General features: G+C 34.1%; 5 protein-coding genes across 9 annotated transcripts; 2 read left to right on the plus strand and 3 right to left on the minus strand.

Annotated features, from left to right (window-relative positions):
• The first annotated feature begins 569 nt into the window (after positions 1 to 569).
• Positions 570 to 4,040, plus strand: LOC111058125 (tubulin delta chain). Its single transcript, XM_022345626.2, has one exon. The coding sequence runs from the start codon at positions 913 to 915 to the stop codon at positions 2,206 to 2,208; it is 1,296 nt and encodes a 431-aa protein (XP_022201318.2). The 5' UTR covers positions 570 to 912; the 3' UTR covers positions 2,209 to 4,040.
• On the minus strand, positions 2,998 to 38,980 carry LOC111058116 (hamartin). Its single transcript, XM_022345617.2, has 19 exons — positions 38,847 to 38,980; positions 38,007 to 38,231; positions 37,448 to 37,565; positions 36,185 to 36,320; positions 32,207 to 32,319; positions 30,685 to 30,871; positions 30,194 to 30,267; positions 26,915 to 27,078; positions 25,861 to 26,018; positions 24,556 to 24,648; positions 22,322 to 22,588; positions 20,874 to 21,014; positions 19,594 to 19,698; positions 18,087 to 18,479; positions 17,124 to 17,429; positions 10,388 to 10,625; positions 7,198 to 7,355; positions 5,838 to 6,185; positions 2,998 to 4,502 (listed from the first exon to the last, which is right to left on the minus strand). The coding sequence occupies exons 2-19, from the start codon at positions 38,098 to 38,100 to the stop codon at positions 4,500 to 4,502; spliced, it is 3,096 nt and encodes a 1,031-aa protein (XP_022201309.2). The 5' UTR covers positions 38,101 to 38,231; positions 38,847 to 38,980; the 3' UTR covers positions 2,998 to 4,499.
• Positions 38,981 to 45,623: 6,643 nt separating this feature from the next.
• LOC111055817 (breast cancer type 2 susceptibility protein homolog) lies at positions 45,624 to 82,662 on the minus strand. Its single transcript, XM_039430964.1, has 9 exons — positions 82,379 to 82,662; positions 81,302 to 81,635; positions 80,033 to 80,156; positions 68,334 to 76,427; positions 66,653 to 66,796; positions 65,851 to 66,005; positions 58,178 to 58,424; positions 52,696 to 52,887; positions 45,624 to 46,248 (listed from the first exon to the last, which is right to left on the minus strand). The coding sequence occupies exons 2-9, from the start codon at positions 81,502 to 81,504 to the stop codon at positions 45,928 to 45,930; spliced, it is 9,480 nt and encodes a 3,159-aa protein (XP_039286898.1). The 5' UTR covers positions 81,505 to 81,635; positions 82,379 to 82,662; the 3' UTR covers positions 45,624 to 45,927.
• A 1,981-nt stretch (positions 82,663 to 84,643) lies between these two features.
• Positions 84,644 to 97,681, minus strand: LOC111055827 (transcriptional adapter 2-alpha-like). 2 transcript variants are annotated; one of them, XM_022343124.2, is made up of 4 exons: positions 97,444 to 97,681; positions 89,966 to 91,187; positions 88,515 to 88,837; positions 84,644 to 84,933 (listed from the first exon to the last, which is right to left on the minus strand). In XM_022343124.2, exons 2-4 carry the CDS (start codon positions 91,178 to 91,180, stop codon positions 84,699 to 84,701), a joined length of 1,773 nt encoding a protein of 590 aa, XP_022198816.2. In that variant the 5' UTR covers positions 91,181 to 91,187; positions 97,444 to 97,681; the 3' UTR covers positions 84,644 to 84,698. The 2 variants fall into 2 exon arrangements, with proteins under 2 accessions (XP_022198816.2, XP_039286899.1); XM_039430965.1 differs by lacking the exon at positions 97,444 to 97,681 and adding an exon at positions 94,118 to 94,670.
• A 6,254-nt stretch (positions 97,682 to 103,935) lies between these two features.
• Positions 103,936 to 121,036, plus strand: LOC111055820 (zinc finger protein OZF-like). Of its 4 annotated transcripts, XM_039430969.1 has the most exons (4): positions 103,936 to 103,995; positions 108,991 to 109,156; positions 119,112 to 119,426; positions 119,534 to 121,036. In XM_039430969.1, exons 1-4 carry the CDS (start codon positions 103,984 to 103,986, stop codon positions 119,536 to 119,538), a joined length of 498 nt encoding a protein of 165 aa, XP_039286903.1. In that variant the 5' UTR covers positions 103,936 to 103,983; the 3' UTR covers positions 119,539 to 121,036. The 4 variants fall into 4 exon arrangements, with proteins under 4 accessions (XP_039286903.1, XP_039286900.1, XP_039286902.1 ...); XM_039430966.1 differs by having other exon boundaries at positions 119,112 to 121,036; XM_039430968.1 differs by lacking the exon at positions 108,991 to 109,156 and having other exon boundaries at positions 103,943 to 103,995; positions 119,114 to 121,036.
• The last annotated feature ends 13,062 nt before the right edge of the window (positions 121,037 to 134,098 follow it).

A 134,098-nucleotide genomic window follows, 5' to 3' on the forward strand; every position in this document is an offset into this window, starting at 1 on the left:
CTCGCTTTGCTCTGTTGCCAGATCGGCTTTTAGAAATGTAGAATAAATAATTAATTAACAAATATTCCATCTTGAATATGAAAATTAATCATGATAGTCTATTATTTACACATATAATTTTTTGCTTAAAATATAATTGATAATTTAAAACGAAAATGAACAATTACAATAAAATTAATGAATCTGTATGATTTACCGTCAAAAATGGATTGACAAGACAGTGAGGATCGGCAACGTTGTTCTCTCATCTTTCTCTAGTGTCTTTTTAACGTATACCTCACTATAGGCGGACCATTATAACGACACTAATGATTCGTCTACTCTCAATTCAAACAATTTAAATTTTTTGTTCTTGCTGCTGAGATGTGGTCTCTCAAGCTCTTCACTTGTTTCCATAATATTAAAAACCCTACTTCAAGGTAATAACTTATTCCCAATTGTTTTTTATTAAAATGAAATATTTTATAAGAAAATTATTTATTTATCCTACAAGAATTTATTTATGTTTTATTGAGTCTTGTAGCCTACCATCCTGCAAAAAACTGGCAGCTGTTTTCCTGATTATCAGACAATTCCAATGTAAATAAAAACATAACCTTTATCTAAAGTATAATTCTCACTTATGAACGTGATCAAATTTTTAATTATCATGTGATTATTTCTGTAATCTGCAACAAGTAAACAAATAATTGATTTTTCCATGTAACCGATCAAACAGTATTTTCCTCTCAATTTCATTAACTTATAAATAAGTGAGCATAAAGAAGATCATGCTAATTAAGGATAATTATGGCATTGCGGAATGCCTTAACAAATGTATCTTTTTTGTCTGAAATTATGTGTGAAAATTACGAAAAGTTAGAAAGTGATGTAACCCTTGGCTAAGGTGATGCATTTTAACCAGAACTTGAGATGTCTTACGTTTCTTTGCAATTTGGTCAGTGTGGAAACCAACTAGGTTATGAACTCTATTCAACAATAGGTGAAGATTTAGGTACTGGTTTGAATAGAAAACATACCTTGAATGATGGTTATATTGAAACCAGTCGAGACTACTGGTTTCGCGAGAGTAAAGATGGCAAGTTTACAGCTCGAGCAATCATGATTGACACTGAAAAAAAGGTAATCGATGGTATTTTGACTAATTTGAAGAGGAATTCGCAGTGGAAATACAATGATTATAATGCTGTCACCAACCGCGTATCTGGAGGCTCAGGAAATAATTGGGCATTAGGATTCTCAGTTAGGGGCAAGGAAATCAGTGAAGTTGTCATAAACTGTACTAGAAAAGAGTTGGAAGCATGCGACCGAGTGGACAGTATATTGTGTTTAAGCAGTGCTGCTGGTGGCACTGGCTCAGGTGTTGGTTGCTTCATCACCACTCAACTTGCTGATGAATTTCCTGGTACTTTCATTGTAAATACTCTTGTACTGCCGTTTGAGACTGGCGAAGTCATAACACAAAATTACAACACACTTTTAGCATTAGCAAAACTTTATGACGCCTCTCACGGTATATACCTTGTTGAGAATGATGTACTACATAGGGTTCTAACTTCAGAGTTGAAAATATCCAATACTGATTACAATGCCATGAACAAGGTTCTAGCTGAGCAATTGGGATCTATTTATCAGCCAATACAAAATGAAGTAAGTCCAACACTGCGTATTTTGGACTTATTTTCTCACTCTTCCTATAAATTAGCGTCTATCTGGTCTTCACCTCACGTGTCAACACCAATCACAGCCTTTGAACCGGTTCCAAAGTGGGACGCATTGGAAAGGAACGTCGAAAGAAATTTGAAAATTCCTTTTGACTTCAACGCGAATAATGCCAAAGAGTACATTAGTCAGTATTACAGATCTGTAGCTAATCTAATAGTCTGTAGAGGCCCGTATCATGACGATAAGATTAGAGATTCTTTTTTGAAATCTAAAGACATTTACCCAAATTGGATGGTGCCAGCACGTCAATGTCAAACAGTGAGAAATGAAAGACCGTTTTTGCAAAAGGACAAATTTATTACACTTGTTTCCAACAGTTCGCGGGTGAAATCTGTGCTTGACCGTGTATTGGATCAGTCGTGGCAGATGTTCGTTCACAAAGCATATCTACATCAGTATGCCAAGTATGGACTTGAGAATGAAGAAATGCTTCAAGCAATACTAAAATGTGAAACTATTCTTAAAGACTATAAACGTTTATGACATATCACTAAAGCTTTTAACATTCATGGGAAAACATTAAATTCATTTTTCATAATCAAATATTTAAATAATGACTATGTATTAAATCTGGTGATTTTTTTAAAGCACGTGTTATTGATTTTCCCTTGGAATGCCTACATTCATCCCACAATACTGAGTAACTACTGCAACCGTTCGAGCCACTATTGGATTTTATTGATGTATACAAATGATGGTATTGTATGTTGTGGTGCAACTGTTGTTTCCCCAGGCAATCTAAATGATCAAATAAGAATTAAATATAGTATATCTATGGAACTGACAAATCTAATAATGAGTAGTATAATAATTCGACTCATTGCTGCAATAGCACAAGATATCAATATTCCCCCGACTGCTCACAAACTAATCAAGATTACGAAACGCAGACGCGTCACTCATAACAAATTATAAACCGATATTAGTAACAAAATATACTTTTCTTTATTCTGTTATTCCAATTAATATTTTAGGTCCAATTCACACTGATGTAGCGTGACGCTAATGAGGCAGGCACGGCGGTGACGTGGTACCCACTTTTATAACTTTCATACAAACATATTATTCAATGGCAAAACGCCACTCCAGTTTGCATTGAATCAAATGTTTGAATGAGAGTGGCAAAAAGGCAGTGCCGCGCCACTTCACTACAGTGTGCATTGGGCCTAAGAGCTTTGCAAGTCCTTTTATATAATCACTCTGTTCTTGCACTCCAATCAAAAATGCAAAGAGAAAATCATGAAGATAATAAAAACTCAGAAAGTTGTATGCTCAAGTGCATATAATTTATTCTGCACGTAATCCTGTGAATGTCAAAAATTATATTTCAAAAAATCAATTTGCTTGAACCAGCTAGTGAACTTGTAAAAAGCTAACGGCTACAGTAATTTTTTTCTTTGTATCATAAAATATAAATAATGAAATAATAATTCAAGTACAAGAGTCACTATAAATAACAGGTAAAGCTACTAACTAATGTTTTGAAATGTTAATCAACGATTGCTGCAAAGAATGCAATCAATATATTGACATCACTTTCAATGGCCATTTAAAAACAACTGTTCATTGATAACAACAGACATTTCTCCACTTCACAGTCGATCGATTTGATAACATAAATAGAATTTCTCAGGTACAAAAAGTAGAAAAGATCATGAGAGATCTAGAAAAAATTAGAAGAAGCTTTTCAGATCCAGAGAGGATTTTTAAAACATTCTAACAATAGTTTAGAAAATTTTGGATACAGCACATTCCAAAGATATTAGAAATTTAACACTAAATCGATAACAGATCACAAGGTTTTTGATTTGATAGAACAAAGATTTTTTACAATATAAAATCCGCTCATTCAGTCTGGTAATGGATGTGAATTTCTAACATAATATCAAAGATAATATTGGGAATAGTATATTCAAAACAATAACGTATAACATTAAATTGTGATAATACAATTGAAATATCAGGGTATTTTCTCAAGCACAATGGTTTGATAAATTTTAACATGAATCACAACCAACTTCAAGACAATGCTCTCATACAGAAGTAATACGGATAGATTTTACTGTCGATATTTCTAGAAATTAGAGTAATAAAGCACTGAATTAAAGAAGTGTCTTTTTAAGGAACCTTTAATTACAAAACCGTTCGAGCGTTACACAATTCATCAGTCTTGAATTCTCTATCAAATCATTCAAATTCACTTCAATACAAAAATAATGCCCAAATGATTTTATCTTGGCTCTGATATTAAAACAATCACATATCGAATAATTCAAGCTTTGATACTTATTCAAAATTACATAATTTTATTGTAAGAAATAACGAAAAGCTAGTTCTAACTCAAGTTCTGGTTATGGACTTCAATGATTAAGCAGAATGAACTTTACTCATATCATAAGTATGTACTCATGACTTAAGTTCTCGAACATGGAAATCATAAGTAAAAGCTTTCAGAATTCTGAATTGTCAATTGAAAGATATTTTAATAAATCCTAGAAACATGTTATGCTCTACTCACATTTAGGCTTGCTGACAACATATTATCTCACTTAATTCCCAGCCAACCATTAAATTATTGAATTGTAATTGAGATTCTACTCATAAAAGCAATTGATATACATTGGTGAATTAAACTTATATTCTTTTTCGGGAGCATGAGTTTTATTTGTGCTTAGAAGATTAAAGCATATCCCATGCAGATTTACCAACGTCAATGTTATATTTTGGCCCAAGTCACTCACAAATCGGTAACGGTTTTTTCAGTTCAGGGTTGTTTACTGTAACAGAAAAATGACAAAGAAAATGTTTAGCATGAATTTTTTTTGTTGCATTAGAATTTCATAAATGTTTTATAATCTTTTACAGAATATTGACTAAATTCTATATTCAATACATTTTATTGAAGTTGTCATAATAAGTACTTATTTCCATTTCCAAACAAATAATAAATAAATTAGTGGTTGTGAAAATTTAAAGAAGCTCTATTCAATATAGAATTACTTTATCGCAGCATCACCTTTACTACAACACAAAATATTAACTACAGTAATACAAATCCAAATACCCCTTTGGGAGTCATTCATATGTGCAATATCTCAAATTTACGAGTATTCCAACTTTTCGTACAGAATCATAAAAAAATATTACGAAAGAAGAAATTATTATAAAATTCATAACATTAATACAGAAATGTTCTATCTAATAACTATAAATTGAGATTAATTCCCAGAGGAATGCAAAAATTTCCCTCACAAAGGCCCAGTTGCATAAGAGCCGGTTAAATTTTAATCCTGATTAACTTCACGTGAACCAAATCAGAGAAGACCATTTCAAAAATATGGATCTACTGGAATTAATCAGGATTGAAAATAACCCGGCTTTTTTGCAACCAGCACTAAGTACCTGATAAAATTATTACAAAAGTTCAACAGCTGAGTCATAATTTTGACACAGTTCCACACACATGAGCTCGCTCACTCACTTCCATCACCAACAGACGACGAAATAATTATTATCAGTTGTTTTTCCAAGGATGAATAATAATATTAAGAAATTGATGAAGTTTTGGGCAATAGCCTGTTTTTCTTTCCCAACTATTGTATTGTTTGCTCTATCCAGTAAATAAATATTGCCATTTAAAAGTCAAAACCTAACCTCCGTAGCCTTTCCTTTCACCTTTAAAACCTAATTGAGCAGGACCTTTTAGGTTATGTTCATACACTAGATAATTAGAAATCTCGCATATCTGAGACACTCCCATCCCTTTCATGAGTGGTCAGTAAACGAAAAAAGGGAACATACGAGAATAATACTAGTAAAGGCGAATTCTCACATATCAGTATGTCAGTGACTGTACAGTGAAAATATAATTCCCATGAGCTAGAATAGAATATTATTGTTCTAATGGAACTGTCCCCACTCAAGCCGGTCGAGCAAGTATGAATAGTCCCATTTGAACTTATGGGAATAATATTCTCACTTTACCGGACACGTTCACTGACACTGATATGTGGAAATTCGTCTCAAATGAATCTATAAAGTTTAGACTGTATAGATTCTATACCGTATAGACTGTAATTGAGACAGGACATTCAACTTAGTGAATGTTGTACCTTTGTACTGTCAGGTGGGTTCTGGCCGCTTTCGGGTTGCAGGTCTATGGCAGCCATTTGTTGTGCGGAGCGCATGGGCAGATTGGAGGTGGGATTGTCGAGCAGAGACGAGGCTCTGGTGAGCAGTGAGTACTGGCCGCCACTTACAGCCGCCACTAGTCGATCACTGACGCCGGCCACTCTTGCTGCTGAGGCTGTTGGCGATTTGACGACTGTGCTGCTGCTGGTTGTTGCTGCTGCTGCTGCTGTTCGATTGGTTAACTCTTCCACCTGACTGATGTAGTCGACTTCGCGTTCTTGTAGTCGCACCTGCTCACTGCTCAACTCGCTACACTGGCCCTCCAATTTCTGAAACAATTGTTTGTTTTTCAGATTGATTCCTACGGATTTTGCAAAATTCATTTTCATTTACAATGTGCAATTTCAGAGAGGCACACGTTTTAACCAAAACTGTTTCCTGTTCCAATTTATACATCATGCCAGCCCAAATGAGTCACATACATAATTTCACACATTTATAATTAAAATATTTACTAAAATTCGTTTTTAAAAGCTGGAGCTTAAGCTTAAGCTGGAGTCAGTAGCAGAGTCCGTGTCCAATTCAGTGGAAATATTGTTCCCATAACCCATCCGACCGAATTATAATCGATAGTCTCATTAGAACTTATGGGAAGAGTATTTACATTGAAGCGGACACAGCACACATTCTATTGATAAATGTGCGAATCCAGCTTACTCCTCGGTCAAATGTCTAAACAAATTTAGATCGGTTCTCTATTTCACCATATATAGTTTTCTGTGTATACTGTTAATAAGAACGAACCTTGAAAGAAGTTAATGACCAGAAAATAAGAGAAAACTCAAGTTCTAACTGTTTTATTAGATTTTTAAAGTAATTCAAGCTTCTATTCAAATTACCCTTCAAAATCCTTGTTTTGAATCCTAGTCTTCTTAAGACTATTCATGTCTTCCATGAATAAAATAATAGTATATCAGTCATTCTATAATTAGACATGCGTCTATAGTCCTGATCGATTTTGAGGCTTCAATAAGGTTTCATGTATAGAGTTGATGTAGTCGTTTGACTGCTTTGTTTGCGAACTTGAGTCGATATAGTACGAAAAAACACACACATTCCAATAGGATGACTTTGTAGAATGTAAATGCCCACTTTACTTATAATTCAAATATTATAATAACTCAATTTTTAGAGATATTTCTATCAAAATTTGGGATAGGAACAGCTTTTGGCTGATGAACTTTACTAATCATTAAATTTACTAGTCATTCAAATGATTTGTGTATGATTAAAAATACATAAATGAAAGAAATATTAGTTGAGATCAATCAACTAATTTACCTTGTATAGTTCACTGTGTTTCAGGTTTGCTTCTTTTATAGTTATTTTCTGTTTTTCTATTAATTTGTCTTTTTCAACTAACAAGCCTTCCAATTCCAACACACGTGCCGCTAATGCGTCATTCGCATATTTTTGTGCTTCAACTTGCTCTGATAAACCTGTAATAAAAAACAACAATTATTTACCAATAGAAGATGAGTTAAACCCCAGGGGCTTATATACAGTGATGAAACTAACTCTAAATTCTCCGTATCTTATGCCTTCAAACAACCTCATCACACTGAAATTCACTAAAAGTATTCAAATACCAGAATTTTCCTAAAATGCCAAGAAACCTTAATTTTCTGTTATTTCTCATGAATTATAATGTGCATCTACATCAGATGTGTTATGTTTCCACAACACATAATAGAATTCAACATGTTTTGTCTAAAATGTTATTGGAACATGCACTGGTTCATTAATTCTATAGAACAATCTGTCAATAAACAAAGTTGTTGGAGATATGTCAATAGAACAGAAACATATTGTGTTTCTATTTCATACAGAACAATTCTAGAATATCTCTTACATGGTGTTTATTAAAAACAATAAAGTGGCCGAGGATAAAGTAAAGCTAACCGCTATGGTAGCCGTCTAGAAGCGAACAGGCTCATGAAGAAGAAATGAAAAACACATTAATTGCTACCACTTTAGAAATTAGTCCAGACAATGAATACTCAAGAAACGGTATAGAAGGAAATGTTTGAAAGACAATTTTGACCCCACACTTCTGTTAATGGTAGTAAGAAGGTAAACATATCATAAGTCCCCACCCCTACCTACCGTGCTAAGGGGGTGGGGGTGGTTTAAAGGTACCAATTTTTGGTTTCTCGCATAAAACTAAAAAACGATGTACCTTAAGGATTTGATTGTCGTATAACAAATTAAAGCTTACATAATTTCCTACAATATTCATTCTACAACTGTTTTTATATCTCCTCTAGTTTTCGAGATATCCGCTCTTGAAGGTGTGACATTTTTGAAAAAAAAAACACGTTTGTCACAAATTCTTTTCTATTTTTGCTCTTATAACTTTTTTAAAATCGACTTGAAAAATTCATGCTGATTATGAGCTTATGGAGTATTAAATTCTCTACAATTTGATGTATAATTTCACACTTTCACGAATTCCCCTACTCCTTTTGCAGCAGCTTTAGTGTTTAGAGTGAAATCTCCATTTTTGCAACAATTTCCATTTTCAAGACAAACCTACGATAAGCATCAGTTTTTATTATGCATTGTTGGAGAGTTATAAGCCCTGAAAGAGCAAAACATTGGATAAAAAACTGTTATTTTAACAATTACACACCTTCAAGAGGGAAAATCTCTGGAACTGTTGAGAATATCACAAAACTTAACTAAACAAAAAGTGTAGAGAATTTATCAAACTTTATTTTTGAATAGTTAGTTATGTCGGTTGAACGCTTTGTTCTCAAGATATGAGCGTAGAAGCAAAACGCTGAAAAATGCAAATTTTAAATCACCCTCATCCCCTTAGCACATGAGTTAGAAATGGGGACTTTTAATATGTTCTCCACCCAACTAGTCTCAACAAAGCTGCAAAGTCAAAAATTTTGTTTAAAGCATTCCCTCCAAATTCCTTTGTCAATTGGTAAATTGTTGCAAAATTGGAGATTTCATACTAAACACTAAAGCTGCTGCAAAAGGAGTAGGGGAATTCGTGAAAGTGTGAACTTATACATCAAATTGAAGATAATTCAATGCTCCATAAGCTTATGATCAGCATGGATTCTTCAACTCGATTTTAAAAAGTTATAAGAGCAAAAATAGAAAAAACATTGGTGGCAAACGTGTTTTTTTTGTCACACCTTCAAGAGCGAATATCTCGAGAACTAGAGGAGATATAAAAAAGTTTTTGAATAAATATTGTAGAAAATTATGTAAGCTTCAATTCGACAGTCAAGTCATTAGGATGCATAGTTTTTTAGTTTTATGCGAGAAACCAAAAAATGGTACCTTCAAACTACCCCCCCCCTTAGCACGGTAGGTAGGGGTGGGGACTTTTGATATGTTTACCTCCTTATTACCCTTAACATAACTGCGGGGTCAAAATCGTCTTCCCAACTTTTCTCTCTATAACCCTTTCCTTGACTGGACTAAATGTTCCTCAATCTTCAGAATTTTTAAGTTCATCTTGCTAATTTTATTAGGAGATATTCATCTAGGCGTTGTTAGTTCCCTTCCAATCGCACTTTTCTTATTAGTTCTTTTTTAAATGGTATTGATAATTGCAATCCATTCAAAGCAGTAGAAGAGTGGAAATAGCATGAATTAAAATAATCAATACAAGATTATTAAGAACTAATAAGAAAAGTGGAATTGGAAGGTAACAACATCTATAGTGAAGTCCACGTTGTAATGGCGGTAATTTAATCAACATTGTTGTTGCTAACTTGTTCATCATTCGACAAAGCAGATAACGCTACCCTTTTACCTATGCAATGTTGTCAGATCGTTTTTCAACAATGTAGAAATATAATTAAAAACCAAATATTTTATATAAATTATTATGAATATTCATTATCAGATTATTCAAAAATATATTATCTTGACGAGTAAAATATATTTCATCTTTTTAACACTAATGTTAATAGTCTTAACGAAAGTTAATATTCATCAAATTTACCGGTATCAGTTATCTTCTATAATAGGCCGTGGCAAGGCAGAGAATCGGCTTCGCTGTACTCCACTGCCATTAACTTATAACGTGGACCTCACTATAGATGAATATAACCTATCCTAACCTAATAAGATCAGAATAAATATATTCTTGATTGCTAACAATGAATAAGTTCAATACACGGTATAATTTCTTTCCAATCGTACCACCAATGTCATTATCTTCTTTTCTGCATTATTAAGGTAATGTGGTAGATATCGTTTTTATTCAATATTATTGTACTTTGATTGTATGGCTCAGCTGAAGGTGTGGCTGGTGTTGTCATGAAACAACATCAACGTCTTATTATTTCAATATTATTGGGCAGAATTGATTGAGAAGCATCCGTTCAATAGGAGGTTTACCTTTGAGTTAATAGTTTAAATATAGTGGTATTGACATAAAAGTCCTATTCTTTCAATATTATTTGACAAAATTGATTGGGAAGGGAAGCATCCGGATGTGTACCTTTGATTTGATGGTTGAAAGTGTCGCTGAGCATGGTGAGCTGCGCGGCGCGGTTGGTGGATCGCGCGACATTCGCGAGCGTGTCGCGCACCTTGAGCTGCGTCTCGCCCTGCATCACCAGTTGGCGCTGCACAGCTGCCAGCTCGCTGCTCGCCTCGCGGCTCGAGTTCACCATGCTCAGTGCCAGCTGCAGCTCGTGCGCCGTGTTGTACAGTGTCGCTTTCGTTTCGTCCAAACACTGTCAACACAACCAAGCAATCAATTCATGAAATCGAACCCTGTTGCCCTATCTTTGTTTTTCACTTGAGGGGCGCTTACATTAGTCAAGATTCCTTGAATTCCAACCAACCAAGAAAAAATAAACATCAAGTCATAATCCTGTTGCCCTGTCTTTGTTTTTCACTTGAGGGACGACAAGAATCAACAAATTATATAAGATAAGATAAGATACGATAATCTTTTTATTCAACACAGTACACTTTATAATATACAGTTGAATAACGTCTGGTCTTAATAAGTAACAATAGTAAATACACAATAAAAAGCACACATGGAAGACTAGAGTAGGCCTACCTACAAACTATGCTACCTTCTATCACTAAAATCCTTCACACTGTAGTAGGCTTGTGAAACCAGGAATTTATACACTTTACTCTTAAAAATTTTTATATCAGACAAGGACTGCAGCTCGATAGGTAAGTCGTTGAACAATTTAGCTCCAATATAAGAGGGCATTTTCTCGTACAGATGCAGTCGGTGTTGTCTCAAAGACAGTTTATTCCTCCCTCTGGTGTTATAAGTGTGGATATCAGCAATTGTATTCAGATTAGATAAGTGCTTGTGAGTGAAAATTAACAGTTTGAATATATAAATTGATGGTAGCGTACACAAAAGCCTGTTTACAAGAATCATTGGACTTCAGCCCCGCCAAGTAGCGGATTGCTCTTTTTTGTAGTCTAAATATTTTTAAAAAGTGTAACTCTGCAGTGCTTCCCCACAACTCTATGCCATAAGCCACATGTGAATAGAACAGTGAAAAATATACCATTCTTGAAACTGACATTGGAACAAGTCTCACAATGTTTCTGATAACAAATAAGCCTTTACTGACCTTGTCGATAATAAAATTTACATGCTCATCCCATGCAAGTTTCGAATCAAACTTTAAACCAAGTAATTTTACATACTCTGTATTGCTAATAACATCGTCCCCTATGTACAACTGAGGTTCAAAAGCGTTATGTCTTCGGCTGAAGTCAATGAGACTACTCTTCTTTGAGTTAACTGTGAGGGAAAGTGAGTTGAAAAATTGAACGACTCTATTGCCTATCAAGTTACAATTAATCTCCATCTCATTCAAGTTTTTGTGTGAAAAAATTAAAGATGTGTCCGCATATAAGGTAAGTTTATTAAGAGGAACAAGTGAAAAGATGTCATCTATGTACAGTATAAAGAGAAGTGGTCCCAGAATAGATCCCTGTGGTACCCCTGATGATATTCTGATTAGGTTTGAAGCTGTTTGTCCGTCACTACCATGAATTGAAACATACTGATACCGATCAGAAAGGTAAGATCTTATTAAATCATGCACTTTTCCTCTTAAACCAAGCCTAGTTAATTTTTCCAAAAGCAACTGTTGATCTACACACTCGAAAGCTTTAGAGAGGTCGAGCATTACTCCAGAAGTGTAGTTGCCACCTTCGATATCTTTTATTATACCTTCAAAAACCTCGATGAGGGCTGTACTAGTTGACCTGTTCTTTACAAATCCATGCTGGTTTGGTGAAATTAGATTATGTTCAGAGAGATAAGTCACCAGTCTAGTAAGAATCACCGTTTCAAAAATCTTTGAAAAAGCTGTCAATAACGAAATAGGTCTATAATTGTTAATGTCATGTTTGCTGCCCTCTTTTGAAAAGTGGAAGTACCTTGGCAATCTTCAAAATTTTGGGAAATACCCCGCTCTCGAACATGGAGTTGATAATGCAAACAAGCGGCTGGGCAATCGCCTCACAACAGATCTTTAATACCTTCAACGGGATGTCATCATGTCCTGTGCTACTTTTTGGCTTGAAGTTATTGATTATGCGTGAGATTTCCTCTTCATTTGTAGGTGTTAGAATAAAGTGATCAGGCGGCAAAATATGGGAGCTAGGAACGCTATCAGGAGTACTAATAGATAAGTGTTGTTTTTTTCATTTTCTCATTTATTCTTAGAGCAGTAGTCGCAAAGAAGTTATTGAATTCAGCTGCAATTTCCTCTTGGTTAGTCATAAGTACGTTCTCAATATCAAGCGCTAAAGATTCAATTTTCTTTCCAGTACATTTACCTCTAAATTGATTAATTAAATTCCAACTTGTTCTAGATTTCTTTGATGAATTTTTTATCATATCTCCATAGTAACGTTTTTTAGCTTCAGTTACTAACTGATCGTAATACATTTTTATGTTTTTAATGAGGGATAAATTGAAATTGGGAATAGAATGCGCATTTCCTGTTGCAAATTTAAGCAATAGTCTAATTTGCTTAATTTCTTGTGTTATCCAGAGCACTACGCGACTTCCTAACTGAGGATAGAGCTTTGGTCATGACAGGGCAATGAATATTGTAGTAGTGGAGGAAGGTGCAATGGAATAACCAGTATTTTCTGTTTGTGTCCTTTTCCTCGGTAATGAGATTCCAATTTATTCCAGACAAAACCGCTCTCAAATTGGCCAGATTATGAACACTACAATTACGGAAGGTGGTGCGTGTAACATTCTTTGGTTGGCCCATACGAATACCTTTTGTTAGATGCAATTCAATGGACTGGGCTGTATGATCAGAAAGCCAAGAATCTATGACGTTAATATTCTTATGCATTAATGTAGAGCTGGTGATTATATTATCTATAGCCGTTTTACTGGTTACTGTTATCCTAGTGGGAACTCTGACGTTATATTCCAAATTGAATTGATCCAAAATATTCAAAAAAGTTCTACGTTGTAAAGAGTCAACCAAAAAATCAACATTAAAATCTCCTGAACATATTAATTTAGTTCCAATATTGATCGACAGATATTCTAAAACATTTATAAAATTGTTAAAAAACAGATTTATGTTACCATTAGGAGGCCGGTAAACACATAGGAGCACGTATGGTTCCTTATTTATATTGAATTTACAACATGCTAGTTCGATGCAACCCTCCTCACAGAGATCACTCACATTTAGTTGAGCAATATTTCGGAGCTGTTTATTGCAGATTATTTTGTGAAAAATTGCAACACCACCCATGCTCTTATTAACTCTACAATAATAATCAATGAGATGCATATTCTCTATATTGATACAACCCAGTTCATTATTTTTTAGGCCATGCTCAGTCAGTATGAGAAAGTCTGGTTTTTCCAAGTCAATGAATATTTCCAATCTATTTTATTGCTCAACGAACGTATGTTTTGGTGGACAACCTTGACCATCAGAGAAGCTGACTTTGATTTAGACCGAAATTGATTGTTGCAAGTACTACCAATTGGAAAATCAGAGAGGTCATACGTAGGCCTATTAGTAATTGTCAAGCTGACCGAATTATTATATTTTTCAGTCTGACAAGATATGGCATAATCATCCCTATAATTCATGTTAACTGTTTTATTTATATTATTCTCTATTAATTGAGCTCTTTGGTCCTGCCTAACTAATCGTTTAATTTCTTGCTTTCCACAAGCAGGACCGTAATCTAGTTTCCCATAAAGCTATGAAATCCTAAACTTATGGCTGCATCATTATCATGTGTTCCGTTAATAACATTTTTTATTTTTTCTGCGACTGCAATCTTCCCTTTTCTATTTAAATGCAGCCCATGCCTTGTGAACCTGTCTCTCTCAAGGTCAGTGATATCAATAATTCGTACATGATTAATTTTGTCACAAAATCTTTTTATTTTACCATTGATTTTTCGTATCTCGCGGTTCACACAGGACCAGTGAGGAAGATCATATCGGATTGGTATGGTGGTAACAAGGACATTTGTGAAATTCATCACAAGAAGAAGAGGCAGTAAACCTTTTAGAAAGACTGAAGACTGATTGCAATATACATCATTGGCCCCTCCCATAATAATTACATGATCGCTTTTGGAGAGATCCTTACTATCACTCATGATGTTAGTTGCAATCGAATTTAATTTCGCCCCTGGTTTAACTAATCCACTGACTGAATGCTTGAAATCAGATTCAAAGCAATTAACAATGTCACGGCCATGGCTACTCCCAAAAATTTTCACTACTCCCTTGGTACGTTTTCTCCTATCCGCCCTCAGATTCCTCTGATCAATTTCATAATTATTTGCGTGATTTGAGGTAATCTCAGAAGTGGAACAATTAGCCACATCAATCGTCGATCTGTGTGATGATATATGCGACTTAACGTAAGTATCTGACTTGGGTTTTAGAAACTTACATACGTTACTAAGCAATCTCCATCTATACCCAAAAGCATCAAAATGAGAATTTCCCAATAGGCTCTCCTTAAAACATTTTGTCCTATTTATTCTACGAAATTTAAATACCTCTTCTATGAAATACAAAGCGAATATCCCACAGTCAAAATTGTTAGTTTGTTGAATACAGGGCAGTTTAATCAGTTCATTAGTATTGAATATAGAGCTCACTTTTCCAATCAATGCTGTGGAAAACCTATCATTATAACTACCCATTGAGTCTAGACTATAAAAACGTTTTTGGGCATTGTCATACAGTAATATGCTCCAATGTGAGCCTGACCATCCGTTATTAGATCCTGCTTGAAGACTATCATTTACGATAAAAACAATAACATTATTCTGCTCAACTATTCTATTCAGAAACGATAAATCCGCTCCTTCATCGTTAATAATCATTGTTGTAACTGCCGGTAAGACTATGTAATTGCCTGGGAAAGATTCAGTAAGGTAATTACAAAAACAATCTATATCAGCATCAGCAAGGAGCTCTGATATGAGAAAGGCGCTCAATCGGTCGATGAGGGCGCTGCCATGCGACGTTGGAGAAACATTTTCCTCGTTCTTCTGCACTTGCGACTCGGACGATGACATTTCCATGAGACGGATGTCCAGCTCCATTGAACGATTTATAGCAGCGCTCCACTGCTCCTCAAGTACTTCCATCCGCGCTCTCAATCGCTCGTTCTCCCGTTCAAGATCTGCCTGCTTGGAATGATCGTGTGTGTCTGGTGCTGAAGTCAGTAACACATTATCTTCGTTGTCCTCCACCGAGTCATGCGAGTGCGACCCCGAAACATCCCGCACAATAGACAAATCGTTGTTTGTTATGAGTGAGACAGAACACCCTTTTGCTAAACATCACCCTTACTAGTTGATGGTGCCTTTCTGAACTTGAATCCCTTATACAGAATCGCTGGGTTGCCCTTGGATGTTTTACATGATTTTATTTCTGAGTTCATATGATTTATTAATCGTTCATTATCCATATGTCTATAAATCTGTATTTGAAAGTTTGCAGTCTATAGTTACGAAATGGGTGGAATCAACAAGTGTCAATAACACAGCTGACACTCGAACGACAGATAACAAAAACAGGAGCTTAGATTATAGGATTCCGTAAACGCTTCAGCTTACTATATACAGTGTACCGTTCCCATAACTATCATTGATAAGCTCTTATCCTTTATCGCCGTTGTGAAAAATGTTCGTAGCAATCCAAACCGTTACACAGTCAGTCAATGAATCGATAACAAAACTGTACTTATCACAATACACAGGTGGGACCAAAAAGGCGCCAACTTTTTCCCGGCAGCAATAAGTCACTCAAGAAACCCAACCTAACCTCACCATCGTAACAAACTTTTCACACTACAAAGAGATAAGATGAAAAGTATTTGTAATTATTTTGCATCTACAACACAACACAACTTGTAGTTTCACTCATAGCAAAAACACCATCTAATTTAACTTTAAACTATTTGAAATTGAAAATTAACTCAGAGCCGACGTTAACCACAGTTTCACCTAGCACATCAGGCGTGCCAACCCCCCTATGATATCAGATATTAGTAATAACGGGATGAATTGAATCACAGCTTCAAATCTACTATAGAAGGCAGCGGAAAAAGAAAATTGCAAGTATGCCATCCTATCATTTCCACTGACTGTATTACAAATCTTAATATTCGCTATAAGCATGTAGGTGGAGGGGATGCAATATAATAATCTGATATGAGATCAAATTTATATCAACAGTCAAATGGATTAAATAATTTCAATTTAATGTTATAAGGGTGTGTATTAAAATGTCATTCAATTTTTTTCTACTAAAGTTGATTATACTGGACAAAAAAATATCCACAATAAATTCATACTCAATTATAAATAGGCTATACATCACTCCTATAATTCACGTGTTAAATTGTGGCCTAATTGACGAATAAAATTCATATGATTATCCGAAAGATGCTCATGAGTAGATGTTCATAGCCAATAAGCTTATACTATAGTCAACCGCAAGAAAATAGTCCGATGAAAATTGGAACGGCTGAGTACCTCCTCAACCCCCCCCCCCCAACACCCATATATATTGCCAATTCGTCAGATGTAACTTATTAAAAAATTGTTGATTCTTATAATCAGGACAAAGTTGATCAATTCTTATTTGACAATGTTGCATTCATCGGTTACAATTTTTTATCGGACAATTTTCGTGTGGTTGACTATAATATTGGGACGATGGGACTGACCTTGGTAACAGAGACAGTCTTCTCCCTCTCGTGGCTGAGCTGCTGGTGCAGCTGGTGCGTGGCGCTGGTGAGCTGTTGGTGCGCGCGGTGTGCACGCGTGGCCTGGTCACGCCAGTAGGCCTCCTGGTCGCGCAGTGTTGCTAGATTGGTGGCCGCCTCGCGCTGGTAGCGCTGCAGTTCGGCTGCCACCCGATCGGTGTCCGACTGCAGCAGCGCCACCTGCTCCTTCAGCGCCACGTTGTGCTCCTCTATGGAGCGGTTCACGCGCGACGCGCCCAGCAGGCGCCGGTTGCGCTCTGCGTGCACCTAACAACATACCATTACATCTCAGTATGGCATTCTACCCTTCAAATTTAGGAACATGGGAACCAGAGAATTCATAAATCTACATACGTGGTTATGCTTAAATCCTTTTTATGATGTTGACATTTTTTTCAGCAGCCTGAATCCAGCATGAACCTGCAATACTCCAAAACCGTTGAAACCATACAGGCATTGAAACTTATTTACTTAATTATTCACTAACTTATTGATTTGGACACTATTATGTGTGTATGTAGGTGTTCTAATCTTTTGACTTGCGCTCAAAGTTGAAAAAAGTACATTCGTCGGGATCAAACCCAAATTTCATTCAGTTTGAACGCTCAAAAGAAAGTACAAAAACGTCAAACAAATTATATGAATCTTATTGGCAATTTCTTCCTCTTTCCAAACACATTCTTAGAATTAGATTTAGACTGATGATTATCTAGTTATTTACGTCTGTCAAAGATGTCGAAAAATCTATCTATATATCGAAAACTACGGTCGATAAAAAAAAATTTACTTGGACATTTTTTGATGCAAATATCATGTAAAATTAATGCTCTTCGACTATTACACCTTTTGTGCGACAGCCTGTATATTGAAAAAGTATTTATTTATATAATAATATATGAAAAACAAATTAATGAATGAGTATACCTCACGGCGATGCCGCTCGAACTGGAGTTGCAAGTTGATGAGCCCGACATGGTCCTGCCAGCGACGTCGCTCGGCGTCTGCACTCAACTGCTTCTCCTCGTGCAACCGGCTAGCGGCCACAATCGACGCCTCCACCGCCTTCTGCGGCGAGAAGAGTGCGGCCGACACCTGTGACGCATGCGTGCAGCACTCGTGGTGCACGGTGGGTGGCAGGGCGCTCGCAAACAGGTGCTCGTAGGGCAGGGGCAGCGGTGTGGGGGCGGGGGAGCAGGCGTCCGTCTGCACGCATGCACTCGCCGTTGTCCTGTCCCCCCCGTCTGCACCGCTGCTCCTCCTCCTCGCCTCTCCCGCGTGACCGTTTACCACGGCCACCGCCGCCTCGTCACCGGTCGCCTGACGTCACCAAAACATACATTAATTGTAATCAATAATAATAATTTACTAGCTGGCCCGGCGAATTTCGTACCGCCAAATAGTTAATGCATCTCATGACAAACTTTAGCTGGTTGCACACCTTAGGAGGCGCGATGCGGCATTTTGCAACCAGGTGCTTCTTGCTTATATTGGTTTGAATGGAATAACTCACACACACTGAATCGGACATAGCGTGGGAACGTTGTGATAAGGATATCTCCATAAGATCAACACTTTGTATCATCAAGCCGCGCCTCCTCAGGTGTGCTTAGTCTTAGCTTAATCTGATGCACTATATTTTTATGAAAATTATCCAACAATCAGTATTTTATATCTCAATATGGACTTCCTATGTGCTTAGTTAATTGTATAGCAGTTTGTATTTTTAGATATAGTTGAATGCAGAATGCTGGGAAATTAAATGGCATATATCTCCTTGCTGCTGATTTTCCCGTGCATATTCTAAATTTACAGCATTTTGAGTTATACGACCCATGTTTGGACGTCGTTCGCACCGCGGCATTATTATTAGAATTGAAATTTTGTGAATCAGTTGAAAGAAAAAAAAATAGAAAAACAGATCTACCGACGGCTGTTGGATGACGCAATGATTATAAAAGCTGATTTTTATTTATGTGTGTGGCCAGCTCACAAATATTCTTCCATAAGGATTACACGTAAACTTTGAAGGACCGTAGGAAAGAGTCCTGAAGTCTGATCATAAATTTGATAGGCCATAAACCTGCTCCTGAACATAACAAATACAACTAAACAAAAATTATTAAATTCGGTGCACACATAAAAAAGTTATTGAATGTCAAAATTTGTAGCTCGATTTTTATTTATATAGATTATTTATTTTGGTTAAAATGATACAAACAATACAGACAACTTGTGCAAGTACAATAAACAATGGAATAGTAGTTATACAATACATGATAGTGATGAATGCTTAACCCAACTAAGATTGGGTTCTATTTACTTAGTGTTGAATGATGTAAACTTAGTGTTGATTATGTAAAATTATTGACCTGACTTTTCGTATACCTGGAGTCCTTAGGACGTAATTTTGAAAAAGAAAGTTTTATTGTACCTTGACTTTGTCACCGCTTCCTCCTTGGCCTGCCTTCTGGCCACCGTCTCGCGTCCACAGAGACCCCCCACTGGGCCCATCTCCGCCAGCCAACACACTCTCCACCTTTCACAAAACACCCTTATTAAGTGATTTGCTCATACAGTGTGAATAGAAATTGCATTATAAAACAAAAAAAGTCAACCCCCTTAATAGGGTTGTGTGGCAGAGAGGACCTGATAGACTTATAAGGAGGTTCACTTTCCAATGTCAGTTGATTTGATAAAAAAGAGTACTTGTCACGTTTCCTTTCTGTTCTCTAGTTCTCTCGCACAGCCATCTATAGTAAACAACATAGCCATCTTCAATGGATGGCTGTGATCTCAGTCTTCCCGAGTATGTTTGATCTAATATTAATTGGTGATACTTGTAAATAATGATTGATTCTTTATTAAATATTCAACCAAAATTGGGAAGAAGGAACGTTTTGGACTTTGTGTCTGTGTTTCTACAACATTGGTGTAAAGTAATAATTTCGAGAACAGAAATAACTATTTCATGATTGAATTATAGACTTTCATTACTGACATTCAATATTCTGATAATAATTAATTAATTATTTTTGTATATTGTCTTAATATGCGTGAAATCTTGGCGCAAGTTTTCAAAACATCCATACAACAACGCAAAACCTCAAATGAAAATCAATTATTTACAACAATTTATAGTAAAATAATCTCTACAGATCTAAAATCTGAAAATACTTTTAGAAAACATGTTTTACTAAATTAAAATCGTTCACACTAAAGACTAAAACCAAGATTTAATATGGCGGTTGACCTGTTAAAGACTGCTTGTTTACATATTTGTACAGTCACTGCTGAAGTCAACAAAATAAAAAATTCCAGGCAAAATGAATTGCTGGAGTCGGAGAAGGATGATATAGTTATCAAAGCTGCCTAATGACAACCAGCGATCGAAAAAATTAGATCGAAACATTAGATGCTGGCATTATCTGATATAATTGTTTATAATATACAGTACATTAGTCTTAGCTTATACTAAATTCTAGAAGTAGAAGTTCATACTCAATTTGTATTCTTCATTATAAAGTTATTCTTACAATAATTATAGCCTTGCAACACGTAGAACAATCTGCGACCTGCGATCAGAATTCATAAGGAATCTATAAATTAATATTCAAGATAAATTGATACCTAAGACCGCTCTGAACGCAGATCACAGATGCTTTCTGTGTAGCCACGGCCTGAAAGTAATGAATGAATGAATCAATTGTCTACCTCTTTGTCCATCTGTGCATCGTGCTGACTGCTGGTGCTGCTACTGGGCCATGGCCAGCTGACTGGGTTGATCAGCCGCAATGGACTCGATGGCTGCACTGGCTTCGGCACAGGACTTCCCTTCTCTCTCGACTCGTTCAACTGCAATACAAACAATCACATATATCCACTCTATGTACAAAACAATATAATTATACTAGCTTACACAATTCAATTGGATACGATTCATTATTATACCCACAATATTATTTTATTTATACAATCACAAATCATATGGAAAAGACTTGGAGAGAGCAACAGGCTTAGCCCTAACTGTAGGGCTAAGTGATGTTATTACATCAACAATCAACATTACCCAACATTGCACTATTACCCAAGCATTACAATACAATATTAAACCTGTTGATTAATGAAAACTCTAGAAATTAAACTAAAAATATTCATTGAATTTTACAAAATATGAACTGAAGGATTATTGATAGATAAGATGGAATAAAATTGAATTACGATAATATAACACTGCACTGTGACTACATAAATCACCTGAATTTGAACAGTTGACCGTTATTCATGCCATGACGAAAAAATATTCTTCCCATTAACATACTACAGCATAGCCACCTCTAATACAAGGCTATGACTATGGCTATGACTACAGACTAAGCAATGGTGTAAGAGCCACATGGAAAATCTTGATAAAAATTTATTAAAATTTGGGAGAATAACATTTGTTGGTTGAGTCAGTTGCTCTCCCACTATAATTAAATTATATAATAAATGTTATTAGTGTTTGTTTAGTAATGGAATGTAAATGAGCTATTTGTGCTACTAGGGTCTAAAGTTACACTTTACTCAATCTTATAATGAACTTTTAATGGTGATTCTATCCATGTAATTTTTTATTGGAGTTGGGAATTGAGAAATTTCTCGACAATATTGACTATATTTATATTTTAGATATTTCAGTTATTTATTTATATTTTTAGATGGGTCTATTATTCATAATTTTTGTAAGTACCTATTTTTATTTTTGCAAATGAATAATATCACAAATGACAATGTTGATTCAACTCTTACTCGAGCATAATCGAGAAAAATGTTCTAACCTGAAAATTTTCTACCTGAACTTGACCATGAATAATTTAAGACTAAATTATAATCATTATGAATTATGATTATTATAAGACTAATGAATTATTAGATACTTCTATGAAGAAAAACTACTATTATTTTTTCATAAAACCACAAAAATAAACACATTAATAAACCACATAATATTGATCATACCAATATTGATTGTAAGTTGTATTGCTTGCGATGGCTTGCTGGCTTGTGCCTTTGTAGGTTTTTTTCATTTATTGTTATTGCCTGAGGATTTCTCGTGAACAATGTTGTGTTACAAGAAGAAAATAAACTTGATTGGCAAAACATAATTCTGAAATGCTGACCTGACTTCTCTCCAACAACACTTTTTGCATTTTCTGTGTTATGAAGGCAGAGTCCTTCTTGAGGTCGATAGAGGTGGTTTTGAGGGGTTGTTGGAAGGCAGACACGCTCTCAGTGGGAAACCTGTAGGGTTGGGGGTCTTTGCGCATGGGAGAGCTCGGCTGTGAAGACACAGGCGAACTGTAGCCGGCGCCCAGGGATGTGTTCAGCGCTCTCACCACTGTTGAGCCAATCGGAGGGACACCTCTTCCAGTCGAATGTCGAATGTCCTATTTACAAAAATTAAAACCATTGAGAAATTTAAGATGTTATTAATGTTAAATAACAAATATAAACGTTGGAATAACATAAATATTGTTAATTAACAATATTCATAAATTTTAACTATTCTAATTCAGTTCAATCAAATAATTTTAAAATATTCATAACTTAGTCATAAATTTGACTTTATTTCAGCGAAAAATGTACAAAACAAGTAAAAAATAAACAGTAACACCAATAATAAAACGTATTATCTGCTCTACTAGAAAATACAGTAAAAACAAAATTACAGCATATTTATTTATTTATTCATGCATTGATAGATACAATATCATTCTCAACTATGAATGATTGGGAAAGGAACAAAACTTGGACTTAAAGCCCAAAACTGTTCCTTTCCCAAATTTGGGAAAAAATTGACCAAAAATAGGTTATGTTCATCACTGTATTTATATTCGATTCACAGTTCGATCGATTAGGCCCGCAGCAAAGTAGACCCACGCTAATCCACGCCACTCCAACCCACCCCGTGGGATGGTTTGTAAACCAGTGCTATATTAAACGCAAATTGGTGAGGCGGGTGATGGTGGCACCATCTCTGAGTGAGATTGGTAAATTTCAAGCTTTAAATTGCATAATATCATAGCCAGCTCTAATACAAGGCCCCGGCCTACGATATTGCAACGTCGCAGTGTAGGCCTAGAATAGAATCTAATACATGATTGGTGAAAAAGATTTTTAAAAATACCAGCTGATCTATTTCACCAATCATATATTAAATTCTAGGCCTTCGCTGCGACGTTGCAATAACGTAGGCCGGGGCCTGTCTACTAACTTTGGGCCGGGGCCTTGTATTAGAGGTGGCCTTGATAATATGCAATTTATTATCCTACCCGTATTATATTAAGCGAGCAATTTCTGTATATACGATACTGGTTATTTTTATATCTGGTTATTTATGTTTTACGGATCTCGAAAACTGCTCTAACGATTTTCACAAAATTTGGAACATAGTAGGTTTATGATATAAAGATTCGATTGCACTAGGTCTCATTCTTTGGAATACTTGCTGAACGACATTAAATAACTGAACAACAAATGATAATTTCGTCGTCTCTCGATAACAGAAGATGCGTGTGCCTGTGTGGGAGACAGAATTATTTCCAGCTGTGTAATCATAATCAATAAGCGAGGAATTTTATCTAGCTAGATAATTTTTAATTGATTTGATCAACATAATCTGATTTGTTGACATGACATGATAATCCTCCTAAACTAGAGTATATCATAATTTTCAAAGTTGATCATTATTTGACAATTTCATGTGATTAGTAAGTGTTATTTTGTTATTCAATTTGGTTTGTATATGATATAAATTATAAATTTTCTGTTTTCAAATGTTTGAACAGAAAATTGAACCTGAATTCAAGTGTATGGAACATAACCTACTTTCTGGACTATTTATAGTGTATAAATCAAAATTCGGGAAAAAACAGTTTTGGGGGCTGTGCCAGTTAAGCCGCGTTTACACCAAAGTTATTAACAAAATGTTAATAACTCAATCCTCATAGATTCTGTTAGATTGAACTTGACAAACACATATGATCATCATGTGTATGATAAGTTATATTCAATCTAATAGAATCCATAAGAATTAAGTTATTAACATTTTGTTAATACCTTTGGTGTAAACCCAGCTTTAGTACTTCCCCAATCATTTTAAAGAATTGTGTTCGGTTTATCAAAAGGCAATAAATAAATAACGAGCGAAGCTCGGTGCCCCGATATTGTTATTCTAAATATTGGAGATGTGCCAATCATATTACAAATTAAAATAAGGTTATATCTATGTTTTAGAGAAAAAGAAGCAAATACTCGTCACTTGTACAATTACAACGGTTTAGTGAAGGCTGGAATTGGTGCTTGAAATTTTGATTTTCATTCCAAATTATTCAGTTAGAATAAAATGTATGACCTTGATTGGTGTAGTTTCGGGTGTTGCTTCAACAGCTGCTTCCGGTGGAGATGTTCCCTCAGGTTGTGCAATAGCGGACCCACTATTATACGCCTGCAACAATAATGCAAATAATCATGAACAGAAAACTCATTCAAGAGAGCAATGAACAAGAGAATTCACTAATTAAACTAACAAAATTTACTAATTCACAATCCGGATAAATATGTTAATACCTAGTGATGCAGAAAAATAATTATTCTCTATAACAATTCTTTTTCTCTGAAATTCGAAAAAAACTCGTATCAAAAACTAGATAAAACGTATAATCACATGTTAATTAGAATTATTATGTAAAATTTTAGAAATGATTTTTTTATTCTACAAAATTCAAATTTCCATTTCCCATTTTTATATCTATTATCTTTTTAAATAACTAGGCCTATGTATTCTTTATTCTTATACCTTAGTTTCTCCTCACATTCTTTCTAAAATCCATTCAGAACTATGATAAATAGGAAAGAAGAGGAGACAATCCATGGCCTGTGTTCGCAACTGGTATTATAACTAAATGGACTGTATTCGATAATTCAAAAACTTGTGACAACAATATTCGAAATCGACAAACTTTTATTGTACACAAACAAACATTACACTATTGTTTTCGACATGGAGTTGCAAAGCTAACTGGTCTTAGTACACTCTTACTCGTGGTACATACAATCTTCCACCAGAGTGCACCACCTCCTTATACCTCTCATACAATTTTATTAACAGCCTACATTGTCGCCAGTCTTCTTTTCAAAAAGTTTTTGCATGTTTTCTCATACAATTTAATTACGAGAGAGGCATCTTAATTGAAAAGTTATTTAGTATCGGTAATGCTTGATCCATTTGCGACATAAATAAATGAATGAAATAAAATTTAATTTGGATTTTCGTTTAACAATAATTATTATAATAATTCATTAGCATTTGAATAAAATGTGAATTCACAGTAATTTCCATCTGTAGACTGGCTAGCCCTTATGGCTTCGTATAAAATGAGCGCTGCTATCCAGAGATTGTCAGTTTGGTGTAAGGGTAAGCATTCCTGACCGGCAATTAGGAGGTACTGGGTTCGATTCCCGGGCTGACAAATAATTTTTGTATAGTAGCGCTCAGCGAATTTCCATCTAGCTGGTTACCTTGTTGTTAATATTTGCAGTAACAGAAGTCTTTGGGGTGATTTACAGCATTTAATTTGGATTTTCGTTCAACGATAGTTAATAATTATAAATGAAATAAGATGATGGCCAATAAATGAATAAGTGGCAGGAGGCCTACCTGACTGATCGGGGTGAGGGGGATAGAAGTGGGTGCAGACGTTTCATGAGGAGACACCATTCCGCCGCACAGAGACTGCGGAGTCCAAAGGTCCTTGCCGGCCGTCTTCTGCAATTGACTGCTAAATCCTCTAATGCCTCTGCTCGTATAGCACCCATCTACACAACAATTGAAAACATCACCAAAATGACACCGAATATGAGAGAATAAAACCGATTGAAGCAATTATTCAAGTCTTATCTCTTTAAAAACACTCGATTGGAGAGTATACTCTCAATTCATTCATTCAATTATTTAGTATTACACAGCTTTCAGGAAAGTACCACAGTACCACAGGCTTAAGCTCAAAACGGTTTCAATTCTAATTTATACTACAGTCCAAATGAAGCTATGTGTCATTTTCACATTTTCCAATTACACATTCCAATAAATCGAGAAAACCTAAACCTCTGCTCTTCTGTTTACTATAGGTTCTCCATAGTTTTACTCACATGGATCTCGCCTACTTAACTTATAAATAAGTTGAGTTTTTCAAGAGTCGTTCGACATTTGAAGCTCCGCAATCAGATTCAAGAATGAGTTTAATAATAATTTTCATTAATCAGGAAACAGCTGAATTTGTTGTTATAATAATAATATAGATTGTAAACTCGAATATGTTGGAGGATTGAGTTGTGACATTCTATACTGTATTTTTTGTTTTTCCAAAAATAGAATTTATTTGAACATTGACAATTCGAATCAATTAGACTCCAATAGAACAGCTATTAGTCTATTGCATAATAAATCGTGTCTTTTTAGTTACTAGTTGAACTAAATATTTCTTGGGGTCATTTGTACAGTGCCAGTTTAAAAGGAATCTCACCTTCAAATGGATAAATCAATGTCAAGTTTCGTTAGCTATAATGCAATTTATATTGATATATAACCACCAGCTGAATGAATTCAGTTTAATCTTTCACTGTGCAAACGGCACTATATGAAAATATCAACTCATTAAACATCGAAGATAAGTTTATACAAAATATTTCGATAGATGATAAACCGCACTCACCAAGAACTCCTGAGCTCTCTAAAGGAGATCGACTGGAAAGTGATGGCTTTTCAATGGGCGGCAACCTCGGTTGAGCTTTCACAAACTCTTTCTGCTTTTCAGACGTTTCCACCGCAAAGCTGGCACATTCCACCACTATGTCATGAGGTGCTTTTTCTATCCACCTGGACGCAAAATATAATTATTCATTCCCATAAATCTTTGAGAATATTTATTTATTTACATCAATAGAAAAATTACAACAACATATAGAGGCTTACAGCTTTATACCAAAACAAGCCTCATTGAAAATCAATTGTTTACACAAACTGAAACTAAATTAGTAAGAAAGAAAAAAAACGAAAAATAGAAATAAAAATAGTTTGGAAGAAAGATTATAAATAGGAAATAACACAAGACACAATAGAAAATAGAAAAAAGACTGAAGAAAAAAAAGGCTAATTGAAAAAAGAGAATAGGTATCAAGCCTATTTTAAGAAGAAGAATTTGAAATTTAAATTTTTATGGTCTGAAAATTGATTAAGCATTTATAATTCAAGAGCTTGATAACATTGTTCACTAAAATTGCGCAAATTATCAGCGAATATATCTAGAATCGTATTCAAAGAATTGTACAATCTAACAGTTTTTTGTAAGAAGCAATTTGCATGATGTACAGTGTATATTCTATCCAAAGCAAAAAACATATTTAATCTAGGTCTATTTAACGGAACAAAGATACTAAAGAGTTCGATAATATTCGGAATGTCTAAATGATTATTCAATATTTTAAATAGAACAATTAATGATACGAAATCCCGCTTGTTCTTCAACGACATAATTTGAAAACTGACTCTCAGACACCTCATAGAAAAGTCATACGGGCATGAATGTCCATACTTCTTGTAATACATGAATCTGAGGAATTTATTTTGTATGCGTTCGATACTACTAATATATATCTCTTGATAAGGACTCCAAACAACTGCACAATACTCAAGTCTACTTCTCACCAGGGCCAGATACAGCATCTTGATTAAATCAATGTTTGTGAAGTGTCTGACATTTCTCATGATAAATCCTAGCATCTTATTTGAAATATTAAGGATGTAATTAATGTGATCTCTGAAGGTGAGAGTGGAGTCTATGTAGACACCCAAATCCTTAATCACATAAACTCTTTCAAGATGTTCATCTAATAATTTGTAGTCAGCAAAAATCTGTTGCTATCTAGTGAAGACAATAAATTTACATTTCTTCACATTTAATGCCAGATTGTTTCTTTCACTCCAATCATTCAACCTGCCCAAATCCTCCTGTAACATCTGAGAGTCCTGATCATCCTGTATAGTTCGATAAATTTTAACATCATCTGCATAAATGAGACAATTACTGTTTTTAATACACTCTGGAATGTCATTAATAAGTAAAAGGAACAAAAGAGGCCCAAGATTACTCCCCTGGGGCACACCTGAACCACTCGTGAAACATTTTGATCTAATATTATTGAAATACACAAAGAATAAACGCTGACTAAGGTATGAGTGAAAGAAGGCAACCATTTCGGATGTGAAACCAAAGGCAAACATTTTCTGCAGAAGGATTTTGTGGTCTACCTTATCAAAAGCTCTGGAATAATCGAGGTAAATTGCATCAACACGTATGCCTTTATCAAGGTGACTTGAAATTTGATTAGTAAATAGGAGAAGATTACTGACAGTTGATCGTTTTTTAAGGAAACCATGCTGACTAACCGTTATAATGTTTTTAAAATTATTTAAAATATGCTCAAACAGTACATACTCGAATACTTTTGCAGTTGCATTCAAGTTGGATATTGGCCTGAAGTTTTTCAAATCATTTAATTTTCTACCCTTAGGAATTGGAGTGACTCTTGCCTCCTTCCACCTACTAGGAAACTTGTTTTTACGGATGGACAGGTTGAATAAATAGTGTAGAGGCTTAATCAAAATTTCCCCACAGCCCTTTATTATATAGGGGGGTATGACCACAAGATCTTTTAGGTTTTAGGTTTTTAATAGATTCAGCTACTTCTCCCTCAGTAATGATTCTTATATTAAAAGAGTCTGAGACACCGTTTATTTTGAAATTGTTATTGGGACCTACTATGTCGTCGAGAACAAAGTGAGTATCATTATCATAAACAGACGCAAAATGATCAGCAAATGCTTGAGATATTTCTCTAGCAGGAATCTTCACATTGTCAATTTCATATTCCCCAGGTACGGTTCTATTTGCTCTTCTATCCTTCACGTAGTTCCAAAAACTTTTAATGTTAGTTTTAGCACTGTTTTGTACACCTGTTATGTAGCTGTGATATGCAACTGTTATTTGAAACTTCAGTTTAGTTCGAACTTCTCGAAACCTTTCCTTATAATGATTTGATATTGTAATATTAGGCTGAGCCATTATAAAATAATCCAACTATTTTTATAATATTATCGGCTACATCTCATTATTAAAAACAACTCATTTTACTATCTAAATATAAAATAAATATGCATAAACACCCATGCAGATTCGGAATTCATCACATCTTCGACCTTCTACGATTATGAAATTCTAGTTTTCAATATTATTGCTAGACATTTTCTCATGAGGTGTTGCAATAGAATAGTTTATAGAGTTACGCAGCAGGGTAGAACAAGTAATGATCTAAACATCTGCAAGCTGGCAGGTTGAATACCTATTGAAAAGCTACAGAAAATAGCAATTTTTTAATAAAACTTGATCCCAAATAATACTTTGTCTAGAAACTGGAAAAGATGTAAGATTCAACAGCGGTTTTTCATTAACAGAAAAATACCACCAAATGGTTATGAAACAGAATAATAATAATGGAAAAACGTTTATTTTCAAGACGCATAACACAGATGAAATAAGAAATGCCTATTACCATTATATCAGTTTGTACAAACTTTCCAACAAATACTTATGCAATCTTGTTTAATACTCGTATTTGATAGAATGTGAGAAATATTTATCATGATTTTCTTCAATTGGTGAACTTTGAAAAAATGTTTAGCTTATCAGTTTGATGATATGAAATATTTGTATGGAAACATTCAATCAATGATTCAGCAATAACAATACAATACTGGCCACAAATATTCAGAAAAAGTTCTAAGGAAAGTTTAAGAATAAGACGGAGCTTGAAGAATAGTTGGGAATGAAACAGTTGGGGATGAAATAAACAATGAGACAATATAAGGACAAGTAACCATGCAATTTGCACAATTAAAAAAAAAAAGATAACTAGTAATGTCATACAATAATTACCATCTTGATGTAGTTTCATCATCTTTGCCAGAAATGATCAGAGATGGGTGCATTTTAACAGACTCCAACAACGGCTGAAAAGTAAATAAAATATGCATAATCATTGAACCAATCTAGAGTAACCAATCAAGAGAATATTGAACCATTCATCTCCAACTCAAGAATAAAAAGTCAATGTGATTATGCATAAATGAGTCATGCAAAATAACTTATTCAAATTACTAACACACATACGCTCATTATTATCCATATTTTAAAAACCGTAGAGATTTACGATTAAAATATAAAAGATCATAAAATTCCAGATTTAAAAAATCGTGCAATGTGTTGTGATTATTGTTTCAAGAACTGGAACGATGTTTTCAAACTTCAATCAAAATGACTAATTGAACTGTTTGGTATGAACGAGCAATATCAATAGTTCATAGAGAAATGCAAAGATTTAAATAGAATGTTTGCAGCAATTAAGGCTAAATTACTAATTTACTTACCTTTATTGTATGCCTGAATATTGTGATGCTATCTCGTTGGCTGTATTCTTTGCGGAGGTAAGCAAGAAAGTTACACGGAAACATCCCATAGAGGCGATGGAATAATGCGTACAATCCAACTTGAAGATGTAACATATAACTCTCGGACATTTTGTTGGGATTGTTTGTATTCCAAGCAGCAAGGCGACTGTAACAATAACAATATATTGATTACATTTGATCAGCATCATCACTGGAAAATTAAAGTCATTCCTATAAGAGTTTGTGTAGGCTAATGAGTTATTTGAAATAATATTACTCATAATTCTTCTTATCCTCTTTCTTTTTAATTTCCTTAGTATTTGTTAACTGATTAATAGTACTAAGACAAAAAAATGGTACAAAAACAAACCTGAATATGAATAAATTGTCCATTGCATTAATTCAATTTATACGACAATATTCAAAAATATATTTTTTCAATTCAGCTATGCTACCGGAAAGAGCACAATATGATCAAAGACCAACCTGAAAACGTCACTTTCGTATAACAGATCAAAATTATCTAAGCAAATTACAAAGCCATGTAACTGAATAAAAATTACATATATTTTAGTACAAGTGATGGAATTGGAAATACATATCGACGATTGGTTCTTGATCACTTCACCAAAGGATTGTGTTGGAATAGTTCCAGTCAACCACCATTAAACTTATTGATATTTTCAAGAGCAGTGAATTGATACAGTTGAAACGATAGAACGACAATTTCAAGTAGAACTTCAACTTATTTGATATCTGAGTGCAGAATAATTTCTCAAGATATGAGTCCGAGCCAGAGTCGGAAGAAGATCATAATACATGGTAATAGAAGTACACGAGCATAACTCGCTTACTTTACAAGGACAGAAGCAGTGTGCATTGTTCATAACCGGATGGTCGCTTCATGCCCGCAAATCATGCAGTCGATTATCTCATTCAAAATGTTTGTTTATGCAGTATTTGCTAATTCACAATGAGGCTACGAACCCGGATTGGCTCAGGAGACTCCACTCACAGCTTGAGTTATAACGAGCTGAGCCGAACTCGGTCGTGTATGTACCCTTCAATAGGATTACTGGGTCAAATTCACTTGATCAGCAGAATAATTTACAAGTCATATGAAAAATGAGACTACACCAAGAAAAAAAGGAGGAACATTTTGGAAGGAGTGAGGGAATTAGTACATGAAAATAAGCAGGTTAATGGTGTGATCACATTAAATGCGTATAATGTGCAAATGCACGTATACGAAAAACAAAATCTGGAAAGTGCCTGCCATTGAAACTAGTGATTTGCATGTAGCTGATCATACCGAACGCAACCAGCAAGTGCACGCGTTCAGTGTGTGTTTCTATTGCTCTTTCCAGATTTTGTTTCTCATCTGCACGCTTGGTCATGCATAACGAAGCGTGGACTTGCACATATACACATCCAATGTGATCTTACACTAAGGCAGATAGCGATTAGTTGATGCAAGCCCAAAAGATAGATTCGAGCTCACCTAAAGATATCAAAAATTTCCTGCAAGACCGGACCAATAAGACCAGCAATCATTGGTAAGAGAATGATGAGCAGTAGTAAAGCACTCATTACTAACAGCATATCTGTTTCCACCTGAATAAAAAGAAGCACAAATCAATTCAGGAAACAGCTGCAATGAGTCCTTCATCTATTAGCTCAGAAAATAAATGAAAACATGACATATTGTAAACCTGCAGGCAGATTGTTATGATAATACCCTAAATGATACTGCATAAATCACATACATTTATTAGTATTATAATCAAGTGATAAATGGATTGAAAACCTGAACATTGATTTCGAAAAATACACCATTTATATTCTTGTTTCTGGACATTATTTGTAAAAATTACTAGCTATTTGTAGGATATCTATAGAGGTAATTCCGTTTAATAATCCCAATCTATTTTGAATATATTAAAATATAAATAATACTTTATTTTGTTATTACTTCAAGATTTTGACTATTCAATGTTTTGCTATTACTCATAAGATTTTCAATCGTGAATTTAACATCAGCGATAAACATACATATTGATAGGCAGACGTAATAAATTGTAAAATCAAGCTATCATTCATTGTTTTGGGCTTATAAGCCTGTGGTACTTTTCTGTAAGTTGTGTAATTCTGAATAATTAAATAAATAAATGAATAATATGGCGAATAAATAAATTGCAGTGTATTCGTAAGATAGAAATTTATATTACATAAAACATTGATTAATTATTACAGAACCCAACATTTTGTGTAAAATAATAATAATTTATTTATGACAACAAATTCACTCATTTTGGTTACTCTTCTCATGCGTTCTTTTTTTGATAAAGTTATTACATTCTCAAAAGACGACTAAAAATACGTTCAAGTTATTTTTAATCGTTTTTTTGAACACTTTCATTATATTCATGAGTAACACAGGTTCATGGTATTAATGAGTAAGACCGGATATAAATGGTCAGGGCCGGATCTACCAATTTTTCTAAGGGGGCAAGTTTATTACTTTTGGCGCCCCCCTCACAATCGACCATCACCGACCGATTTACAAAAATGCGAGGGACTATTAGGCTAGTTACACACACATTCGTTTCGTTTTGGGCAAATTCCGATAAGTGTGAAAATGTAATTTGAAAGGAATTCGGTACCGAATAGAAACCGCATAGAACCGAACGCCCACTTGACACTAATAAATTCCATCAGGTTTAAATTCGTTGCTAGCGAGACGCTACTTTCACACACATTCGGTTCAGTTGGGTTCGTTTCGTTTTCGGTCGATTCCGATAAGTGTAAAACGGTAATTCAGTTCCGAATAACAACTGCATAGCACCGAACACCCCCACGACACGAATTATTATTATTTAAAGCCTATTATAGGTTTTATCATATTTGAGTTCGTTGCTAGGAAACAGGAAACAAAAAAAGTATTTCACACACGCTCGGTTTTTTGTTTTTATTTTAATCTGATATCGTGAATTTCTGATTCAGAATCTTCTATGTAAAAATTATATGGTCAATTAATTTTAGTTAGTTCACTGGAGCATTAATTTGCTAAAACCTTATGATGATAAATTAAAACTCGGGTTGAATTTTCAATTTTTATTTTTCCAAGGAAAATTAAACATGATTCCATCAATGGAGAGAAGAGATGAATGTGTCAAAACAAGAAACAAATTTTTAATTTGAAAAAATAATCACTCTGAACGTCCAAAATTACCATAATCAAAAACAATTCCACGAATTCACATTTTTGAATTAATTTGAAAATTTTATAGTTCAAGAAATTACATCTTACCATTTGAACACCAGCTGTTTTATTTCAATACCAGCATGAAAATATTGTGAAAAACCAAACACAGCTGTGTCTGAGAAGAAAATACCGAATTAGAACCGTACGAATATAAACCTGATATGTATGAAAGTCTCATTCGTTTTCGGAAACGAACCGAACCGAATGAAACCGAATGTGTGTGAAGCTAGCCTAAGGCTATATTAGTCGTAGCCTATACGAGGTTGAAATAGAACTTAGGTTGAATTTGAAGTCATTTTTTATAATCATATAAGTTGTGTCATTATTCATTTTCATTTACATACATAATTGAAAACAATGCTGAAAAAATGAAAGCCTCAACTTTAAAATCAACTTGTTGATTGTGAGAATATTCAAAATATATGAATTGCTATTAATACTGTGGATTAATTACGCATTTTTAACAATAGTATGAATAAGTAGGTAGAAAAAAATAAAATCTAATCGAAGAATATTCATAAAATGCATAATTTGCGATAGACAGGTTACAACGAATAACAGAAATATGGAGTTCTTGATCATTAAAGTAGCAAAAATCTCTAGTACTAGTCAATTACTTGAATAAAAGTATATGGAAGTGAAATTGTCAAAGAATAGTCTGATAAATAACTCGTTTTTCTCTTGTGATGACAAAATGATAATATTCTTCAAATCACATTATTATCTTTGGGATCTGCTTCCTAAAACACCTTCATGTGATGCATGATACAGGTAATGCGGTAGCATTAAATATTCTTCAGAGGCAGAATTTGCAATTGAAGCTTTGAAATTAATCAACAATTCAAGATTAATTATTGAATGAAGTAAATCGTAATATATAATAGACTAAGTAAAACAAAAGCATTATGCAGTGAAATGATAAGTTCGTTAATAGAGGAAATATATAGTTACAAGAATGAAAATAGATCCACAAGATCTAATTTTAATTTTTCGGGCTTACTTTGCTGAAAATTTGTTTATTATTTCATCAAAAATTTAATACTGCGGCTATAAAAATGCTTCTTATTTTGATCTGTGGGTTTTGCCAAAATATTTGAGTGAAATAAATTTAGAATGTGCACGGAGACTATGACTATGACGGATATGACGCTATTAAAACTTCAAATTAACATATTACGTCACATATAAACGCCTAAAGCAGTTATTACATATATATTTTTATAAGAAAATGGTAACTATAATTTGACGCCCCTTCTAACTCGGCGCCTGGGGCACATGCCCCCGCTGCCCCCCCCCCTGGATCCGGCCCTGTGAATGGCTCAATCACAAGCATGAGGCTGGCTAGAGAAGATTGTTCAAGGTTAAAAATTAAAAATAAACTTTAAGATTGATTGATTAAAGTTGACTGTAGGCAAGTGCAGAAAAGATTGCTAGAGAAATAAACAATTTATACAGTGATGTCATGCTGAAAATCAAAACTAAGCTGAAGTAGTATGTCTTGCAAAAAATATTGCCAGAGAAAGAAATAACTTATACAGTACTCTATTTTCTATTTCTCCCTCACTCTGCTGCAATTTGAATCTTATTATCGTAAAATCCAACATCTATAAAGCTGGATCCCTACATATCAGTGAAAGTGACCGTTACAGTGAGGATATTATTCCCATAAGTTCCTATGGGACTATTCACACTAGCTCGGCCGTGCTGAGTGGGAATAGCCAATCACAACTCATGGAAATTGTATTTTCACTGATACTGATGTGTGGGAATCTTTAGATGTTGGATATTCACGAAAATTATATTCAAATTGCAGCAGAGTGAGGGAGAAGTAGAAAATACTGTATTTTAAGTTATTTCTTTCTCTGGCAATATTTTTTGCAAGACATACTACTTCAGCTTAGTTTTGATTTTCAGCATGACATCACTCTTAGTCCCGGCTGAAGTATGACAGTCGTAAGTCCCATTGACGGCTTATATTATATATTCAGGCAAGGGACTCCCCACCAACAAAAGCCATACGAATTTACTAGTGATTAAATTCAACATAATTATATACTGCTTTCATGTATTAAATTTTGAAGCGTATTTTGAGGTTGACTGTCAATTGTTCTGATATGTTCCTTAAAAACACTTGAATACCTTACTCTGATCCACAATATTACTATAATGTTAAATTATTACTACACTTATTATTGTGTGATTCAAATGAATTACCTTGAGCAATCGAAGCAGTTCTTTGAGCAGGGAATGGGAGGAGATTTTGTAGAGCCATGTTGGGTTTCGCCGCGCGATCAGTCCGAGTAGGGTGAGGCTCTGCAGCTTACAGGTGCCACGCATCGTTTCCGACAGCCTGTTACCACAGCCACAACAATGTGTATATCAATAAATAAATTATAAATACACACCTCAAACCATCTCTATGAACACGTCTCACTTAAAAAGGATTGGTTGGAAACATCAAGTGAATATAATAAGTAATATAAGACATTATTATTATTAATAAGTTTCACATTAAATAAAAGTAAAACTAGTGAATCATATCATTAGTTTTCATGGAAATGTTGAAGAGTCAACATAAGTTAATTGAATATAGAATCAAATATTTATTTTCAAAATATTAAAGAGAGTTACAATGTTTATAATAAGATGTTTTCTAAGTATCATAACAGAACACAATATAATACACCACCATCAATATATGAATTGACAACATCCCACTGAAAAGTTTATTGTATAATAGTGTATTTATTGTAAAGATGAAGTAGAAATATGTTGTGTGGATGGACCTTTCGACCATGGAGTTGTTTGTTATCAACATGATATAACAGAGCACTAAATAGCATTACACTAAAAAATGGAAAACATGAATACATCACTCCAGCTTAGAATTCGTGTAATGCTGACTTTTCATATTTATGTACATTCATAAGAACGGTTTCAACAAGCTCGGTCAAGACATTTTAACATGATCAAACTGAGAACGCTTTACAGGAGTGCACTATAGTTAATACTAACTATTGCAATATGTTATAATTATGCTAGAAATATGTTAGTGCACTCGTTGTAGTAAACTGACCCCTATTTGAACATGTTCAAATGTCTTGACCAAGCTTGGTGAAACTAGGAATAAGAATTGGAGAATGAAGGTTTTGATTTGCACACAATTACCAGACAAATTTGATCAATATTGGTAGCAGTCTGAAATAGGAATAGCGTTTCACTCTCTAGAATAAGATGTACTCAGTCACCCGAGTATGTTATCCAAGGAAGTTCTAGTGTTAAGCTAGATTGTAGATAGAAATTATGTACATGAGAGATTGATGTACCTGCTTTCACGAGCTACCTATCTCAACCAGTAGAAAGTGGAATCAAGTTCATAACTGTGATTATTTAATAAGAGGACTCATTTATTTAAGATGGATGATTTATTTATGATAGCAAAGGCAATTTCTCCCACAATCAGCATTAATCACTTACCTATCAAACAAGAACTTGTCATTGGGTTCCCTTATTCCTATTAGTATTTCAACTACACGCAGAGATCCTGTTGCAAAGTAATAGTCCAGCAAGCCATTCATAACCCATGCTTCTTTTGCTGTAATTGAAAAAAAAAAACAAATGTTATTTTTAATATTAAATACATTCAATCACAGAAATAGTCCATCATATGAGAATATCTTGCATTCATAAATTTGTGTTAGTAACCATTATTGGAAATCTGGAATATATGTTAGAAAAGTCTATTGATTTCACAAAAATAAAATCATGATTCATTATTAATTTTATTTTTGTAAGCTGAATTTGAAATAATATAAAAATGTTGGCGACTCAAACATGTTAAAGAGGCCTTTAGCTTCATAATTTATTGAAATAAATTTATTATCATATTCAATTGCTTGAATTAATTTAGGTATTAGAATTTTAGATCTTATTATCAATATCGAGTTCCAAGTTCAAGTACGGTACCTACCGTAGCTAGAAGAATCATCGAAATATATATAGAGTAGGCCTAGTGTTATTTTCAGAATAAACTAACCTGAGTTCAGGTAATCATGGAACTTTGTCTTTGCTTCTTCGACTGTCGGTGGCTGATTTGACTCCAATGCTTTGAAATCGGCAGCAAAGTCCATGGTTTATCATCACACTGCTTTCTCAAATATTCGATGTTGGAGAACTACAAAAACTCAAGGCCCTTAGCTACCTCATTCAAATTCAGGAGAACCTTCTACTTCAAGCTAACGTTCTTCTCTCCATTCTATACCTATAAAAAAAGCAAACAGACAATAAATTTGTTCAACTACTGCATTATTAGTACAAGAAATCAGCATCAACTGTCTCAATAAAGAGCTTCAGAACATTAATAAGTTTTGTATGACTTCATCATTTATTGTATTTAAGGAATGAAATTAGCGGTCTTAATTCCCATTCAGTCAACATAATATTTATGCAAATCAAAACACAAATAATTGTTTTAATTTAAACCATCAATGATGAAAAATTAAACCTTATCATATCAGCTAAGATTGAATAAATATAACTTCATTTCTGACAAGTACAATCATATCAAGATAGCTTCAGAACACTAAAATCTATTTTTAGAAATCCTATCAATACTGATGAGTTTTTTTTGTATAAACAGTTTATATTGTATTCTCGATACTTATTTCTACTTTTAAAAGCGTTAAAATGATAAAAAGTGGGGCAAAAGTAACTTATCACTGGGCCAAGAGCTCATCTCTCAAGTCATTCGTAGAAGATTTAGGTTTTCTATTGATAGCCATCCTCATAGCAAAATCAAGATAAATCGAACGCTAATGATACAGTAACTGCAGAATTTAAAATTAGATGAGAAAATTGAATTTATAAATTGACATACCATAACTTCAACCCTACTCCATCATGATGATACGCTGCAGGACGATTCCAACCAAACCAACCAAGTTTCTCATTCTCACTTCACACACACGCACACACAAACATATGGTCGCACACACGCGCACTGTTCCCGTGATTTCAGCTTTTTCATTACCACTACACCAAACTATTATAATTATTTTATTTTAAAAGTAGTTTACAAAAATAAGTGAGTTGAACATTACAATTGGTAATACAAATACATACCTTAAGCATAATAATTGAACATAGATAATAATATTAAGCATGTAACAGAAAAAACCACAGTGCATCCCTCTTTAGGCTAAACCTGTGTTGAGGGATGTCTCGCTCTCTAGTTGAGTCAACTTAATTATAATACAATAACAATTTTGAGGTATCAAACAATAAAGTAAATTTTATACAATAATCAGTGTGCTTTTCACAAGATGGGATTATGAATCTTTAACAATAAATTACATTTGAATGAAGACAGCAAAAAAATGTAAATAATATTACACCTCTATTAAACGTTTTTCTTCATAGAAGCGATTAAGTCTATTCTTAAACAAATTGTAACTGGGTGCATCTGATATATCTGATTTCAGTTTATTGAAAAGTCGTGGTCCCTTAGCAAAAGCATGTAAGGAGGCCACTCTACTTCTTGTGAAGGGTTCTTTTAGTTTATTAGCAAGATTTCGACGAGTGGAATATACATGTTCATCCATAACTGGAAACTCTGAACGTCTTAAATACACAAACTTCAAAAGATTTATTTCAAATAGGGTATCAACACTAAAAACGCCAAATTCTCTATACAATATTTCGGTTGGATATCTTATGGGTCTCTTTAAACATATTTTTATTATTCTTTTATAAAGAATTATGAGAGGTTGGAAAATTGAACTCCCACAACTTCCCCAGGATACAATACCATAGCAGATAATTGACTGTATCAGTGCCAAGAATACCATTCTTAATTGATAGATAGGAAGGACATTCCTTAATTGAACGAATTTATAAATTAATTTTCTAAGTTTTGAACAGATGTATGAAATGTGCGAGCTCCACCGTAAATGTACATCCAATACTACACCTAAATATTTTATTTCATTTTCTTTCTCTAATGTAGGACATCCACAGCTGTAGTATGGACTGGCACAATTTATATTATGTGATACTAGTTTACAGTCAGTATTATCTGGAGGCAATCCAGAGGACGACAATGAAAAGGGAAGAAATCTAGTTTTTTGAATATTCAAATGTAGGAGACTATTCTTTAACCAGGACTTGATAACATCAAAGCATTTATTAGCTCTCTGGAAGGTGATTGGCCAAGTTTCCCCCCAAACTATAGCAACTGTGTCATCCGCAAAAGAGTACAAGGAGCAATTCCCTAGATTTATATTTAATAAATCATTTATGTATATTAAGAACAAAACTGGCCCAAGCACTGTTCCTTGTGGAACTCCAATATTCACATTTAATAGTCCACTTGTCTTTTTATCAAGCCTAACTTTTTGTCTTCTACAATTTAAATATGACTCAAAGAATGACAATGCAATACCTCTTATTCCTATTGCTTCCATTTTATCCATTAGAATTCTATGGTCAACTGTGTCAAATGCTTTTTGTAAATCCAGAAATATTCCTAAGCATTTGTCCCCATTATCTAATTTGCTCAAAATTTCTCTTGTTACTCTAAAAATTGCATCGGATGTACTCATACCTTTTCGAAATCCATATTGATTACTGAACAAAATGTTGTGTTTTTCCAAATAGGATACCAGCCTCGACTTTACACACTTTTCAATTACTTTGGATATACTTGAGAGTAGGGAGATAGGACGATAGTTACCAAGTTCAGTCCTACTACCACCCTTATAGAGAGGAATAACTGTAGCTATTTTCATTTCATCTGGAAAATACCCCTGTTGGAAGCAAAGATTTATAATATGCTTCAACGGGTCACATATTGCTGAAGAATTTTCTATCAGACATTTTGAATAGATTCCATCTACTCCCGGAGCAGTACCTTTTTTAAGCCCCAATATGTTATTTCTCACCTCACAGGCCGTAGCTGGATAAAAGAAAAACGACCTACAAAATGATCTATCGACCTTATACTGGATATGATTTGAATTTGAACCTGTCTCTTTGACCCTATTCGAAATTTTCTGTCCAACATCAATGAAAAATTTATTAAACTCTTCAGCCATTTGTTCACTTTCAGTGGATTTTACTACTCTACCATCAGGTATATTAATTTCTTGAATAACATTTTGGTCTCGAGATTTGGAATCAGTAGCGTCATTTATAGTTTTCCACACCTTTTTCAAGTCCTTACCGCAATTTACAAACTCATTTCTAAAGAAAATCTCCTTTGCAGAACGTATCAGTGCCTTCAAAATAGTGTTGTATTTCTTATAATAACGAACATTAATCGTGTTAAACGGCTGCTCCCTTATTTTAAGTGACATATTATTCCTTTTCCTGATACATTTCAATAACCCTTTAGTTATCCAAGGTTTCAATCGTTTCTTTCTATTACTACTTTTCTGCTTCGAAGATGAACACGAATTAAAAACATCTACTATTTTATCATAGAATCTGCTAAAAGCTACTTTAGCATCCTTTTCATAATAGACTCCATCCCATGACACTTCTTTAATTTTAATTTTAAACAGGTGGTCGTCAAAAAATAATGCATCATACTGTACAGGCTTCTTATTAGGCTCTAAACTACTATTTTTTATAAACTGAATTCGCCCCATAATAGCTTCATGATCTGTTATAGAACAATTGTATATAGCTGGGTTCAATGTACATATCTTAGATTTGAGAAACAGATGATCAATACATGATTAACGATATTGAATGAAAAAACGTTGCTATCTCGTTTAAATTTTTTAAATTAATTGTTTCACATCTGTCTATAAGATCAAGATCCTCTACTAAATCGCAAATTTCCATTGAAAATTAAATAGAAATATTAGCTGAATAGAAAAAACCCGTTTTTGTTTTAAACCTAGATTTTCTTGAGGTCCATCTCATTTTTCACTTGTATAGGCTTCTCACCTTCCTCCTTTCTTACAAGAATCTTACCATCTCTTATCCAAACAAACCGATATCCTTTCTGGGTCGCAAGTTTTTTCGTTTCTCTGAACAGTTCCATTGTGGTGGGGGTGAGATGCTGATAAGCGCACACACGACCTTCAGCAAGAGACCGACACAGCGTCTTCGTAGAAATCCCCGCACCTCCATTATCTTCACTAGCAGCTTGTTTGAAATCGGCCAGCCAGTCTTCTTTGTCTTGTCTTCGAACGAATTTGAAGACAATCGGCTTGATTTGCTCTTTTCCCCGAGATGGTAGTCTATGTGCAGTACTCAGACCATTCGAAACAACAGGACTTTTAATAACAGAAGAAAGTTTATTGAAAAGTTCAAACACCGATTCACTTTTTGTTTCTGGAATACCCGTTACAACAACACTGACAAACATACATATAGAGACAAATATACATCAAATATACATCATATAGAGACAAACAAACAGCTAGAAGCAGGACTTCCTATATTTATAAGTAGTATAATTATAGGAGGTCCTTTTTGAAGCCAACCATTTTCAAAGTGTCCTTCATAGTACAGCTGGATAGATTAATCTGAAGAAGGGTAGAATAATTCAACCAAAACATTATTCTTTAAACAAAAACACAATATTCATGTTGTCAACAACTATAAATTGTAATGCTCTTTGAATAATCGTCAGTTTAGTTGGATTTTTAGTCTGATTTTAAGGGCCATACAAACTTACGGATTTCGCCTGTGGCGGCCTGCAGAGTTGAACGGCTCGGTGCAAGATCACTGTACACACTTGTGAGCAACACGAGTCCCGCCTGCCGTACATTTCAATTTCCTCTCCACCGAAGTCTAAATCGCCCAATAATGGAGATAAGAGGAATTCAGATTTCAGATTTGGATTCAGCGACCCCAAATTCTTTAAAGCGTAAGTCTTTTTGAAAATACCCGAAAACAAGGGAGTTATAGCTGCTTTGAATATAGCTTTCTATTATCATAGTAAAAGAGTACTCGGTTAATAATTTTTTTTTGCTCACAAAGTTTTCAAACACTTAAAAGTTTAGGTCTAAACATGAACATTTTAAAACTTGAAAAGATTTTTATTTTAAACTTTGAAAAGATGAATCCAAATATGAAATAAAAAAACTTCCACCTCTTATCACCTAATAAGATGAATAAATTTCTTCCTAGAAATAGAATTCTTTATTAATAAGCTGAAGAATCTGTTTGTTTTATCAATTTGTATATTCCTTATAAATTTATGACATCCAAAGTTTAAATACTGTATATGCAAAAGTAACTTATTCTTTGGCCAAAATAGTAGTGCTGGTTGGTTTTATTCAAGAGTCTTCAAATATACAATTGGCAACTTAGGAAAAAAATACCAGAATACATTGGTTCAGGCTGAATAAAAAGCAACAACAATAAAAAGAACAAGGGCTTCTGAAGGGTGAGCACACATGCATGGGCTTTGTGAATTCAACTCTGTCCATTTTCACTTCCATTTCCTTCTTATTATGTTATCTGTCTTTCTACACACAAAAAACATTAAATTTTTTCTCTCACACACACCAATTCCTAATTCACACAGCGTAGCAGTAGATAGAGAATTGAACCTCACTACCGATGTTTTACAAAAAAGGTTCAATTTTTATTGAATAAAAAAATGAAATATGTTTATTCTAAAGCTAATAAATATTTTGGAGAAACACTGGTATTATTGTACAGAACTAGTATTTTCTTACTAAAGGTTCTACCAAATTCTTCATAGAAATAGAATTCCTCATTAATAACATCAAAGTGCTCATGGAGTTTTTATTTTCGACTATTTTAGAGTTCACGCGAACCATTTTATCAATTCGAGGACGCTGAATACGATTCTGAAATCAAAATTTTGCAATCTCGTTTTTTAGGCGATTTAGATTTTTGGTATCTAAAAATCCGGCCCGGCAGGAAGAGTCTACACACTCACGGATTTCGCACGAGCCGAGCCGAGCCGCGCCGCGCCAGTAGCCCTGGACGGATTCGGCCTGGCTCGGCCCGGAGGAAAATTGCCTACACACTCACGGATTTCGCCCGAGCCGAGCCGAGCCAGTCCAAATCCGCAGGCCGCCACAGACAAAATCCGTAAGTGTGTAGGGCCCTTTAGATTTAAAATAACTCAACATAATCATAGTGCCAACTAATGAAGCATTGAAACTTTAGTTTTGTGTGATTAAACTATCTAGTAGAAAAGACAACATATTATAATAGAAAAAAATCTACATATCTCTCCAATAACAATGTTTAATTTTTTCAACTTGATTTGGATATCAAAATTGGAAGAAAGGCAAGAAACTACTTCGTCACACTATCTTTTATAATATATATATATATATATATATATAATATATATATATATATTATATATATATATATTTAAAATGTAATGATCTATAGCATAGAGATAAGATACCGTAAGATACTTGTATCAGTTGTCTGTCTATGGTCAACCGTACGAAAATAGTCCGATGGAAAACGGAACAGATGAGTACAGCCATAGAGAAAATATAGCTTAGAATATTATGCTATCTCTTCTCTATGGTACAACGTTGCCAAATAAGAGTTGATTAACGTTCTACTCAGCTGATAATAACTGATAATCAATTTTTATTGCCCTATTAGGAAAGGAAAGTAATGCTTTCCGAAAAAATTGAGGTACCCAAATTTGTAAATTTCAATACGTTTCAAGGTCCCCTGAGTCCAAAAAAGTGGTTTTTGGGTATTGGTCTGTATGTGTGTGTGGTGTGTGTGTGAGTGTATGTGCGTCTGTGTACACGATATCTCATCTCCCAGTTAACGGAATGACTTGAAATTTGGAAAGTAAGGTCCTTACACTATAAGGATCCGACACGAACAATTTCGATCAAATGCAATCCAAGATGGCGGCTAAAATGTTGTCAAAAACAGGGGTTTTCGCGATTTTCTCGAAAACGGCTCCAACGATTTTGATCAAATTCATACCTGAAATAGTCATTGATAAGCTCTATCAACTGCATTAAGTCCTATATCTGTAAAAATTTCAGGAGCTCCGCCCCATCTATGCAAAGTTTGATTTTAGATTCTCAATTATCAGTCTTCATATATACAATTTAAACAAAAAATTTCAAGTGGAAAAGATTGAGCATGAAAATCTCTGCAATTAATGTTCAGTAACATTTTCACCTAAAATTGAAAATAAGCTTGAAATTTGAGAAAATGTGATTATTAAATTGCAAACTGTTGGTTCTATTAAATCATTCACTACGAAGAGATAGCAGACCTCGTGTGTCTCCAGCGTTATTGTCCTATCACCAGCTGTCTCATATCTTTCAATAGTAGACTCTATTAAATCATTCACTACGAAGAGATAGCAGACCTCGTGTGTCTCCAGCGTTATTGTCCTATCACCAGCTGTCTCATATATTTCAATAGTAGACTTGAAAGATGCGAGAGAACACTAGCATCAGGTGATCAATTTTCATATCGGCAAGGAAAGTTGTGTGAGTGCGCCACACCAGTTTTTTTTATAATACACCGGACAAATTGGCAACGTCTATTTATTGGAGAGATGAGGGGGGGGGGTGTTAGAAGATATTCACCCGTTCCAATTTCCATCGGATTATTTTTGTCTGGTTGACTAGAATATCAATATCTTGTAAAATATTTTATTTTTGATAAATGGTTGTTCAAAGGATTGAAAGAATATCATATTTAAAAAAATAATACTGGCAATTACTCGATAAAGTCAAAACTATGATAGCATAAAACAGGATGAAATAAATTATAGATGATATTTGATGACAAGCAATTTGTTTTTAGCTTGAGATTGACAAATTATATCGATTGAAATAGCAGAAACAATATGATATAAGATTTCACAAAAGTAATACACTCAAATATATATAAACTTGCAAATCATTTACTCTGTTTTTTCATACAATGGACTAGAATTTTGAACTATAAATTCCACTCTAGAGTATTTCCTACTATAAGGATTTTCTATTAGGTGTTTTAAAGTCTTTTTTCAGTGCTGGACTCACTTGGAGACTTGGCATAGCAGTGATAGCAGGTGGGTTTCCGTAGCCAAGCAACTTTTGCATTTTTTCCATAAGCATTTTTGATTTGACACTACTCAAAGGACTTTCAGCCAGCAGATTTTTATTTGATGGGGTGATAGCACTTGTTTCGCCGGACACAGATACAGAACTCATCTTAGAAAATGAATCACAAATGTAGTTGCCAGTTCCACCACCATTCAACATGTCCAACAGGTGTTCTTTGCTCTTAGAAAGTAGTTCTTTCATGTCCTGAAAAATAACAATCATGCATACAAATTAAAAATGTTTCAAGGATTTGGAATGAGAACTAGTCATTCAATATTTTACTTGAATATGGAGGACGATCTTTAATAATGATGAAAAACAAAAAAAAAAAAATACGTAACGTAACTTTTATCTTCCAATTTGACAATTTCCCTGAGGGAGAAACTGTGATTTGATCCCGTAATGCACATAACATTTTCCTTCAACTATATTTTCTCTGAATATAGATTTTCTAATTATTTTATTTTCGATAGACAATCTAACTCGATCCTTGGGGCAAAAAGCTTGCCTCAACTCAATAGACACAATCTATACCTGCAATATCAGATGGGCACGTTAAACTGTCGGTCCCGGCTGAAGTATGACAGTCGTAAGGCACATTGGCGGCTCAAATGATATATTCAGGCGAGGTGGAACTTCCGTCAGGAACTCCCCAACAATAAAAGCCATAAGATTATTATTACCTGCAATCTAAGGCCCAATTCACACAGAACTGACTTTTTACCACTTCCACGCCACTCCTATACTAGTAGTTCTGTGAAAAGTAAACCTCGCGCAGTTATAAAACACAGTCTCCTCTAATACTGTTCATCAGAGTAAATTCTGTCCTGTCCTGTCGTGCCGTCCAGATATCGGTGTATAAACTGTTTGGGTAGTTGTATCGACAATGCTAATAATTTTATGTGAACAGCTTATGCTACTATCATCAAAAGCTTACCGAGTTGAAAGCCGAGAAAAGTCAGGAGAAAATACTATGCTACTTCGAGTTATCAATTGCATGCAATTAATAGTCCACACGACAGCTGATTTTTTACCAAGTTACATTGAGATATTAAATTGCATGCGTCATTGCATGCAATAATCCACTCGACAGCTGATTTATATGAATAATTCTATAGTCTGATTTTTACTCTAATATATTATTGGCGTATGAAGGAGGCTCCTTTTCTTTTTATATTATCCTTAAAATGGAACATTTTCAAAATCCTTGGATATACGTCGACACGCAATTTAAAAATGAACATACCTGTCAAATTTCATGAAAATCTATTACCGCCTTTCGCCGTAAATGCGGAACATATATATAAACATAAATAAAGAGAAATGCAAAACCGTCGACTTGAATCTTAGACCTCACTTCGCTCGGTCAATAAAAATATAATAATTCGTTTATTTCACTGCATTTTTACAATAATTGGTAATACAAATACATACATTAAACATAATGGTTGAACATTACAATTGGTAATACAAATACATACCTTAAGCATAATAATTAAACATAGATAATAATATTAAGCATGTAACAGAAAAAAACCATAGTGCATCCCTCTTTAGGCTAAACCTGCGATGAGGGATGTCTCGCTCTCTAGTTGAGTCAACTTAATTATAATACAATAACAATTTTGAGGTATCAAACAATAAAGTAAATTTTATACAATAATCAGTGTGCTTTTCACAAGATAGGATTACGAATCTTTAACAATAAATTACATTTGAATGAAGACAGCAAAAAAATGTAAATAATATTACACCTCTATTAAACGTTTTTCTTCATAGAAGCGATTAAGTCTATTCTTAAACAAATTGTAACTGGGTGCATCTGATATATCTGATTGCAGTTTATTGAAAAGTCGTGGTCCCTTAGCAAAAGCATGTAAGGAGGCCACTCTACTTCTTGTGAAGGGTTCTTTTAATTTATTAGCAAGATTTCGACGAGTGGAATATACATGTTCATCCATAACTGGAAACTCTGAACGTCTTAAATACACAAACTTCAAAAGATTTATTTCAAATAGGGTATCAACACTAAAAACGCCAAATTCTCTATACAATACTTCGGTTGGATATCTTATGGGTCTCTTTAAACATATTTTTATTATTCTTTTATAAAGAATTATGAGAGGTTGCAAAATTGAACTCCCACAACTTCCCCAGGATACAATACCATAGCAGATAATTGACTGTATCAGTGCCAAGAATACCATTCTTAATTGATAGATAGGAAGGACATTCCTTAATTGAACGAATTTATAAATTAATTTTCTAAGTTTTGAACAGATGTATGAAATGTGCGAGCTCCACCGTAAATGTACATCCAATACTACACCTAAATATTTTATTTCATTTTCTTTCTCTAATGTAGGACATCCACAGCTGTAGTATGGACTGGCACAATTTATATTATGTGATACTAGTTTACAGTCAGTATTATTGGGAGGCAATCCAGAGGACGACAATGAAAAGGGAAGAAATCTAGTTTTTTGAATATTCAAATGTAGGAGACTATTCTTTAACCAGGACTTGATAACATCAAAGCATTTATTAGCTCTCTGGAAGGTGATTGGCCAAGTTTCCCCCCAAACTATAGCAACTGTGTCATCCGCAAAAGAGTACAAGGAACAATTCCCTAGATTTATATTTAATAAATCATTTATGTATATTAAGAACAAAACTGGCCCAAGCACTGTTCCTTGTGGAACTCCAATATTCACATTTAATAGTCCACTTGTCTTTTTATCAAGCCTAACTTTTTGTCTTCTACAATTTAAATATGACTCAAAGAATGACAATGCAATACCTCTTATTCCTATTGCTTCCATTTTATCCATTAGAATTCTATGGTCAACTGTGTCAAATGCTTTTTGTAAATCCAGAAATATTCCTAAGCATTTGTCCCCATTATCTAATTTGCTCAAAATTTCTCTTGTTACTCTAAAAATTGCATCGGATGTACTCATACCTTTTCGAAATCCATATTGATTACTGAATAAAATGTTGTGTTTTTCCAAATAGGATACCAGCCTCGACTTTACACACTTTTCAATTACTTTGGATATACTTGAGAGTAGGGAGATAGGACGATAGTTACCAAGTTCAGTCCTACTACCACCCTTATAGAGAGGAATAACTGTAGCTATTTTCATTTCATCTGGAAAATACCCCTGTTGGAAGCAAAGATTTATAATATGCTTCAACGGGTCACATATTGCTGAAGAATATTCTATCAGACATTTTGAATAGATTCCATCTACTCCCGGAGCAGTACCTTTTTCAAGCCCCAATATGTTATTTCTCACCTCACAGGCCGTAGCTGGATAAAAGAAAAACGACCTACAAAATGATCTATCGTCTTTATACTGGATATGATTTGAATTTGAACCTGTCTCTTTGACCCTATTCAAAATTTTCTGTCCAACATCAATGAAAAATTTATTAAACTCTTCAGCCATTTGTTCACTTTCAGTGGATTTTACTACTCTACCATCAGGTATATTAATTTCTTGGATAACATTTTGGTCTCGAGATTTGGAATCAGTAGCGTCATTTATAGTTTTCCACACCTTTTTCAAGTCCTTACCGCAATTTACAAACTCATTTCTAAAGAAAATCTCCTTTGCAGAACGTATCAGTGCCTTCAAAATAGTGTTGTATTTCTTATAATAACGAACATTAATCGTGTTAAACGGCTGCTCCCTTATTCTAAGTGACATATTATTCCTTTTCCTGATACATTTCAATAACCCTTTAGTTATCCAAGGTTTCAATCGTTTCTTTCTATTACTACTTTTCTGCTTCGAAGATGAACACGAATTAAAAACATCTACTATTTTATCATAGAATCTGCTAAAAGCTACTTTAGCATCCTTTTCATAATAGACTCAATCCCATGACACTTCTTTAATTTTAATTTTAAACAGGTGGTCGTCAAAAAATAATGCATCATACTGTACAGGCTTCTTATTAGGCTCTAAACTACTATTTTTTATAAACTGTATTCGCCCCATAATAGCTTCATGATCTGTTATAGAGCAATTGTATATAGCTGGGTTCAATGTACATATCTTAGATTTGAGAAACAGATGATCTATACATGATTCACGATATAATGAATGTCTAGTGCAACCGTGTAAATAATTAGTATAACCATATTCCAAGAGCATATTCAAGTATTTATGACCTATTTGGGTTAGATCATTACCCAAAATATCAATATTTGTATCTCCAATCAAGATTTTGTTTTCATAACAAGTTGTTTGACTAAGGAATATCTCCAAATCATCTAAAAAAGCCAAAGCGTCGGTATCATTAGGTGGTCTATACAATGCTGTACAGCAAAACTCTACGTCTCCATATGTTATTTTAAAATTTAAAGAATTAGTATTACCAATATTTATATCCAGAATATCTCATTTTATTCCATGTTTAACATAAATTACTATTCCATCAGATTTATTAAATTTTGTTGGTTTCACAACCTTATTATAATTGTTCAACTCGAAACCAGAATCTTGTGATAGCCACGTCTCAGTGAGAACTATTAAATCATATTGCGCATCAACACTAGATAAAAATAAACACAATTCATCGAAGTTCTTATTAATACTTCTTATGTTCAAATGAAAAACTTTTAACGATATTGAATGAAAAAACGTTGCTATCTCGTTTAAATTTTTTAAATTAATTGTTTCACATCTGTCTATAAGATCAAGATCCTCTACTAAATCGCAAATTTCCATTGAAAATTAAATAGAAATATTAGCTGAATAGAAAAAACCCGTTTTTGTTTTAAACCTAGATTTTCTTGAGGTCCATCTCATTTTTCACTTGTATAGGCTTCTCACCTTACTCCTTTCTTACAAGAATCTTACCATCTCTTATCCAAACAAACCGATATCCTTTCTGGGTCGCAAGTTTTTTCGTTTCTCTGAACAGTTCCATTGTGGTGGGGGTGAGATGCTGATAAGCGCACACACGACCTTCAGCAAGAGACCGACACAGCGTCTTCGTAGAAATCCCCGCACCTCCATTATCTTCACTAGCAGCTTGTTTGAAATCGGCCAGCCAGTCTTCTTTGTCTTGTCTTCGAACGAATTTGAAGACAATCGGCTTGATTTGCTCTTTTCCCCGAGATGGTAGTCTATGTGCAGTACTCAGGCCATTCGAAACAACAGGACTTTTAATAACAGAAGAAAGTTTATTGAAAAGTTCAAACACCGATTCACTTTTTGTTTCTGGAATACCCGTTACAACAACACTGTCTTTGCGCGTATATCCCTGCATTTCCGCCACTTCGCTTTTCAATTTTTCATTTTCTTGTTTAAGTGTCATGACTTCCTTATTTAATTTATTAACTTCTTCCTTATGTTTTAGTAGATCGTTTTTGAAAGAATCGAACTCATTGGACATGAATTCTATAGAATGTTTCACTAATTGGAAATCTTCTTTGAATGTGGGTGACAGTTCAGAACTTATTATTTCTTTAACTACACGTCCAATAGCCTGTATATCCAACACAGAAAGCGATTGTTTGTTATCGGCATTGCCGGCAGTAGACAATGCTTGCACTGATAACGCCGCACTATCTGTTGACGCCGCACTATCCGACGACCCAATCGAGCCTGTCTTACAGGCAATGCACTTCCACTTCGCTCTATTATCAACCGACATTTTTCTAAAATTTGATTCTTTAATCAGTTGACACAAAAAATGACACTTTGTGCCACAAGATTTACATGTTATAAAATCCTGCTCTGGAACATCCGAATTACACTTCGAACAAATCATTATTGACCCGACAAAACTGATTACAAAGAGAGCGCACAGCACACGATGTTTACTCCTCGAAGTCTAGAGGCGAATATGATCCAATACAAGCAAAAATGGCGTTTTGCCACGCCACTTCAGTTAGAAATGTATGTTTATGCACTGAATGTTAGCACTGTATATGGTACCATGTACCATATTTTTATATTAGAGTTAAAGAAGTCAGCGCCACATCCGCGTCACGACACTTCTGCGTGAATTGGGACTAAGTGCCGGTTGCACAAAAGCCGTAAAATTTTAACTGTGATCAATTCCACGAGAAACAATCAGAGAAACCGTCTTATCAAAAAGGCCTTCTCTGATTGGTTCTCGTGAAATTAATCACGATTAAAATTTAACCGGCTTTTGTGCAACCGGGCCTAAGACTTCAATGACTGACAAGCAGACGATGAACCTATTAGCCCATAGAGATGCTACCTACCGTAATTAAAATTAAGTGCATTTTAGTTTCATCGAGGTGAAGTAATATTTGAGTATACAGTTCCAGAGAGTGAAATACGGCAGAATATATATTTATATATATATGGAGTACCACAAGGATCAGTTCTAGGCCCCCTGCTTTTCATATTTTTTATAAACAACTTCACGAGTAGGCAGGGTGTATTATAATATGAGTAGTAGTTTATTTTAATTAAGTTTAGGTTCAGTTAAGGTTAATTAAAATCTTTTCTATATCATTATCAATATAATCATCCGTATTATCTTATCATTACTCTAGCACAGACTACAACCAACGACACCACCATTTGCAAAAAAAAAGATTTTACAAATGCAGGATGAAATAGCTGAAACAGACATTACAATAAATATTAGAAATCGACTTACCATGCGTTTGATGCTGTTTTTGAACTGGTCCAAAGCATTTTGCAAGTATTTGGAACGGGGGTTGGAGCTGAACACTGACAGTTCGGTCACAAATACATAAGGCACATTACTCCTGGAAACGGTCGATCGCCATTCCAGATTACTGCAGCTAATTTCTGACCCAACACAGACGCAAGATTGCCAACCATACTTCTGAAATAAACACAGATTTTGACTAAGCATTACTGTAAACTCACAGTTATTCAATTGCAAGAAATATCATGCAACAAAATAAGACAAGAGAAGTATAGACAACAATGCTACTTATTCGAAGTAATAGAGTATGGCTTAATAATTATTACTTCTAAACCAGCGGTGAAATACTGATCTATAGTGAGGTCCACGTTATGATGGCAGTGGGGAAAGATCTTCTATCGAGCTTCAATGACGATAACCATACGTTCTCCAGTATGGTTAAATCTGGAGCTCGCTTCAAGGATGTAGCAGAAGAGAGCGGTCAACTGGACGACGACGATGTACTTGTGTTCTTAGCCGGTACGAATGATATCGCATGTAATGGAAGGAAGCAATTCAACTCTTCTCTTCGCGATAAACTACGAGATCTACAGAACCGTCGTGAGCGTAATGTGATAGTTTTCTGTGCCTCACAGATATGACTTACCAGACTGGTCCGCTATAAATAAAGAAATAGAGTATGCTAACAGAGAGAGCTATAATTTATGTAAACATTCTAGAAATGTCTCCTTTGTAAATATCACGAATGTAGGAAGAAGATTTCATACTTCCAATGGTCTACATCTCAATTCCTTGAGAAAAAAATATGTTTGCGATAAAATCTTAGAATTTGTTCAAAAAATGGCTTGTAAGAACGAAAATTCATCTCAACCAATTCCTGTTGAGTATCATACGGACTTTTTTAGAAATTTGTCAGTAAATTACCAGTAATGCATTGACAAAACGTAAGCGTAGTTCTGAATGTGTTAAGAATAATTATGTAGTCAGCCTGCATTTATTGATCAATCTCCTAATAATTATGTTAGTGAGCCTATGAATGACATTAATCATTGCCATACTATTATTCGGCAAACCTCAGCATTCAAAGTGGGCTATCTTAATATTCAGGGTATTGTTGGAAAACATGTTGTTCTGAATGAATTTGCTAATGATAAGTTGTTTGATTTGCTGCGTTTGAGTGAGCACTGGTGTAGCAATGATGTAATTCCTTTTAATGTATTAGATGACTTTCAGCTTGTAAATAGTTTCAATAGGGAGCAACATATTCATGGTGGCGTAGCAATTTATACTAAGAGAGCATTGACTGACACTAGTATTAAATTAGATTTGGTATCATTGTGCAGTGAGCTGCATTTTGAAGCAACGGGTGTTTATTTCAAAGATTTAAAAATTGTTGTCGTAGCTCTTTACAGATCTCCCAATGATGATCCTCAAATCTTCTTAGAAAATTGGAGGATTTGTTCCACTTCTTTCTCAATCCTCAGTGGAAGAAATTTGGTATAGTAGTGGGTGGCGACATCAATCCGGATTTTGATGCAACGAAATATATTCGTAGTGTAAAGAAATTTAAAAATCTATTGAGACAATTCAACTATAATTTTACAAACTGTAAGCCCACAAGAGAGACTGCCTGTCTTGATAATATATTTAGGAATTTAAATAGAGATGTAATTTGTTCTGATGTGACACCTTTTGCATTTTCCGATCATGATTTGGTTTGGTTGAAGATTAATGGGTCATGTTCGGAGTTATCAAATCAAAATAATAAAGGGCCTAAGGTGGTCATCACAAGACCGATAACGCAGAATAAATTTCAGAATTTCGAAAATGCACTCAATAGTTTCAATTGGGAAAGGCTGCTCATTGATAATACACATCAAACAGCAAATGTGGTTTTCAATAAATTTTTCAATACTTTCTTGAATATATTTGAAACTTATATTCCCAAACATAAGTTCAAGATTAATCCCAATACATACAATTGCAAGAAATATAATAAGAGAAAAGCCTGGTACACTCCTTATCTATCGAGTATGAAAAATGAATTGGAACTTCATTTAGAAAAGTGTTAGTTCATTTAGACTGTGTAAAACAGATGAAATGAAATCAAGGTACTTTACAGCCAGGAGAAATTATAGGTTTGCTTTAAATGAGGCTAAGAGAGAGTATAACGTTTCTAGTATTCATTCTTTTAATAATAAATGCAAAAAACATGGAATGTGATTAATTCAGTTGCAAAAAGCAAACAGAAGGAGCCTATAAAAATATCGCCAGATGTTTTCAATAATTTTTGTGTTCAATCTGTGAATGAGATCTGTGACAGTATTGTAAGGCCTTCTGAAACGGCAATAGAGCTTATAACTTTTCATAGTTGGAATGAACCACTAAGGGATAAGTTTTCTTTCACTGAAGTAACACCGGAGCTAGTTTTGAATATCGTTAACAGTTTGAAATCTTCCGATACCATAGATATTTATGACTTTTCAAGAAATATGCTCAAAAATATTATAAATTGTATATAATTCCTCTTACCTATTGTATTAATAAATGTTTGATAGAAGGGATATTTCCAGAAATGCTGAAACTATCTAGAGTGGTGCCCATTTATAAGAAGGATGAGAAAGAGTACCGCCCAATATCTCTCACACCGATCCTATCAAAAGTTTTAGAAACTATCATCCATCTTCTAGTGTGTGATTACTTGAGTAAACATGACATACTGTCAGATTTACAATTTGGATTCAGAAAGAACACGTCTACCATCAATGCTATTGACTCCATGATTAAAAAGGTACTCAGGGATTATGAGGATAAAAAATATGCTCTGGCCACATTTTGCAATCTCAGTAAAGGATTCGATTGCGTGGATCGCGATGTGCTTCTGAATAAACTGGTTCATTATGGCATTGTTGGTAGCAAATTCAATAACATTTTCGCCTCTTTCCTCAGTGACCGAAAACAAATTGTTTGCATAGGAAAGGAAAAATCTCAAGTTAATGAGATAAAAAGTGGGGTGCCGCAGGGATCGGTTTTGGGACCATTACTGTTCATACTGATGATTAATGATCTGCCACTCTGTGTATAAGCAATGCTGATTCTATAATTTATGCGGATGATACAACTTTTTTAATGTAAGTTCAAATTTCGAAATCCTCCAGAATGAAGCTAAGAACAGTTTGTCTGAGGCTTCAAAGTGGTTCAGAGCCAATGGTTTTTCACTCAATGAGAATAAAACTCAAGAAAATATTTTTAGCTTGAAGAGTTTACCTATGGAGAGCCGTTTGGGTAGTGTCAAGTTTTTAGGTGTTTTTATTGACAGCAAACTTTCATGGGAGCCACACATTAAATATATTACTTCCAAATTATCCAGAGTGGTATACTTGCTGATAAATTTGATAGGCTGTGTCCCCACGTCTTATGTCAGATCAGCATACTTTGCTTTTTCCAGAGTATAATCGCGTATGGGCTTTTACTCTGGGTGAATAGTCCACATTTTCAAGATATATTGATAATTCAAAAAAAGTTATAAGAATAATCACAAATTCTGAAAGATTGGCTCATTGTAAACCGTTATTTGCTTAAATAGGTATACTGACAGTAATACACCTGTATATTTTTACTTGTCTCTTATATACGAAAAATAACTTGCCTAATAATCAGCTAATACATTCCCACAGCACTAGGAGTAACGGAAATATAGAAATGCCTTTCTGTAGGCTGACTAGATCGCAGGATAGCTATGAAGTTGTTGGAATGAGAATGTTTAATAAATTACCACATGAGTGGATATAAGCTCCATTTCAATTATGCAGAAATAGGCTACATAGCTGGTTAATATTAAAAATCCATTTTATAGTGTCAAAGAGTTTTTCGAATTTCAACAAGTTATTCTTTAAGATGAACTAATTTATACTATTTTTTCTAGTATTCATGACTGATATTTCTTCTATGTAATATTTTACGTGTATGTTATTTTGACTGGTGTTTTTTACATTAACCCTTCATGTTATATAATAAAGGTAGGTTGACTATGTTTGCCAAACAATAATTTCTGACGTTGTCCATAACTATTGTAATGTTGAGCGGCAATAAAATTATATTTATTTATTTTTCTTTACAGCTTTACCAATTATTCTCTTCCTTGTCACTGCCTGATATAGAGGATAGCTGATATCGGTAAATGATGTAATATTAACTGTTAATTCTTGTTTGAAATAATCAATTAAATATATTACATTTCTCAGGAAAAAATATTTTTCAATAATAAAAAAATACATTTTCATTATTTAGATTGGATATTTTGTTAATCAATAATATTTATAAATTGTTAAAACAATCTGGCAACTTTGAAAAGAATAGCGCTATTTGCTTTGTCTGAATGATAGACAAGGATAGCAACACAAATGTTAATCAAATACTAGCATTAACTTATATAACATGGACATCACTATAGTGAGTGCATATCGGCTGTTAACAGGACATGTGTAAGCAATTAAGTTGAAACACGCAATGGCAAAACATCATCAACACCTCAACTATTATGTTTCTATTTTATATCTTATTTTTTAATCTTTTAATTATTAATTTCCACTTTGAACATTATTAGCAAAAAAATTTAGTGGAAAGTCAACTATCTCGGAATGTGTAATTCACATTGAAAGGAAGTGAATACAAGAAAAATGAGATAAATATTCATAGGAGGAACATGAATAGAAAATCATATTTATTAATATATTTATATTAATTTTTCATAGTGATACCATGTGCCTAGTTTTTTCTAGGTGATACCATAGAGAAAGGATAGCATAGGAAGATATCCCATGGTATAGGTAGTTCATGTTCAAAATTTAAAACCGATTTTTTGTCAACTCAATCAGATTACTATCGACTACTGTCATTATTACTGTTTTGTCTGGGTGAGAGTGTACGAACAGCATAGTATGAGATAATACTTGCGGCAAATAGCTACACGAAAAAACTACTTGAACTGTCGGCTTTAGTTAACAGTGAAATTTTTACATTAACGCCCTATACAATGAGATATCTTCTTATGATATCTTTTCTCTATGGTGTTACCCACATGAATGGTGCTTGGGTAATGAGATGAGATGATTGCAATATAATAAGAAATCGCTTGACGGGGTTCAAGCTCACGACTGTTCCAGCATCAATTTATTGAAGGTTCATAACGCCTTTTATAAATGAGCTATAGCAGTACGCATAGTTATAATATGAGTTTGAAAAACTTAATTTTTATAGGAGATTAATATTCTAATTATACTAAAAAATTGTTCTTCATTAGGTATGATTATATTTTCCAATCCCAATGTGAGTCATACCATATACAGTAATATACCATATACAGTACACTTTTGGAAAAAATATAAGTGAAACAAAATTGATCTGGAAAATGTATGCTGATTGTCAGAGCTTATTTTAAATTCGTAATCTAGAACAAGATTCTTACCTTTATACCACCCCAAAAACGAACTCCAAGGTAGTTGTTCTGATCATCGGTTAGATATGCCGTTTCAACCGAAGTTGATGAATTTTCCACATGAACCACTAAGCCAACAGTATTTATTTCCGAAAATAACGGATTAAGACTGCGAGAGATATCACATAAGAAATGGCATTTTCTGGAAAACGCTTCTGATTTTGCACCAACTGAATATTTGGTTTGCCGTCCAGTACTCAACTGTAGCTCTCCTGACCTGATGAATAATTCAAAAGTCAATATCAATAAAATTGTGAATTAAAATCTAGAGATTGAAATAAATAAGAGACTACACTTATCCAAATGCTAATTAATAAATTATTAATTATTAAACGAACATCCATTGTCAATATTTGCAGTAGCAGTGAATGACAGCATTTAACTTGGATTTTTGTTTAATAACTATTAAAATCTAAAATTCAAATTCATTTATTTGCCATAAAATAATACAGATTGATAAAATAAATATTCAATAAAAACGAAAAGTTTATTTGTAGCTTACAAACGATGATACATTTTCAGTTATATAGAATGTTTTTATACAACTCTGAAAGCCGATTTGGGCTGAGAGTCCATAAAACTTTCAATGCAAATAAAATAATGATAAGAATTGATGGACTAGTTGGCAATGATTCGATTCTAAATATCAGTTATATCTACTATTGTGTAATGCTAATAATAATAATAATATAAATAACTTTAAATCAGGAATTTCAATTTCTAATGTTAAATCAGTTTTCTTAGGCCCGTATGCAGATACTCGGTTTAAACGGAGAAAGTTTTAGTTTTATGCTAAGTCATTGACCAGCGCTGCTGGATAGACTGTATCAAGGGTTTATGATCAAATGTCAGTTGTTCGTTTAAAACATATAAACATAAAATAGAATTTATTTGTCATCGTATTAAAAAGAACACATTGACTTTGTCATTTAAGTAAAGTATTACAGAGTAGAGTATTGTATAATCACAGTATAATATCAAAATTTCAAAAAATTATCACAGAAAAGAAATTAAATATTCATCACAGAAGCAATCAGAGAAACAAACATGAATTCAAAGAACAATAAACTTATAAAAAAAGAAATAATTGAGGATTACGTCATGCCATAATTCTATTCTCTCTCTTGGAGAGAATAGAATGGAAGTAATTTGGATTTTAACCACTCCTGCATTATGTATTTAAACTTACATGTCTAGTATTTGATGGTATCTTATTGAATAATTTAACACTTATCTAATTAAAGCTCTTTTGGATCTTGGACAATCTAACTTGTGTAATATTTAGTTGATGAGTTTAGTTTCTTGTCAAGTGGTCATGAATGTTACTCCAATCGCCAAATCTTACTAAGGTAATACTAAAGTTTCACTCATGACATTCTCCATAATAAAATCTAACCATAGTGAATATCATTTTCCACACTGTTTAGATAATTCCTGCGTCAATGCCGTTAATCGACTGAAACGGTCGAACAAATGCAAATAATTGACATATGAATGTTTTTAATTGTAAATTCAAAACTGTAATGATTCAATTTAAACCATGAATAGAGGATAGCGTTATTATGATGTTGATGACTATATCAACACTAGAATATCATAATATATTGAGCAATGAATAAAACAAGCATTAATATTAGTGACCACAAAAATTTAATCTAAAGTAGGTTTAATTATTTTTGAACTGAAGTAATAATAAGAAGACAGAATAACAGAATAAGGACAAACCTTTTCCCATGAGCCGTTACACTATACAATGAAATAGTATTGCCTTCAACCAGGACATTCTCGACATCTTCGGTGGGCTTCCAAACAGTAAGCATTGCTGTCTGCAATGTTGAGTTCTTGTCTTCATTGGAAGCTCGTGCATCAATCACCCTCACCTGAGCGGAGAACGTAGATTAATGTTGTTATTCAATACAGTATTTGAAAAAGTACACGAGTAGTCTACGATAAAACTCTTATATCAAAATACAGAAACAGTAAGAGAAGTTTGAATTACTTTGTAGTTTGTAAATGAATGAGGAAAACCAAATGAAAAGCATGTTGATTATGAAGCCATCTATTGCATGATTTTAGGTTTATTTGTGTTTGTACTAAAATACAAGTTGAAATGAATTTATTATATAATGCGATTACTTTTTATATACTTTACTTTACTCCTATACGAGCATTTAAAAATGAGAATTAAGAAGAGTATGAATGAACAAGAGATATTTCCTATTTCAATATATTCCAACAATATAACTATTCCATTATTTCAAATTCACCTGAGGATATAACAATATATTACAACAATGCTAAGATGATATCTGCATAGGTGTGAAACCTGCGTGCAGGTATGAGTCCCTTGAAGAATTTCAATTAATCAGGAAAAACACAGAAATTAGAAAAAAAACATTTGTTTTAACAACGCATGAAGTAAAGAGTAACTTAGAAAAAGAAAAAGGGACGAGCCATGGAGAGGAGAAACTACAGCATTTGAAGATAAGAAGATGTAGGTGAGCAGTAGCAGAAATTACTTCCTACCTTCAACATAGGTATTGATTTCCGTTTTTCCGGGCAATTCTCACTCATTTTTTCATCCAGTTTTTGCCGAAGTATTTCCTGATATTTTCTTTGCTTTTGTTCGCGGAGATTGGTCATGATTCTCATTTGATCTCTAGTTGGAATCTACCAAGATAAATGCAATTTGATTAGACACATACTAGGCTTATTGAGGTTGAAATAATTATAAGTAGTAGATTATAAGAGTGATAAGTTATTACCATAGAGAAAAGATAGCATAAGAATGGTATAGGGCGTTTATGCTTTAAATGTCACTGTTTGCTCAAGCAGATAATCCAATTAGTACTTTTTCGTGAAGCTGTGACCCTGGTAGTCTCATAATGTGCCATTCATAAACTCTCACCTGGCCAAGATAGTAATAATCAACAATAGTCGACAGTAATTGGCTTGAGCAAACTCAAGTAAATTATTTATATAAAAATATACATTTATTTGATTTTAAACATCCTAATATTTATTACTCAAGTTAATTTTTCCAATTTGGATTATAAAATAAATTTTGTTAATTGATTATTTAATTTACATATCAACTTGATGACATTGGTAAACTATTGCTTTTATATTTTTTAGTAATTACGTTTATGAAAAATTCTTAGCAACAAGATAGTTTTGACTATGTTAATAAGATTATTTAATAGTATTTGATGTCTTCCTTGAATTTAAATTTATTTCATTTCGGATTGAGTTTGCACACTTTCAAATTTGACATTTATTTAATCAATGATTAATATAGTATGCACAACTAATTTAAATAGTATATAAGCTCTAGTAATTAAGATTCTTTGTCTCATTTCTGTATTTTGGGCAGTTACTATGCCGGTTTGTTTCTTGAATAAATCTTTTAAAAAGGATGTCACGTGTTCCGTTTACTTAACTGGCGCCCGAACAGGGACCGCAGACGTTTCGGTAAAGTTCAATTAACTTTTTTTCGCGACCAACTGTCTCGAATCCAAAACGCGAGTGTAACTCCTCATCTGCGGCCTACCCTCATCACTCTGGAACCAAGTGCACAGCCTTCCATCCTGGCAGAGAGAAACAACACCTGGCGGCCCCTAACCAACAGAGAACCAAGCGACATGGATTCATCCACGGACGAGGACCAGGACGATCCAAGTACGCTCTCCAAACCAGTTGTGAGTACCAACAAAAGAACTTCATCAAACCCTCAAAACTGCATCCAGTCTTATCTTCAACTTCAGAGATTCAAAAATGGCAACAATCACTAAACCTATTCCACATGAACTCTTGAGATACATACCTCATACGATGGTACTTCTCACAAGTTACATCAATTCATATCTACTTGCGAAGACCTTTCTATCGGCTACTGTGCTGATAACATTCAAGAAAAAGAAGCTAATCACTGGATTCTTTTCAAAGCTGCTATGTGCAAACTTGAAGGACCAGCCGAAGCAGTAGCATTCAACAACAGTTGTTCTTCAATAAAAGACTTGATAAAATCACTGAAACAAAATTTTGCTGATAACAGATCTGTACCTGAACTCATTGCTGAGTTGACTGTGATGAATCCTATCAAAGGGAACATCCTATTGAATTTTTGAACAGACTTAATGAAAAACGTACGAATGTAATTACTAAGTATAAGCTTGATGGTGTTACAGGTTTACTATTAGAAAATTTGATTTGTCAACTGAATGCTACACTTGTAAATACTTTTGTGCATGGAGTTCACCCAACATTAGGATCACATTTGCAAGTACTACAAGTACAAGACCTAGATGATGCTAGGAATAAGTTAATAAACGATTGTAGTATTGTATTACAGCAACTACGCTACAAAACCACTATTGAAACAATGAACAGGGTAGATAGTAGGAAACATTCCAACAACACAACAACATTTAGAAATCCTAATTACGAACAAAACTTTCAAAAACAATGGTCGCACGACAATTCTTTCGAACAAACACACAGACCCTTCCAAAGTAGACAACAATTTTCACCACACAATGTTCAACAAACTAACTTCCCCCAAAACTTTCAACAAAATTTTTCAAATCAAAGCTTCCAAAAATAAAACTATCGTCCAAACTTTCAACAACAACGTTTCCACAACAAAGCTTTCAGCAGCAAAACAGTAATTTCAAACCTAACACTCAAGTAAGTTCGTCAAACACAGTGTCTATGCGCACTCAAAGAACAGACCCTGTACAAAAATTGAAAACTTACAGATCACCATATGAAGTAAACTACTTAGAGGAAGAACCAGAAGATAACTACAATCAGAGCCCGATTGAGGCTATGCAATGTCAAATAATCAATTTAAAATTCAAAGGTTCTATTTCAAATTCAATTATGTAACATACGGCACAAATTAATTACAGAGCCCAATATGCCGAGCAAAATCAAAACAAAATTAAAAATAAGACTACTTTCAAAATTAAAATAAATTTCAAGATAAAAATTAAAATAACCATAACTTCAGAATCACTATGATCACAAAAGAGAACACGTTTAAAAATAATACAATTAATTTACCTAAGTTATTAGGTCACAAGTTTGAATATAAAAAAAAAATATATATATAAAAACATTTTTATATAAGCATTAGTTAATCCGTATTCCTCAATATTCAATCTGCAAGCTTCACAAAGAATTGAAAAGAGTTAATGAGAATTTTTTAAAGAGAAAATTAAATTAAATTACGTAATAAATCAGTACCGGTTAGCTACTATATAATAGATAGAAAAAAAACAAGTCAACCTGAACTACGAAAAAGGTGATCAAAATAATTTAACATTTAGACGTAGCGGGAACAGCTTTGAGGTCTTCTTCAGTATTGATCACATAGATTTGGCCCTCAGGAACCACTCTTATTTTTACTGTTCCGGATCGGTCCACCCAAACATATTTGTAGCCAAATTGTCTCTGCAGTTTCCTAGCCTCAGCAAAAAGCTTTCTACGTTTTGCAGTCAATGACAAATTTATATAAATCTGTCGCAGCTCACCTTTCAGTCCAATGTGACGAGTAGACAGGTCCTTTACCCTTTTTCGGCCATCCAACAGTGCGTGTGTATGTGTACGACTTATGAACTTGACAATGATGGGAGGCGTCTCCTTACGTGGTCCCCTCACAGGTAGTCGGTGACAGCAGTCAATCGCCTCAGCTGTGACATGCATGCCGACGGCCTCGCATGTTTTCACCACTAGTTCACTCGTCACCTCACCCTTCACCAACGGAATACCGTGAAGCTCAACCGTATTCTTACGACCGTACTGTTCTAAATTGTCGTTCCTCATTTCTACATCACTTAGTCTCTTCTTGAGTGTTGCAACTTCACTACGCAAAAGTTCTATAATTGTTTGCTGGTTCGCGATCAGTTCCTCCTGCTTGGCCAATACACCTGAATTTTCATCCAGTTTAGCACGACACGAATTGAGTGATTCTTGAAGAACAGCTTGACCGGCTAATAATTCATTTTTGAAATCAATGAAAGTCTTCAAGTCAATAGACATAGGCCTACCCGTAACAGTCTCAGAGGAAACCCGATCAGTGTTTTTCACAGGCGTTGAATCGCATCGTTGCTTACGCAAGTTTTCCTTGCACGTTTTGCACTTCCACGAGCTGCTAGTCAACATCCTGATTTCAGCATCACTTAAATCTTTACCCACTTCACCACTAATGCATTTAGAGTGGAAAAGAGACTTGCATTCGGCACAAGCAATACTCGATTTCCCAGACCTTTCCACCAACAAATCACATACGGAGCACGCACTCATTTTGAAAATATTAACTGTACTAATAAATAGATATTAACTGTATTGATTAATCCGCAAATCAATTTGAAATAGTTCTAAGTACGGCTGAAGATGACTCGTTCTACTATACTCTACAACTCATAGACGAAATAAAACAGGCTGAATAAAAATGATAAGACGAGCACAATCTCTAAACGTCCGACTTTGTCAAGAGCCAACTGACAACTGACTGGCAATGATTCGATTCTAAATATCAGTTATATCTACTATTGTGTAATGCTAATGCTAATATAATAATAATATAAATAACTTTAAATCAGGAATTTCAATTTCTAATGTAAATCAGTTTTCTTAGGCCCGTATGCAGATACTCGGTTTAAACGGAGAAAGTTTTAGTTTTATGCTAAGTCATTGACCAGCGCTGCTGGATAGACTGTATCAAGGGTTTATGATCAAATGTCAGTTGTTCGTTTAAAACATATAAACATAAAATAGAATTTATTTGTCATCGTATTAAAAAGAACACATTGACTTTGTCATTTAAGTAAAGTATTACAGAGTAGAGTATTGTATAATCACAGTATAATATCAAAATTTCAAAAAATTATCACAGAAAAGAAATTAAATATTCATCACAGAAGCAATCAGAGAAAAAAACATGAATTCAAAGAACAATAAACTTATAAAAAAAGAAATAATTGAGGATTACGTCATGCCATAATTCTATTCTCTCTCTTGGAGAGAATAGAATGGAAGTAATTTGGATTTTAACCACTCCTGCATTATGTATTTAAACTTACATGTCTAGTATTTGATGGTATCTTATTGAATAATTTAACACTTATCTAATTAAAGCTCTTTTGGATCTTGGACAATCTAACTTGTGTAATATTTAGTTGATGAGTTTAGTTTCTTGTCAAGTGGTCATGAATGTTACTCCAATCGCCAAATCTTACTAAGGTAATACTAAAGTTCCACTCATGACATTCTCCATAATAAAATCTAACCATAGGGTCTGGTTGCATTATTGAAAGTGAATATCATTTTCCACACTGTTTAGATAATTCCTGCGTCAATGCCGTTAATCGACTGAAACGGTCGAACAAATGCAAATAATTGACATATGAATGTTTTTAATTGTAAATTCAAAACTGTAATGATTCAATTTAAACCATGAATAGAGGATAGCGTTATTATGATGTTGATGACTATATCAACACTAGAATATCATAATATATTGAGCAATGAATAAAACAAGCATTAATATTAGTGACCACAAAAATTTAATCTAAAGTAGGTTTAATTATTTTTGAACTGAAGTAATAATAAGAAGACAGAATAACAGAATAAGGACAAACCTTTTCCCATGAGCCGTTACACTATACAATGAAATAGTATTGCCTTCAACCAGGACATTCTCGACATCTTCGGTGGGCTTCCAAACAGTAAGCATTGCTGTCTGCAATGTTGAGTTCTTGTCTTCATTGGAAGCTCGTGCATCAATCACCCTCACCTGAGCGGAGAACGTAGATTAATGTTGTTATTCAATACAGTATTTGAAAAAGTACACGAGTAGTCTACGATAAAACTCTTATATCAAAATACAGAAACAGTAAGAGAAGTTTGAATTACTTTGTAGTTTGTAAATGAATGAGGAAAACCAAATGAAAAGCATGTTGATTATGAAGCCATCTATTGCATGATTTTAGGTTTATTTGTGTTTGTACTAAAATACAAGTTGAAATGAATTTATTATATAATGCGATTACTTTTTATATACTTTACTTTACTCCTATACGAGCATTTAAAAATGAGAATTAAGAAGAGTATGAATGAACAAGAGATATTTCCTATTTCAATATATTCCAACAATATAACTATTCCATTATTTCAAATTCACCTGAGGATATAACAATATATTACAACAATGCTAAGATGATATCTGCATAGGTGTGAAACCTGCGTGCAGGTATGAGTCCCTTGAAGAATTTCAATTAATCAGGAAAAACACAGAAATTAGAAAAAAAAACATTTGTTTTAACAACGCATGAAGTAAAGAGTAACTTAGAAAAAGAAAAAGGGACGAGCCATGGAGAGGAGAAACTACAGCATTTGAAGATAAGAAGATGTAGGTGAGCAGTAGCAGAAATTACTTCCTACCTTCAACATAGGTATTGATTTCCGTTTTTCCGGGCAATTCTCACTCATTTTTTCATCCAGTTTTTGCCGAAGTATTTCCTGATATTTTCTTTGCTTTTGTTCGCGGAGATTGGTCATGATTCTCATTTGATCTCTAGTTGGAATCTACCAAGATAAATGCAATTTGATTAGACACATACTAGGCTTATTGAGGTTGAAATAATTATAAGTAGTAGATTATAAGAGTGATAAGTTATTACCATAGAGAAAAGATAGCATAAGAATGGTATAGGGCGTTTATGCTTTAAATGTCACTGTTTGCTCAAGCAGATAATCCAATTAGTACTTTTTCGTGAAGCTGTGACCCTGGTAGTCTCATAATGTGCCATTCATAAACTCTCACCTGGCCAAGATAGTAATAATCAACAATAGTCGACAGTAATTGGCTTGAGCAAACTCAAGTAAATTATTTATATAAAAATATACATTTATTTGATTTTAAACATCCTAATATTTATTACTCAAGTTAATTTTTCCAATTTGGATTATAAAATAAATTTTGTTAATTGATTATTTAATTTACATATCAACTTGATGACATTGGTAAACTATTGCTTTTATATTTTTTAGTAATTACGTTTATGAAAAATTCTTAGCAACAAGATAGTTTTGACTATGTTAATAAGATTATTTAATAGTATTTGATGTCTTCCTTGAATTTAAATTTATTTCATTTCGGATTGAGTTTGCACACTTTCAAATTTGACATTTATTTAATCAATGATTAATATAGTATGCACAACTAATTTAAATATTCTATTTATCACTAAATAAAACGATTAGGATCAATCTGATTGATAAATTAGGAATGCACAGATTCACATATTCAAGAAGGGATTTTAGTGCGCATTTTTGAACGTGTGTAAAATCTAAAAAAATAGCTTTTCGCCACACTGCACAGAAAGCAGCTGTTTTCCAGTCCGTACGTAGATCTGAAAGACATTGTTTGCAGACGACTCTCGTCTGATGTAAGAAACAGGTTTCTTTCCGGCTAAGGCCGGAAAGAGTATCCTTTCCGGCCGCTCAGTTCCCCCCCTCATAAAACTTTCTTATTCAATTAATTATTCTTCTATAGCTGATGCCAAAAAGTTAGGCGGCTTCGTGGGTTATATGGTGTAACCTACTCACAGCTGATGCAGTGCATCTATTTATTGTCTCTTTTGATTTAAAAATCATCACCTAAGCCAAGCTAGATGACAACATCAGCTGTTGGAACGCACAAGAGACCCACGAAACCGCCTCACTTTTTGGCGTCAGCTATACCTGTAGTGTGGCGAAAAATATCGTACGCGACTCTCTCAGAAAGGTGTTTACGGTATTCGGATAACATATTCCGAATAATATAAGGATAACTATCCTTATACCGTAAACACTAACTTTCTGTGCTTGTAGCGTAATATACTATTACTGTAATGGATGAACCCAGTAAAGATATGATATACAACTTTATAAAAAGCTTTTATAACTTTTGAAATATAAAATATCAGAAGATGAATAAGTTTCTGTTCCTGAGAAAGGTTTTGAGAACTCTTTCAAAAATGCAAGATAACAAAATTATATTAAATACACCTGATTGAAATGTTTTAAATTCTTAAAAACAACATTAGTGTCATTATTTGTATAGTAATCTCCAGCTACTTACTTGACCAGACTCGACTAAATCCTGAGAAGGCAACGATTCTTCGTCCTGATTAGAATTCGATTTCCGGTTTCTCATTTCATCCATCTCTCTCTGAACTTGTGACTGTAGTTTCTCAATTAGCTCTGTCATTCTACGTTCATTCAGTAGACACTCTTGTTCCTCTCTTTTTTTACTGTACACTACACTTTTACCATCTTCTGTCTTCAACATATATACAAGAGGATAAACACGAACAACCAAAACATCAATGCGTCCTATGTTTCCACCCTTGGGTAAAACGTCTTTCAATTTTCCGACTAATATCGGTCCTTGAGTTTGACAAAATCCTAAGCGACAGTCCCACCTTGCACGACGAGCACAGTTTGTGTGAAGTTTGAGTTGAACGGTGTTTGGAACGTGGAGCGGATCGTGGCCTTGCTCGCAGTTCAACAGCTCACAGCCCTGAACCACCAGCTTCGTGCCAACTGCTACTTTTCCCCTATCAATCAAACACATCATCTCCTCATCCACACTGGCATTAATTCGATACCAACCGTCAGTCAGTTTCAATTCTTTTGTGGCGGACGATTTATTCACCAATATTTCACTTACACAAAGTACCATTCGGCGAGCCGCTGACTCATCAGTCTCCAATATTTTCCTCAGACAAGATCTTTGACAATCGTCAATTTCACGGTCGTACCGGTATCTCAGTTGAAGTAGTACATTGTCCAAGGTTAGATAACTACCAGCCAATAAATGTGGAAAGTTTCGTTCGGTTGATGCCAGTTTCCAAACAATAGATCTGAAATGGTTTGCTATCCACTCATGAGAAATTAAAGTGGGATCAATACCTGGGCTAGCAAGAAATGCGCGACTGATTTCCTTGAGGCCAGCTGATCCATCGTCACTAAGAATGACAAGCGCGTTATCTCCAACTGGGATACCATCACAATTACTTTCACAAATGTATTTTGAGAGTGAATTCGAAGAGCTGAATCGGAATTCGGCGGCATTTTCGTAGTTAATCCCAATGACTGACTGCTTTATACCTTCTCCAATGAGTTGAGCGGTTGATAACAAAGTTCTTGGGGATTTAACTAGACTTCTCAATGGTATTCGCTGTCCCAATTGCCTCTTCACAAATAGAGCACCTTTTTGCATTTTAGTTAGTGATTTATCTTTGCCATTCTTCAATAACAATTCTTGATTTTCAGTAGCTTTTCTTCTGCCTTCAATTACATCCAATTGGTAGAAAATTGTTTGGTCAACTTGACTATCATCATCCCAACTGTCCATCATCTTGAGCTTCTTCTCACAGGCACAATTTGGTTCATCAATTTGGATGGTTCGTTTGATTTTAGTTCGATTAATTGAAATTGGAGTAGACGTTTTTAAATTATCAATAAAATTATTGTATGGGTCGTCTTGATTTTTCTTCAATTTGGAATTCATAATTGGTGTGCTACATCCAGCCACTTGATTTTCATCCAATTTACTCTTGGAAAATTTTAATCGTTTTTTCCTTATTTTGAATCTATCGCCTACGCCAAGGACAGGACTGCATGCACGTTTTTTTCTCATCTTTATTTCACTATCAGTACAAAGAATGGGAGAGAGAGCTTCAGATCGATCTTGTACAAAAGAAGGGCTGGTGACAAACGTTCTCAACCATACTGGAGGATCTTTAAATTCAGGAACATCTTCATCAGCTAGGAAGGCTGCTGTGCTTTCAGATACTTCATCAACAAAACTTAATGACAAGCAAGGCATATCTTCATAAAATTGAGAATGTCGATTTGGTGATGGTTTGTATTTATCAGGAGATTGTGACAGAAAGTGCTTATTAATACAACTATCTTCTAGAGAGAGTTGTTCTGATATAGTGTCAACTTTGTGATTTTCATTATCCAATATGGATTCATTACATGTATTGAGCTTTTCATCTTCATCTGATAAGAGGATTCTAGCTTTAGCCAATGGTTCAACTGAAGTGACAATGGATTGTCCTTCAACAGTGGAAAATCCACAAATTTCATCTCCAAAAGATTTATTATCTTGAAAACATGTTTTTGCTTTGACTGAAGGTTTATTAGAAACCAGTACTGATTCATCTTTAGCAGTAGAGTAACTTAAAAATGCATCTTCATCATATTCGTTTTCATAAAGATGTGTTTTTGCTTTGGCAAGGGCTTCCTCAGAAACTGGTATCGATTTTCCTTTAGCAGTGGAGAATCCAAAAAATGCATTTCCTTCAGATGTCTCTTTATGGAGCAGTGTTCTTGCTTTGGCAAGGGCTTTATCAGAAAACTTTATCAATTTTCCTTTAGCAGTTGAATATCCACAAAACGTATTTTCATCAGATGTTTCTTCATGGAGCAGTTGTTTTGCTTTGACTATGGCTTCATCAGAAACTGGTATCGATTTTCCTTTAGCAGTTGAGAATCCACAAAATACATTTCCATCAGATGTTTCTTCATGGAGCAGTTGTTTAGCTTTTGATAGGGCTTCATCAGAAACTGGTATCGATTTTCCTTTAGCGGTTGAGAATCCACAAAATACATTTCCATCAGATGTTTCTTCATGGAGCAGTTGTTTAGCTTTAGATAGGGCTTCATCAGAAACTGGTATCGATTTTCCTTTAGCGGTTGAGAATCCACAAAATACATTTCCATCAGATGTTTCTTCATGGAGCAGTTGTTTAGCTTTAGATAGGGCTTCATCAGAAACTGGTATCAATTTTCCTTTAGCGGTTGAAAATCCACAAAATACATTCCCATCAGATGTTTCTTCATGGAGCAGATGTTTTGCTTCGGATAGGGCTTCATCAGAAACTGGTATCGATTTTCTTTTAGCAGTTGAGAATCCACAAAATACATTTCCATAAGATGTTTCTTCATGGAGCAGTTGTTTTGCTTTAGATAGGGCTTCATCAGAAACTGGTATCGATTTTCCTTTAGCAGTTGAGAATCCACAAAATACATTACCATCAGATGTTTCTTCATGGAGCAGTTCTTTAGCTTTTGATAGGGCTTCATCAGAAACTGGTATCGATTTTCCTTTAGCGGTTGAGAATCCACAAAATACATTTCCATCAGATGTTTCTTCATGGAGCAGTTGTTTAGCTTTAGATAGGGCTTCATCAGAAACTGGTATCGATTTTCCTTTAGCGGTTGAGAATCCACAAAATACATTTCCATCAGATGTTTCTTCATGGAGCAGTTGTTTAGCTTTAGATAGGGCTTCATCAGAAACTGGTATCGATTTTCCTTTAGCGGTTGAAAATCCACAAAATACATTCCCATCAGATGTTTCTTCATGGAGCAGTTGTTTTGCTTTGGATAGGGCTTCATCAGAAACTGGTATCGATTTTCTTTTAGCAGTTGAGAATCCACAAAATACATTTCCATCAGATGTTTCTTCATGGAGCAGTTGTTTTGCTTTGGATAGGGCTTCATCAGAAACTGGTATCGATTTTCCTTTAGCAGTTGAGAATCCACAAAATACATTTCCATCAGATGTTTCTTCATGGAGCAGTTGTTTTGCTTTGGATAGGGCTTCATCAGAAACTGGTATCGATTTTCCTTTAGCAGTTGAGAATCCACAAAATACATTTCCATCAGATGTTTCTTCATGGAGCAGTTGTTTTGCTTTGGATAGGGCTTCATCAGAAACAGGAATTGATTTTCCTTTAGCAGTTGAGAATCCACAAAATACATTTCCATCAGATGTTTCTTCATGGAGCAGTTGTTTTGCTTTGGCAAGGGCTTTATCAGAAAACTTTATCAATTTTCCTTTAGCAGTTGAATATCCACAAAACGTATTTTCATCAGATGTTTCTTCATGGAGCAGTTGTTTTGCTTTGACTATGGCTTCATCAGAAACTGGTATCGATTTTCCTTTAGCAGTTGAGAATCCGCAAAATACATTTCCATCAGATGTTTCTTCATGGAGCAGTTGTTTAGCTTTAGATAGGGCTTCATCAGAAACTGGTATCGATTTTCCTTTAGCGGTTGAGAATCCACAAAATACATTTCCATCAGATGTTTCTTCATGGAGCAGTTGTTTAGCTTTAGATAGGGCTTCATCAGAAACTGGTATCGATTTTCCTTTAGCGGTTGAAAATCCACAAAATACATTCCCATCAGATGTTTCTTCATGGAGCAGATGTTTTGCTTCGGATAGGGCTTCATCAGAAACTGGTATCGATTTTCTTTTAGCAGTTGAGAATCCACAAAATACATTTCCATCAGATGTTTCTTCATGGAGCAGTTGTTTTGCTTTAGATAGGGCTTCATCAGAAACTGGTATCGATTTTCCTTTAGCAGTTGAGAATCCACAAAATACATTACCATCAGATGTTTCTTCATGGAGCAGTTCTTTAGCTTTTGATAGGGCTTCATCAGAAACTGGTATCGATTTTCCTTTAGCGGTTGAGAATCCACGAAATACATTTCCATCAGATATTTCTTCATGGAGCAGTAATTTAGCTTTAGCTAGGGCTTCATCAGAAACTGGTATCGATTTTCCTTTAGCGGTTGAGAATCCACAAAATACATTTCCATCAGATGTTTCTTCATGGAGCAGTTGTTTAGCTTTAGATAGGGCTTCATCAGAAACTGGTATTGATTTTCCTTTAGCGGTTGAAAATCCACAAAATACATTCCCATCAGATGTTTCTTCATGGAGCAGTTGTTTTGCTTTGGATAGGGCTTCATCAGAAACTGGTATCGATTTTCTTTTAGCAGTTGAGAATCCACAAAATACATTTCCATCAGATGTTTCTTCATGGAGCAGTTGTTTTGCTTTGGATAGGGCTTCATCAGAAACTGGTATCGATTTTCCTTTAGCAGTTGAGAATCCACAAAATACATTTCCATCAGATGTTTCTTCATGGAGCAGTTGTTTTGCTTTGGATAGGGCTTCATCAGAAACTGGTATCGATTTTCCTTTAGCAGTTGAGAATCCACAAAATACATTTCCATCAGATGTTTCTTCATGGAGGAGTGGTTTTGCTTTGGATAGGGCTTCATCAGAAACAGGAATTGATTTTCCTTTAGCAGTAGAAAATCCACAAAATGTATTTCCATCATCAGTTTCCTCATAGAGCAGTTGTTTTGCTTTGGATAGGGCTTTATCAGAAACAGGAATTGATTTTCCTTTAGCAGTTGAGAATCCACAAAACGTATTTTCATCAGATGTTTCTTCATGGAGCAGTTGTTTTGCTTTGGCAAGGGCTTCATCAGAAACAGGAATTGATTTTCCTTTAGCAGTTGAGAATCCACAATATGCAATTTCATCTGATTCTTTTTCATGAAGTAGTGTATTTGTTTTGGAATGTGTTTCTTCTGAAGGTAGTATAGATTTTCTCTCATCAGTAGGAAGTTCGGTCAAATTTGTATCAAAGTTTTCCTTCTCAGACAGTAATGTTCTTGCTTTTATCAATGCTTCCTCTGACACTCTTATAGATTTACCTCGGGCTGTTGAAAATCCACTAAATTTATGTTCATTTGAATATATTTTTTTAAACAATGTACTTCCATTCCTTGGCAATCCTTCTAAATTTGATGATTCTAACTCGGTGGTTGATAACTCAGGGATATCTGGATGACACGATTCTTTTCTAGCTGAATGTGTTCTTTCTCTTACTAAAAGTTTTTCAGACACTTTGATTGGGTTTTCTGTAGAAATTGGAACCTCATTAGCATATTTACTATTACAATTATTATAAGATAAAGTACTAGTTTTGATCAAAATGTTTTTTGACATGCCGATTGTTTCTCCCTTGAAATCATCAAACAATGCATTCAGTTCTTCCTTGCCAGTTGAGGAGGCAGTGTGATTACATTCATTCTCAGTCAATAATGCGTTTGCCTTTGATAAGGCTACCTTAGACACAGATATCGATTTCCCATTAGCAGTCGAAAAGGTTGTGTACGCAGTACAATCATTTTTGGGAAAAAGTATTTCATCATTTATCAAAGATTCCTCAGAAGTTGGATCTTCACTAACAGTTGAAAATCGTCTAGAAGCAGAACCAACCAGTCCAAGTTCCAGTTTAGATTGTTCAGAAGTCATCCTCTGCTCAAAACATTTAGCTGAAGTTGTGTTGTCTTTTTCACAAATCAATGCCTCTCTATCCTTTTTAAAAACCCATTCTTGCAATAACTTATCAACATTATCTGTCTCAACACTTTTGACAAGAGTTTCTGACTCTATTGGATCATTTCTAGTGTGAGCTTCATTTCTCATTATCTTGCTTAATTTTGATGGAATTGTTGCATTTCTGTTGCCTTTTTCTGATAACATGGATTTATTGGTTTCTAGTTTTTGAAAATGTGGAATTTTCTTAGAACTATTTGCAGGAATTGTAGGTTTACAAGATTCTTCTTCACTTAATCCATTTGATGGACAATATCTAAGCAAACCAGTTTTTATCTCATTGAGAGTTTTTTGTTGCTCATGGAACTCAATCGAACTCTTGGAGTTCATTTCAAGCCTGGAATTAATTCCAACTTTTGTTTTCTCACTAGAATTCAACTTTTCAGCACATGAGATCAAGTCATCAAACTGTTGTGAAGAAATATTCAAGGTATTGTTCATATCTATATTGTACTTATCCATGAGAGACGATTTATCAAATAAAACTTTGTTGTCATTTCTACCACGAATTTTAGAAGCTCCTCTGTCATGATTATCATTTTTGTAATTGCCTTTGGAGATACTTTCAAAGCAGATATAACTACCATCATTTAGCTTCTCCTTTCTGCACATCAATTTGAAGTCTTTTTGCTTTTTTGTTTCTTCTAGATATGATACAGACTCAGAATCATCCAAAAGTTTAGCGGATTCTAGCAAAGTGCTAATTGATCCTGAATTTGCAATTGGCTTTCTTTCCCTGATTGAATTGCTTATATAAATTGAACCACACCTTCTATCACTATCGTTACTATCAATTACTATTCTACTGGTAACATCAGAATTATTATCTCTCTCGATCACTTTGAAGTTTGTAGTCACTAATTTATCACAGACCGATTTCTTTTCCTTTTTTCCAAGGTTTGAAGACAATTTCCCACATAAGACACTTGCGGATTTGATTTTAGATAGATCGTCATCATTACTACTTTTAAGATCATCCTTATCACGATTGAAAGACAGTTCCGTAGTTTGGCAAATTTCTTCAAGTATAGAAAACGATAAGTCACTAAACTCGTTCGGTAACATGTTTGAATCACGACACTGGGACTCATTTTTTTGGAGATGATTTGATTTCGAAACATTAGCATACTCATCATTCACATTTGTGTCATTAAGAATTTTCCTCTTCTTTAAACGTCGGTATTTCTTTATATGGCAATTGGAATTCAAAATGGGTGATTTTTCCAAGTCTGGTAGTCTTCCATCCTTATTCAAAGGGTTGTTACTCAAAATGGGTGATTTTTCAAACTCTAGTAGTCCTTCATCTTTTTTCAAAGTCTTGGTAGTCAAAATAGGTGATTTTTCCAAGTCTAGTAGTCCTCCATCCTTTTTCAAAGTGTTGGTACTCAAAATGGGTGATTTTTCCAAGTCTAGTAGTCCTCCATCCTTTTTCAAAGTTTTGGTACTCAAAATGGGTGATTTTTCAAAGTCTAGTAGTCCTCCGTCCTTTTTCAAAGTGTTGGTACTCAAAATAGGTGATTTTTCCAAGTCTAGTAGTCCTCCGTCCTTTTTCAAAGTGTTGGTACTCAAAATAGGTGATTTTTCCAAGTCTAGTAGTCCTCCGTCCTTTTTCAAAGTGTTGGTACTCAAAATGGGTGATTTTTCCAAGTATAGTAGTCCTCCGTCCTTTTTCAAAGTGTTGGTACTCAAAATGGGTGATCTTTCCAAGTTTAGTAGTCCTCCACCCTTTTTCAAAGTGTTGGTACTCAAAATAGGTGATTTTTCCAAGTCTAGTAGTCCTCCGTCCTTTTTCAAAGTGTTGGTACTCAAAATAGGTGATTTTTCCAAGTCTAGTAGTCCTCCATCCTTTTTCAAAGTGTTATCAGTGTTTGAGCAATTCAACTCACTAGTTAACTTATTGTCCTGATCACCAATAACATTTTTGTCTTGATCTCTAATCAACATTTGGAGGACCTGGAAAATGAAAATGAATATTATTATATTATATAACAATATATTTTGGGTACTTACCAAATCTGTCTATTAAAAGAAATTGTTAGGTCTCAACGCAAGAAGCTAGAAAATGTTACCAACAGTTACGGTATCAATTGACTAGATATAAGATAATAACGGCTCTCAACGCTATGGTTATTAACAGCCAAATGAAAATAAAAGTCTTGTTATAATTATTTAGTAATATAATAATAATAATGTTTGAGGTTAGGTTCTTTGACATTAGCTTGTCAGCGACATTAGTAATCAGTCGAGCAGTGAATTTGAAAATTAGCCAGACACCTTATAGCAAATTAATTGTGTCTAGGTAGCATTCGATAAGACGAGGATAAGAGGGTTTTGTAAACTAAGCATGCCAAATAAATGTCACCAAAAACTATTAAGAAAACACAAAAATATTTATTATATCTTTGAGCATGAAAAAAAATAATAAAAAACAAAACAAAATGATAAAGGAAATAGGATTTATTTTTATTGAGCACATTCTAGGGATGTACCAATCATAATACAGTATTTGCTTGGCACTAAAAATTATTTAATTCAAAATCTCCACGTGGTCTTTATTAAAATTATAAAAATTTGTAATTGTTATAGAATGCACGGAACAAAACAAAATGATAAAGGAAATAGGATTTATTTTTATTGAGCACATTCTAGGGATGTACCAATCATAATACAGTATTTGCTTGGTGCTAAAAATTATTTAATTCAAAATCTCCACGTGATCTTTATTAAAATTATAAAAATTTGTAATTGTTATAGAATGCACAGAACAATGTAGTTAAGATAAAATAAGAGTTAAGGATAGAAATATTCAATTTTAAGATAGTAATATGTTATTGTATTACAAACTATTTGACAGTACTAAATTGTGTCATCGCAGAGTATTTAAAATCCACCAATGGGAAAGGATATTTAAATTTTATGCAAATTAAAAAAGGAGAAAGTATCTTCGAAAGAGAATAGGGGAAGACCAACAGCCCACTTGCTTGCCAGAGGTCACCAGGGACACCCACCAAATTATGAGAGCATTAGACTGAATCCCTTATTAAATTAATTTTTTGCCAAAGTTTAAGTTTTGGTTTATGTAATTAAAACTAAAATTCATATAACTCAGTGATGTCGCAGTATGACATGAGTTGATAAATTTAAATATTCCCACTGGAGAGGACGACAGCAGCCCACCAGAAAAGGCTTAGGACACCGAGACAAATCCAGGCCACCATCAAAAATTGTGAAAGATCTACACGTGAGTTCAAAAATTATTTAAGAGGGCCCTCAGTGCTACGAATCAATCGCAATTACATAAAGCTAGCTTGTCAAAGTTTTATTTGAAAATCAAACTTAATATTGAAATTTGTGCAAATATTCAAACTTAAGGGAAAGTCCTATTAAGAACAATTTATGAGAATTTATTATTTAAGTATGCACAGAGTAAATATTTATTAATATTTGATTCATTATATAAGCTCACTTAATTAATCTTTTTTATCAGTTATTTATAAGAATTTTCTGAAGCTCATGTTCATAAGATAAATTATTTTTTCCGAATTCCACCAGAGGCCGAACTCAAGCCCTGAGATATTTTAATATTTAATTTTTCATATTGTTGGAAGTAAGATTTATAAATTTTATTCGACAAGCAATAGCAGGTCGATAGCTGAGCTATAGAAATAGACAGAATATATGCTGATTAAAAAAGCACGAGATATATTATTTTATGCTAATAAGCAAAGTAAAACATTTTGTGAGCTATCTGTAATATTTTTACAATATATATTTTCTCATATTATTTTTATATTCATCATTCCTATTTTTCATTATTGCTCATTGATATTTTCATGAATATTATATATTTTCATTTGTTGAATGGTGTATCCTTCATTTATGATCCTATCTTCATGCATGAACAATCTTGTTCTAGTCTATCTTAATTCTATTGTTGACAAATTATTTAAATTATCAACCAACTGTATTCTTCACCATATAAGTTGGATAAATCGGCGATATACAGCATTGATTATTAAATCTTCAGAAATATTACATTCTCAAGATTTATTTAAATTATTCAGAACCATCACAGCCAATTTGGAAGAACCCAAGGGTCATAGTATTAAGTTGCAGTAGCATTATAAATCAATGGAATTTATAAGGTATTCTGATAGAGTGTTGCCTTTGATTCCGCTCGGTATCATCTCACACTGCTGACCCCTTTGTCAGATGGTAGTGAGTGGTATTGGTGTCGATACCATATTGTCTAGTACAAAATTCAGAACCCTTATATCTGTCTATATCTTCTGCATCTATAATTGCAGAGTCGACCAGATCAGTCGTGAGAACTGCAAATTGATAAAGCAGCCACCGTTTGCAGCCGTTGGAAGCAGAGAATTATTTGAGCTCCTTGAAGAGCTGGTAAGAAGTTTATGGTATTTCTCTTTCAGGAGGCATAAAAATAATAATAGTATTCAAAAATCTTTTGCTCTACCGACTACTGCCAGCTGGGCACATGCGACGCCAAAAATAATGTCACAATTAATATAATGTAATTAAATTATATTTCTAAAATGACACAGTTTCATTAAACCCTATGTGCTTATAACTGTTTGGATTGGATTTTTTTTATAGAACATAGATGTATTCATGTTAGATTGGTCAATGCAAAATGGCATGACATTCCAGGAACGGTCACATCTTAATAATATAATTCAAAACGTAGGCATTGTGGAGATAGCTTGAAAGAATATAGTCAACTTGAAAATGTGACCGGTGTGGTCACGAAAACATGGTCGTGTACCAAATAAAACTGTGTAGAATTTGACAAGATATGTGTGTTTTTGTTCAATTATGGAACGGTTCTACAATATTGACAATGACTCAGTCGAATTTGTGAAAGAATATTCATGAAATAAATCAAATATTATATTAATTTGTTGTAGTAGAAAATAACAAAAAATCGTGCTATAAGAAAATGATGCACAAACATAAATAACTATACACACTAAAAAAGTGTGTAAACAATCAATGCAGAATAAGTATTAATTTTCATTTGTCAATTCTTATGAGTAGATGTTTGGAACATACATAAGTATTTCTTAACGTACACAGCGGTTAACTGTAGTGGTTGAATTTTCTAATCTCTGTTATTGTCATTGAGAACCAACAGTTAAAAACAAATTATATTAAATCAGATCATGTGCTTAGACATGGGCATCTATAGTTTAGACGAGAAGCAAAATCAAGAAATCTTGAAGCATACGAGATTCTTTCAAGAATCTCGTAGGCGACGGCAAGCTTGTAAAAAATGATACCTTCAGTCGGTTGGTGAGGCAAGATAATCACACCTACTTCTACAGTCAACAGTCACTGGTATCATAATGCATTAAATACCCAGAATTTATGCAACTTTTCACCTTCTAATCAAACGTAATTTTTTTAAATTTCAGTGTGTTGGATCGTCATCGTCGACTGAGGAGATAATAGGTTTAATATATGGTTGGTTGACAGAGTTGTCAACCATCTATTCAAATCAAGGAAAATATGGGATTTTTAATCGAGCTTAAACTTACATCGTTATTTGTAGTACGTGAAATCTCATTCAGAGAAGCTTCCGATAGAGCCTCATAATCTTTTTTCAAAGTGGTGTAGGACGTTTTACCAAGCATTTCATGATTGTTGGAAAAAACAGAAGACCTGCAATCAATTCAAGTACTTAAATACTGTAATTGAAATAACTATTTTATAAGAACATTGCTTCACATACATAACAGAAGACTCTATTCTAGAGATAGTTTCAAAAAGAAGTTTCACATTTTACTGATCATAAGATCAAGGTTGAGAGGTAGAGAGGACTCAAAAGTCCGCCAAATAAAGAATGTTTTCATCATTTACCAGTTCTTGCTTATCTATTTCAAATTTGAGATTGAAGCAGTACTGAACAATTGCTTGTTGAATATTCCAGCATTGTGAATAAAGAACTCACTTCTTCTTCTTCATACCATAGGGCTTCTAAAATTATTGGAAATATATTTTCCTACAACTACCTCGGAAAGTTCCTGTTCCTGTACTGATTATAATACTCAAAGATTCACTTTTCCGCTCTAGTGCGAGAAAATTTTTTTCTGCACTCCAGATTTGCAACATGGCAACGCAAAATAGTTAGTAGGTTATATGGAGCACCAGTGCAGCAAAATCAAAATTAGGTTGGTAACTGTGGTATAGTGTTGTGGTGCACGTTATAATAATATGAAGGCAGTGGACAACAGTGGATGACAGCGACAGCCACCACATGAGTGACAGTCGCCTTTATTCATTTACTACTAAATTATTCAATTTTAAATAAATTAAGGTTTTTATTAATAATAAAATTACACAGAAAAACATTTGATGGATTTCAGGCAATTTTACCCATAATTACCCACTTTTCATATTCAATGGTAACTGTAGGAAAAATTAAATGTGAAAGCAAACTGTCACTTTGCGCACTAGTTGCACCAATAACTATTCCAGCATTGTTATATATTTCTATTGAATTGTACAGCATATCAATCATTAAATAATGATGTAGAAATACATTTCCATCTTAGATAAATGATGAAATTATGACTAGCCAACAAGTAAAAATAAACAATGACTGAGAATTGGTGAGAATCAAATTATAACAGGTTTAAAAACGTATTTCAAATATAATTTACTTGGGATTTATACTTAATCATTAGAGAACTTATTTCTAATATGCTCCCAAGTTTGATATTTTGAAAAAATATATAATAATGGTGCTAGATAAGGAATTTACCAAAATTATCATTATAAAAGCTTTGCTTTTTAATTAAGCTCACCCATCATTGCTCGAACTTTCTTGAGAAACTCTGAAACTGCCATTTGTAACGTAATCAGAATTTAATCCCAGAACAGACAAATTCAAGCTTTTCCTGGTCCTCTTCCTTTTCTTCTTTATTCTCGCAGTGTTCAATTCAGGAGACAATGGATACTCAATTGTTAATTCTTCAGATCCGTGATCATTTGCAACATTTTCCTCCATTGAGCCAAATAGCACATTACTTTATGAAGAGTTTTTGTTGCTGCACTTCTAGAAATAGAGAATAGAATTATAGTTTCCTCCATTGAGCCAAGTAGCACATTACTTCATGAAGAGTTTTTGTTGCTGCACTTCTAGAAATACAGAATAGAATTATAGTTTCCGGCTCATATTACATAAGGCTATCAGGCTTGGTCACCAGAGAGCCAACAGTGGTGACTGTGCATAACTAAAACAAGCTGCGACACCAGGATTGGTGGACGGGCTGACAATCCTTGTGAGACACTAACCGGTCGTCAAAATCTGGAGTTTTTACTGGCAACCCCATTGTAATGTGCGCAATAAGAATCAATGACCCGTGACTCTCTCGGACACTACTTTTGTGTCACTGGTACGCTAGCCTAATGCTATACAAGCTCAGGGGAGGGGGAAGAAATAATAATTCTTGTATTAATCATATAAAGCAGCCTTTACAAGGGACTGCGGAATTGGGAATGACATGGGTAGATTTATAGGTAAATATGATTCCCAACATTTCCAATTTTGCGATCCCGCCATAGCTAGTGAAAGCTTCTTTTGTGTGTTTGTCTGTGTACAGGTTCTAGTAAGAAAGGAATTCAGTTAAATATAAGTTCATTACCGTAAGTATAAATTAAGAATATAATTTGCAGTCTCAACATAGCAAATTCACATAGCCAATGATCTCAAAATTTTAAAAATCAAATTGTTGAGAAAATAAAATAAAAAGTTTCTGGTTATAAATTACTCAAAGATTATAAAAAGTCTTCAATTAGGCTAGCTCACAAAAAGTTTTGTTGAGTTTTGCGCAGAACAATAAATTTAGAGTGTTGTGCAATAAAAATCATATACAACTTACAAGGCAAGTTACTTGAAGGTATCTCTGAAGTCTTATAAAACTCAACTTTTGACTAGAAAACGTACTTTAAAGTTTAACATTACCAAATGAAATCGAATTATTTATTTTCATCTAGTTAGTGTAAAAAAGCAGATTAGGTGAACTAATACCGTTTTGAAAAAATCAGTACTATGTAAAACACTTTTGATATTTATTTACTTTTACACAATGGTACGTTTAACTTACTCCAAACAAAATCTACTGAAGAACAAAACTACTAAGTAGTTTTATAACTTTACAAAAACATAACACGACATAACCTCACTTTCATCTTCATAGCCACACTTTCTTTTCAAGATCTCGCGGGAGTGCCTCAGATCTACGAGATTTCAAATTATCTAGTTTATAAACATAACCAAAAATGTACTGTTAGATTAGTTTTTTGAAATAGAAGAAAACGTATAAGGGGTGGGTTAGGTTTTGATTCTCAAATATCATTCTGTTAATATTATTTGAAATTCTCCAATAGTATTGAATAATAAAATTTATTATTATGTTTTTGTATTCAATACAAACAACAGAAAGGTAAAGTACTTTGGTGCCCATCAAGCTTTGAAGGGGAGTGCATTGATATAGAGACTATATATATCAATGGGGGAGTGAAAGAGCATCAGAACCAATACCTACTATTACTTTTACTACTATTACTAAGTAATAGTAGGTACCTATTGTCAGAACTGCCAAAAGCTACTTGAAAAACACCGATTTCAGGCTTAGGTCTCTATAGTAAGGTCCACGTTATAATGACAGTATTTGATCAACTTTGGTTTTGCTATCCTTGTCTATCATTCGACAAAGCCGGTGGTACTATCCTTTTCCAGGTCCACAACGATGCCAAGTATGTTTTTGACAGTGTAGAAATATAATTAATTAATGCAGAGAATCGGCATCGCTATTCTTTTATCTTTATCCACTGCCATTATAACGTGGACCGCACTATAGTTACAATGTTTCAAACTTGATGTAGATACCTAATTGTATATTGAAGTTTAAACAGAGACAGAGTATAAAGTTAGTATTTTATCTTGATGTACCAGATCTAACATTCCTATCAAATTTGGTCATTCTTAAAGCAGTGTTTTTTATTTCTGTTTATGCTTCCAAATTACCGTAAACGGATAGGCCTACTTATTCAAACAATAAAATTATTTTCCCCAATAGATGGACTAGATCAAACTTGAATAACTAATTTTCAGATCACCAATATAATGCTTCAAACTTTTAAATTCAATTAGAACTAGGCTACTTTGTCAAACTGTTTTTATTCATATACGTCGACCTTGTGACTTTGTCCACTGAGGGAAAGAACACATTTTCTTTTTCTTCTGTGTAGTACGAGAAGATCCGATAATTGTGTCAAAATTTGTGCGTGTTTGAAGATCCTTGAGGTGTCCTTATAAGGGCCTCCCGCTCCCCACTAGGAAGTCCTGAAATTTTGTGCATCTAACGGGTTATTCTGATAGAACATAACTCTTGTTCAATAAATATGATCAAAAATATTTATTTGATCAGTTAGAAAGGCCTCAAAAGTTATAACAATGGAAAATTTGTATTTTGGCTGTAGGATATGGCTTTCTATTTTTGCTAATAATACTCTGAGGAATTTTGTTCAGAATTAACTATTGTACTTTCACATGATATGTAACTTTTTATCATTACTATAATGCTTCAAGTTGTAAAGAGTAGGAGTAGTAAGTTTTTAGAATTTTCAAAAAACCTTGAAAAATGCCCCTTTTTGAAAATATGAATCTCCAAAACCAGAAATCGTAGAATTCTGGGCGACCATTACATTTATTGGATTTTTTGTTTTTAATTATGTGTTTATATAAAATTTTAAACCAGTTTTCGAAATAAATTATAAAATGGAAAAAGGTCCAAAAATTTTTTTTAGGGGCGAAACCGCCCTTTGGCATGTCAGCAAATTTCAGGTTCAAATTCAGCGTTCAAAATACATAATATGAAACCGTCAAGAAAAATACTTTCGGTGCTGTTTTCTGAAAAATTACCATTTGAGTGAATTATTAATTTCAGGATTGTGGGTAGGAGTTGGAGCACATGTCTTTTCATCTTCTTACAATACCAATAATATAGACAGTGAAAAAATAAAAAGATAAATAAAGAGTAAAATGAAAAGAAACTAACAAAAAATATAGTTATAAATGTATACCAGTAGTGGATGATGAACAACTGGAGTAGGAAAAGCATGGATTAGAAACACAAGTTAAAATATACCTTTTATATTTACAAGCTTGAGTTATAAAACTATTCTGAAAGAAGTCTTCTACTGATCAGTCATTTTTTCATCCTTCCATATCAAGTTCTTGTTCAAGAGTAGATCATACAGCTTTCTTGTTTTATTGACGTCAATCTTTAAAAGTGGTCTTGCATGAGCTAGCTTCAAACACTTTCTTTTTTGACACTCGCTTATCAGTGTGCTTTTGTATTCCAGGAATGATTTTGGAGCTATCCTTTGAATGGAACAGAAGTCGGCTTCTTCTTTTTCCAGACATTCATAGCTGAAAAATTGAAGAGTTGGTTATGATTTATTAATGAATATAGTGATACCTGCTTGGGAAATAGTGCAGCTACATAGATTGCTCCCTTTCTCATCTTTGTCTATTTCTTTCGTGTCATGCTTTATACTTCAGCGAATTTAACAGACCATAATTATAACTTTTATTGAAAAATTTAACGTACAGTATATGGAGGGGGGATATCACATTCGTTTTACAAATAATATAAAATAATACTATTGTAATATAATATATACTTTTTCAAATCTAATAAGTCACTGTGGGCATTACACTGGACCAAATTATATACGGTTTATACCAAAACAATAATGTTAGCGGCCCTTATGTGCAGATACCATTTTTAGTTTGTAAAAATATTAATTTGGTGGAAAATAGAATATAAACTTGAAATACAGCAGAAGCGATCTACCGGCTATTTTCAGAGCTGCTTGAACTAAATACAGCATACATGTAGGCCTATATCAGTCAGGCAGCCCGGATCTCAAACAAGACAGCAGAAAACGTTTGACGCTCTGCATTGCATAGGTCACGCTTATATTGAAAAAATCATTGAGCATGATTACAACTTCAACTTCTCTTTTCAGCTTAGAAAATTATTTTCCCTCATTTATGTTTGGAGAATCAAATTTGTAACTGACTAAAGCAGGAGGAAGAATAAAATCTATCACTGTCATGATAGAACAATTCAATCCCAAGTACGGAATAAGCATTATATACGTCAATTATGCTAATAATAAAAACGAAGGGGTTCAGATACATGAATAGTCTACTGTACCGTAATAATGTACATGATTAATATCGAGGGACCGAGCTTTGCTCTGGAGTGTAAAAGCATAGAAAATTTGTAACGAAAGATTGAATTTATTGTTTATATTTATTTATTTTCTAAGTCGTAAGATTAGTTTTACAGTTTATGAGGAGGCACAACAGGCTTATGCCCAAAACTGTCCCTTTTCAAATCTATACAGTCCAATTAAAAATCTAGGTTAAGCTACTATCACTCATCAAAATAACAATTTATTCACTCTTCAAAAAACAAACACATGATCAATTACCAATAGATATACTATGAATTCGATTTAGAATGATATACTACAGTACTACAGATGTTTGCTACAGTATTTGTTAATATATTATGAACTATTCTACACTAACAGCATCTAGTTACTATTTTGGACTTACTGAAGTAAACATGTTTTCTAAAAAAAAGATAAATAAACGAAAATCAGTTTCTTTTGCTGAATTTTCCTTCTCGTGAGATCAGCTGGATGATCCCACACACATGCTCTCGTTCACTCACTTCCACGGTATCGACAGACGACAAAATTGCCAGCTGTTTTCCAAGGACGTATTTATCCTTTCAATGTCCTTCAGCGAGTTATCCCAGAATTGAGACCTAGTGCAATCGAATCTTCATATCATAAACCTACTTTGTTCCAAATTTCGTGAGAATCGGTAGAGCCATTTTCGAGATCCGGTCACATACAGATGTATATAAACATAAAAATCTGGTGTGGTGCACTCACACAACTTTCCTTGCCGTTATGAAAATTGATCAACTGACGCTAGTGTTCCCGCGCATCTCAAGTCTACTTTTCTAAGATCTGAGCCAGCTAGTGACAGGACAATAGCGCTGCAGACACACGAAGTCTGCAATCTCTTCATAGTGAATGATTTAATAGAATCAACAGTTGCCAACAGTTTGCAATTGAGTAATATTTTTTCTCGAATTTCGAGCTTATTTTCAATTTTAGGTGAAAATGCTACTGAACATTAATTGTAGAGATTTTTATGCACAATCTTTTCCACTTGAAATTTTTTGTTTAAATTGTATCTGAAGCCTGATAATTGAGAATCTAAAATCAAACTTTGCATAGATGGTGCAGTGCTCCTGAAATTTTTACAGATATGAGACTTGTGGCAGTTGATAGAGCTTATCAATGACTTTTCTAGGTATGAATTTGATCGGAATCGTTGAAGCCGTTTTCGAGAAAATCACGAAAAACCCTGTTTTTGACAACATTTTAGCCGCCATCTTGAATTGCATTTGATCGAAATTATACGAGTCGGATCCTTATAGTGTACGGACCTTAAGTTCCAAATTTCAAGTCATTCCGTTAATTGGGAGATGAGATATCGTGTACACTGACGCACATACACTCATACACACACACACACACATACAGACCATACCCAAAAATCACTTTTTTGGACCCAGGGGACCTTGAAACGTATAGAAATTTAGAAATTTGGGTACCTCAATTTTTTCGGAAAGCATTACTTTCCTTTCCTAATAGGGCAATAAAAATTGATTATCAGTTATTATCAGCTGAGTAGAACGTTAATCAACTCTTATTTGGCAACGTTGTACCATAAAGAAAAGATAGCATAATATTCTAAGCTATATTTTCTCTATGGCTGTACCATCTGTTCCGTTTTCCATCGGACTATTTTCGTACGGTTGACCATAGACAGACAACTGATACAAGTAGCTTACGGTATAGTGTAAGGACCTTACGTTCCAAATTTCAAGTCATTCCGTTAACTGGGAGATGAGATATCGTGTACACAGACGCACATACACTCACACCACACACACATACAGACCAATACCCAAAAATCACTTTTTTGGACCCAGGGGACCTTGAAACGTATAGAAATTTAGAAATTGGGGTACCTTAATTTTTTTCGGAAAGCAATACTTTCCTTACCTATGGTAATAGGGCAAGGAAAGTAAAAACATCTAAACATATAGACAGAAATTGCTCGTTTAATAGTATAGGATTCCTATCCATCACACACTCAATCGATAATATAATAATTATTGTGACTTTTGAATAAATGGAAATTGTGACACCAAGATAGTTATGTACTGTAAAGTGTCAAAGTCACAGTCTCATCAAGGGTTACTTTAGAACTGAATGTTCAGTTACAGAACATACTCTGCTCTATGTTAATATGTTAAAAAACGTTTTTCAAATTCAATCAGCTGGTAATTCTGCTTAACAAAACAAGTTTTAAACCCCATGATTGTGCTACCTGCCACACATCCAGGAATTCAACTTTAGTTCCGTTGAAGAGATTTCTAACCACACTGTGAAGAGACTTTTCGTGTATTAGAGATTTCCTGGTGCCCAATAAGTGAATTGTAAGGAAGGAACTTCAAGAGTGCGTTAGTCCTTTAGTTGTGTTCCCCTAACACGACAAAAATATACTATTGACAAGCTAAACAAAACACCCGATTCATTGCCACACTCTATCCTCTATGGATGAGTACTTATAGATATAGATAATTATAGATATACTAGTACTTATGACTACTATTCGAGTCACATATAGAAAGTCAATATTTGCTGCACACGTAATTATTTGCTCTTGTTTTATATCTAAAAAATGTTATTCAGCATACAGAATGGACATATTTTTAATCGGAAGGAGGGGATACACCGTAGTTGAAAATAAATAGAAAAATGGTTCCTAGAACCAAATTCCAAGTAATTAGAATATCTAGTATGGTACCATGCCATACTATTTTTATGTGATGTAAAGCTGTGAGTTCATACCCAGGCATCTGATGAACGGGAATCGGCGGAGCCGGGCGACGAAAGGTGCTGCTTAGAACGGATTCGCCATTTTCCAGACGTCTGACCACAGGAATCGCCTGTATTTGTTTGGTGCTTTCGTTCCTAATCTTCGACATCTCTTCATACAAATTGCCAGCAGCCAGAGTTGTGATGCCTCGCTCCCTGTAACTGCATAGCGTGCTAAAATTGTTTTTCAGTTCATTCAGACGCTGGCATCCTTTCATGAAGTTGTCATAATCTTTGGACGAGAAAAATCGTTTGAACAGAACTAGACGTTTAGCAAATCTTTTTCCGAATGTCGTCTGAAATTGAAAACAATTGTATTGTAAGTCATTAGCAATGTAAGGAATGTAATATTTTGAATAACATTTTTAGAGTGACACATGGAAACAAGAAATTATGAATGATTACAGTTCGCAGACTGTATAGTCGGTAGTTGTTTGAAATTTTGCACAATTGATGTGAATTCATTGCCATATAGTAATCATGGATCACTGAACTGGTATGGATCGTGCCACAGCGGCGAGAGCATTTTATAAAAACAGTGTTATAATTGCCGCAATGAAAATATTTTGACAGATTATCACATTTGATGTCATGAACGTATCCCTGAGAGAATTTCATGAAGGCAAGATTCACCATACTTGTCCTACAACAATACATGAGCTACCTATAGAAAAACATTAAACATGAAATCACTGCCATGATTCAATACATATAATATGAATAAAAATATAAATCTGAGTACCCTTGTTAAAATTATTTAGTCACGACATGTTTCGGCTAATTATATAATGCCATTATCAAGTCTTTATAATGTCATTACGAAGCCGTCATTATCAAGTCTTGATAATGGCATTATATAACCGAAACATGTTGTGACTAAATAATTTTAAAAAGGGTACTCGGATTTATATTTTATTTATATTCAAAAGTAGCCCTAAAAAAGAAAAAAAAAGACAATTCAATACATAGATTTGCTACACTGTCATTCAAGTTTCCATAACAGGCGTGAATGCCGAATGAGAGCACATATTTCTGAAGTGATGGCAAAGTGGAATGGCATTTTTGGATAGTCTGATTTTAGTTAGGATCAAGAATGACATGCTGAATACATGCTACTTCATTAGCGGTTTACTAGTTTTATAACTTCATGGAAATTAAATTATTTAAAAATTTACTGTTTCTTTGCACCACCCATATCAGGCTGTAAACGACGAATGGGAGAAAATGTTCTGATGTCATCTTAAAAAGTAAAGAGGAACTATTGGAAATTTTGGTTGTAGGAACATAAATAGCAGGATGGATATATGGGATTAAATTAGTAATCTATCAATTTCATTTCTATCCCACCTTAATCGCAATTGAATGATAAAACCATGCATTACATCAAAAGCCAAAAAATCATTATAATTATTATGATGACATACCTGAACAGTTTTCATGTAATTAGCAATTCTAGAATAGTCAAGGAGACCAAATCTTTGAACTAGCGACTTTCTGCTGTGGCGTTCTTTCAAACGATGCATATAGCCTTGAACCACAGATATGGACAGTTGTTGAAGCAAATTGTTGTCATCTTCATCATCACTGGGCGTCTCCTCGAGAAGCTCATGATGTAAGTTATTGAGACTTTCTTCTGCCGCATTGTCGAATTCTATGTCAAACTCAATCCTATTGGCATCAAATCCAGCACGCGTACCATGGTATTCAACTATTTCTGGTGATGACTCAAGAGGAGAATTTATGTTATCACAAGGGTTTTCATCATCAACATAAGATGGTTCACACTTTATTGTTTGTTCCTGTGTTGTACCTGAAACGCTTGCTTCAGAGAGGTTACTTCTTGTAACTTCTTGAGGAAAATTCATGTTATCACAAGGTTTTACATCATCAACATAAGATGGTTCACACTTTATTGTTTTTCCCTGTGTTGTACCTGAAAAGCTTGCTTCAGTGGGGATACTTCTTTCGTTTTTCAGCAAACATTTATCTAATGATGAACCACTGTTACTACAGTCGTGATTGATTTCTGATACTTTGGGGATAAAAGTTGAATCACGGTCAATTTTCACATCTTGCTCAACTTTTATCAGATTGGAATTGTGAGAGAGAGAACTTATATTTTCATTAGGCTTAGCAGTACTTCCTTGGAAATTAGAATCAACATGATGTAACTTTGAAATTACGTCAGTTTTGGATGAACTGGGAGAGCTACCACCATGCTTATCAGAATTTGCCTCCTCCAATATTCTATTAGTTACACAAGTTGCAACAGAGCCAAATGTCCTTTTGAGTGTGACTTCATTGTCTGATAAAATATTTTCTTCTTTTATTGTACTTATCAAACTAGAGTTATCACATTCATTATCACCACAGTTACAAACACTATCTGACAGCAGACTTCGACAGAGGTAAGTTCTGCTGTTACAGGAAAATTCACGAGTTTTCTTTAATAGAATACTAAAATCAATCAATCTTGGATTATCAATAAAATAATTATAGTAATGTCGTTCACATTCATCAGATGATCGTCCTACACAACGTTTTGAAATAGATATCCAATCTAGACCACACACCATTATTGCTTCTAGGAGATTCACTTCCTCTTTTAATGACCACACATCACTTCGTCCATTTTCCATTCCTTCCCTGAAAAATTCCAAACTTTTATCAATTTAAAGGATACAGTCTAACGCTAACCTAACCATTAAATTGAAATAACATGACTCACTGTATATAGGGTTTAAAATAGTGTATTGGGAATATGAGTGAAATAAGATATTTAAATGATGAATAATAAATGATGTTAGTATTTGGTTAACATTGGTGTTGCTATCCTTGTCTATCATTAAACAATGCAGATCCTTTTCTAGCTCCGCAACGTTACGTTTTTTGACAGTGTAAAAATATAATTAACATAATATTGACAATTTATTATTTTTTAATCATTTAAAAATATATTGGCTAGACAATTAAAATATAATTAATTATTTTTAACAAGGATGAACAGTTAACCACTACACCAGATAAACCAGTATCAGATATCCTCTATAGAAGGCAGAGAATCAGCAACGCTGTTCTCCTATGTTCCTCCACTGCCATTATAACGGGGACCTCACTATCGGTCTACATGTCAAGGCAATTGCACATCTACCGAACACACCACACAGACACCAAACGTTTTAAACAGAAAATAGTTCTTTAATTTGATTTGACTTGGCTAAATGGCAGTGAATCAGTAAAGGTTGGAGGCTTCAACCTTGTATGTTGTTTCAATAGAGAATTACTTAAGGGAGGTGGTGTTGCCATTTATGCAAGACATGAACTGTCATCCTCTGAATTTTCCCTGACAGGTGTTTGTGAGTCGGTCTTTGAGGCAGCAGCTGTAACGGTAAATGATAATTTTTTTAATTGTTTGTATTTACAGATCTCCGGACAGTTGTATTGAAAAGATTGACCTACTCTTGTCCTCCGCATTCAGGAGATTCAAAGGATTACTTATAATTGGTGACTTCAATGTGAATTTTATGTGTAACTCTAGCTCCAAGCGGGAGGTGTTGTCTGTATTTGGGGCCTATGGCTTGCAGGATCTTATTAAGGAACCTACTCGAGTGACATCACATTCCTCTTCCTTCTTGGATAATGCATTTGTTACTGACGACCTTGCCGGCGCTGTATCTTCAGGGGTTGTGAACCTGTCTTTGTCTGACCACTTTGCTCAGGAAGTGATCATTCCGTTGCCTCTTCATCCCGCAAATCCTCATGAATTAGTTAGGAAGAGATCCTTCTCAAATCGAAGCAAGGCAAAGTTCTCAGCCTTTCTTAGCCAATGTGATTGGTCTCCTATCTTTCTGGATGAAATGTGCCTGGATGCTAAAATGAATTACTTTGTCAGTAACTTTAGTTGGACTTTTGAAATGGCATTTCCTGTGGAAGTGTTAAAGGTTCGCAAGCACAATAGAGGACCATTATGGTCGAATGCTCATCTAAGTTATCTCTGTAATAGGAAGAGAGACCTTCATTTGTTTGTGAAAGCATTCCCTTGGAATGAGCTCTATCGTGACCTATACATAAGGATCAGCTCTGAAATCAGGCAACTTATTAGATCTCTCAAGACAGATTACTCAAATATCCATAGTCATAGCACAAGATCCAGAGGTGCGTTGAGAATTGAGCCACACAGAACGACCTTTTACAAATCTAGCTCACAGCATGTGGGTAAGAAAGTATTTAATTCGTTGCCGAACAACTTGAAAGAGGCCCAAACACTGACAGTTTTCAGGACAAGACTGAAAATCTGGTTGATAGCCCAGTGTCCCTATAGTTGGTAATCCCTAATAAACTGATTAGGGAAAAACAAAATATGACTGTAAAAATGTATTAAGAATCTATCGTGTTACATTCGAGTGCAATGTTCATGTTTCCAGATTTTATTGTTTCTATATAAGTATGAGTTTTAACTAACATATTATTTATAAGTTTTCAAATATTATATTTTCACAATTTTGAAAATTTATCTAGTCTTACTTTGTAAATGAATGTTAAAATTTTAATGTAATGAATTGATTTGTCTGATTTTTAATGAAATCTGCAAATAACTGGCCTGAGAAGTAGGACGAATATAAAAAATTGCATGTCAATGCATGTTTCACGACTCTAGTAGAAATCAGTTAAATTTCAATAACGCTTTATACAGTGATTTTTTATAGATAATATTCAATTACAAAAATACAGTGCTAGAATCAATGAAACAGCGCTTTTTTCTAGCAGTTGGCACACAAGGATTGCTGTAGGGACTCTCTTTTTTCACTCTCTCTCTCTATCTCTGCATAAACAGGTGTGATGCAACAGGTAAAATGTCGAGCTACTCTCATTCATCATCATTCACGAAAAATTTTTAGTGGTCAGTTGCGCAGAAAGAGAGACCAGGATCTTCCCACCTGCAATCTCACATTGCTTCCCACAATCAATCCCACTTGCTTGTGGATTTATTGGCCATCACATAGCAAATACTTCTAAGGATGCTGTATGGTCTGTCTTAGTTAAGCCAAGTAATAGATACCAAATTAAGTGAAAGAATACATCACACATATGTTGAGTAAGTTTACAGTATGGTATTGTCTGGGGAGAAGTATAATCTGCTTGCCTGGAGTCTCTTGCTGTTACTCAGCGCACCATTATAAAAACAATCCTAAGAAGAGAACCCAAGAGTCTCATGTCACTGTTGCTCTCAAGACTTCCCTGTGCTCAATAAAAGAAAACTGTATATTGAAAGACTATTCGAACAGTGCTTCAGAAAGCACTAAATAGAACTACTTATCAAACCTGACATAAAAATTATCATTGATATTAAATAGCCCAATTATATCACGGAATAGAACTCAGGTAACCTCACTATCTAGCACTAATGTTTTTATAGAAAGCTGCCAAATTACATCAGGAAGGCTGCTCTTTTCTCATTCAGGTAAGCCTACTGTTATCTCCGCTGCGCTGGATTCTCACACAACAGTGACAGTGAACAGTCAAAATATAATTCCAACGAGTTTTGATTGAACTATTCCCACTCAGCTCTTACTTACTTGATACTTGTTGTCGTTGTCGAAGACTGGGGATTCCAGATAGACAGTGTCATGAACAAGGTTGGTTGGTAGCCATTTTGGCTAGTCGTTGGAGTAGAACTGATTCAAAAAAGGGGCTCATCCTCAAGCTCAGCAAATGAGTAGAGTGGCCTGTCGTTCAGCTTCAGCTTCACTGTGCTAAGCAGTTTATCTCTTGGTAAATTTCTCACTTCGCTGGGCAGCCTGTTGAACAACCAAATGGCTGCTGCCGGGTAGCTGTTGTAGGTGCAGCTCAATCGTGTGTGGGATGCCTCAAAGTAAGCAGCTCGGCATGTATTGTGGCTGTGGATTTCACCTCTTCTCGTCCAGGCTTCCTGGTTGTCCATCAGGTGTGATGGTGAGCAGAACACGTACTGACTGTAGATGGTGAGGATCCCCATACCTTTGAAGAGAGGTTTACAGTGGTCCCTACTTTCCGAGAATGTGATTGTTTGGATTTCTCTTTTTTTGGAGGATCAGCACATCCTTTGCTGCTGGTACATGTCCCCACAGGATCAGTCCATACATGATGTGGCTGTGAAAAAGTGAGTGGTATGCCATCACCAAACTATCCCTGCCTACCACGTGTCTGAGCTTTCTTAGCAGGTATATTACCCTGGAAAGCTTTTGACACACTTCTGACACATGGTGACTCCATCTCAGCCTTCCATCCAGCCAGAAGCCAAGCAACTTGACTGGTTTTGCCTCCTGCCGTCGCAGTGAGCAAATGAGGGTATTTGTTTTGTCCTCATTCAGCTTTAGTTTGTTTGCTGAGAATCACTTTTTTTGCGCTTCATGCAAGAAACTATTCAAAAGGAAAAATTCAAGAGCTAAAATCAAAATTACAGCATACCGAATGGTCACCAGTGATTAAGACACATGCTGCCGATGAAAATTACAATATTTTTGCCACAAAAATGCGACAGAAAATGAATGAAACAATGCCAAGAGGACCAAGGAAGATCACTACAGCAAAGGGGTTCAAGTTTTGGGACGAAAAAACTATTCTTCTGAAACACAGAATGCAACTTGCTTGAGAGAAATTCATCTCAACTGCATCAGAGGACCATAGGTAGCAATACAAAGAACTAAAAAATCTATATGACCAGGATGTAAAACACAAAAAAAGATACATGTCAAGAGTAGGATCATGGAATCAGACAACAAAACCAAGACCCTATGGAAAATGATCAATGATGAACGGAACAGAAGTAATCTTAACAGGCAGGAAAACCTCTGTTTGGAAATAGAGGGCCAGAAGATCACTGATCCTTTTCACACTAGCAACATCCTAAATGAAGCCTTTGCACAGCCAGCAACAACAACAGGATTTGACCCTCCTCTAAGACGTACGGCCAAGCTGACAGGCATTAAAGCATTGAGTGAATTTCAGATAATAAATACAGCACAACTCCACCATCTCATACACAAACTAAAGTCGAACAACTCTGCTGGGCATGATGACATCACTGGAAAAATATTTAAAAATTGCAAAGAAGAACTAACAAAGCCTCTACTGGAAATAGTAAATTCTTCCCTAAAGCGAGCTGTATTCCCACAGACTCTCAAGATCTCTAAGATCTTTCCAAAATTCAAAGGAGGAGATAAAATGGATCACAAGAACTATAGGCCCATAGCAAACCTACCTATAACCTCAAAAATTATCGAACGAGCAGTATATGACCAGCTTATCCTGCATCTGGAGAGCAACAAACTCATAACAGCACAACAACATGGATTTAGAAAGCGTCTAGGCACTACAACTGCAATATCTGAATTGTGTGACAACATAAACCAACTTTGGGAGGAGAAAAATACTTTTATGGGGCTGTTTATAGATCTTCAGAAGGCCTTCGACACACTAGACTGGAACATCCTAACTCTGAAATTGAGAGAATTGAAAATAGAGTTGTAGTGCCTGTTTCTCTCCAACAGAAATCAGTATGTGGAAATAGTGCAACACAAGAAAACTGCTCTTGTAAACTACAAATCCTCACTCAGAGCAGTGTCCCAGGGATCCATCCTTGGGCCACTACTGTTCCTTGTCTACATCAATGACCTTCCAAAGGAAATTGACAACAGAAACAGCTGCATATTGTTTGCCGATGATACCTCTATCTTGATACCATCGAAGAAACTTCAATACCCACACAAAATTGTCGAGACAGCACTGGAAGAGGCCACAGATACATGCATCAAATTCACTTCAATCAACAACAACCCAGATGAGAGACAAACAAATGATGACTCAATGATGGCAGACTGTACAAGATTCCTGGGGATAACGATTGACTATCACTCAACATGGAGAAATCATATAGAGCTGTTATGGTTAGCATCTGCCGTGTATGTTATACGAAGAATCAGAAACATATCAGAGAAAAGTACATCATTCATTGCATACCACTCACTCTTTGCCTCACATTTAAGGTACGGTATTATTGCCTGGGGATCAGCATCCCAGACAGAGTCCTGAGAATACAAAAGTGGGCCTTGAGAACGATATTAGAGAAAAACATGATGGAGCACTGTAAACCATTATTTGTGGAGAGTAAAATACTCACAGTAGTCTCATTGTACCTGCTCGAAACAATAAATGCCTTACCACAAGACAGGTAAAACACTGCTATAACCTTCGAAACAACAAGAATCTTGACTTGCCACAACATAGACTGAAGAAATACAGCTGCTCACCAACATATGCAGGATCATACTTTTTCAATTTACTGCCACGTAACCTGAAGGACATGGATGACGAGGCAGCATTTGCCAGAGGCCTAAAGTCATACCTATTGGCCCGACCCTACTATGCAGTATCAGAGTATGTTGAAGAGCATACATTTCAACATATACGACATGCTCATGGAGGAAATCACCTGCCGTGAAAAAAATAATGACGACTCCCCAGCCTTCATACTGTCAGGAGGACAAATACAAGTAACAAGTAATAATATGTATGTTGCATTCAGTACAATTAAGCATTCTAATATCTATGTTAACCTACTGCTGTAAGTACTATTATACTCAATACCATTTTACTCTTTATTTCTTTTTATTCTATTGTATGCTCCTAGGAACTTCTCCCCATTTACAGACAAATATTATTCTTGGGGGCTACTTGGGGGGTAAAAGAATAACAAGAAAGACTGGTTGACAAGATGCAAGTTGTTGTTTATTATAATTGTTTATTAATACACAACTTGTAGTAACTACAAAAAGACTGGTCGCATATATTCAAAATATATTAGTACTGTAACTGAATAAAATAATTAAAAATAACTTGACAAATCAACAAGTATTTTTCTTACCTCAATAATTGATTGACAATTAGAAAACTAGCAACACTTCCTTAAGATTGCTACAATAGGCTTGAATGATGTCTATTATGATCTCTATTATAGAGATTATCCAATTAAATTATAAAAGAACAATACATCAATTCTTATCAATGGTATAGGTGTTAAATAAAATAATAATAAATAAAAACTATATTGAGGTTAGGAATAGGATCTCAACTGGTTGGTCTTGGCCTTCGACCATTAATATAATAGACACGGCCACAGAATAAGTACAGAATGGAAACTTGTGATAAATCGCCTATCTAACCAATGCTTTTTACATCACCCCAATACTAAACACGTCACGTGACCTTGGGAAGTTCCAATCCTGGTCTTCTGATTGGCTCGTAGCAGTGAACGAGAACAATTGATCCGGATCATTGAAGTGATCCGAACCTACCATCAATACTATTACAATGCGGCGCTTCCTAACAAGATGGCGGATTTTAGCGTCAGGGTACTAGCCAAGTTTCCGTACTGTATGTATACTGTGACACGGCTTCCCAATACCTCCACAATACATTGGGCAGAAGCAAACATAAACAGCCGTATGACGTCACATGAAGGAGCAAAATGGCTAGATATTCTTGTACGGTAAAGGCACGCTATCATATTTTTGTATTTTAATCAATTACCAGATGGTGATTTCTTTAAAAAATGGTGTGGAGTTGCTGTGCATATAACTGCACGGAGAGTGATAAAAAAGGAAGTGGGATTTCTTTTCACAGGTAAGTAATTACCGTATCTAAGTTACATTCTTTTCAAATTAGGCTCAAGTTATCATTCAATAAGTCAATGTTAAGAACCAGTCAAATTTGTCTTATATTTCTTATTTAGTTATTTGCTTGTTAGTTGAGTACCTACTTGGATTAACAGTCTACTGCCCGCTTCATTACTCTCCGAGTTAATTCCTCATTTAACTAACCACCAATAGAATTTTATCACGGGCCTATTTCATTGGTGGATTAGTTGACCAATGAATACTCTAACCAGAGTCTGACGAACCGGACATACATCTTCATGAAGAATGTACCTTTTGTAATGTGATATGTAGAGTTTTATTTTTGTAAAAATTATTCATAATAGTAGATAGCAAAGATCACTGCCTCAGAAGTTGTAGAATTAAGAGCTCCCTCTATCACTTATCATATAGATGAGTATTATTAATATTATGTACCTAATTTCTATAAGTACTCTAGTTTTTTTAAGCTATTCATCTACTCATCTGAATCTTCATGAAGAATGTACTTTTTGTGATATAATATGTAGAGTTTTTTTTTGAAAAATTATTCATAATAGTAGATAGCAAAGATCACTGCGACTAATAATTGCACTTAATAATTCAAGAAAGTTGTAGAATTAAGAGCTCCCTCTATCACTTATCATATAGATTTGTATTATTAATATTATGTGCCTAATTTCTATAAGTAGTCTAGTTTTTTAAGCTCTTCATCTACTCATCTAAATCTTCATGAAGAATGTACTTTTTGTAATATAAAAGGCCTATGTAGTTTTATTTTTGAAAAAATATTCATAATAGTAGATAGCAAAGATCACTGCCTCTATTAATGCACTTAATAATTTATGGAAGTTGTATACCAAACAAAGTTTTAGAATTAAGAGCTCCCTCTATCACTTATCATATAGATTTGTATTATTAATGTTATGTACCTAATTTCTATAAGTAGTCTAGTTTTTTTAAGCTCTTCATCTACTCATCTAAATCTTCATGAAGAATGTACTTTTGCTGGCCTAATATTAATTCTGATTGTAATATAATTATATGTAGTGTTCTAGTTTTGAAAATATTATTCATCATAGCAGATAGCCAGATCACTGCCTTTATTAATGCACTTGATAATAATTCACAAGAGTTCTATGGACAAAGTTGTAGAATTAAGCGTTCCTTCAGCTCAATGAAGCTGAATATATTAATACTATTAATATTACCGTATGTACCTACTTAATTTTGTTAAGTAATTTTTCATGCTCTCCATCTACTCTTCTGTTAACATATATGTAAACTACTACTCTATTAATCATAGAATGCAATAAATTATTGTTACTGCCAATATATTTTCTACAAATAAATTATATCATGATTATTATATTATATTGATATAATATAATGTAGTAATAATATTTCATTTTAATATTGATATGTTCATTCAAATCATCCAATCCCTAATCCTTGTATTCCAGTTTTTTACCATCATAATTTTATTGTGTTTCTATGTGTGATAAGAAAATCTGTTGTGTCTAGGTCGAGAATTCAAACTCAATGTCAATATTATTCTTTTGAACAGGCTCAAGATTATGTTATTGATTGTGTGCATAACATACAATAATTCCTGAATTTTCAATAAGTCTATTCATACTTGTTCATAGATTCAAGAAGCAAGTTATTATCGGCTTGATAAAGCCCTGAAATAAATCTCAATACAACATAATCTGTTTAAATACGTTTACTAGGCAATATAAACATAGGCTTTACGTATGCAATTATATGAATAAATAATGGATAAATCAACTTCCATAATTAATTTTTCAAGTAGAATAATAAATCAGTTCAAATTCTGATTCAGAAGCTATGAAAGTGCTCATTTAGCATAGGCTGATTATGGCGTGTAGTTCGAAGGCTCTCTCATGTGACGTCACACACCCAATTCATGTTTGCTTCAGCGACTACGCTCAAGCCGTGTCTATTATATTAATGGTCGAAGGTCTTGGCCCAGTGGGGACTTGACCAACTTGAAACTACTCGAGCACAGCTCATAATATGACGCTTGCGCTCTGTATCGAATGATAGTTCCATAAACAGCCACTTTGCGCGACTGAAAAGAGGCAAAAGCTGGAAAAATGAAGGTTTATATAGTGAGGTCCACATTATAATAGCAGTATTTGATTAACATTGGTATTGCTATCCTTGACTATCATTCCACAAAGCAGATAGCGCTATCCCTTTCTAGCTCTGCAATGTTGCCAAATCTATCTTCAACGATGTAGAATTATAATTACTTAAGGCAGAGAATCGGTAACGCTGTTCTCCTATCTTCATGCTCTGCCATTATAACGTGGACCTCACTATAGAAACATGGCAAAATTAAATTATTTCTTGTATTTATACAGAGTGTCCAAATTTAAGAAGTGCCAAACTTCGGGAATAGGTTCTATAGGTCAAAATTGAGAGAAAATGTGAATTAATTTTTTTCCAAAATGCTTCATTTACGAGATATTCACCATTCTCTATTTTTTACAAAATAATTTTTATCTTCAAAGTTTTTCAACTGATTGCTATAAAAATCGGTAGGTTTATTCAAATAAGAGATATCTGTAGAAAAAATATTATTCAACTTTGTCCAATTCGTTATTTCAAAATGGCCATTTTAAACTTTCAATCAAAAATTGCGGGAGACCGGCGATATAGTGAGGTCCACGTTATAATGACAGTAGATGAAGATAGAATAATAGGGATGCCGATTCTCTGCATTAATTAATCATATTTCTACACTGTCAAAAACATGATTGGCACCGTTGTGGACCTAGAAAAGGATAGTACAACCGGCTTTGTTGAATGATAGACAAGGATAGCAAAACCAAAGTTGATCAAATACTGTCATTATAACGTGGACCTCACTATAGAGAGATTTATCAGGAACAAATTTTCTAAAGAAATTCAACTACAAACAGTCTGCCTACTACCAAAAATGAGAATCGGACAATGAATAACGATTTTGTGGTTATTATTTCTTCTGAAATGACGCTGTCGATCTGGAAACCCCAGTCCTGGGTAACGACCTCAATTAAGTATCAAGTAAGTATCATAACAGAGATACAATGAAATGTGTATATAGATAGAGGCAGCAAAACATCAATTCCTTGCAAATAGCAAGGAAGCCTACCAGTCTGTATTAACATCAAATTATGATTTTCTTGTGTTTGGATGAAAAGATACAATAAAATCATAATTTTTTGTTTACTGGAAACACCAATAATCTCATAAAAGAAGCGTTTTATAAAAATCTGTTCTGGTACACTCACACAACTTTCCTTGCTCATATTTGAAACTATGATCAGACTTCTGTATATGTGTATATATAATTGTTTTCAGAGTACTTTTTCCCTTGTGTAAACTGTGAAATTTTATGATTTTTTTAGTCGTCATTTTTTTAAAGTTGTCAAAACAGCTGTTCTACAGATGAAATAACTGGACTATGTGTTCTTTTTATGAACTGCGCTACCTACCTACCTCATGCATGAGAAGGAGGTTACTAAGTTTATTTCTCAAGGATGGGGGTGGACCCCCCATTAGTTTCCCAGAAAGAAGACTCATGCCAGTTGATAGAGCTGATAAATAACTATACAGGGGAAGAATTTGAAAAAAATCGGTCAAGTTATTTTTGAGAAAATCGCGAAAAACATGATTTTTTACTAATTATCCGCCATTTCTCTCAAGAATATTACGGAGCTCCTGCAATTTTCCCAGAAATGAGACTCGTGTCAGTTGATAGGGCTTATAAATAGCTATCCATGGTATAAATTTGAAGAAAATCGTTAGAGCCGTTTTCGAGAAAACCAAGAATAACATGGCTTTTTAGTCATTATCCGTCATTTTTCTCAAGAATATTACGGAGCTCCTGAAATTTTCTCAGAAATGAGACTCATTTCAGTTGATAGGGCTTATAAATAGCTATCCATGGTATAAATTTGAAGAAAATCGTTAGAGCCGTTTTCGAGAAAACCGTGAAAAACATGGTTTTTTAGTAATTATCCGCCATTTTTTCCGCCATTTTGAATTCAATTTTATTGAATTTCTTATTGTCAGATCCTCTTGGCATAAGGACCTTAAGTTTAAAATTTCAAGTCAATCGGTTAATTAGGAATGGAGTTATCGTGTTCACAGACATACACACACACACACACACAGACCAACACCCAAAAATCATGTTTTTGGGCTCAGGGGACCTTGAAACGTATAGAAAACTTGAAATTAGGGTACCTTAATTTTTTTTGGAAAGCAATACTTTCCTTACCTATGGTAATAGGGCAAGGAAAGTAAAAAACATCTATTCCACATTTTTTCTTTGTTTAGACCCATAGAACCTATTCCGGGAGTTTGGCACCTTAATTCTGGGAGATTCTGTATAATTTATATACGTTTTATATCAGCTGTCTGTAGTTTTATATCAACATGCATAATAAAATAATACCACTTGTGATATCAGTTGCTATTTATGACATTGACAAATTTTCTATGACAAGTTTCTTGTTGAATTTGTGAGTAGAAGCTACTATTATTTTCCAATAACACTTGATTATTCAATATATATATTATGTACTCATTCATTCAATTTTTGTATCTTCAAATGCTGAGATCATCGAAACGTTTTGATATATGGATGTGCGGGTTTCGCCATTAATTTTCTTTTGAAAATCTGTATTGATATCATGTATCACATGACCATTTTATCATTTGAAAAAATGAAGCTGGATTCGGATTGAAGTTGGATCCATATGACGGATCCAAGACAGCAGACAAAAGTTTTGAAGTGAGATCATTTTCTCCAATTGGAATTTGATCTCTATGGAACCTATTGTCATATCATACATATGTAAAAGGAATAGCCGTTCCCATAACAATTCTCATCATGTATTATTACAGGTTGCAGATTTCAGTCAGAGATCAATAAAACAGTTCATGAATGAGTTCTTCAACCCAGAGTGACCCCCTGCTTCAGTTTATCATCCCTTACCAATCCAACTGGTTGAAAGACAGCTATTCAACAAAAAATTGAATGATGATGATACAGAATGGAAACTTGTAATCAATCGCCTATCTAATTAATGCTTTTTACATTACCTCAATACTAAACACGTCATGTGACCTTGGTAAGTTCCAATCCTGGTCTTCTGATTGGCTCGTAGCAGTGAACGAGATCAATTGATCCGGATCATTGAAGTGATCCGAGCCTACCATCAGTATTATTACAATGCGGCGCTTCCTAACAAGATGGCGGATTTTAGCCTCAGCGTACTAGCCAAGATTCCATACTGTATGTTAGAGATGGGAAGTTCGGATCACTTTACTGATTCGGGTCAGTCGTTCACGTTCACTGCCGCGACCCGTTCAAAAAGACCCGTTCAATTGAACGGTTTATTTTTATTTTCTATAGCTCTCCTATAAACAAAAAAAAAAAAAAAAAAAAAGGTGGTCCACCACAGTTGATGTGTAAAGACAGTAAAAACATGGGGTTTACCCCAGTTGATGAACGGGTCAAATGAACGGGTTTTTTTAATAAATGTGATCCGGATCACTCGTTCACCTAAATGACTCGTTCAATTCGAACGGGTCATGACCGAACGACACATCTCTACTGTATGTATACTGTGGCCATATCACTAGGAAAAAATATTTTGCTGGTATTTTGTTCATTTAGACAGATTTTGAATATTATTCTGCTCTTCAGTCTTAGAAATTAAAAATGGAATAATTATATTATTTCAAATGCAATGGATTTAGAAGTAAGTAACCCACTTCATAATTATAGTAAAAGTTGCATAAAATCCAAGAACAAGAACCAAGTCCCACTAACATAACCTGTAAAACCAATCAATCTCTATCATCTTTTAAAATAAAGTTAGTTCAAATATATTTATGATTAATTTTTTTGGCTTATGATGTATTGAGAGAACTATTGGTGTAAGTGCACGTCCAGTGCCAACATACCTATTATCAAATTTTTGGTTGGGATCGATTTAGTATGTTATTTTGAGCACAAAATCACAAAAATTAAACGGCGCTCACTATTGTTTTTTAAATAAACTAAGTTCAAAGTAGCACAATTTTACATGCATTTAACCTATGAGTAGCAGCCATTTTGATTACTGAAATCATCAAATTATGATATTCCTAATCTGAGTTTTCCTAACTCAAAGCTTTTCCTAATCTAAGCTTTCCTAACATAAAGCTTTTCCTAACCTAAAGCTTTTCCTAACCTACAGCTTTTCCTAACCTTAGCTACTTATGGTTGCTACTTATAGGTTAAGTTCTGCTACTTTGAAATTAGTTTATTTTAGAAACAATAGTGAGCGCCGTTTAATTTTTGTGATTTTGTGCTCAAAATAACATACTAAATCGATCCTAACCAAAAATTTGATGACAGTGGCACTGGACGTGCACTTTAGCTGAACTATTTTACAGTAGCCTACTAATAACAGCACAATAATTATTTTATGTCTGGCAATATTGACCCATGCTTTGCACTGGATAAAATTTTGAAATGCAATCCCATTATGACCAGGGAGCATCAGAATATTGAAGAATTTTTTATTATTCTGTCAAAATTAAATGAATCCTGGGCTAAAGTACACGTCTAGTGCCAACATACCTGTTATCAAATTTTTTGTTGGGATCAATTTAGTATGTTATTTTGAGCACAAAATCACAAAAATTAAATGGCGGTCACTATTGTTTTTAAAATAAACTAAGTTCATCCAGCCAGTTAAATACAGTTTTTCATGAATTCAGATATAGCACCATGAGTACCTCTTTTAGATCTATATCCAAATTGACTATTTGTGAACAGTGAATTACTTTCAAAATAGCTTATGATTTGCTTATAGAGTACCATCTCAAATATCTTTGAAATTATAGGAATAATGGAAACAGGCCTATAATTGTTGTAATCCAGAGATGAACCTTTTTTCAACAAAGGAATAACTTTAATTAATTTCAGACATTTAGGAAATTCACCATCCTTAATACAAATATTAAAAAGGTAACACAACACTTCACATACAAATGGTGCAGTCAATTTCATAAAACATGAATTTAAATAGTAAACATCAAGACAAGCACTATTACTGAGAGATAATGTAGAATTATATACCTGCTCAACAGTAATACATGAAAAAGAGAAAGAATTTAATACAGGATTATCTTGTTTGTGAATGTCAAGAAATATCATTTACAAAGGTAGGTACTCTTTGAACAATATTACCAACACTTTCAATATCTAACACAGTCTGAATAACTCATACATAAGCAAACAGTCATCCTTTAATTGTCTAATATCATCATTATACCATTCACAGGTAGGAGCATCTTTTTTCTTGCACATGACATTCTTAACAGGAAAGCATAGCTCAACAGCAGTTAAAAATTTTCTATTGAAAAACATAAATTTATCCTCCAAAGAATCAATACAATAGATCTCAATCCAATTAATCATACTAATCAGCGATTCGAATAAAGGAATATTTGAATACGTCAATGGCCTAATAACTTTCCTAGAACTCTGAAACTTGTAATTAGAATCATAAGTTACTTTAGAATCCAGATCCAACATAGCATGGAAAATGATGGCAAAATGATCCGAGACTACCATCAGTTCAACTTTTACAGAAATAATTCTATCCTGATGAATAGATGAAGCTATATTATCTATGCATGAACCTAATTCATGTCCAACATAGGCAGGTCTTGTTACTTCATTGCCTATCAAATTAAGATTAAAGCTATGTAATAAATTATTCAATATCACAGTATGACTAGATTGAGACAATATGTTTACATTGAAGTCACCACAGAGGATGACTGAAGCATTGGATTTATTCCTGCAATTGACCAGCATTCTACAAAGAAAATCAATAAAGTTTTCAAAATTACTCTCCTCTGGAACTCTGTAAACTTCAATGCAGATAATATTTAGATCATTGATTAAGACCGCAGAAATCTCACACACCCGCTGAACAGACAGATCTATGAGGTAGGAGATCTCAGCACCAACAAGACCATTCTTTATAAAAATTGCTGTACCACCTCTTCGCCCAGAAGGTCTGCAATAAGCACTAGTGCAGTTGTATCCCATCACTGAGAGTTCAGAGAGTTCATGCACTGCTAGCCAATGTTCACAGATACAAAATATATCAACATTATACTTGTACACAACATCAAACTCACTTTTAGGAACCCCAATCTTGAATGAAGCATAAGAGTCAGGATAATTTGAAACAAGTTTCTCAACTGTTAGATCACTAACTCTTTTATTCTTTAAAAATTCTGACATGTTTTCACAGGTTGTAGTGGGTGTGAATCTTGAAACAAAAATAATTTTTTTGTGATCCCTAATTGACAGACCCTCTATACCAATCAAACTACCAGTTATGAAGTTTTTGTTTTTCTTAAAATTGGTTTTACCATGTAATTTAGCAGTTTCAGAAGATTGAACATTCAATGAAGGTGTTTCATTCCTGGGTTTACCTTTTTTCCTAACCACTGAAGTCCAGTCTTTGTCATTTGGAGTACAAGCAATATTCTCAACAGTAGTATTATTTTCAATCATATTATCAGTAGCAATCAAGGACGGAAAAGATGAGGAATAGTTTTTCATAACATTCTCAGAATCACTTACTGTTTGTTTCTGTTTTTGTGTATTATGAATCATAACCTCTGTGATATCAAGTGAGGTTAAACCTCACAGTCACTTGATATCACATTATTCGCAAATCAATTAGCAGACCGAGAAGTCGATTTTTTGTTTGTGGAGGCTAACTGAGTGTTGTCTACAAGATCAATAGTTACTATCGATTTTTTTCGACTTTTTGATTGGTCGATGTCAGAAGAAGCATGTTGTTTCAAATTAGAACCAACCGTCATGTTACGATTTGAATCGCCGTCAACAAGTTTGTCACCTTTTATGTTTAATAATAACGCCAAGATAGTATCCAACTTTTCATGCAATTCAATACTATCCTGTTCAAATACACTAAGTTTCTCTGAAACTTGACTAAATTTGTAATTAAAGTCTACAAGACTACTCAAATCACGTAGCTTTCCTAACCTAGAATTGCAGGTCAAAAACCATCTAGAGATATCTCCCAGCTCATTGATTTTACGATCACTCAAAGAAATGCTCACACATTCTGAGTGATACCACTCATCACAAAAAACATCACACATGATAGCACTATCTTCGGATTTAATATATTCACTACAGTGACCACACAAATGCTTGTTACCAGTGTCGGCCATCTTGAATCTTTAGGAAAAGCTTTAGGTTAGGAAAAGCTTTAGGTTAGGAAAGCTTAGGTTAGGAAAAGCTTTGGATTGTGAAAACTCAGATTAGGAATATCATATTCTGATGATTTCAATAATCAAAATAGCTGCTACTTATTGGTTAAATACATGTAAAATTGTGCTACTTTGAACTTTGTTTATTTTAAAAACAATAGTGACCACCGTTAATTTTTTGGGATTTTGTGCTCAAAATAACATACTAAATCGATCCCAACCACAAATTTTATGACAAGTATGTTGGCACTGGACGTGCACTTACACCAAGCCCTGCTTGTCTCTATCAATTTTGAAAATTCTCAGCATAAAAAAATAGAATTTGATCTCGAACTCATAACCTATCAAAATTATGCCACTGTCTCATTTGGAGAAAGCTCTGTTTGTTTGGGCTTCTATACTTGCCTCAACTTTAAGTAACAAATTTATTAAAAATATTCCAATTATTCTATAAAATTTGATTCATCAATAAAAACAAAGAAGGCCTTCAATTATCATTGGTAAATTCGAAGGTTATTGATGTTAAATTGCAAGTTAATCAGTTTATAGGATGATATGTTATCAATGAATTTTCACTATTCAAGTTACTTGAATTCAAGTTTCGTGTAGAATGAATGTATTTTGCAAACTTGGAGTCAAGTGAACTTGATTTTAAGAGTAGCATTCACTTTAAGAATTAAAAATTATAAATCAATCTTAAAAAAACTGGAATTCAAATTAACTTCACAAATGTAGGCTACACCCTACTTCAGAGAAACAACCTTAGAGGGTGACATTGTACATTTCAATGTAGATTCCATTTCATCCCAAATTTTATTTCAACCAAAATTTCATTTTATCCTTTTTTTCTTGTTGTGTTTCTGATCTAAAACTATGAAAAAATAACTCTTCTAAACCATGAAATAATTGTTTTACATGTGTCCAAATACTCCATCAATCAATCCATTTCCAAGTATATTTAGTCTGTCATATGTCATGAAATAGCTGTTGTAACTTATAAATGTCTAAATACTCCACCAAATCCATTCATTAAAATTTCATTCATTTTCTCTAGCATCACAGCTGATTGTGTGCTTTGGCCTCCTCCACAAGATTCCTCCAAACATCTCCATCTTCTATAAATATTCTCTATAAATAATCTCTGATCTCATCTTCCCATCATATTCTCGGTCTGCCCCTTTTACTTCCCTAGTGAAGTTTTTCTTTGAACACTATTTCTGGTATTCTGTTTTCATTCTTCCTTTAAACAAAGTCCATTCATTAAATAATGTTACCAACTATGAAATAGTAGCTCATCAGTCCAGTACTCCCTCAAATCCATTCATTAAAATTTCATTCATAAAATTCAAGATCATCAAATCTGTTGTAAGCCATGAAATAGTAGCAACTCATTTATCCAAATACTCCACCAAATGTGACTAACTTAGCCACTGATTTGTTCACAGGGAGAAGAGTGTGGATGCAGTCCAGTCCAGATGCAGCCAGACTACTTGAATGGTCAAGGTCAAGACAACTCAAGGTCAATGCCTTATTCACAACATCGAGGACCAGACATGGACAACTGTGATTGGCCAATCCATGAACCAGATCAACATCAAGACACCATTGAAGATAAGTATCACATCCAACTCAATGTGGATAATCAAAGTGTATACTTGGACCAAAATTACTCCAAACATTGCATTGAAATAATACGGATCAAACCAGAGGAACTAATTGAAGAAGAAGAAGAACAACAACAACTTGCAGTTAAAGTGAGAAGTGGAGAAATAAAGCAAGAGAGTGACACCTGTCTGAAGATTGAAAGCATCTACTCTCTCTCCTCAGATAGACTGAATTCTGACCCCTCTGCTCCTGAACATATAGAAGTTGAAACTGAAGAAGTTAAAGAGGAACATATATCTCTCAAAACAGACCATTCAGATACATTGATGCAAATTGAAGATATTTCTCCTGATGTAGTATCTGGGAATTATGAAAGTGGAAGTGTATCATCTGGACTGTCTATACCATACTTTGAGGAACGAGAAGGTTCAAGCTCCCATAGGTCTGTTGATACAACTCCTGGAAACACTATAAAGAAAGATTCTGAAAAAATTGAGGTGGACTTACTAATCGAAAATGCAAGGAAGAATGTGATTGATAGTGAATTAACAAGGTGTCAGTTGTGTGATGAAGCATTCAGCAGCACTAGAGAATTGAATCTTCATTGTAGAATACACACAGCTGGAAAACATGCTTGCAAATTCTGTAACTACAGAACAAAATGGAAATCACAACTCATCCTTCATCTAAGGACACACACAGGGGAAAGACCCTTCAGCTGTGATTTGTGTGACTACAAAGCAATACAGAAAACACATCTTATGAGACATTTAAAGTCACACAAAGGTGAAAGATCCTTCAGCTGCGATTTGTGTGACTACAAAGCAATACAGAAAACACATCTTATCAAACATTTAAAGTCACACACAGGAGAAAGACCCTTCAGCTGCGATTTTTGTGACTACAAAGCAGTACACAAATCAAATCTTATTAGTCATTTAAAGTTATATAAAGGAGAAAGACCCTTCAGCTGTGAATATTGCGACTACAAAGCAACAAAGAAATCGGATCTCATCACTCATCTAAGGACACACACAGGAGAAAGACCATTCAGCTGTAATTTGTGTGACTACAAAACAACACGTAAATCAACTCTTATCACACATTCAAAGTCACATACTGGAGAAAAATGCCTCTTGCGGTAATTTCTGTGAATATGAATCAATATAACATAACATATACATAATTATTATATTATTCATACAAAAGTTGCTAATACTAAACTTAGTCCTAATTAAGATATTCCACTATAATAAGATGTGTGGGTGTGATCATTATAGTCTTTTCTAAAACATGTATAAAAAATTTATTTAGTAATAATAGTTATAAAGGTTATTTATTATAATCATATATTATCCTTATAATGATATCCCACTATAATAATAAGTTGCCGGGGTGATCATAATATTCTTTTCCAAAACATGTATAAAAATTTATTTAATAATTTCAGTTATAAAGGTTGGTTATCAGTTAGTTTTAAAGGTTAGGTAGAATATAATACTTATAGATATATTATAAAAAGATGACAGTAGTTTATCTTATATTCTATTTACAATGAGCTCTTCGGTCTGTTAAATTCCAGTATCATGTAACCAATTCCGTACTCCTCTCTGAGTAATGACAATCAGAGAAATGATTATTATTATTATGCCTGATATTGTAGATTCAAAATTATTCTTTTAAAATTATTTCAGACATCTTGTGACAATAATTATGAGTTACCGGTACTCGAAATTCCAATGGGTATTCAATTCGATTTTGAATAATTAAATTGATGATGAGGGTAGGGCCAGGGAAAGCTAGATGATAGCTTGTTGTATTAAATCTATAAGTTTTGAGTTTGTAAAAAACATCTACTGACACCATTCCCTGCAAACTCACACATATTCTCCTTTGAAATCAATTTATGGACAATTTTAATGTTAAAAGCCTAGTTGAAATAAAAAGTGGGTATGTCTCAATCTAATAATTTTGAATGATATAATCCCTAAAGCGCAGGCCACACTCGCTCCCGCAGAGGGAGTACCTCGGCGGTAGTTTCACTTGGCCGTGCCAGGCGAACTTTTGAAACGTCTGCTGGTGTAACTACCGCTGCGGTAGCGAGCTCGGTCTGGCCTGCACAATTCAATAACATGGAAAGTGAGTTTTAAAAGTTCGCCTTTGGTAGCGCGCTGTGGTTGCCAGCCTTCCCCCACTACTAGAGAACCACACTCATCAAAACAAAAACAAAACCTAACTACCGCTGGCGGACGTTTTTTGGTGTGGCCTGAACTACCATCGCGGGAGCGAGCTCGCTAACTCTAGCAGACGTTGGAGTGGCCAGTACTTAAGTGACTACCTTCCTAAGATATATAGATCTGAGAACTTTGAACTTTGATCGATATACTTCCTACAACAAGATAATACTTTCTCAAGATATTATCAATTTATTTGTAGATATTATTTCCTTGCTTTCTCCAGATTACTTGTTTTGCTGCTAGATGATCACTAAACAGAGTCAGATGCACTTTAATCTGTGAGCATTGGTTAAATGGCAACTAATGATGTTATTTGGGAATGTGGTATTAAATGAAAAAGATGTTAGTTAATTAAATGCAGCTAGTCTCCAACTTGATTTTTCCACAAAAACATTGAACAAGTTGAAAAAATGCAGGAACGTTTCTACTTAGATGAAGAGTGTGTTTGTGTGTAATATTAGTGTGAAGTAATGAGTAATTTCTAATCATATTATATTATGTGAGCAATTTCTCTATTTTAATATCTGCTTATTTTTATTTATTTATATATGGTTATTTGTGTTCAACAGATCTTGAAAACAACTCTAACGATTTTCACTAAATTTGGAACATAGTAGGTTTATGATATAAAAATTCGATTGCACTAGGTCTCATCCCCGGGAAAAATCGCTGAAGGACATGAAAATGATAATAATTATTCATACTCAACACAATGGATGATAATTTCGTCCCCTGTCGAAAGAGAAGAATATGTGTGTGTGGGAGAGAAAAAGAACTATTTACAGCTGTTTTATCTATTAGCAAGAAATATTATCTAAATTTTTTTATTGACTTGATCAAAATAATCTGATTTGTTGACATGACATAATAACATTCTAAACTAGAGTATATCATAATTTTCAAAGTTAATAATTATTTGACAATTTTAAGTGATTTGTGATGTGTGTGCCTTTCGCTAAACATTCAGCAGCAGTGGCGCAGTTGTGTGCCTGCACTTTTTTAAAGATGATAAAGAAGATAATTTTGAATAAAATTTAGAATTTAGAAATAGGCCGACACATCTAGAAAATACCTGAGTCTATACCTAATTCATGCAGGTGAACGGGCTAGAGTCAAGAAAACTTCAATTAATCTTGCCATGCCTGATTTAATAGGTTTATACTATAGAATAACACTACAATTTGAAATAATTGAAAAATACAAACAGCTTCAATAAACATTGGCAACTAAAATCGAACAACAGAAACAACAATTTCATGTTACTTTGGTGACATTCTTCATCTGATTCGGGGGCGCATTACTATCCCCGATTAGTTAGCAATACGTCACAAAACCAAACAATATCAGTCATCAAATAACAAGTTAATTTCAACATGGAATTACTCAAGAAAGAAAAGCCCGTTGAACCCAAGTTTCGTCGATAGTAACCCATATAACCCATTTCATAATAATTTTGAATCCCCACTTTTGATTGACATTCTCGAATGAACCTTTGTTTCACTACACTGCACTTTCGTTGGTCTGTACGTTGTTGCTTTATCGTCGGGGTTATAGTACCTCGTTTTTGGCGGTGAACTTTTACCGGTTGAATTTGGCTTGACGGCGACGTCCTCTTACGTCCCTAGACCTGTCGTCTGAACGGGTGTCTTGAAGCGGTGTTACATAAAGTTGCGGAACCGAAGGGGTGGTAGTACAAGAAGTTGGTTTGGGGACACACATGAACCGCTGTAAATAAATGTATTACAGCATTAATTTCTAACTCTTCCTACAATTCATCAAAAGCTAAAACAGGAGTTTATTCAATTATTTAATTTAGATTTTATCTTGACGTTCTGATTTCATTCTCAAAATTGAATTAAAACGGATTTACTTGCCAGAGTGTCATTAATATACAATGCAACTTTATGAAAACACTTGTAATAAATTAATATAATGCTTTTAGAAAAATGAATACTTCATTAATTATGATGTTAACTTTTATATAAATTGATATAATACTCTTAGGAAAGGAATAATTCAGATTGAAATGATGCTAACTTATATGATATTTTTCGTTTGGTTTGCAAAATCAAATATAATTTTTCATATAGTAGCTCGACTAGTATTGTTGGAAACTTGTGCGCTAGCCAACATTTATTAATATTAATTTCATGGAAAAGAAAAACTTTCTTCTTTGTCTATTAAGATTTCTATCATAAAAATTTACTAAATTATTCGAAAGCCTTAATGACATAAGAAAACAGAGTCTGAAAAAATATAAAATTATAAAATGTCATAAACTCAATATGAACATAATCTTAAAAATTTCATTCCAATTTAAAGGCTATCTTCCTGACTTTCAGCAATACTCTACGATAATATATTTCCAGAAACAATAACTCAAATGTAACGTAACTGAAAACTTTCTATACTTCTTTAGAAAAAAAATGTATAATTATCTTCCATCACTAATAAAATCAAAAGGATTATTCTCAATCAATATTATTAACTTGAAAAATAACAGGCTTAATTAATTCAATACTCTTATGGAAGTTTCAATTAATTAAATTCCCTAAATTATATTTTAACCTTATTTTACGTACCTTAGCGGTTATTTGAAGAAGCAATTATTCGTAAATGATGAAGAAACACAATTAAACTTTTAAGGACATGGCACTACTAGAAAATTTAAACTTTAATAAAAATAAAACTAGCTCCTACATTAACTAATTATATAAAGTTGTAAACCTGCCCAAAAAGGGCGAAACATAATGACTACATCTTTACTCTCGTAGTGCTCCTAGCAAAGTGTCCTCCGAAACGTAATCTGGTCTCTCGACTGGGGAATCCCCACTACTGTATTTAGAAACAGGTCTCCTATTGGGCGAAGGGAATCAATTTGACCAATCGTCGCGTGGCTTCTAGAGCCTTTGGACCAAATAGTAACTGCAAAATCGGTAGTTTGTTATAATTTCATTGCTTGGTGTTTTCCAACTTATCGCACTCTATGTGGCGACAGGAAGGCTAAGTTTTAGAGATAATTCCATAATCTACATTCCTCGACGACTCGGAGCCACAATTTTTAAATATCTATCATGGGAAACTCGAAGTCATGGCCGTTCATAATAGAGAGAGAGAAAATAATTTATTTCGCTAACTCACAATAATGGCTCTAGTCTATTGCGTATTAAATTTACTATTATAACTTGGGAAAAGGCCTGAATTAAAAGGAGTGCTCGGCACAGTGAGTGTTAATTTGTTATTCAATTTGGTTTGTGAATAATAATCTAAATTAGAACTTTTTTGTTTTTCAATGTTTGGACTAAAAATTTAACCTGAATTCAAGTGTATGAAACATAATCTACTTTCTGGACTATTCATAGTGTATGAATCAAAATTCGGAGAAGAAACAGTTTTGGGCTGTGCCTGTTAGTCCTTCCCCAATTATTTAAAAAAAATTGTGTTCTTTTTTTTATCCTAAATCAAAAAAGCTATTTAACCATTTATATTGTGTTTCGTCACATCATACTGTGAGCATTCTTCGAATGGGGAGCATTGATGTTGTCTATATTAAAGGAATCCTGATACATAAAATCTTGATGTACACCTTAATACAGACACTATAGTGAGGTCCACGTTATAATGGCAGTATTTGATAAACATTGGTGTTCAGTGGCGGTTCTAGGCCTAGGCTGGGTAGGCGGCCGCCTACCCAGTTTTTATGAGATTTTTTTTAAATTTTTCATGTAAACCTAAAAATGTTAAATAAAAAAACAAATTTTGGAAGTATATTTAAATGTTTATAGTCATGAGTTATATTTTAGATGATTCAACGGAAATTGTTTTTATTCTATTCTATTCTATTACTATGCCACATTTGCAGTGCGTGAACGCAGGGCTTTCTATGCTTAGAACGGGAAAAACATACCTCAGGTCTACAATGACAACACAACGTCTAACTAATCTTTCAATTTTATCTATTGAATGAGAGGAAAGTGAAAGGGGCTGATTAAGAACCCTGAAAAAATCTTAGAGGCGTTCAGCAATGTTGGGCAAAGAAGACTACAGTTGTAAATATAAAATGTATTACTCTATGTTCTAAATAATGTTAAAGTGTAATAAACCGTTGATTTCATGAATACAAAAATGTGTATTTCAGAAATTTCCTTCGATATTCCAAATAAATATCCTATCAAATTGAAATATTATTTGAAAGAATGATTAAAACAGCAAAATTATGGTTGGCCTATTAGCAAAATAGTGTCGAATTGAACAATTAAATATGAGTATTAACAATTTTTATATTTATTAATACATCTTCATTTAATACCTATATGCTTTGACGTCTTTTTTACATGAATTACTTAAGTAGCCCTACCCTAGGTCTATGAATAGACCTACAGTATGATAAGTTTTGCCTACCCAGTTTTTTATGTCTAGAACCGCCACTGTTGGTGTTGCTATCCTTGTCTATCATTCAACAAAGCAGATACCACTATCCTTCTCTAGCTCCACAGCATTGCCTCATCGTTTTTCAACAACATGTGAATATAATTGATTGAAAAAATATTCAATTTCAATTATGAAAATTTTTCATTTAATCATTGAATAATATGTATGATTATTTTTAAAGGAGAATAAACAGTTAATATAACATCTGAAATACTGGTATCAGCTATCTTCTGTAGAATGCATTGGCAAGGCAGAGGAATGACAATGCTGTTTTACTATCAAAAAACTATATTAATTAAAATTATATATGAATTGGAAGACTTATAATCTGTTATATTTTGCTACATCAGTGGTAAATTGTTGATATATCATATATCGAGATAAAAATATCGATATATCATAATCAAGATAAAAATATCGAGAGTTATTCATCCATACATTAGACCAGTTATAGAAAAGGCATGGTGGGAAGTCTAGCCTCTGAAGCCAACATCTACTGCCATATCTCAAAATCGTGACGTCATCATAGGAAAGAAAAATTTCAGATTGTGTATTTCATAAGGATTTAAATTATTATTTTGATAAATTTTATCAAAATGGTGAACTCCAGCTTCGCTCAAGCTGAAATAGAGACAATCTGCTATGAAAAACAATGTAAAAAAGCTCTACAGGAAAGTTTTCTATCTGAAGCTGACGTCACGATTTGGAGATATGGCAGTAAATTTTGGCTTCATCGATTTCCAGTATGAATATACAATAGGCCGTGTCTATTCTATAACTGGTCTAAGATCCATACATACACTCATTGATATATATATATATATATTCTCTATATCAATGCATACACCATTCACCAGCCCATAGCCATAGAGAAAAGAGAAAATTATTTTTGCTGGTGGTTAGTATTGTCCATTTGGATAAATTTTGTTTCAGTGTTTAAAACTACATGAAATAATTATTTTATTTCAACAGTAATGGATTTAGAAGTAAGTTGCCCACTTCATAATATGGTAATAGTTGCATAGAAATCAAGAACCAAGTCTGACTAACATAACCTGTAAATCCAATTAATTTTATATATTTCTAAAGAGAGTTTAATAATTAAAGTCTACTTATTCATTTATGATGAATTTAAAGCACTATGCTACATTAGCCTACTAATAACAGAAACAAGTAGCCCATCTACGTCTGGTTGATAATCCATGCTTTGCACTGGAAAAACTTTTGTATTTTGAAAAGCAATCTGCATTATCCAGAAAACATAAAAATAATGAATAATTATTTATTATTTTGTCAAAATTAAGTTAATATCTGTAATCTTTATTAATGTTGAGATTTCTCAGAAAAAACGGAGGCCTGAGAGAGTTGGATTTGTCTTGAACCCATAACCTACGGTACCAATCATACCAGTGACTCACTTGGAAAAAGCTCTCAGTTTGGTTGGGCTTCTTTAGTTATCTTAACTGTCAATCACAAACTGAATGAATTTGTTTGATTATAAAATGGAAATTGATTGATTAATAAGGCCTATAACCAAAAATATTGTCAAATTCTGTATGTTAATAATGTGGAACTGCAAGTTCATATGAGGTTATGATTATTAGGAAGGATAACTGCAAACTTCACAGTAGTGACTCAGGTCCTACCTCATAATAATCATGGGGAAAGTCGAAATCAAAAGCTTGGTTTTGTCAGAAGTTTATGAAATAAAGTTTAAACAATCTTTTGTTGAAGCAAAACCTCAAGTAGGATTCACCTTAGTCAAGTTACTTGAATTCAAATTTTGTATAGAATAAATGTATTTTGCAAACTTGAAGTCAAGTTTACAAGAACAGAAACTTGAATCCACAATATCCTTCTTCAAGATTTGTAGATGTTGAACATGTTTTTCAAATTGTCTATTTTACACTAATGTTGGAAAACTTGAATTCAAGTGAAGTTGACCAATGTTAATCCCTCTTCAGATATATACAACATCAAAGGGTGAAATTCATATTATCCTGAATTTTATTTCAACCATTCATTAAAAGTTCATCCATTAAGGGCCGGTTTCCGAGCTCAAGATCTATAAGTTCTGGACTTACAGAGTCCAGGACTAAAATAAGCTCTCTGGTCTAAATTGACTTTCTGAGTCATGATTTTGTCTTCTAAACTCCGGAGTCTATCAAGTTCTGGACTTATTTGAATCCAGGACTTTAACACAGTAAACATAAGGGAAATTCACAATATTTTGATGTTATATTGTTGGCATTATAGCAAAACGGAATCAGCTGATTACAGCGGGACAATTCAAATGAGCATGCTCTAAAAACTATTTTGTTTCAATTTCTTTGTAGGCCTTTTCAAAGCAAAACCCTTGAAAGGTGCATGAATAAACATTTCATTTTATATTATGCTATTATTGATCATTGATCCTAACCAGTGATTTTGGAATAAAAATTTGATTTGTTTTGAAAAAAAAACTGGATTAATAATAATTTATTATTATTATTAATATGTTGAATATGACATTGACTAATAACATTCAGATTGGAATATAAATTCCAAGGCAATCCTTGTATTATTTCGCTTGAACATTTTTAGGTTATGTCACAGTTGTAAAATGAGGTTAGTTTTAGCACATAATTCTGATACAATTTTATTCTAAAATGAACTTGCAAACTATAAATTATGAATTTAGATAGACTAATCCAAATAATTTAGGTATTCCATGACATCTGTTTTGCTTTTTATCTACTCCAAAACAATAACTGAATAATTCTAACACAATTATTGTGTTAGCTCAGTCAAGTTTAGAACTTGAATTTGAACCCTATCCCACTCGAGGGTTTAAAATCAGGCTGTTTCAAGTCCTGGACTTAATGATTTTTGATAAATCCTTGACTCAGAAAGAGGCGAGAATCTAATTCAAGTCCTGGACTTAAAAGCCCTTCACTCAGAAAGCGAAATAATAAACTCCAGGGTCTAACATGATCTCTAAACTCCAAAATCTATTCAAGTCCTCAACTACATTAACACTCTGACTCGGAAAGCCAATTTTCTGACTCCAGAGTTTAAAGCCAGTTGAAGTCTAGAACTTAGCAAAATCCTGAGCTCAGAAACCGGCTCTAAATCTGTTATAAACCATGAAATAGTTGTAAATTATGTGTCCAAGTACTCTATCAAATCCATTCATTAAAAGTTCATTCATTAAATTCAAATTCATTAAATCTGTTTCAAGCCATGAAATAATGGTAACTTATTTGTCAAAATACTCCACCAAATGTGACTAACTCAGCCATTGACTTGTTTACAGGGAGAAGAGTGTGGAAGCCACAGTGGATCCAGTCCAATCCAGATGCAGCCAGACTACTTGGATGGTCAAGGTCAAGACAACTCAAGGTCAATGCTCCATTCACAACATCAAGGACCAGACATGGACAACTGTGATTGGCCAATCCATGCACCAGATCAACATCAAGACACCATTGAAGATAAGCATCACATCCAAATCAATGTGGACAATCAAAGTGTATACTTGGCTCACAACTACACAAAACATCCTATTGAAATGATTTGGATCAAACCAGAGGAACTAATTGAAGAAGATGATGAAGAAGAAGAACAGCAACAATGTGGAGTAGAAATTGGAGTGAGAAGTGAAGAAATAAAGCAAGATAGTGATACCTGTCTGCAGATTGAAAGCATCTATTCTCTCTGCTCAGATAGACTGAATTCTGACCCCTCTGCTCTTGAACATATAAAAGTTGAAACTGAAGAAGTTAAGGAGGAACACATATCTTTCAAAACAGACCATTCAGATAAATTGATGCAAATTGAAGATATTTCATCTGAGAATTATGAAAGTGGAAGTGTATCATCTGGACTGTGTATACCATACTTTGAGGAACGAGAAGGTTCAAGCTCCCATAGGTCTGTTGATGCAACACCTGGAAACACTATAATGGAAGATCCTGAAAAAATTGGCAATGAGGTGGACTTACTAATTGAAAATGCAAGGAAGAATGTAATTGATGCAGCAAGTGATAGTGAATTAACAAAGTATCAGTCGTGTGATGAAGCATTCAGCAGCACTAGAGAATTGAATCTTCATTGTAGAATACACACAGCTGGAAAACATGCTTGCAAATTCTGTAACTACAAAACAAAATGGAAATCACAACTGATCACTCATCTAAGGACACACACAGGAGAAAGACCCTTCAGCTGTGATTTGTGTGACTACAAAGCAATACAGAAAACACATCTTATCGAACATTTAAAATCACACACAGGAGAAAGACCCTTCAGCTGTGATTTGTGTAACTACAAATCAATACACAAATCTAATCTTATTAGACATTTAAAGTCACACACAGGAGAAAGACCCTTCAGCTGTGATTTGTGTAACTACAAATCAATACACAAATCTAATCTTATTAGACATTTAAAGTCACACACAGGAGAAAGACCCTTCAGCTGTGAATATTGTGACTACAAAGCAACACAGAAATCAGATCTCATCAGACATTTTAAGTCACACACAGGAGAAAGACCCTTCAGCTGTAATTTGTGTGACTACAAAGCAACACAGAAATCAGATCTCATCACTCATCTAATGACACACACAGGAGAAAGACCCTTCAGCTGTGAATATTGTGACTACAAAGCAACAGGGAAATCAAGTCTCATCACTCATCTAAGGACACACACAGGAGAAAGACCCTTCAGCTGTGATCTGTGTGACTACAAAGCAACACGAAAATCAACTCTCATCCGTCATCTAATGACACACACAGGAGAAAGACCCTTTAGCTGTAATTTGTGTGACTACAAAACAACACGTAAATCAACTCTTATCAGACATTCAAAGTCACATACCTGAGAAAAATGCCTCTTGCGGTAATTTCTGTGAATATGAATCAATATAACATAACATATACATAATTATTATATTATTCATACAAAAGTTGCTAATACTAAACTTAGTCCTTATTATGATATTCCACTATAATAAGATGTGTGGGTGTGATCATTATAGTCTTTTTCTAAAACATGTATAAAAAATTTATTTAGTAATAATAGTTATAAAGGTTAGTTATTATAATCATATATTATCCTTATAATGATATCCCACTATAATAATAAGTTGCCGGGGTGATCATAATATTCTTTTCTAAAACATGTATAAAAATTTATTCAATAATTTCAGTTATAAAGGTTGGTTATTAGTTAGTTTTAAAGGTTAGGTAGAATATAATACTTATAGATATATTATAAAAAGATGACAGTAGTTTATCCTATATCCTATTTGCAATGGGCTCCTCGGTCTGGTAAATTCCAGTATCATGTAACCAATTCCGTACTGCTCTCAGAGTAAAGACAATCAGAGAAATTATTATTATTATGCCTGATATTTTAGATTCAAAATTATTCTCATAAAATTATGTCAGACATCTTGTGACAATAATATGAGTTACTCGAAATTCCAATGGGTATTCAAATCGATTTTGAATAATTAAATTGATGATGAGGGTAGGGTCAGGGAAAGCTAGATGATAGCTTGTTGTATTTAATCTATAAGTTTTGAGTTTGTAAAAAACATCTACTGACACCATTCCCTACAAACTCACTCCTATTCTTCTTTGAAATCAATTTATGGGCAATTTTAATGTTAAAAGCCTAGTTGAAATGAAAAGTGGGCATGTCTCAATTTAATAATTTTGAATGATATACTGCGTAAGTGACTACCTTCCCAAGATATATATATATATATATATATATCTGAGAACTTTGAACTTTGATTGATATACTTCCTACAACAAGATAATACTTTCTCAAGATATTATTTATTTATTTGTAGATATTATTTCCTTGCTTTCTCCAGATTACTTGTTTTGCTGCTAGATGATCACTAAACAGAGTCAGATGCACTTTAATCTGTGAGCATTGGTTATATGGCAACTAATGATGTATTTGGGAATGTGGTATTCAATGAAAAAGATGCTATTTAATTAAATGCAGCTAGTCTCTAACTTGATTTTTCCACAAAAACATTGACCAAGTGAAAAAATGCGGGAACGTTTCTACTTAGATGAAGAGTGTGTTTGTGTGTAATATTAGTGTGAAGTAATGAGTAATTTCTAATCATATTAAGTGAGCAATTTCTGTATTTTAATATCTGCTTATTTTTATTTATTTATATATGGTTATTTGTGTTCAACAGATCTTGAAAACAACTCTAACGATTTTCACTAAATTTGGAACATAGTAGGTTTATGATATAAAAATTCGATTGCACTAGGTCTCATCCCCGGGAAAAATCGCTGAAGGACATGAAAATGATAATAATTATTCATACTCAAAACAACGGATGATAATTTCGTCCCCTGTCGAAAGAGAAGATATGTGTGTGTGGGAGAGAAAAAGAACTATTTACAGCTGTTTTATCTATTAGCAAGAAATATTATCTAAATTTTTTATTGACTTGATCAAATAATCTGATTTGTTGACATGACATGATAATATTCTAAACTAGAGTATATCATAATTTTCAAAGTTAATAATTATTTGACAATTTTAAGTAATTTGTGAGTGTTATTAATTTGTTATTCAATTTGGTTTGTGAATAATAATCTAAATTAGAACTTTTTTGTTGTTCAATGTTTGGACTAAAAGTTGAACCTGAATTCAAGTGTATGAAACATAATCTACTTTCTGGACTATTCATAGTGTATAAATCAAAATTCTGGGAAGAAACAGTTTTGGGCTGTGCCATTTAGTCCTTATCCAATCATTTAAAAAAATTGGTTCTTTTTATCAATAGTTTTTAAATAAATAATGAGCAAAGCTCGGTGCCCCGATATTTATTTGTTAATATTAGATGATTCTTTCTTTCTCATAAATTATGAAACCTACTACTGTCACTTGTACAAGAATAATAATTAGAGAAGAAAAAAATATGAAAATTAATTGATGTGTTATGTTTTGTGTTCATATATCCTAAATCAAAAAAGCTATTTGACCATGTATATGTGATTCGTCACATCATACTGTGAGCATTCTCAAATGGGGAGCAATGAAGTTGTGTATATTAAAGGAATCCTGATACTATCTTGATGTAAACTTGCACAGTCACTATAGTGAGGTCCACGTTATAATGGCAGTATTTGATAAACCTTTGTGCTGCTATCCTTGTCTATCATTCAACAAAGCAGATACATATCTTTTGTAGCTCCACATTTTTGCCTCATCGTTTTTCAACAGCATATGAATATAATTGATTAAAAAATATTCAATTCAATTATGAAAATATTATTGAATAATAGTCTATGTATGATTTTTTTTAAAGGAGAATAAAGAGAAAATTATAACATCTGAAATACTGGTATCAGCTATCTTCTGTAGAATGCAGTGGCAAGGCAGAGAATGACAATGGCTGTTTACTATCAAAAAACTATAATACTTAAATTATATTATATGAACTGGAAGACCAATAATATGTTATATGTTACTGCTACATTAGTGGTAAAATGTCGATATATCATATATAGAAATAAAAATATCGATATATCATATCAAGATAAAAAATATCGATATATCATAAATCTAGATAAAATTATCGATATATCTCAATCAAGATAAAAGTATCGAGTTATCACTTATCGAGAGTTATCCATAGAGAAAGTATTTCTGTTGTTATTATTTGTCCATTAGATAAATTAGGAATACAATTGCCTTTCAGTATTTGAAATTTGAAAAAGAAAAATTATATTATTTCAACTGCAATGGATTTAAAAGTAAGTAGCCCACTTCATATAGTAATAGTTGCATGAAAATCAAGAACCAAGTCTGACTAACATAACCTGTAAATCCAATTAATTTTTAAAGAGAGTTCTAATAGCCTAATTAAAGTTTACTCATTCATTTATGATGAATTTATGGCTGCACTTTAGTATATGGGCTGCGGAATCTAGCATTGAGACCTACATAGATCGATAGAGGAGATCAATACGAGATCAACCATGTATAACATTGTTGTCGATTTCCAAGGATTAGCTGAAAAAACATGGCGGAAAGTTCAAAATTTTTATATCAATTTTTATTTTTAATAATTCTTTTATGGCTGAAATATGTTTAAAACTAGTCCAATCTTATGTAAAATTTGACAGGAATCCAATGAAACTACCTACTGAAGTTACAAACCTGAAATTAGTTTCATTGGATTCCTCGTCAAATTTTACATAAGATTGGACTAGTTTTAAACATATTTCAGCCATAAAAAAATTATTAAAAATAAAAATTAATATAAAAATTTTGAACTTTCCGCCATGTTTTTTCAGCTAATCCTTGGAAATCGACAACAATGTTATACATGGTTGATCTCGTATTGATCTTCTCTATCGATCTATGTAGGTCTCAATGCTAGATTCCGCAGCCCATAAACTAAAGTGCCCCCGAATTTATAGCCTATGATGTATTAAAAGCACTATGCTACATTAGCCTACTAATAACAGAAACAAATAGCCTATCTATGACTGGTTGATAATCCTTGCTTTGCCCTGGGGAAACTTTTGTATTTTGAAATGCAATCTGCTTTATCCAGGAAACCTGAAAATAATAAATAATTTTTCAAAATTGAGTTAATATCTGTAATCTTTATTAATGTTGAGATTTCTCAGCAAAGGAGGGCTGAAAGAGTTGGATTTGTCTCGACCCCATAACCTACCAATTATGCCACTGACTAGTGACTCACTTGGAAAAAGCTCTCTGTTTGGTTGGGTTTTTTTGTTGTGTAAACTCTCAATCACAAACTGAATGAATTGGTTTTTAATTATAAAATAAAAACCTAGTTTATTAATAAGAAGAAAAAATACCTATAATTGTTGTCAAATTCTGTAGCTTAATAATGTGGAACTGCAAGTTGATCAGTTCATCAGTGATGATGTGTCAATCATGTAGCCTATTTCCTATTTCATGCATGTATAAGCCAATTTCTCCCTTCACAATATTACAGATGAGGTTATTATTATAAGAAGGATTAAACTGCAAACTTCACAGTAGTGATTCAGGCTCTACCTCATAAAAATCATGGGGAAAGTCGGATTCAGAAGTACTTTGTTTATAGTTGATGGAGTCAAGTTTAAACAATCTTTGGTTGAAGCAAACCCTTGAGTAAAATTTACATAAGTCAGTTACTTGAATTCAATTTTGTTCGAAATGAATGTAATTTGCAAACTTGAAGTCAAGTTTACTAGATCAGGAACTAGGACAAGAATCCACAAGACCTTCTTCAAGATTTGTAGATGTTGAACATGTTTTTAGAATTGCCTATTTACACTAATGTTGAAAAACTTGAATTCAAGTGAAGTTGACCAATGTTAATCCCTCTTCAGATATACACCATCAAAGGCTGATATTCATTTCATCCTGAATTTTATTTCAACACCATTCATAAATCTGTTATTAAAACCATGAATTAGTTGTAACTTATGTATCCAAGTACTCTATCAAATCCATCTTTGAAAGTCCATTCATTAAATTCAAGATCATAAAATCTGTTTCAAGCCATAAAGTAGTGTTAACTTATTTGTCAAAATACTCCACCAGATGTGACAACTCAGTCATTGACTTGTTTACAGGGAGAAAAGTGTGGAAGCCCAGTGGATACAGTCCAGTCCAGATGCAGCCAGACTACTTGGATGGTCAAGGTCAGACAACTCAAGGTCAATGCCTCATTCACAACATCAAGGACCAGACATGGACAACTGTGATTGGCCAATCCATGAATCAGATCAACATCAAGACACCATTGAAGATAAGTATCATATCCAACTCAATGTGGATAATCAAAGTGTATACTTGGACCAAAATTACTCCAAACATCCCATTGAAATAATTCGGATCAAACCAGAGGAACTAATTGAAGAAAAAGAAGAAGAACTTGCAGTTGAAGTGAGAAGTGGAGAAATAAAGCAAGAGAGTGACACCTGTCTGCAGATTGAAAGGATCTATTCTTCTGCTCAGATAGACTGAATTCTGACCCCTCTGCTATTGAACATATAAAAGTTGAAACTGAAGAAGTTAAGGAGGAACACATATCTTTCAAAACAGACCATTCAGATACATTGATGCAGATTGAAAATATTTCTTCTGATGTAGTATCTGAGAATTATGAAAGTGGAAGTGTATCAACTGGACTGTGTATACCATACTTTGAGGAACGAGAAGGTTCAAGCTCCCATAGGTCTGTTGACACAACACCTGGAAACACTATGATAAAAGATTCTGAAAAAATTGGCAATCAGGTGGACTTACTAATCGAAAATGCAAGGAAGAATGTGATTGATAGTGAATTAACAAAGTGTCAGTTGTGTGATGAAGCATTCAGCAGCACTAGAGAATTGAATCTTCATTGTAGAATACACACAGCTGGAAAACATGCTTGCGAATTCTGTAACTACAAAACAAAAAGGAAATCACAACTCATCACTCATCTAAGGACACACACAGGAGAAAGACCCTTCAGCTGTGATTTGTGTTACTATAAAGCAATACAGAAAACACATCTTATCAGACATTTAAAGTCACACAAGGTGAAAGACCCTTCAGCTGCAATTTGTGTGACTACAAAGCAATACAGAAAACACATCTTATTGAACATTTAAAGTCACACACAGGAGAAAGACACTTTGGCTGTGATTTGTGTGACTACAAAGCAACACAGATATCAGATCTCATTACTCATCTAAGGACACACACAGGAGAAAGACCCTTCAGCTGTGATTTTTGTGACTACAAAGCAACACGGAAATCAAGTCTCATCACTCATCTAAGGACACACACAGGAGAAAGACCCTTCAGCTGTAATTTGTGTGACTACAAAACAACACGTAAAGCAACTCTTATCAGACATTTAATGTCACACACAGGAGAAAGACCCTTCAGCTGTGATTTTTGTGAATACAAAGCAATACGGAAATCAAGTCTCATCACTCATCTAATGACACACACAGGAGAAAGACCCTTCTGCTGTAATTTCTGTGACTACAAAACAACACGAAATCAGATCTCATCAGACATATGAAGTCACACACAGGAGAAAGACCCTTCAGCTGTGATTTTTGTGACTACACAGCAATACAAAAATCAGAACTCGTCACTCATCTAAGGACACACACAGGAGAAAGACCCTTCTGCTGTAATTTGTGTGACTACAAAACAACACGTAAATCAACTCTTATCAGACATTTAAATTCTCACAAAGGAGAAAGACCCTTCAGCTGTGATTTTTGTGACTACAAAGCAACACGGAAATCAAGTCTCATCACTCATCTAAGGACACACACACAGGAGAAAGACCCTTCAGCTGTAATTTGTGTGACTACAAAACAACATGGAAATCAAGTCTCATCACTCATCTAAGAACACACAAAGGAGAAAGACCCTTCAGCTGTAATTTGTGTGACTACATAGCAACACGGAAATCAGATCTCATCACTCATCTAAGGACACACACAGGAGAAAGACCCTTCAGCTGTGATTTTTGTGACTACAAAACAACATGGAAATCAAGTCTCATCAAACATCTAAGGACACACACAGGAGAAAGACCCTTCAACTGTGATTTCTGTGACTACAAAACAACACGGAAATCAAGTCTCATCACTCATCTAAGGACACACACAGGAGAAAGACCCTTCAGCTGTAATTTGTGTGACTACAAAGCTACATAGAAATCACATCTCATCAAACATTTAAAGTCACACACTTAAAAAAATGCCTTCTGCTGTAATTTCTGTGAACACAAATCAATATGCCTGATATTTGTGATCCAAAATTATTCTTAAAAAATTATGTCAGACATCTTGTAAAATTATAAGCAATTTGAAATTCCAATGGGTATTCAAATCGATTTTGAACAATTAAATTGATGAAGAGGGTAGGGCCACTACCTCCGCAATCAAAGCCATAGTGCATTCATGTGACATCAGCACAGGTAGGGCTCCTACACCAATAAAAACTCGTTGATTTCAGCTGATCTACATCTGCTAGTGTTTTATTGGTGTAGGAGCCCTACCTGTGCTGACGTCACATGAATGCACTATGGCTTTGTTTATGGAGGTAGTGGTAGGGCCAGGGAATCATCAATGATACTTGATAGCCGTCTGTATCAAATCTATATAACTCTGTTGTAGTTCAGACACTGCGTTACATGTAAATATTTGAAAAAACCACTTACTTTCCTTGGAGTATTGAGGAATGCATCTCACTCCTGAAGAGGAGCTTCATCAGCCTCTGATTTTTCAAATATTTATAAGTAACACAGTGTCTGAACTACAACAGAGAGTTATTATATAGTGTTCCTCATGGAAAGAAACATCAATAAATCTATATGTTTTGATATTTGAGTTTGTAGAAAACATCTACTGACACCATTCCTACAAACTCACACATATTCTCTTGAAATCAATATTGCCAATTTTATGTTAAAAGCCTAGTTGAAATAAAAAGTGGACATGTCTCAATCTGAGAATTTTGAATGATATACTCCTTAAGGCCCACCGCAAAGTATACACATGCTACTAATCCACAAAAAGAACCCAATGCTGTGGGATGTTTTGTAAACCATTGCTAGGCTTCTCCAGACATCTGTTTAATATAGCAATGAATAATCCACTTGTCAGCTGGTTGATTATGAATAATTCTATAGGAATAGTTTACAAAAGATGTTATTTAATTAAATGCAGCTAGTCTTCAACTTGATTTGACTTGAACAAGTTGAAAAAATGTGGGAACGTTTCTACTTAGATGAAGAGTGTAAGTAAGCAAGCAATTTCTGTATTTTTTTATCTGCTTATTTATATTTATTTATATCTGGCTAGAGTCTCATCACTCATCTAATGACATACACAGGAGAAAGACCCTTTAGCTGATATTTCTATGACTACAAAGCAACACTGAAATCACATCTCATCACTCATCTAGAGACATACACAGGAGGAAGAAGCTGATCACAGTTCAATAGCACTGCCCCATTTTCTTTCCATGTGCCTGTCATAGGCTACCTCTCTTCATGTACCTGTCATTGGCTACCTCTCTTCATGTACCTGTCATTGGCTACCTCTCTTCATGTGCCTGTCATTGGCTACCATGGTGCTAGCTTCACTCTATCCTCAGCTGCATGAAACAACTCTGCAATTCTCATGGAAAACCGTACCCTCTCATCTTTCAGCCATGTAACTCTTATTCTGACAATCTCTCCTTCTTGCAATATGCACTGGATGATATCATAACAGTGATGGTTAGGTTAGGTATTTAGGGCATTTATTATTAATATGCACCAAGTACTGCAACTCTCTCGCTTTATACACTATTCAGCAGTTCTCATTATTGTTAGAATTTGGTATAGTGACATGACCATCCAACTCCCAAAATCCTCTTATACAGCCACATCTCATATGCCTGCTTGCAGCTCCAGTCATGTCAATGTTAAGACCTTTAGCTGTATTTCTTTGAACAAGCAACACTGAAATCACATCTCATCACTCATCTAGAGACATACACAGGAGGAAGAAGCTGATCATCAGCTAATTACTCCATATAACAACACTGGTAAAACATAGTGCAACATTTTAACTTTAGTATTCAACCCCAGATCTCTACTTTGAGATCTTTGAAACCATCTTGAAAAACACACTTCTGCTCCCTTCAATTTGATTTTTATCACCAGTCTTCGTTTCTCTACAATTTGAATCTTCCAATTAGTAGCCTATAGTATTTCCCAGTTATCAGTAATGATATTGTGAAATTTTGGATTTGTTTTTAAAATTTTATCCTAATTACAAGTTTCTAGTTTTTATGTATTTTGGACTCAAGATTTAATGAAACTTATGAAGTGATAAACTTAACTTTTTTGGACTATTTCTATCAAAATTTGTGAGAGGTAACATTTTGGGCTTTAAGCCTATTGTTTGTTCTTTTTCCAATCATTCATGTTCAGTTGACAATGATATTGTATCAATGAATATAAAAATAAATAAATTGTTCATTTATGTATGTCCACACAATTTCCTCAGGTTTAATTTAATATTCTGACAATCTAGTACCAGATAACTAAATAGCAAATTGTAGAACAAAATCTATAGTGAGGTCCACGTTATAATGGCAGTGGAGAAAGATAGGAGAAAAACGTTGCTGATCCTCTTATTGTCAATGCCTTCTATAGATGGTAGCTGATACAGGGTTATTGATGTAATATTAATGGTTACTCCAAGTTTAAAATAATTAATCGTATTTTATTAAGCAAGAGACTATATTTTTTAATAATTTCATAATTAACATAAAATTTTTTATCAATTCTACATTGTTAAAATTCAATCTGGCAACAGAGCAAAGCGAGAAAGAGATAGTGCTTTCCACTTTGTTGGATGAAAGGCAAGAATAGCAATACCATTGCTTATCAAACATTGCCATTATAACATGGACCTCACTATAGTATTAAAATTATAGCAGAATGGATAGAATAAGTGTATTATGTATGTTTGAATCGTGAGATATTTCACAATATTCAAACATACATAATACACTATATAAATGCCACCTTAATTCAATTCTCTGTAGATATTTAAGATAGAATAGAATTATAGTACCCTTTAAACTAATACAATAATAAAACAATAATTCAAATTGTAACTATAACTAGTAGTTTGGTGATCACACCATTGTCAGGTTATAAATGTTTACTAATAGTTTTGTAATTATGAATAACATCTTGAAGTAAATTATTTTGGCAGCTGCCCCTATCTATCAACTGATTCATTTGAGATTTTCTAGTTTTATTTTTTTTTTTAATTGGGTTATGATTGCTACTTAGGGGTAATGTATAAGAATTTTATAAGGTATAAGGTTATGAAAATCATAACCCAATTCTCGAAAAAATGTAAAATGAAAAAATCTCAAAAAATCAGTTGATAGATAGGGGTAGCAGCCAAAATAATTTACCTCAAATGTTATTCAAAATTACAAAACTATTAGTAAACATTTATAACCTGACAATGGTGTTATCACTGAAACTAGTAGTTATGTTACAATTGTATTATTGTGTTTATTAATCTTGAAAGGTACTATGATTCCATTTCATAAATACAAGAAAGTAGCCCTGAAATCATACATTAAATTTAAGATAGAGTTGATTATTATTAAAAATTAATATTACATCAGATATATGGAGATGACTTGAATACAGCTATCCGCTATAGAAGACAGTGGTAACAGAGAATCAGCAACTCTGTGGTTCTTTCATTTCCACTGACTTTATAATGTGAATCACATTATATGGATTGAAGAACAAGGTAAAGCTTGCACAGAGAAACGTATACAAGTAAATACATTTCACTTAATGGCATCATATAGCTGAACATGTTGTGAGTAGCCTAAACAATTTTTAAAAGGGTATTTAGATTTTAATTTTTATTTGTATTCAATTGTAGGCCTAACTTTAGAAAAGACAATTTACAAGTAAGTCCATTTAAAACAAGTCTTAAATGTGTTATCCAGAGAATCTCACCTTTCAAGTTAGCAAGTGTATTTATAAGGAATACTGACAGTTTGAAGTCAGTATCATTAGCACTTCCGCCCTCTGTGGGTGGGTGAACTTTGAGTCGATCATTGTACTCAAGAATGTGTTGAAAACCAGAATTCCCCACAGTATCCATGCTTGTCGTAGGAGGCGACCAAATGGACCTCAAGGCAACTCCAGAAGTTGCCTTGCCTTTAAATCCACGAGATCTGCCCATCAGGGCAGTTTTGGAGGGGCAAAAAGAAAAACCCAAGAGACCCGAGATGGATGAAACTCCAGGCACAAATGTGGATCAAGAGGCTGAGTCAAGCGTGGCCGGGCGCTCTAGAGACAACTTGGCTGTTCCTTCCTCAGCGGAAGGACCTAAAAGAAGCCAGGAGTGGAACTCACGTAGGTCACGAGGACTAATCAGTCTGAAGAGACTGCCAAGCATATCACACTGGATTGCAACCAGGTGATAAATGGAATGTTAATATAGGGAAAACTCCTGGTAAAGGTATTGGTTTGCCTAACTAACATACTACTTGGGAGAAAAACTCCCTTCAAAAACAATAAACAATAACATACAGGAAGATTAACAACTACAGTCAGCATTGTTTAAATGGAAAGCATTTAATGGCATTTCAAATGACACTACAAGAATCGGAACATATCGATATCGACAAATAATCGATTATATTCTTATGATAGATCAGAGGAAAATTATCGATATATCATAATATCGATATATCAATGTTTGATGCTGTGTGTTTGTTTTGTTGTTGTTTGAATTTGAATTTATGATGGAAATGTGATAAATCATAACCTAGTTCTTGTGTTCTGTGTTGACTGTCTTTGTCTTAACATTTTTAAATATTCACCGTTCTATTTTTAGCAGTATTCAGTAGATTCGGTATTCTAGATTAACGTGAATGAGTTTATCACTAAAATGAGTTTCAATACTGATTGGGATATCGAGAATATAGATCAGGCTTTGATGCTGATGATCACTGGAAGTTAAAGAAATCATTATTCTAGCAAATAAAGACAAATATCCTGAAGAGAGATTAGTATGTCTTGCAAATGTGTCTATAATGTTGAGTTCCTTGGATGCAGGTATAATTCAATTTTATGCTCTTTAAACGTGCAATAAATATCTATGAACCTTTACTGAAGCATTGGGTTTTTATCCTTGATGTTAATAAACGTTTATCTAAATTCAAATGTCCCCGTTCTAACCAAATTAATATAACTTGAACATTCTTAACTTATCCGTACCGTACAATGTTTGTCAAACTTTCAACAGAAATATCTATTAATGTCTAACTAAAATGTGTTAATAATAATGTTTGATAGCTGTTCAATAGTCCTCCAGACAATTGCTCAATTTATTCTGTGTTTCATTTTTTCCAAGCCATGGAAGCTGTATTCTTGAAAGAGGAGATCGGCAAACAGCTTAAATAGTTGCATCCACCATTTTCCAATTATTATTTGTAATATGCCGCCTCTATATAATAACGGCCAGCTCCAGTGTGTGGAAGGGTGGTTTGCCAGCGCTGGCCTTCTTTAGTCTTTACTAGAGGGCTTACAAGGGTAAGCCCTGGGATTACCAGCTCACTGGACAGCCTGCAATGTGACCAGTGCCCAATGAATGCCAGCGTTGGCAAACCACCCATCCACACACTGGCGCTGGCCAACATGTGATGATCCGGCATTAGATTATAACCGGAGCCTACCTAATCTATATTTTGCAAATCACATTGGCGCATGCGCTCTGTAATGAGTAGTAGTTCAATCAATAGCGACTAGTTTGGGGCGACTGAAAAGCGGTCAAAATCATACTTGTTATGCAAAATGTTACCAACTAATATTGGTCGGCCAGAGAGTCATGTTGACTAAGGCGATCAGTCTGCTAGTGCTACCTGGTCGTGGGTTCGAATCCCATCAAATAGGCATGGACGTTTGATCATCTCATAATTCACACTCGCACTTCCTTATCCACGCACAAGCAAAAAGCTCATGTGGGCATCATCGGAATTTGAAAAAAAATCCTTGGTAATGGGATTTTACGAATTTTTTTAAATAAACCTAAAATTATCTACAAACATAAATATACAATATATTTTGTATTAGCAACTCAAGTTTCATAAAATATTGATAACATTTACTCTATGAACAGAGAAGATGTTGAATTTCTCCATATTAAAGGTGTAATTTCTTAGCGACGTCTGAAGAGGCGCATCTCGAGACTTTTTTGCAGCCTCAGGACATCAACAGCCACTGCCAAATGACCCTACATCAGCAATCCATAGGTGATGTGGCAATGGAAAAGAGCGTGAAACATCATCACAAGATACCTCTCTGTCACCCATGCCCATGCCCCTTATGTTGAGGAGCTGGAAACAAGAGTCGGATTGTACTTGATATATATGACTGCTCCAGCTAAGCTTGCAGTCTAAGACAAAACCAGCAGCTTCACTGGAACCTTAGGGTACACAGTCCATGTGACAAGCAGCAGATTATCCTTAGTAGATCGAAGATGCTCAGCAGATGCCTCCAAAACTCGCTCAGCTCAGCACTCAGCAGAGATGCATCACCCGCAAACATCAGAGAGTAACCGTGGTCGTCAAAGTCTTTTATCATGACTAGAAACTCGATACGTGAGGTACACCAAAAGTCACCGGAAGTGTCTGGGAGTTAGCATCACCGAGGGAGACAAGCTGAGTCCTCCTAGAAATCTTA

This window comes from Nilaparvata lugens, chromosome 6 (assembly GCF_014356525.2).
Source record: "Nilaparvata lugens isolate BPH chromosome 6, ASM1435652v1, whole genome shotgun sequence".
Lineage (NCBI taxonomy): Eukaryota > Metazoa > Arthropoda > Insecta > Hemiptera > Delphacidae > Nilaparvata > Nilaparvata lugens.

Excerpts from the sequence above, each read along its gene's own strand:
- LOC111055820 (XM_039430966.1), top strand. Across the intron at positions 109,157-119,111 it reads ACATCAAGACACCATTGAAG|AGGGAGAAGAGTGTGGAAGC; the intron begins ATAAGTATCACA and ends TGACTTGTTTAC.
- LOC111055827 (XM_039430965.1), bottom strand. The coding sequence starts at position 94,170 with ATGACACTGTCTATCTGGAATCCCCAGTCTTCGACAACGACAACAAGT. Across the intron at positions 91,188-94,117 it reads ACAACGACAACAAGTATCAA|GGAAGGAATGGAAAATGGAC; the intron begins GTAAGTAAGAGC and ends GGAATTTTTCAG. Across the intron at positions 88,838-89,965 it reads ATTACATGAAAACTGTTCAG|ACGACATTCGGAAAAAGATT; the intron begins GTATGTCATCAT and ends TTTCAATTTCAG.
- LOC111058116 (XM_022345617.2), bottom strand. The coding sequence starts at position 38,100 with ATGGACTTTGCTGCCGATTTCAAAGCATTGGAGTCAAATCAGCCACCG. Across the intron at positions 24,649-25,860 it reads CCCTCACCCCGATCAGTCAG|GCGTATAATAGTGGGTCCGC; the intron begins GTAGGCCTCCTG and ends TTATTGTTGCAG. Across the intron at positions 18,480-19,593 it reads GAAGCGGTGACAAAGTCAAG|GCGACCGGTGACGAGGCGGC; the intron begins GTACAATAAAAC and ends TGGTGACGTCAG.
- LOC111058125 (XM_022345626.2), top strand. The coding sequence starts at position 913 with ATGTCTTACGTTTCTTTGCAATTTGGTCAGTGTGGAAACCAACTAGGT.
- LOC111055817 (XM_039430964.1), bottom strand. The coding sequence starts at position 81,504 with ATGGAGGAAAATGTTGCAAATGATCACGGATCTGAAGAATTAACAATT. Across the intron at positions 66,797-68,333 it reads ATTTAGTCGAGTCTGGTCAA|ATTCCAACTAGAGATCAAAT; the intron begins GTAAGTAGCTGG and ends TTATCTTGGTAG. Across the intron at positions 58,425-65,850 it reads GTAACGGCTCATGGGAAAAG|GTCAGGAGAGCTACAGTTGA; the intron begins GTTTGTCCTTAT and ends ATTATTCATCAG.